Source organism: Nelumbo lutea, chromosome 3, assembly GCF_056320005.1.
Source record: "Nelumbo lutea isolate HS-2025 chromosome 3, American lotus-T2T, whole genome shotgun sequence".
Classification (NCBI taxonomy): Eukaryota; Viridiplantae; Streptophyta; class Magnoliopsida; order Proteales; family Nelumbonaceae; genus Nelumbo; species Nelumbo lutea.
This window is the reverse complement of record NC_142686.1, coordinates 73,263,043-73,407,221: the sequence shown is the minus strand read 5'-3', so window position 1 is coordinate 73,407,221 and position 144,179 is coordinate 73,263,043. Positions and strand designations below refer to the sequence as shown.

Below are 144,179 nucleotides of genomic sequence, written 5' to 3'. Positions count from 1 at the left end.
GAAGATATCTACTTGCAGCAGCCGCAAGGCTTCATTGCTGCAGGTCAGGAACACATTGTATGTAAACTTAATTGATCCATATATGGACTTAAGCAAACTTCTAGAAGTTGGAACATTCCTTTTGACTCTGCTGTCAAATCATTTGACTTCAAGCAAAATTTGGATGAACCCTATGTCTACAGGAAGTACAGTGGGGATAATGTTACATTTTTGGTTCTGTATGTAGATGACATTCTACTCATTGGGAATGATGTAGGAATGTTACTATGGTGAAAGTATGGATTTCACAGCAATTTTCCATGAAAGATTTTGAAGAATCCTCCTATATAATGGGTCTTCAACTCTATAGAGATAGATCGAAGGGGATAATAGGATTATCCCAATCTGCTTACATTGACAAAATAGTCAAAAGATACAGCACAGAGAGCTCCAAGAAAGAAAATGCTATTTTCAGTCACGGAGTCACTTTCTCCAAGAAGATGTCTCCCAAGACCTCTAAGGAGATTGAGGGCAAGAAGGACGTTCCCTATGCCTCTGCCATAGGGAGCATCATGTATTCCATGCTGTGCACTCATCTTGACATTGCTCAGGTAGTGAGTGTGGTAAGCAGATTCCAGGCCAACGTAGGGTAGGAGCATTGGACTGCTATGAAAAATATGCTTAAGTACCTTCGAAGGACAAAAGAGTTTTGTCTGGTATTCGATGGTAGCTCATTATAGATCCAAGGGTATACCGATGTCGATTTCCAGTCAGATTCAGATGATAGAAAGTCTACATTTGGATATGTTTTCACGATAGGATCATGTGCTATTTGCTGGAAAAGCAGCAAACAGGGGTCCACTACAGACTCCACGACCGAGGCCGAGCACATTTTCACAAGTGAGGCTGCCAAAGAAGCCGTGTGGATGAAGAAGTTCAGTCACGAGTTGGGAGTAGTTCCGTCTAGCACATCACCCATCCCATTGTTGTGTAACAACAATGGAGCCATTGCTTAGGCTAAGGAGCCACGAGCCTACTCAAAGTCAAATCACATCGAGAGGAAGTACCACGTACTATTGGAGATCGTTGGTAGAGGGGACGTCCTAATTCAGAAGGTAGCATCAGCGAAAAGTGTAGCAGACCCATTGACGAAGCCACTATCACAAAAAGTGTTTGAGAAACACGTGGAAAGCATGAGACTCCGGCTTGTACCTGATTGGACCTAAGTGTAGGGCCCATAGAGCCCATTTGATGGGTTTCAGGGGGTGCACTGTCTATAACAGTGCATTCGGCCATGCCTTGTAACAAAGGCTGGGCTGAACACATGTGGCTGTGTGTAGATCAATGCTTGGGTCCCACACCATACAAGGAAGCCCAACTGGGCAACAGTTAGGAAGGCTAAGTGAGCACATGACCTTAATGGGCCTAAAGCCCATTTTGAACTAGGTTGTTTTATTAGTTAAATATGGGGCGAATTCTGAGATTGATTAGCAGATAGGATAGGGTCTTAACCCTGTCCACTCAGAGAGTCCAGATTTAAATGTAATTTGGAATTAGAAACTTCGTAATAAGATTAAGAGAAGGTTGATCTAATCTCCAAATAAGATAATGGCTTATCCTTATCACGTAAAGGGATGTCTGGTCCAAATATGATTTGGATCAACAGATCCTAATTGGATTAGAAGACACATATTCACATCCTCTTTAGTGCTGAAATCATAGAAGAAAGAATTAAGCAATCATGCAGAATTCTTTCTTGCCACCTACCTTGCTAGTTCGATCTGCAGTTCAGTGGGAGAAGTCAAGATTGGATCTTGATATCAGTTCTTTGTGAAAGGACAGATAGGCAGCTGTGCTCACGTGCCATCCTGTTATTTCTTGCGAAGGACTAGGTTTTTGGAGAAGAACTCTGCTGATTTTGCTCCATCCTAAACTGCGCCATCTTTAGTGGGAGTAGTCTTTGGATCCTTTCTTGGGCGTGAACACCTCCATTGGGAGATATTACTTCTCCGTATTAAGTATAATTCTCTCCTACTGCTTTTGTTCAGATCTGGTTCAGTTTATGGTTCAAGATTGATCCTTGAGAATACGATTTTCTTAATAGTGAATTCGATTCCCAGTTGAAAGGGAGAGAAAAATTTTTGAAATTCGCCTACCTTCTTCTGCAAGATTTGAGCATTCATACGATGGATCTCTCATCCCTTCAGTTCTAGCGGTCTCCTGAGAGCTTCTACTAGCGCTTTGACAGCCAACCTTCTCATTGAGGTGCTTGCTCCCTATTTACTGTAAAATTGTCAAAGCCCAGGGCTTTGCTCGAATTTTTCTATCAGCATGTCAGGATGATATTGGCCTGGTGCTCCCACTACGTTGATGCTTCCCCCTTGGGTATGAGCCGGGAGGGGATCAATCTCTACTTGCATGGGATTCCTTTTCACAAAATCAAACAATCCATTTGGTCATGATGTGGTGACTAGTGGAAGTTGCACCACCTTCCCTCGCACCTGTCTTTCTCTGGGGCCACTCCTGAAGGTGGTGGTGGCAAGTTGATCACCCTGTCCTCGACCAACTTGTTCATGATTATTATTACCTCTTCCTTGATGTAGGGAAAAGGAGGAGGAATTGGTAAGTCATTCTTCTTACCTTGGGGCACGATCGGCACTTGGTCCTCCGGATTTTCAAGGGCCGTCGGGGGCGCACTGGACACCACGCATCGTGAGGTTCTCTTCCGGCCGCTGGACCCTACCTCCGGCTGAGCTGCTTCCAGGGTGGGCGGGCCATTAAACAGAAAAGATAACTCTTCCCGGGGCCCCCGATGACGTCTCCGGACTCCCTAACATTGTCGTCAACCGCCGCATCCCAGTTCGGGAATTTTAACCTGATTCCCTTTCGAAGCTCGCGCTGTCTGACGGGCTTACCCCATCTCTTAGTATTGACTAACCCATGTGCAAGTGTCGTTCACATGGAACCTACATAGGCTTCATTCCTTCCATACTACCCCAATATCGGCGTGGATTGGGCCATATTATTCTTGACTATGCGCGCTGTCCTTTCCACGCACCTCCATAACTGATTGAGCGTTTCTACCTCAACATTTTCGATGCCTATCCTATAGGTAGGCTGCATCCCTTGTACACATTGTTCGACGAAGCCCTTCTCCATGGCGTGCTTGTTAAAAATGGAGTGGGTCAACTTTGGAAACTGCATGACATATGCCAAAAGGTCCCCCTTGCACGCTGCTCCATGTTCCTTAAGTCAACCATTGCCAGTCTCCTCTCTAAGGTGAAGCACTTCGATAGGAACATCTTGGCCTATTCAGCCCATGGGTCGATGCTCCTAGCGGTAAGGTTGACGAACCAGGTATATGCTGGCCCTGTTAGGGACATGGAGAAATCGCGAACCTTTAGATCCCCATCGAGAGTGAAGGTGAAGGAAAGGGTAATCCATCATATGGAGGGCCGAACCATGCTAGATGGCTGGGCAAAATTTCAAAAACTTTCTTTTACCCTTTCGGGAATCATACTCCTAGTTTTAGAAAAACTGCATTTTTCAAAGATTGTTCTTGCACCGAACCGGACCAGATCTGAAACCAAAAGAAAGGGAGAAGTATACCAGATACAGAATCCACAAGTGTAGCTCCCAAAGTGGTAGTTCACGCCCAAAGAGGGTAGCAAAACCAGCTTCCATTGAAGATGGCACTGCTTAGGTTGAAGCCGGTTAACTAGCACAGTCCTTCAGTAAGAACTGTAATCCAACAGCTTGGATCGAGCAAGTGTGTGAGCATGAATTGAATCAGATATTTTCTTGCAAAAATCAGATATCGAAACTTATCTCTATCAGTTCAAGAATTGGAGGTCGAACTAGGGTTTTGGGTGGCAAGAGCAAAAGGAGAGAACTGAGAGCAGATGTGTGACTGAAGCAGTTCTCCCCCTCCTTTTATAAGCCTTAAAGATCAGCACTCCTAAACCAATTAGGAGGAGTCTTTGATTCAAATCTTTATTTGGATCTGGACTCTTTAAGTGGATAAGTGTTATCCTCTTATCCTAATAGCTGGTCCAAACCCATATCCATATCCATATCCATATTCACCCAAGTCACAAGACTGCTTAAGCTATCATGCAACATCCTAATTAATCCAATAAATCATGGGCCTTAGGCCCATTTAAGCTAGTGGCTCATGTCCCCTTTTAGTTGCTGGCCAATTTGGCTCTTTTTGTATGGCGTGGGATCCCAACAATGACCTCACATAAGTGAAGGGATGAGAGATCCATCCTATGGATGGCCAAACCCTATAGGAAGGTTGGACGAAATTTCAAAAATTTCTCTCTTTCCCATTTGGGATCACATTCCCTATTTTTGAAAACTGCATTTTCAACGATCAATCTTGAACCAAACTAGACCAGATCTGAAATCGAAAAGGGAGGAGAGGGATATACCTAATATGGAGTAACAATAACTCCTAATGAAGGTGTTCACGCCCAAGGAGAAAACCAAAATCTGCTCCCACTGAAGATGATACACTGTGAGGTGAAGCAGAATCAGCAGGATAGCTCTTCAGCAAGAACCTAATTCTTCAACAAGAATGTAGTGGAGGGCTGGTGAGGACAACTTTAGATTGCCTCATCTAGCAAGAAGAAATATAAAAAATGATTCTTGATCACTCCCATAGGTGGAGATTGAACTGGGTAGGGGTGGCGAGAACGGGAAGAAAATAGCAGAAGACAGGAGCAATCAAACTTTGAGTTGTCTTCTCTCTTAATTCAGTAGACTGTGAGTGTATTTGGAGGTCCGTCCTGCTCTCCTATTTATAGCCTTTAAGAGAGGATCTCCAAATCCTATTAGGAGTTTCCTAATCCAAATCTTTTATTTGGATCTGGACTCTCTTCAAGTGATAAGGATAATCCCTTATTTTATCTACAGATAAAGATCAGCCATCCTAATCAAATTAGGAGTTTCCTGATCCAAATCTTTATTTGGAACTGGACTCTTTAAGTAGAAAGTGATAATCCCTCATCCTATCTGCTGATCCAAATCCCAGAACCTCCCCTTATTTAATTAATCTTATTAAGCCAATTCGAATGGGCTTTATGCCCATTAAGTCTATGTGCTCACTTAACCTCTTAAACTGCTGCCTAGTTGGCTATCTTTGTATGGTGTGGGACTCATGCATTGATCTACATATCAGCCACATGGGTTCAGCCCAACCTTTGTTACAAGGCTTGGTCGAATTCATTATAGGAGACAGTGAACCCCTGAGTCCATTACCATGGGCTCTTAATGGCCGAACATTTACATTAAATGGTCTTTGGGTCCAACCACCTTATGAAAACCCAAGGACGGTGGGCAGATGAAAGATGAGCCCATCAGGTATTACCCTCATTGGTCTTACACTTAACCTCTCAATCCATAATGATCAAACACTACCCGACAAGAGATGACCTCTTCATCGACTGCAAGGTACAGTGTTGCACTCTCTACTCACATGGATCATGGGAATTAAAACCTTTTGCAAACATTTTGAAACCATGATATATATGTGTATATATATATATATATATCTTTATATAAATATATTTTTCAAAACAAATTTCAACGGTTGAAATCAACTACCAGCAGTTTAGGTTTCCATCAGAGAGAGTGAATCCCCGATCATTCAGTTTGTCCGACAAAGGGGATGATCCTATCACTATGATCACCCACTCAGATGAATTCTCGGACTATCCCAACATACCAAGGTTTGACCCCCTCTAAGGATCTCACTGATTGGCATATCAAAGATAGCTTAATCCGAACCTAATGCAATACCATAATCGAGTCTAGGTGTCAGGTGTAACATTCCAGCTTTGCCCATCTGTCTCCAAGGTCTAGGGCCATATTGGAATTTCGGTCCGGTTCAGGGTTTCAAGAAAACCCATACTGCATGTACCTCAGGTCTCACCATGGCAGCTGAGACTAGCCACCCAAACTATCTTGGCGGTACATCAGTGTCAGCCTTGGAAGGATAAATCTTCCCAGATCTATCCAACAACTGTGAATATTCTAAACTAACACGGGTTTCATTAAGTGTCCAGTTTAAGGGTATTACACAGAGACACACCACAATGACATGAATCAATTATGTACTTGATTCATTTACAATAAATGTAAAAAATGTACATTAATCTGATTCGAGCTAAGGGCATAACTGTCTAACAATAAACCCATATGGGTTTGACCTAGTTTCTTGACAAAGCTTAGCCAAATTCACTGATAAGTACAGTGAACCATTGGGTCCATAAGTATGGGCTCTTAATGGGCCCAAAATTTATACTAAATGGTCATTGAGTCCAGCCTTCTTATGAAGGCCCAAGGACAACGGACTTAAGTGAGATATAGCCTATCAGGTAAAATAACCTTAAATGGTCTCTTACACTCAACCTCTTAGCCCTTAATAATCAACCACTGCCTAACAGGGAAGGACAACTCCCCTAGCTGCAATGTGCAGTGTTGCACTCTCTGCTCGGATTTATCCCGGGAATTAAAACCTTTTGCACACCTTTTTTTTAAAACATAATTTATATTATCATATAAATATACTTTTCCAAACAAATCTCAAACACAATTGAAATTGACTACCTGTAGTTTTGGTTTCCATAAGAGGGAATGCAGTCCTGATCGTTCACTTTGTCCGACAAAGGGGCTGATCCTATCACTATGATCACCCACTCGAGTGAATTCTCAGACTACCCCAACATACCCAAGTTTTGACCCTGAAGGATCTCATTGATTGGCACATCAGAAACATCCCTATCCGACACCTAGTGCAGTACCATAATCGAGTGTAGGGGTTAGGTGTAATTGGAAAATGGTCTTGTTTAGTGTTTCAAGAAAACACACACTACATGTGCTTCGGGTCTAACCCTAGCTGTTGAGACACGCTACCCCACTTGGCACTACATTAGTATCAGTCTTGGCAGATTAAACTTTCGTAAGTTTATCCAACTTGCACTTAGGTCCAATCGGGTACAAACCTATCCAACTTACCTAAGTCTATCTTGGCTCTCTGGTGTGTCTGGAAGCGTGTCGTTAACCACTTTGAAACACCCGTTTCAATATTTGTAAATTTTTTTATTCTCAAAATAACTACAAAACATAGTTAGTGGTGAGAAAGGGGTTGTATCCATAGGGAAGCGAGGGAAAAATTGTTACATACTTCAATCTGGAAAATTACTAGATTTGATATTGCAGAAACACAAAATTTAATTAACTAAACCTGAATCCATTAAAATAAAATTCTAACAATGTTGAAAATAAAAATTTCAAATAAATAAATAAATAACATAAATAAAAAACTAAATAAAAAAATATGGAACTTGGTCAGAGGTAGCAGTCTCTGGATCTATCCTTTGACCCTTGAACTCCTCGAGCTAGGCCTTCCGTCTTGCCTGGCCGAACTTCAGATCTGCAAAAAGGAAGACAAAAATTAAATTTGATAAAAATAAATTGCAGAAATAGAATAATAACTAGAAATTAAAGAATGAAAAATAAAAACTCGCGTAAAATGTAAATCTAAAACTATGGGAAACTGGTTGGGATCCAGATCTAGAGGTGGCAGTAGGGGCTAGGCGAACTACAAATAGGAACCCCTCCTCTTGCCAAGCATTCTCCTCTTCCTCCACCCTTGAGCTTCTCAAGAACAACCCTCCATCTTACTTGGGGGCAGAATCCAACCTATAAGAAAATTAGAAAAAAAAAAACAAAATGGATGGTTGATCAAATCCAGTGGCAGTAGTTGCAGATTGGTTGGTCTGCATATAGGAACTCCTCTTGACAAGATCTGGGCATACTTCAATCTACAACCCTTGAACTCCTCAAGAAACCTTCGCCTTGTGAACTGGGTGAATTGGCCAACTCCTTCTCCAGGGCCCTTGGGGTCCTTTTTATAGAGAAGGGTGGACAAAACTAGGATTAGAGAGAAAGAGAGGGGCGGCAACTGGGTTTTTGCAAAAATATGGGCGCCTTAGGGTTGAGAATGGAGGATTAGGGTTGTTCTGAGGTGATCCTAAGGCTGAGAAGAGAAGGAGAGGGCACCCCAATATTATGTAGGGCTGAGATTTGGGTGCCCTACGGTGATTGGTTGAGGCTTAAGGAGTGAGGTGTAGGGCTAGGATGCTGCCTAGGGAGAGATCTACGGGTATGAGGGGCTGCTAAGTCTTGGATGGTTGAGATTATTGGTTAGGAGAGAGTGGGGGGGTGGAGATTTGATAGCCTAGGGCGGCTAGGGTTTGTTAGATGTGAAAAGAATGAGTGGGAAGGCGCCCTAGGGTTTGCTAAGGAGAGGGGAGTCTGCTAATACAGTAGAAGGAGCACCTATCTGGGTTTTGCAGATAAAAAGCTGATAAGAATAAAATTTGTCATATGTTTTTCCCTCAATATTCAGTATTTTACACTTAATTGGTACCTAATTGGACTCATTACTCTTGTATTTCGATTCAGGGCAAGCAAGAAGGCGATTGGAAGAAAACAAGGCTAATCGGATGTTTTTGTACAGTTTCGGCACCGATCAGTGATATGGGACTAACTCTCAATTCCGGACTCCGATTTATTTCAAGAAGCACTGGAAAGATAAGGAAAATGCCCACAACTTTTATATTTTGGGTTTTGGCAGAATCGGTCTGCATCGAAGACGAATTTGGGCCCAAAGTCAGAGCAATTTCGCAGCAAGGCCCATTTCACAAGCTGAAGCCCATTTCGCTGAGAGTCTTGAAGCAAACCCGAATTGTTAAAGAAGCCCAGTTCGAATTCAAGATCCAAGAGTCCCATTAGAATAGAAATTGAATGTAATCTCAATAAAGGAGTTTTACCAGATTTAAATTCTCAAATTGTAATCCTATAAAGATAGGAGATAAGAGTTAGATAGGATAAGTTCAAATTAGACTAGGACTTTCCAGTTTGGGGATAATCTCCTTAAGGGGGTTGGAGAGCAGCCCTCTCCCCAAATCTATATAAAGGGGGGCGGACCAGCACCCAAGGCATCAATTCCTCTAAGAGAGTTTCAATCTTCAGAGAGGGAAATCAACAACCAAGGAGGAAGAAGCAAGAGTTCGCCCCCCTTTCTCATCTAGAAGTTGCGTCTTCATCATGAAGTGTCTGTAAGTTTTTATTTCTGGTTGAAGGGTTAGGGAAGCCTTGATTCTGTAATATTGTGAGATCTAATTGATTTTTTATTTTATTTTATTTCATTGTTTATAGGTATTCATATGTTTTCTGCTAATTAACTGTGAGGATTATTTTTGTTGATTAAGCAAGAAGGGCTCCTTGCTCATTCAATGGAAATAATCTATGGCCGATTGAACCTCCAGTTTCGTACATGATTGGTAGGTTCGATCATGGTGGCAACTAACATAAATTGATTGCAAAAAAAGTTTTTGATCTATGTTAGGAAAATATATGATCTGGTTTAAACGATCCGAGCTTGTGAGATTGCTGACTAGAATTGGGTCTCTCCCCTCTTAATGCTATTAATAGGTTAAATCCTAAGAGCTTGTTTAGGATTGCCTATTAATAAGGGAAGCAATCAAAGAGCTTGTTTTGGTTCTCGAATAATAAGAGTAGAGGCTGGCTGTTATAGCTTGTTAATAGCTATAATCAATTTATTCATAAACATAAGAATATATCTTTGCATCAAGGATCAATGCTACGAATCAAAGCTGAACTTGTCCCTTCAACCGGAAGCCATCTCCCATCGATTTAATCTTTGTTTTCTGATTTTTGTTAGCTTTGCAACTTCCCTTAATCCATCTACTTGGAAATAAATCCACCCAATCCCTGTGGAGAACGACATTGCTCATCACTATCTGCAAATTATTAACCCAGAGCAAGAATATTTATCTTTGGTTGGGTTCGGCACCCACCAAAAATTTGGCACCGTTGCTGAGGATTGGCATCCTAAGTAGGTTTATTTCCTTTTGTTTGGTTTATGCCTCGCTCTTCTCATGTAGGTGAACTCCACTATGACCCTGAGATCGAGAACATAGTTCGCCACTTGAGGAAAGAAGCCAAGCAATGCCGCAACCAATCAGCATCACTCCCCACTTCCGGAGTGAAGTCGGCTGCAGAAATCGTTGAGCCATCCAACCATTCTGAAGAAGAAGTCATGGCCAACAACGAAGAAAGAACCCTTAGAGAGCTAGCTGCACGGGATCTGCACCAACAACCTCTCTGCATTGAATATGCAGATCTAGCAGTACCCTTTGAACTTAAATCAGGTCTTATACACTTACTCCCTACTTTTCGTGGACTTACAAGCGAAGACCCTCACAAGCACCTAAAAGAATTCCACGTAGTATGCTCAAGCATGAAACCTCAAGGTGTTACCGAGGAATAGATCAAACAGCATGCCTTTCCTTTCTCACTAGCTGATAAGGCTAAGGATTGGCCGTACTACCTACCCTCTGGTTCCATCACCATGTGGAATGATATGAAAAGGCAATTCCTTGAGAAGTTCTTCCCTGCTTCCTAAGTGGCTAACATCAGAAAGGAGATCTGTGGCATAAGACAATTAAGTGGGGAAACTCTCTACGAATACTGGGAGAGATTCAAGCAACTATGCGCCAGCTGTCTGCAACATCAAATTCCATACCAGCTCCTTATCCAATATTTTTATGAAGGGTTACTACCAATGGATAGGAGTATGATCGATGCAGCAAGCGGAGGAGTGTTGGTGAACAAAACTCCTACACAAGCAAGAGAGTTGATCTCAAATATGGCAGCCAACTCTCAACAGTTTGGCTATAGGCTCAACCCTCCAACAACTCATGCTAACGTGGTAAACATCTCATCCCTAGAACAGAAAATTGCAAGCCTGACCTCTCTTGTCTGTCAAATGGCCACAGGTAATACACAAACGGTGAAGGCTTGTGGGATTTGCTCAACTCTGGGACATCCAACTGACATGTGCCCTACGCTTCAAGATGAACCTTACGAACAAGCTATTGTTGTTGGAGGATTCCCGCAAAAGAGATACGATCCCTACTCGAACACCTACAATGCAAGATGGAGGAATCATTCCAACCTGAACTATGGAACCAACGCCTTCGGCTTCCAACACCAGCATCAAATTAGGCCGTCGGCTCCACCATATTCAGCCGCTCCCAACTCAGGTATGTCTCTCGATGAAATTGTGAATGCCCTTGCAACTAACACTCAACAATTTCAACAGGAGACGAGGACAAGTATCCGAAACCTGGAGAATCAGGTCAGCGATTTAGTGACAGCTATGAGTCGAATGGAATCCCAATCATCAAGGAGGCTACCTTCCCAGACCACGACCAACCCAAAACAGAATGCTAGCGCTATCACATTGAGAAGTGGGAAGGAGCTGAATGAACCCAATCAAGAAGCATCTGAGGATACAACCAAAAAGGAGAAACCATCTCCCCAAACGGATTCAAGCGAAAGCCACCCCAAGCCATAGTCATCCCTCCACCTTTTCCTAGCCGATTCGCGAGATCCAAGAAGGAGCAAGATAAGGACATTCTCAAGACCTTCCACAAAGTTGAGGTAAACATCCCCCTCCTTGATGCAATTAAGCAAGTACCACGCTATGCCAAATTTCTCAAGGAGTTGTGCACTACTAAGAGAAGGCTGAAAGGCGATGAGAAGGTCCATATAGGAGAAAATGTTTCAGCCATTCTCTAGAAAAGACTACCCCCTAAATGCAAGGATCCAGGTATGTTTACCATTCCTTGTAAGATAGGAAATGTCCAGATCGAAAAGGCTATGCTAGACCTAGGATTTTCAATAAATGTCATGCCCCATTCTATTTATACAATAATGAATCTTGGACCATTAAAAGAAATGGGCGTGATATTACAAGTTGTTGATCGGTCTACTACATACCCGAAGGGAGTCTTAGTGGACATCCTAGTCCAAGTTAATAATTTGGTCTTTCCTACCGATTTTTATGTGATCGACACGGAAGAAGATAACTCTTCCAACTCGACCCCAATTTTGCTAGGAAGACCCTTTCTTAAGACGTCTAGAACAAAAATCGATGTGCACAAGGGGACACTTACCATGGAATTCGATGGTGAGATCATTAATTTTAATATCTATGATGCCATGAGATACCCTAATGATGCACATTCTATTTTCTCTATAGATGTTATTGATTCCTTAGTGCAGCAGACTTTTGACCTAGAATATGAAGACACATTGAGAGTTGCACTTAACAATGGGCATGATCAACTGCAACGAGCAAAGCAGAAGTTTATGCTGAATTCAGAACTGCAAACTTTGACTTCTGAACTAAACTCTTTTGAATTTGCCCGTAATTCTTCTTTCATTAGTTTACCCCTATCTCACACAAGGCTCCTTCCATCTATTGTGCAGGCACCCCAGCTGGAGCTGAAATCATTACCAAAGCACCTAAAGTACATGTTCCTAGGCAAGGGGGAGACACTACCTGTGATAGTTTCCTCCAAACTCGATGCACTCGAAGAAAGGAAACTAATTCAAGCACTTAAGGAACGCAAGGAAGCAATCGGATGGACTGTAGCTGATATCAAGGGGATAAGCCCATCTACCTGCATGCACAAAATACTCTTGGAAGAAGACTCCAAACCTACAATCAGAGCCCAACGCCGATTAAATCCACCGCTGATGCAGGTAGTGAAGAAAGAAGTTTTAAAACTTCTAGATGCCGAGATAATCTATCCCATTTCAGACAGCAAGTGGGTAAGTCCGGTACAAGTAGTTCCGAAGAAAACAGGTATGACGGTGGTCGAAAATCAACACGGTGAGTTAGTGCCTACCCGAATTCAAAATGGGTGGCGGGTGTGTATAGATTACCGGAAGCTGAATTCGTTAACTCGAAAAGACCACTTCTCGCTCCCTTTTATCGATCAAATGCTTGAAAGACTAGCTGGAAAATCTCATTATTGTTGTCTTGATGGTTATTCAGGGTTTCGTCACATTCCAGTTGCACCTGAGGACCAAGAAAAGACTACTTCACCTGCCCCTTCGGTACCTTTGCTTATCGGCGCATGCCATTCGGTCTCTGCAATGCTCCCGCCACATTCCAAAGATGTATGGTTAGTATATTTTCAGATTATGTGGAAAGCATTATAGAGGTATTTATGGACGACTTCACGGTGTATGGGGATTCTTTTGATTCATGCTTATCTAACCTTACAAAGGTACTTGAAAGGTGTATAGAAAAGAAGCCCGTGCTGAATTATGAAAAATGCCATTTCATGGTCGACCAGGGCATCATTCTAGGGCATGTAGTCTCTTTAAGGGAATCGAAGTTGATAAAGTAGAAGTAGATGTTATTAAATCCCTGCCCTATCCCATGAACATTCGGGAAGTTTGCTCTTTCCTTGGACTTGCAGGATTCTATCGGAGATTCATCAAGGATTTCTTCAAGATAACTCGCCCCTTATGTAATTTACTCTAGAAGGATGTGATGTTTGATTTTGATGAAGGGTGCAGGGCAGCCTTTGATAAGCTGAAGGAATCACTGACTTCAGCCCCAGTCATCCAGCCACCAAATTGGGATCTTCCCTTCAAAATTATGTGCGATGCAAGCAATTATGCCATCGGTGCTGTTCTGGGACAAAGGGTTGGAAGAGCCGCTCATGCAATATATTATGCTTTGAGGACCCTTGATGCTGCCCAATGCAATTATTCAACAACAGAGAAGGAACTCTTGGCTGTAGTTTTTGTCTTAGAAAAATTCCGTTCATATTTATTGGGTACTAAGGTGATTGTTTATTCTGATCATGCTGCCCTAAAATATTTGCTCGCCAAGAAAGAAGCAAAGCCGAGGCTTATCCTCTGGATTCTCTTGCTTCAAGAATTTAACCTCGAAATCCATGACAAGAAGGGTGCAGAAAACTTGGTTGCAGACCATCTTAGTAGGCTGACTACAAGTGAAGAGGCAACACCCTTGAAAGACGAGTTCCCAGACGAGCACCTTTTCACAATTCAAAAAGGAACTCCATGGCATGCAAATATAGTTAATTATTTGGTTACTAGAACCATACTAGGAGAATTAACAAGAGCTCAAAGAGATAAGGTAAGAAGCGATGCCAAGTACTACATCTGGGATGACCCATATCTGTGGAAGCAATGCGCCGATCAGGTCCTTTGAAGGTGCGTGCCCGACCCTGAAATCCCCTCCATTCTTCACTTCTGCCATTCATATGCCTGTGGGGGCCATTTTGGCCCAAAGAGGACAGCACGTAAGATATTAGAGTGCGGATTATTTTGGCCTACCCTATTTCGTGATGCTTATATGTTCTACAAGGCCTGTGGGCAATGCCAAAAGACAGGTAATTTAAGCCATAAAGACCAAATGCCACTTACCCCTATACTGATATGTGAAATATTTGATGTATGGAGTATAGATTTCATGGGCTCATTCCCTTCCTCTTTCGGTAATGTTTACATCCTACTAGCTGTGAACTATGTTTCGAAATGGGTAGAAGCTAAAGCTACCCGGACTGATCATGCTAAAGTTGTTGCAGATTTTGTCAAATCCCACATTTTCTCCAGGTTCGGAATGCCTAGGGCAATAATAAATCCCACATTGTCAAATCCCACATTTTCTCCAGGTTCGAATTTCCACTGCATACCACCCACAAACAAGTGGACAAGCCAAAGTGTACAACAGGGAGATAAAATCCATACTTGAAAAAATGGTTGACCCTAGAAGGAGGAATTGGAGTCTGAGACTCAATGATGCACAATGGGCCTACCGAACAGCCTATAAAACTCCTATAGGTATGTCTCCCTACCGTTTGGTATTCGGCAAGCCATGTCATCTCCCTGTGGAACTGGAACATAAAGTATACTGGGCGGTCAAACAATACAACATGCGCATGGATGAGGCAGGAGAACAGAGGAAGTTGCAGCTACAAGAACTAGAAGAGATCTGCAATGACGCTTATGAGAGCTCTCGAATCTACAAGGAAAAGGCAAAAGCCTTCCATGACAAGATGATCTCAAGGAAAGATTTTGCAGTTGGCCAGAAAGTTCTTCTTTTCCATTCTAGGCTTAAACTCTTTCCCGGTATACAATGTGGAAGAAGTACCCCTCGAAAGTCCGACCTATGCAGAGTAAGGGCATGAAACTCTGTCTCCCCACCCACCTTCCACCGCATCAGGGAAGTTTGTTCCTTTTCTTTTTTTTTCTCTCTCCACTTGTTTTCCTTTTAGTTTCCACCTTTTATTAAGTCTTAAGTGTGGGGGGGGGGGGAGTACAGGCTTTAACCATTTTATTTCAGTACGGAAAAAAAAAACACTAAACTCTTTCGAAATCAATTGAAACAATATTTTGGGAAAATTCTTGTGGACCTAGTAACGAGGTACAATTAAGGAGTACATGACCTTTCTGAAGCCATTCCCTTTTAAGCTAGTCCTAAATTCAGGTTTAAGTAAACAGGGCAAATACTTTGCCATTGCTACAATTGGTAGGATGGAGCATAAAATGCACCTACCAGCCAAGTCATCTGATAGTAGGACGGAGCATAAAATGCACCTACTAGCTAGTAATTCAAACAGTAGGATGGAGCATAAAATGCACCTACTGACCAAGTAATCCAAAAGTAGGATGGAGCATAAAATGCACCTACTGACCAAGTAATCCAAAAGTGAGATGGAGCATAAAATGCACTCGCTTCTTTAGAAGAGAGAAAAAAGAAAATAAAAGAGAGAGAAGATAAAAAAGTTTTCCCTGATTTACTACCTGGTTTGCAGTAGCAAAAATTGGATTGACTGATGAATGAGTCGTGTATGACTCGGTTGTGTTGATTTAACAATTCACAATAATTAACCTAGAATATTTGTAGAGAAAGACGAAGGAAAGTTGAGTTTAAAAATTGGTAGGATAGATAGTTTGTTTTTGTTCTATTTTTACTTGAATTTTGACTTGCCCGAGGACGGGCAAGGTTTAAGTGTGGGGGAATTTGATAAGAATAAAATTTGTCATATGTTTATCCCTCAATATTCACTATTTTACACTTAATTGGTACCTAATTGGACTCATTACTCTTGCATTTCGATTCAGGGCAAGAAAGAAGGCGATTGGAAGAAAACAAGGCTAATCGGATGTTTTTGTACAGTTTCGGCACCAATCGGTTATATGGGCCTAACTCTCAATTCCGGACTCCGATTTGGATATTTCAAGAAGCACTAGAAAGATAAAGAAAAGGCCCACAACTTTTATGTTTTGGGTTTTAGAAGAATCGGTCCGCATCGAAGACGAATTCGGGCCCAAAGTCAGAGCAATTTCGCAGCAAGGCCCATTTCACAAGCTGAAGCCCATTTCGCAGAGTCTTGAAGCAAGCCCGAATTGTTAAAGAAGCCCAGTTCGAATTCAAGATCCAAGAGTCCCATTAGAATAGAAGTTGAATGTAATCTCAATAAAAGAGTTTTACCAGATTTAAATTCTCAAATTGTAATCCTATAAAGATAAGAGATAAGAGTTAGATAGGATAAGTTCAAATTAGACTAGGACTTTCCAGTTTGAGGATAATCTCCTTAAGGGAGTTGGAGAGCAGCCCTCTCCCCAAATCTATATAAAGGGGGGTGGACCAGTACCCAAGGCATCAATTCCTCCAAGAGAGCTTCAGTCTTCAGAGAGGGAAATCAGCAACCAAGGAGGAAGAAGCAAGAGTTTGCCCCCCTTTCTCATCTAGAAGCTGCGTCTTCATCATGAAGTGTCTGTAAGTTTTTATTTCTGGTTGAAGGGTTAGGGAAGCCTTGATTCTGTAATATTGTGAGATCTAATTGATTTTTTTTTTTTATTTTAGTTCATTGTTTATGGGTATTCATATGTTTTCTGCTAATTAACTGTGAGGATTATTTTTGTTGATTAAGCAAGAAGGGCCCTTTGCTCATTCAATGGAAATAATCTATGGCCGATTGAACCTCCAGTTTCGTATACGATTGGTAGGTTCGATCATGGTGGCAACTAACATAAATTGATTGCAAAAAAAGTTTTCGATCTATGTTAGGAAAATATGTGATCTGGTTTAAACGATCCGAGCTTGTGAGATCGCTGACTAGAATTGGGTCTCTCCCCTCTTAATGCTATTAATAGGTTAAATCCTAAGAGCTTGTTTAGGACTGCCTATTAATAAGGGAAGCAATCAAAGAGCTTATTTTGGTTGTCGAATAATAAGAGTAGAGGTTGGCTGTTAGAGCTTGTTAAGAGCTATACCAAGGATCAATGCTACGAATCAAAGTTGAACTTGTCCCTTCAACCGGAAGCCATCTCCCATCGATTTAATCTTTGTTTTCTGATTTTTGTTAGCTTTGCAACCGCCCTTAATCCATCTACTTGGAAATAAATCCACCCAATCCCTGTGGAGAATGACCTTGCTCATCACTGTCTGCAAATTATTAACCCAGAGCAAGATTATTTATCTTTGGTTGGGTTTGGCACCCACCAAAGGCACCCCCCTATGCTCAGTTTTTCACAAAAACACCCCCTATCTTTGCTGGAATTCACACCAGTTTCCCCAAAACTGCATTTTAGCCCTAAAACTTCCCGTTGTTTTCCCGAGGATTTACATAATGACCCTTAGAGGTCACAATATTGAATTTAACTAGGAAAAAGGGCACATTTTGACTATTCTAAGGCCTCAAATACCCCTAAAATGATGCCCTTAAGTCATCAGAATACAGAGTTATCACACCCCCTGACTTGATCATTGTTAGTCCCTTAGAATTGCAGCCTTAAAATCCTACTGAGTATAAAAAGAAGTCACTCACATAGCATGATCATCCTTGAGAAAATCAACCAATTATCTTAATTCCAGAATTCTGAAACTTTGTATAGATCAGTATTGAGCTTAAGGGGTAAACTATCTTGCTTTGAATATTTCAGAAACTTAGCTTAAAAATCTTGTATACTCTTCCATTTGCAGTTTGTCAAGAAAATCTAAGATTTATTTCAAAATCATACATGTATTCTTCTTACCATTTCTGACAATAGACTTCTACCCTTGAACTTTGAGATGCACACTTAATTTTATTTCTACCCTCCACCATTTGATGCGAATCTCGATACTTGCCTTAGGTGAGGAGAACTAGTCACTAAGTATTAGGTGATAGTCTTTGGCATTCCCTTTTTCATTTACGCAAATCTCGACACTTGACTTAGGTGTAGAGACCTGGTTACTAAGTCCAGGGTGTTCATTGACTTTCTTTTTTTTTTTTTGGAAGCACTGTTCACGGTAGTCCACTATCTCTAATGACTTGAAGAATTTTGTCTAATTTCTCAATCTTTCTCTTCTTATCCTGCCAGGGGCAAAGTTGGGAGTATTTTCCAAATTTTAAATGGTTTCAACAATTTTCAAATAAGACCAATTTTGACTCCTATCATTTGCTACCAATTTCTACAAAATTCAATATTCTTCTATCAACTTTCTCAACTTTTTCTATTTGGGAATCTCTTTTATTGGAAAAACTTATTTCTCAGTAAAATTTTTAGTTTTGCATTTCTAAAGGCTTAGCTCTTATTATTATATAGATTTTTTTTAATTTTTCTCTCTCTTTCGTCACCCCTAACTTAACTGCCATTCTCCCTAATGTCATGACTAGAATGTTGCAAAGAGACTTGGGCCAAAGGGAACAATCAAGAGGTAAGGATTCAACATGGGTTTAGGATTTGCGAACTGAATTCTAAAATTTATTCAAAAGAAAAGAAAAGCTCTAACAAGACAAACAAAATAAAACTTCATTGGGTTGCCTCCCAACGAAGCCAGACGCCATTCTCTTTGGATCGCTTAAAACTATCTTCTCAATCTTTCCACTCTCGGAGACTCCTTTCACATATGGTTTAAGTCTTTGACCATTGACTTTGAATGTTCTTCCATTCTTTGGATCAAGAATTTTAACTTCTCCTTACGGAAACACTTTTTCCACAACAAACGACCTGTCCCACCTAGATCTTAATTTAAAAGGGAACAAACATAGCCTAGAATTAAAAAGCCAGACCTTTTGATTTGGTTAAAAAAAAATTCTTGAAATGTTTTTATCATGGAAGGCTTTTGTTTTGGCTTTATAAATGCATGAGCTTTCGTAGGCCTCATTGCGCAATTCCTCTAGTTCACTTAATTGCAGGGCTTGGTGGTTTTTAGCTTGGCCTAAATGTAGATTGAACTTTCTAATGGCCCAATAAGCCTGATGTTCTAATTTGACGAGAAGGTGACATGCTTTACCAAAAACCAGCCTATAAGGAGACATTCCAATGAGAGTTTTGTAGGCAGTTCGATAAGCCCAAAGTGCGCTGTCTAGTCTGTTGGACACTTCCACTTGACCATTTGTTTCGGGATGGTTGGGGGTTGCTATCTTATGGGTGATTCTGTATTTGCGGAGCAAAGCACAAAATTCTGTATTAGTAAAGTGCGATCCCCCATCACTGATGATTGCCCGTGGACAAAAAAACCTAGAGAAAATATTCTTTTGAACAAATTTCGTGATGACTTTGTGTTCATTGGTTCGAGTTGCACCCAAGTTGTATTTGTGACCAGATGATGGCGGGAATGGTTCTATGAAGTCAATACCCCAAGCATCAAAGATTTCTACCACTAGAATAGGGTTAAGTGGCATCATGTCTCTACAGGACATATTCTCGATAGATTGACATCTTAGGCAATTTTGGCTAAAGAAATGAGCATCCATAAATAAACTCAGCCAGTAAAAACCAATCTGCAGAACCTTGGCCATAGTTTTCATTCCCGAAAAGTTCCCCCCCCCATAAGCGAGAGTGTGACAAAAGTTGAGAATGCTTTGGTGTTCAGACTTGGGGACACAATGTTGGATCACTTGATCCGAACAGATACGAAATAGCTCAAGATCTTCCCAGAAGTAGTATTTGAGTTGTGAAAAGAATCTGTCTTTCTCATTCTTAGATCACCCTTTGGGAATTTTACCTACTGCTAAGTAATTGATAATATGAGCATACGATGGGGGAGCATTATGAGAGACAACTAAGAGGTGCTCCTCTGGAAAGGAATAGTCATGGTCGGGCTCACTCTTTTCAATTTGAATTTGTGATAGATGGTAAGCTACCACATTTTTTGGACCCCTTTTTGTCTTGAATCTTAAGGTTAAATTCTTGCAATAGAAGGATCCATATGATGAGCCTAGGTTTGGCCTCTTTCTTTGATAGCAAATGTCTTAAGGCCGAGTGATCAGAGTACACAACAACCTTAGTGCATAATAGGTAGTGGTGTAATTCAACTGGGCCTCAGATAGGGTGCGACTAGCATAATATACTACCACAGGACATTTATTCACCATTTGTCCCAAAACTGCTCTGGTGGCATAGTTAGAGGCATCACACATTATTTCAAAAGGCAACGACTAGTCGGGAGGTTAAAGAATTGGGGCTTTAGTAAGTGCCTCTTTCAGATAATCAAAAGCCTTAAAACAAGCATCGTCTAAATTAAATAGGACTTCCTTGACCAAAAGATTGTACAGAAGCCTAGAAATCTTGGAAAAGTCCTTAATAATCCTATGATAAAACCAGCATGTCCGAGAAATGAGCGAATTTTCTTGACAAAAGTGAAAGGTGGGAGCTTAGAAATTAAGTCAAGTTTTTCCTTATCTACCTCGACCCCTCGTTTGGAAACTATGTGGCCTAAGACAATACCCTCTTGGACCATGAAGTGACCCTTCTCCCAACTGAGTACCAAGTTTGTCTTGACGCATCGTTGAAGAACTTTTTGTAAGTGTTCGAGACAAGTTTCAAAGGAATCCCCGGAGACAGAGAAATCATCCATAAATATTTCTAGAAAGTCACCTACCATTTTCGAGAAAATTGCCCTCATACACCTCTGAAAGGTTACTGGTGCATTACATAATCCAAACGACATTCTTTGGAAGGCAAATGTGTCATATGGATAGGTGAAAGTAGTTTTCTCTTGGTCTTTAGGGTAAATGGCTACTTGGTATACCTAGAATAAACATCTAAGAAGCAGAATATTTTTGCCCGACATGTTTTTCTAGAATTTGGTCAATGAAGGGCTAAGGAAAGTAGTCTTTTTTTGTGACTGCGTTGAGTTTCCTAAAGTCGATGCACACTCGCCATCCCGTGGTAAGTCGGGGAGGGATTACTTCACCTTGATCATTAGTGACCACGGTGAGTCCAGCTTTCTTAGGCACCACTTGCATAGGACTTACCCAACTGCTATCTGAAATCGGGTAGATAATACCTGCATCTAACTGCTTAACTACTTCTTTCTTGACCACCTCTCTCATATTTGGGTTCAACCTTCTTTGCATCTCCCTACTTGGTTTGGAACTCTCCTTTGTGTAAATATGGTGCATACAAATGGATGGACTAATTCCCTTTAGATCAGCCGCTGGCCAACCAATGGCACCCTATACTCCTTTAATGCATCGATCAGTTTCTCTTCCTGTCAGAGGGTTAAGTCCGCGGCTATGATCACCAACAGTGTTTGGTCGGGTCCTAAAAACACATACTTAAGGGAGTCTGGTAAGGGCTTTAGTTCCAGTTGCGGGGTAGATTCAAGAGAAGGCACATGTGGTTCACTCTTTAGTTCTGGTAGAGGTTCAACAATAGGCCAAGATCGTAATGGGTGAGGAGACTTTGTTAAAACATTAGCTTCTTTCATCGGGTCATCCGTTATGACCGGACCGGTTTCTCTGAGGTTTCTATTTACACTTATTGTACAACGATTTTGTTCTGGGTATGCATTAGGACTTCCAGACTCATACCAGTCTTCAAACTTTTCTCCACTTTGAAGAGCCAAAATTTCTCTAGCATTTTCTAAGTGTTGGACATTAGAAGTCATAAGGTGTTGGGGAAGACCTAGGGGTTCATTTCTGGGGTCGACAATCGGCTGACTAAGCATTGAATCATTCTTCCACTGTAGGTTAGCTTCCATGAGCTGAATTACTTGGCTCTCTAATCTTAGGATTAACTGTTGCTGAGCTAAGATTAGTTGTTGGAGTTGCAGAAGCATTATCATGAAACGAATCAATTTGATTGGGATGAGGGTAGGTTTTACATGGCTGAGCTGGTTGAGTCCCAGGGTAATCATTATACTCATAGTGAGTTTGGGATTCAGACCATTGAGAGTACACATCTGGCAGGGTGGTTTTTTGGGCTTGGGCCTAATAAACAAAGTTGGGCTGATTTTCCCACCCAAGGTTACATGGGCAAAAGAATGAGTTAGCATTGGATTGGAAAAATCCATTAGTTGCATGTACTTATTCTAGAATGACAGGTTGACATGGGCCCGACGCAAGGCACTATCTAACATGATGGGTCGGGCTTGGATAGATGGAACATGTTGGGCAGGATGACCAGGTTGGGAATGGGATAAATTGTTGACAAAATGCAAGGACTTGGTCAAGTCTTTGGGCCATCCCATTGATCTTATCCAGTTGTTGAGACACATGGTTCCAATCTATTCGTAGCTTAGGTTGAAAGTAGTTTCTCATTCCGCAAACTCTGGCCATTGAATTCATTTTATTTTATTTTGTTTTAACCTTTTTATTGAAATTTGAAATTTAAATTCAAATTTAGATTTTGAAATTTAAATTCTTGAAATTTAAATTCAAATTGAAATTTTAAAATTAAAAAGAAAATGCAAGCATTTCACACACGGCCTAAGGGCGGACCTAAGGTTTCCTAAACTAGTGGTTCAACCAATGTGAATCCTCTTAGGTTCACTTGGGATTACACCACTTCCCTTAGTTAGCTAGGTAGGAGGTAGGGATGTGGGAGGCTCCCCTTGCTCTCGAAAGGACCTAATTAAGCAACCACAAAACCTGCTTAGGATTAGCTGGTTAACCACTTTCCTTAAACACCAACCGCCGGTTATGGAAAATAATCACAAGCTTCCCTAAAATTCAGAAAACTTTTGAACCAAATGTGTGGGGCCCCCTAAAGGATCTTGCTATTCAAATTTTAGAAAGGGTGGGTGATTTTTGGGTCAAGGAAGGGTGATGAAGTTCCCAACTTATCTTATTTAAATTGGATTGCCCTTAAATGGATTAATAGAAAAACACAAGAAACAAAATAAATGCAACTAATTACAATGCATGAACAATTATCTCTAATATGCAATTCAGCAATAAAATAATAAAACAAATTAATTCAGCAAAGAGAGCAATTAAAAAATGAAAAACCCTAACACATTAACAACTAACAGGATGATTTCAACAATTAAATAATCCTATATGATGCGTGCTCTAGAATATATCAAACCCTAAATGATAGAATGCAAATGCAAAAAATTTTAAAATATTAATTTTTTAAAATTTGAAATAAGAAATTCGAAATTTGAAATTTAAATTCAAATTCAAATTCAAATTCAAATTTCAAATTCAAAATTTGAAATTTAAACTCAAATTCGAAAATTTAAATAATTCCCTAATTAACAATTAATTACTCAATTAAATAACTAATTATATCTAAGGATAGAACAAAAGAAAAGAAAAAAAATAATCCTAAAAAAAATAAATTGGATCTATCAAGAAGTAAAAATAATTAACTAAGAATTCAAAAACACTACTTTAAATTGGGACGACTACACCTGAATTGCAATCGCAATTTCTCTTATCTTCTCTTTTCTTTAGAGTCCAGCAAAGCTTCGGTGCCCCACCTTTTGCTATTACATCCTACAAAATCAAAGAGAAATAAGAATTAAAATTTGACTATGGTGTTGCCGAAAGTGTGTCGTTAACTACAAACATAGTTAGTGGTGAGAAAGTGGTCATATCCACAGGGAAGCGAGGGAAAAATCACTACGTACTTTAATCCGGACAAAATAACATGATGGGAAGTTGCAGAAACACAAAACTTTAATTAATTAAACTACAATCCATTAAAATTAAATTTGAACAAAGTTGGAAGTGAAATGTGCAGAAGAATAAATAAACAACAGAAGTAAATAAATAAATAAAAAACTAAATAAAAGTTTGTAATTCGATCAGAGGTAGTAGTCTCCGGATCTCTCCTTTGACCCTTGAACTCCTCAAGCTAGGCCTTCTGTCTTACTTGGCAGAATCCCAGATCTGTAGAAAAGAAAACAAAAATTAAACTAGATAAAAATAAATTGTAGAAAGGAAAATTTGGAACTAGAAATTAGAGGATGGAAATTAAATCTAAAACTAAAGTAAACTAGTTGGGATTCGAATCCAGAGGTGACAGTAGTGGCAGGGCAAACTGCAAGCAGGAACCCCTCCTCTTGCTTAGGCGTTCTCCTCTTCTTCTACCCTTGAACATCTCAAGATCAGCCTTCCGTCTTACTTGGGGGCAGAATTCAACCCCTTCTCAGGAGCCCTTAGGTCCTTTTCATAGAGAAGGGTGGATCAAACTAGGATTAAAGAGAAAGAGGGGGGCGGTAGTTGGGTTTTAGCAAAAATATGGGCACCCTAGGGTTTAGAATGAAAGGTTAGGATGGTTCTAACGTGATCTTAAGGCTAAGAAGAGAAGGAGAGGGCACCTAATATTATGTAGGGTTGAGATTTGGGCGCTCAAAATTGGATGGTGGAGGTTTGGGATTCTAGGGCTGAAAGGTGGAGATTGAAAGGAATGGGTGGTGCCCTAGAGTGAATGGATGAAATAGAGAATGGAATAGAGAGATGAGATTTAGTGGCTAAAGGTTGAATGGTGAGGATTGGAAGTTAGGTTGCACCCTAGGGCTAGAATGCTAAAAAGAGAGTGCCCAAGAAAGAACGATGGAGATTAGAAGGGATGGAAGGTGGATATTTAGTAGTTAGGGGCGGTTAGGGTTTGTTAGAGATGAAAAGAATGAGTGGAAAGGCACGCTAGGGTTTTCTAAGGAGAGGGGAGTATGCTAATACAGTAGGAAGGGCGCCATTCTGGGTTTAGCAGATAGGAGGCGCCCTCCTGTGCTACATTTTTCACAAAAACACCCCCTCTCTCAACTGGACTTCATACCAGTTTCCCCAAAACTGCATTTCAGCCATGAAACTTCCCAAATTTTCCACAAAATTTGCATAGAGACCCTTAGAGGTCACAATATTGAATTTAACTAGGAAAATGGGAAATTTGGACTATTCTAAGGCCTAAAATGCCACTGAAATGATACCCTTAAGGCATCAAACTACAAAGTTATCACACCCCCCAACTTAACCATTGCTAGTCCTTTTGCAATGCAGCCTTAAAATTACACTGAGTAAAGAGACCATTCCATCGCAAGATCATCCTTGACAAAATTAGCCAAGTATCCTAATTCCAGAATTCTCAAACTTTGTATAGATCGGTACTGGGCTTAAGGGGTAAAACTGTCTTGCTTTGAATAATTCAGAAACTTGGCTTAAAAATCTTATATACCCTTCCATTTGAAAATTGTCTTGATAAGCTGAGATTGATTTTTAAAATCAGGTGGATAATCTTCTTATCATTTCTTACAGTAGATTTCTTCCATTGAACTTGATGTGCACACTTATTTTTATTGCTACCTTTCACCGTTTGACGCGAATCTCGACACTTGCCTTAGGTGAAGAGACCCGGTTTCTAAGTATTAGGTGATTGTCTTTGACATTCCCTTTTCCGTTTGATGTGAATCTTGACACTTAAATTAGGTGAAGAGACCCGGTTACTAAGTCTAGGGCGTCCATTGACCTTTTATTCTCTCTCTCTCTCTCTTTTTTGCAACGCTGATCAGTGTAGTCCACTATCTCTAACAATCTAAAGATTTTTTTTGTCTAATTTCTCAATCTTTCTCTTCTTATCTTGTTAGGGGCAAACTTGGGAGTAGTTTCCAATTTCTGAACGGTTTTGACAATATTCAAATATGACCAATTTTGACTCCTATCACTTGATCCTACTAGATAGTGTATGCCCTTAGCTCCAATCAGATTGATGTATTTGATGACATTTATTGTAAATGAATAAAAGTACATGATTGATTCATGTGTTTTGGTATGTTTTTGTGTAATACCATTAAACTAGACAACTTTGAGGCTCGTGTTAGTTTAGAATCTTCACAACCGTTGAATAGATCTAGGGGGATTTATCCTACCAAGGCTGACACTAATGTGCCACCAAGTTGATTGAGGTGGCTTGTCTAAGTTGCTAGGGTGAGACCTGAGGTGCATGCAATGTGGGTTTTCTTAAAACCCTGAACCAGACCAAAATTCCAGTATTTCCTTGGACCTTAGAGACAGTTGGGCAAAACTGGAATATTATACCTAACCCCTAGACTCGATTATGGTATTGCACTAGGTATCGGATTGGACTGTCTTTGATATGCCAATCAGTGAGATCCTTAGAGGGGGTCAAAACTTGAGTATGTTGGGACAGTTTGAGAATTCATCTAAGTAGGTGATCATCATAACAAGATCAACCCCTTTGTCGGATAAAGTGAATGATTGGGGTTGCACTCTCTTTGATGGAAACCTAAACTGCGGGCAGTTGATTTTAAATGTTGAAATTTGTTTTTTTGCAAAATATATTTATATAGAGATATACATACATACATACATACAATATATATATATATATTATGGTTTCAAAATGTTTGCAAAAGGTTTTAATTCTCAGGATCCATGTAAGTAGAGTGTGCAACACTGTACCATGCAACCGAGGGAGATGTCCTCTCTTGTCGGGTACTGTTTGATCATTATGGACTGAGAGGTTAAGTGTAAGACCATTGAGGGTAATACCTAATGGGCAAATCTTGCATCTGCCCATAGTCCTTGGGTTTTCATAAGGCGGTTGGACCCAGGACAATTTAGTGTAAATGTTGGGCTCATTGAGAGCCCATGGTAATGGACTCAAGGGTTCATTATCTCCTACAATGAATTCGGCCAGGCCTTGTAACAAAGGCTGGCCTGAACCCACGTGGCTGATGTGTAGATCGATGTTAGGGTCCCATGCCATATAAAGAGAGACAACTGGGCAGCAGGTTAAAGGTGTAAGTGAGCACATAGGCTTAATGGGCCTAAAGCCCAATTCGAAATAGGCTTAAATTGGTTAATTAAAAGGAGGCAGGAACTGATTTATAATCTGATTAGGATTAGCTGAAAGGATAAGAGAAGTCTTATCCATTTAAGAGTCCAGATCCAAATGTCAGATTTGGATCAAGAAACTCACTCCTAATTAGATTAGGAGGCTGATCCAAAGAAGACTATAAATAGGGGGCGAATTCCTCAGTTTTAAACACAACAATTTGCAGAATTCTCCCCTTGTTCTTGCTATCCCTACACAGTTCGATCTCCACCCGTGGAACTGATAAAAAAGAGTTCTTGATATTGTTTCTTGGCTGAAGAAACAATCTGAAGTCGTGCTCACCAGCCCTTTACTTCATTCTTGTTGAAGAATACGGTTCTTGATGTAAAGCCGTCCTGCTGATCCTTCTTCACTATGCATTGTGTCATTTTCAGTGGAAGCGGGTTTTGTCTTTCTCCTTGGGCGTGAACACCTTCATTGGGAGTTACTGTTACTTCATATAAGGTATATCCATCTCCTCCCTTTGGTTTCAGATCTGGTCCGGTTTTGTTTCAAGAATGATCCTTAAAAATGCAGTTTTCTAAAATAGGGAATGCGATTCCCAGAAGGGAGAGAGAGAGAGAGAGAGAAATTTTTTGAAATTTTGCCCAACATACCTGCAGGGTTTGGCCATCCATATGATGGATCCCTCATCCCTTCAGTGGTATCAGAGCCAGGTTCACATTCTTCAACCAAAATCAGACCCAATTCAAATATGCGCAAATAGGCAGAATCCGTTCTATCCGATTTGCGCAAATAAGGGTTTTCGCTGAGAATTCAGTTTTCAGCCCTGGGTGATTGATCTGAAATTATATCTTTTATTTTTTGTATTATATTTAGAACTGTTCTATTTATATTTCTTGAAATTTGGGCTATTCGTATGATAGCGATCAAATTCTTTTATTGGCGCAAGAAATTTGCGCACGAATTGATTTATTCTTGGTCTGTAAATAATTTTTTTTATTTTTTAGACGGGATGTATAGGATTTGATTATGATGTAATATTAATAGAAAAAATTAGAGTTTTTCTATTTTATTTCTTGGAAGATGACACTGGTTCACGTGGAGAAGAAAACTTGCGCAGATAAGAAATCTGCGATCTGCGAATTGCAGTAATGAAAACTGTAATCTGTGAACTAATTTCTTGTTTTGCAGGGTTGCAACCCTATGCCCTTTTGTGTTTGTTCGCTGATTCTTGAATGTCATTTATCAGTTATTTAATTTTAGATCATCTTCTTGAATTGAATTTTGAATTAAACATCAAACCCTAGACCCATTCGAACCAGATTGGACCAAACTAGTTGGGTCGAATCTATGGTTCGATGGGGGCTGTTCTTAGCGCTAAAATTTCCTTCATGGGCTGAGGGATTGATGGTTAATTGCAAGATGCAATTCTACCCACATCTGTAAAACCCAGTTTTAATCTTTTAAAACTGCTTTAGCCCAATTTAGTATAAATGCTATATGGGTCGAATTGCTCTTTGCAGTTCATCCCATACACCTAGATAATACTAACTGGTAATATTATGGAATGGGCTTTATTTATGGGTTTTTTTAGTTATTTAATTGATTGGATTAATTATGGATATCATGAATGAGATGTATGGATGTGAGATGTACTACATCCATGGGCCATAAGCACTTGGCCCATGCTGATTCGATAGTGGCTCTTTTGCACACTATGGATGAATGCACATCATTGACATGGTGTCCTTAAGATCATTAGATGATCTCCCTGTGTGATGGGCCCCATATCAGCTTCCTCCTCAAGAAGAACCGTGCGGAACCCTATCCGTTTAGGGCCTATTTAAATCTGGCTTTATGAAAGTCATTGGGAGCCACTTTGGTTTGACCTTAATAAAACTAGGGCGTAATTATTCATTTCCTCTTGGAAATATAAGTGTATGTGATAGGGAGATTCATATGATGAACTCTCTAAAGTCCTTCCACCATTAGCATGAAGATGGGTCCTTCAATAATGAGGAGATGCACCATAAAATTGAGCTATCCATTTGCTATTGGATTTGTTGGGTTGTTTCATAAGATGATAGGGGCATCATAGACCGATGTGGGAGGGGCCTATCCTAAAATGGAAACTCTCTCATGGTACCTTGGCGTTCACGAATATGATGGGAAAACACTTACTGGTAAGAAAGGTTTAACCTAAAATGGCAATAAAATTGTTTGACAGAGGCCAAAGGGAAAGCTCATCAGATGAGTGGATATGATCTTTCACAAAGGTGGTGGGTTTATGCAGCTGAAATAGTTGGCTCCATGCATTGTATGTGGTTTCCCACATTTCCAGAGACATAGTTCTCAGTCCCTATCACTGAGATAGGAGGGAAATCTCAAAGATGAATAAATGGAAATGGATCTTAGATTGAAAATCATATCTATGTAGAAAGCATGAATTAATTTAGGTTGTTGACTAATAATCTGCCTTTTATTAGAAATGGCAAACGGACAATTCGTTAAGCTGTTGGACAATAACAAACTTAAGGGCCTAAATTATGCTGACTGGCACCATTTCCCTTTGCTGGTATTAACATCCAAAAAATAGGACAAGGTTGCTAAGATCCCTACTCCGGATCGTCTGGGTTATAGGGCTTCTAAGGCATGTAGGAAGGAATATCAATAATGGGAAGATAAGAATTCCCTTGCCCGGTGCTACATCATAGCCTCCCTCGACAATCCGATACAGAGACAATTCGATCAGATCAAAGTGTCCAAGGATATCCTGGATAGTCTGAGGGCAATGTATGAAGAGCAGAATTGTTCTACTCATCAGAATGTCGTGAAGTTGTTCCTGACCGCAAAAGTGACCGAGAGCCAGATGGTTCATGACCATTGTCTCAAGATGATGGATTACATTAATGAACTAGAGGCACTCGGATCAGGGCTAAATCATGTCACCAAGGTTGATGCCATCCTAAATTCCTTGCCTCACTCCTTCAATCAGTTTATCATGAATTACAACATGAATAAGCTAAATGTTAGCCTTTAGGAACTTAGAAATATGTTGTAGAGGGCTGAAGAGCTAATCAAGAAGGATAAACCGATAGCCATGCTTATTGAAAGTGGCAATTCAGGTAAGAAGAAGAGGAGGGCAAAGAAAAAGCCTCAGAAGAAGACTAGCAAACCGAAAAAGCAAAAGAAGGACAAAGCATCGAATGCCTGTCACTTTTGCAAACAGCCCGACCACTGGAAGAGGAAATGTGTTCAATATCTGGAGACTAAGAAGCAAGGTAATTTTGAATCTTTTATCATAGAGACCATATTATTGGTCACTTTTGCTTCCTGGTGTTTTGACACCAAGGCTTCAACTCATGCGTGTAACTCACTGTAGGGGTTCAAGATAAAGCAGAAGATTGAGTGACGGAAAAGTGGCGCTCTACTTGGGGACTTCTGCAACAGTTGCAGCTACAGCCATAGGAATTATAGAACTAGTTTTTAAAGAAGAAACAATTGTACTTAAAGATTGTCTTTTCGTACATAATTTAAGAAGAAATTTGATTTTTGTCTCAAAATTGTGTTTGGATGGTTACTCTATCGTATTTAGTAATGTGATTACTATTAAATGGAATAAAAAATTCCTCACATATGGAGAACTTGAGCACGACCTCTATGTTCTTCATCCTTCTCTAGAAACAATTGTGATACAATTAATCTCACATGCCTGTGGCATTACCGACATGGCCACATCAACATAGATCGTATCACAAGGTTGGTAAATGATAGTCCTTTGGATTTTTTTAATTATAAAAGATCTTCCAACCTATGAACCTTGCCTTCATGGTAAGATGACGAAGCAACCATTTACGGGAAAGCCTGAAAGATCTATAGGCACACTTGACCTGATACATACTGATGTATGTGGTCTCCTAAATGTTAGGACACGTAACTAACACGTTTATTTCATAACCTTTACTGATGACTATTGTCGGTATGGTTACGTGTACCTAATGAGACATAAGTCTGAATCCTTTGAAAAGTTCAAAGAGTTCAGACAAGAAGTCGAGAAACAATTAGGGAGAGAAATTAGAACCCTTCGATCAGATCAAGGCGGTGAGTATCTCTTTGACAAATTCAGGGACTACTTAAAGGAAAATGGGATTGTATCACAACTAGCACCTCCTGCTACACCACAATTAAATGGTGTGTCAAGGAGGAGAAATCAGACACTATTAGATATGGTCTGATCACTTCTCGTCCACTTAGAGTTACCTATATCCTTTTGGAATTTCACATTAGAGACTACGATTTTCGTACTGAACCGGGTTCCAACCAAATCCGTTCCTAAGACTCCAAAAAATGACCAACCAAATCCGTTCCTGATGGGCTAATCTTGCATCTACCCATAGTCCTTGTGTTTTAATAAGGTGGCTGGACCCAAGGACTATTTAGTGTAAATGTTGGGCCCATTAAGAGCCCATGGTGGTGGACTCAGGGGTTCACTGTCTCCTATAGTGAATTCGGCCTGGCCTTGTAACAAAGGTTGGACTGAACCCTTGTAAGAGTCCCACGCCATACAAAGAGAGCCAATTGGGTAGCAGGTTAAAAGTATAAGTGAGCACATAGGCTTAATGGGCCTAAAGCCCAATTCAAACTGGGCTTAAATTGGTTAATTAAAAGGAGGCAAGAACTGGGAAAAGGGGACATTTTAACTATTCTAAGGCCTAAAATACCCCTGAAGTGATGCCCTTAAGGCATCAAACTACAAAGTTTGATGCTTACAATTGGTTTGTAGGTACATAGGGATCTGCGATGAGGTAAATTTCAAATTGTTAGTGTAGGTACATAGTAATTGCTTAGTCCAGAGCATAGAAAACCCTAAACGGATACCCTGTGGATGCTTAAGATTGGTTTGTAGCTCATTGGTTGCCTGCGATGAACTTATAATGCATCACACACTCTCTATAAACACATGGTCCATTGCACGTCCACAATAGGCTTGTGCTTGATACGAGTCAAAAGCAGGTTTCAGTTAAACTGGCGATAAAACTTGGTCACACGTGACCATGCGATAAACCTCAGATGCATGCGGTTCTGTGATGAACTATAGAGGAGTGTGGTCTTGCGATAAACCATGAACCATTATGGAACCTCGGTTCGCCAAAATCAGATCCGAATACTAATAACTTTGTAGTTTGATGTCTTAAGGGCATCACTTTAGGGGTATTTTAGGCCTTAGAATAGTCAAAATGTCCAATTTTCCTAGTTAAATTCAATATTGTGACCTCTGAGGGTCTTTGTGCAAATCTTGAGCAAAACTGGGTAAGTTTCAATGCTGAAAGCAGTTTCTTGGAAGCTGGTGTGAAGTCTAGCAGAGAGAGGGGGTGTTTTTGTGAAAAACTGAGCACAAGAGGGTGCCATCTATTTGCTAAACCTAGAATGGCACTCCTCCAACTATATTAGCAAGCTCCCCTCTCATTAGCAAACCTTAGGGCGCCTTCTAGCTCATTCTTTTCATCCTTAGCACACCCTAGCCGTGCCTAGCTGTTCAATCTCCACCTTCCATCCCTTCTAATCTCCACCATTCATTTTAGGGCACTCTCCTTTTAGCTTTTTAACCCTTGGGTGCCACCTAACTTCTAATCCTCACTATTCGGCCCCTAGTCATTAGATCTCAGCCCTCCATTCCATTTTCTATCTTAGCCATCCACTCTAGGGTGTCACCCACTCCTTTTAATCTTCATCTTTCAACCCTAGGCGCCTTAATCTCCACCCTCCATTTCTGGGCGCCCAAATCTCAGCCCTACATAATATTGGGCACCCTCTCCTTCTCTTCTCAGCCTTAGGAACAACCCAAAACCATCCTAACCATTCATTAGAAACCTTAGGGTGCCCATATCTTTGCTAAAACCCAACTGCTGCCCCCCTCTTTCTCTTTAATCCCAATTGTGTCCATCAATCTCTATAAAAAGGACCTAAGGGCTATTGAGAAGGGGTTGAATTTTGCCCCCAGGTAAGACGGATGGCTAATCTTGAGAAGTTCAGGGGTAGAGGAAGAGGAGGATGCCCAGGCAAGAGGAGGGGTTCCTGCTTGCAGTTCGCCTAAGCCACTACTGCCACTTCTAGATTCAGATCCCAACCATTAGTCTTAGATTTAATTTTTGTTTTTTTCATTTCCAGTTCTGTTTTTTCCTTTTTGCAATTTACTTTCATTTAGTTTGATTTTTGTTTTCTTTTCTGTAGATCTGGAATTCGGCTAGGTAAGACGAAAGGCCTAGCTCGAGAAGTTTGAGGGTCAAAGGAGAGATCCGGAGATTGCTACCTTTGATTGGATTACAAACTTTTTATTTTCTTTCCTTTATTTAATTATTTCTATTGTTTATTTATTTTTCCTGCACTTTTCACTTCCAACACTGTTCAAGTTTTATTTTAATGAATTTCAGTTTAATTAATTAAATTTTGTGTTTATGCAACTCTTAATTGTGTTCTCTTTCCTTGATTTAAGTAAATAACGATTTTTCCTTCGCTTTCCTATGGATACGACCCATTCTCACCATTTACCGTGTTTGTAATTGTTTGAGAATCAGAAAAAAATTAATAAATATTAAAATTGGTGTTCCAATTTTTATTTGCGTTTTTGCCCCGACAATAGAGAATGGAGAAAATTTTTATTTGCGTTGTCCGGATCTATTTCATTATTTTTTGTTTATTTTCGTTTGATTACTTGATCTGTAATCTTTTTTTTTTTTTAATTCTTGTTTCTTTTTGATTTTGTAGGATGTAATAGCTAAAGGTGGGGTATTGGAGCATTGCCGGACTGCAAAAGAAAAGAGAAGAGAAGAATTAACTGGATTGTGTTTTAGGTGTAGTCTCATTTTTTATTTTTATTTTTTGAAGTCTTTTTGTTTGGTAGAATTGTGATTTTCGAATTTTTAATTAATTTGTTTTTCTAGATCTGATTTATATTTTTTTAGTATTATTTTTCTTTCGTTTTGTTTCTAAATCTATTTTTTTTCTTTCTTTTAATTTCTTGTTCGAATTTTTGTTTTATTAGGTTTGTTTGTTTTTTATTTTTAGATAAAAAAAGGTTTTGTTCATTTATTTTATTTTATTTTTTTGTTGCCGCATAATCTTTCTTTTTTTGTATCTTCGGTTTCATCTTTTGAGTAGCTAATTTTTTTTCTTGTTAGAATTTGTTTCGATAGTTGTTAATTTATTTTTAGCACAATTAATTTTTTATTTTCTGTTTGCAATAATTATTTGTTAGAGCATGCATCATTTAGGATTATTTAATTGCTGAAATTATCATTGTTAGTTGTGAATGTGTTAGGTTTTCTATTTATTATTTTAATTGTTCCTTTTGCTTAATTACTTTGTTTTATTATTTTATGTTATATTGCTGAATTGCATATTAGAATTAATTGTTTATGCATTGGAATTAGTTGCATTTGCTTTGTTTATTTTAGTTATTTCCGTTAATCCATTTAAGGGCAATCCAACATAAATAAGATAAGGTGGGGATTTCATCACCCTTCGTTGGCCCAAAAATCACCACCCTTCACGTGCAGTTCACCCTAAACGCTAATTTAAAATTTGGATAGCAAGATCCTTTAGGGAGACTTACATTTGGTTCAAAAGTGTGCTGAATTTTAGGGAATCTTGCAATTACTTTCCATAACTGGTGATTGGTGTCTAAGGAAATAGGTTAAACGGCTAAGCCTATGCGGGTTTTGCGGTTACTTAATTAGGTCCTTGCGAAAGCATGGGGAGCCTCCTACATCCCCATCTCTTACCTAGCTAACCAAAGGAAGTGGTGTAATTCCAATTTAACCTAAGAAGATTCACACTGGTTGAACCACTAGTTTAGAAAACCTTAGTTTAGCCCATAGGTCATGTGTTTGAATTTCTTGCATTTTTTAAATTTTAAAATTCAAATTTTAATTTAAGCTTCAGGAATGTAAATTTCAAAATTAAAAAAAATTAAATAATAAATATTTTGTTTTCAAATTTGAGTTTAAATTGCAGAATTTAAATTTCAAAATCTAAATTTGAAATTAAAATTCAAAATTTAAATTTCAAATTAAAAAAAGAAGAAGAAAAAGGGGGTTAAAACAAAATAAAATAAATGAATTCAATGGCCGGAGTTTCTGGAATGAGAAACTACTTCCAACCAGAGCCATAGATAGATTGGAACCATGTGTCTCAACAACTAGATAAGATTAATGGGATGGCCCAAAGACTTGATCAAGTCCTTGCATTTCGTCAACAAAGTGACCCATACCCAACCTCGTCATCCTATCCAACATGTTCCATCTGCGTAAGTTCGGCCCATCAGGTTAGCCAATGCCCTAAGGTGGGCCCATATCAACTAGTCATTGCAGACCAAGTACATGCGGCCAACAGATTTTTCCAACCCAATGCTAACCTGTTCTTTTGCCCATATAACCCTGGGTGGGAAAACCAACCCAACTTCACTTATAAGGCCCAAGTCCAAGAAACCACCCTGCCAGATATGCACGTCAATGGTCTAAAACGCAGACTCACTATGAGTACAATGATTACCCTAGGATTCAACCGGCTCAACCATGTCAAACCTATACACAGCCCCAACAGTACCACCCATCTAACTCCATGGCCTAGCAATTTCAGAGGCCACAAGTGTAGAGTCAATTTCAGCAGATGTACCCTAGGAACCAACTGGTCCAACCTTGTCAGGCTTACCCACAATCTCCTTAGACCCGTACAGTTGATGACCAATTCATGCAACTTCAACAGCTGACTCTAAATCAACAACAATCCATCGATAGATTAGAAAGCCAAATAGGATAGCTAACCAAGCCAAGGCGAGGAGAAAAGTAGGGCATCTACCAAGTCAACTGATTGCGAATCTTAGAAATCAGTCACCGGGTTTTCCTACACAGCAGATTCAACCATCTCCTAAGAACCCTCAGCTTAAAAATACCAAGGCTATTACAACCTTAAGGAGTGGGAGGATTTTAGAGGACCCATATGAGAAAAAGAGAGTTAGTGAAGAAGAAAATAAGAAAGAAGACCCTAAGTTAGGGGGGGGGGGAGAAATAGGAAAGGAAAAATTAGAAGAAGAGCCTATAGTGAACCAACCCGTAGTTTCCTTTCCAACTGCACTCACGGCCAGGTCGGTGTGAAAGAAGTAAGAGACTTGCAACGAGGAGAGCAGGGGAGTCCATATTAACTTCCCTCTCCTCGACACGATCCAACATGTCCTGGCCGATGTCAAGTTCTTGGAAGAGCTATGTACTCAAATGATGGAGCCACAATCGACCCCACAAAAATTGATGCTCTTCGCAGATGTTAGTGCGGTCCTCCTAAACTAACTCCCCTAAAAAATGAAAGACCCGGGTGCTCCTCTCATAAGCTATGTCATCTCTGGAATCAGCTTTGATCGGGCTCTATTGGATCTTGGGACCAGTGTAAATCTGCTTTCGTCCATCATTTATAAAAGGTTTAGGATCGGTGAGTTAAAACCTACACCAATAATTCTGCAACTCACTGATCGATTAGTCAAAACTCCTCGAGGAGTGATCGAGGACGTCATTGCTAGGATAAAGGACTATTATTTTCTAGTAGATTTTGTTGTGCTAGACATGACACCAATTGAGGAACTGAACCATAACCCGATAATCTTAGGACGGTTGTTTCTAGAAAAGGCCAATGCAAACATCAAGTGTAAATCAAAAGAAATGGACATCTCATTTGGGGAGCAGAAAGTCCAGCTAAAGGTTTTTAATGCCTCTAAGTATCCAAACCTAGGGGAAGATGAGTTTAAGGTATATATAGTGGATGACTTTTTAAATGACCTGTCTATCCCATGGTTAGCCCAGTCTGAGCCCTATTTGTAAGAAGAAGAAAGTGAGTATGAGAGTTTGGATGGAAGTAGTGAATGAATGTGTTGTTAGATAGTTGTATGCCCTTAGTTCCAATCAGAATGATGCACATTATGACATTTACTGTAACTGAATAAAGTACATATTTGATTCATGTTCTTGTGGTGTGTTTATGTGTAATACCCTTAAACTGGACGCTTAATGAGACTCGTGTTAGTTTAGAATGTTCGCAGCCGTTGGATAAGTTTGGGGAGATTTATCCTGCCAAAGCTGACACTAGTGTGCTGCCAAGTGTAGGGGCGGCCTGTCTCAGCTGCTAGGGTGAGACCCAAAGCACATGTAGTGTAGGTTTACTTGAAACCCTGAACCAAACCAGATTTCTAGTATTGCCCTGGAACTTGGTGATTAATGGGAAAAACTGGAAAGTTACACCTGACCCCTAGAATCGATTATGATACTACACTAGGTGTCGGATTGGGCTGTCTTTGATATGCCAATCAGTGAGATCCATAGAGGGAGTCAAAACCTAGGTATGTTGGGACAGTCTGAGAATTCATTTGAGTGGGTGATCATAGTGACAGGATCAGCCCCTTTGTCGGACAAAGGTAATGATCGGGGATGCACTCTCTCTGATGGAAACCAAGACTGTCGGCAACCGATTTCAATCGTTGAGATTTGTTTTGCAAAATATATTTTATATACGGATATAAAAATATATATGTTACGATTTCAAATTGTTTGCAAAAGGTTTTAATTCCCGTGATCCATGTGAGTAGAGAGTGCAATACTATTCCTTGTAGCCGGGGGAGAGGTCCTCTGTTGTCGGGCAGTGTACGATCATTATGGGCTGAGAGGTTAAGTGTAAGACCATTGAGGGTAATACCTAATGGGCTAATTTTGCATCTGCCCACAACCTCTGAGTGTTACAAGGTGGCTTGGCCCAGGGACCACTTAGTGTAAGTGTTGGGCCCATAGAGTCCATGTGATGAGCTCAGAGGGTTCACTGGGTTTTCTAGTGAATTCGGCTAGGCCTTGTAATAAAGGTTGGGCCGAACTCTTGTGGCTGATGTGTAGATCAATGCTTGGGTTCCACACCATAAAAGGAAGCCCAACTGGGCAGCAGTTTGGAAGGCTAAGTGAGCCCATATACTTATTGGGCCTAAAGCCCATTTTGAACTGGGGTGATTTGATCAATTAAACTAAGGGGCGGATCTGATATTAGATTAGTAGATAGGATATTGTCTTAACCCTATCCACTCAGAGAGTCCAAATCTGAATACATATTCAAATCTAGAAACCTCCTGATAAGATTAGGAGAGGGTTGATCTAATCTGCAGATAAGATAAGGGTCTATCCTTATCTCTTAAAGGGAATCAGATCCAAATATGATTTGGATCAACAACTCCTAATGGGATTAGAAGCTGATCCCTTTAAGGTTATAAAAGGAGGAGGGGGCGGCAGCCTATTAGAAGATCATATTCTCAAGTTCAGAGAGAGAACATAGCACCCAATGATACTAGGCTATTTTCTCCTTGTCGCTTCCTTCCTGCTGCCGCCATAACTGCCGATTTGATCTCCTCTTTCAAGTAGGAACGAACAAGATTGGATCTTGATATCAGCCTTTGAAGAAAGGCTGATATGAAGTTGTGCTCATAGCCTCCAGCGAATTCTTGTGAAGGGTTTGGTTCGTTGGACAAATATTGTTGATTCTGCTCCATCCTATACTGTGCCATTTTTAGTGGGAGCAGTTTTTGGTTCCTTCTTTGGGCGTGAACACCTCCATTGGGAGATACAATTTCTCCATATCAGGTATATTCCTCTCTTGCTTCTAGTTTTAGATCTGGTTCGATGTATGGTTCAAGATTGATCATTGAAAATGTAGATTTTCTAAAACAGGGAATGTGATTCCCAGATGAAGGGAGAGGAAATTTTTGAAATTTTGCCCAACCTACTTGCAGGGTTCGACCATCCATATGAAGGATCTCTAATCCCTTCAGTGGTATCAGAGCCGGGTTCAAGTCTTGAACCAAATTAATGCAGATCTGAACCTCTGCAAATGGGCAGAAGGCGTCCTACTTGATTTGCGCAGATTAGGGTTTTTTCTAGAAAATTGTTTCCTAGATAAAGGATGATTGATCTGAAATTAATTTTCATGAATCTGGAATTTTATTTAGAATTGTTCTTTATAATTTTCTTGATTTATGGGCTATTCGTACAACTGGAGATCGAAATCTTGATTGGCGTAGAAAACTGTGATTTTGTAGATTCTTGATTTATTTATTACATTTGGTTTGTAAAATAATTTTTTTTTATTCTTAGACTGAATGTATAGGATTTGATCTGATGTAATAATTAATAGAAATTTTATGGTTTCTATTTTATTATTCTTGGATCGAAGATGGTGGCGCAGGAAGGAGATTTCGCAGATGGGAAAATCGCTATCTGCGATTTGTAGTTTATGAAACTGCATACTGTGATCTAACCTCTGTTTTGTAGGATTGAATGTGCGAACAACCCTCTTTGATTGATTCTTGTTTTTCTTTAATCAGTATTTAATTTCAGATCAGTTTCTTGGGTCAAATCTTTAATTAAAGATCAAACCCTAGACCCATTCGAACCATATTGGTCCAAACTGGTTGGACCGAATCTAGGGTTCGATGGAGGCTGATTGTCAGCCCTAATTTCCCACTGATGGGCCTAAGGATTGATAATTAATTAAGAGTTTAATTCGGCCCACCTGTAAAGCCCAGTTTTAAATTGTTAAAACTACTAAAAGCCCACTTTTGTAGAAAAAGCTATATGGGCCGAACAACTTAACCCTAATTCGGCCCATATACCTAGATAATGTTAATTGTTAATGTTATGGACTAAAATGGGCTTTAATTATGGGCTTTACAGATATTTAATTGATTGGATCAATTTATCCCTGCATGTGATGTATGGATGTGTGTTGTGCTACGTTCATGGGCCATAAGTACTTGGTCCATGCAGATTCGACAATGGCTCTTGTGCGCACCATGGATGAATGCACATCATTGCCATGGTGTCCCTAAAGATCATTGGATGATTTCCCTCAATGGAGGGCCCCACACCTCCTGAAGAGGATACGTGCGGAACCCTAGCCGATTAAGCCCCACCGAAATCTGGCTTTATGAAAGTCAGTGGGAGCCACTCTGGTTTGACCTAAACTAGACTAGGGCGTAACTTTTGTTCCCTCCAGCAATATGAGTGCATGTGATAGGGAGATTCATGTGATAAACTCTCTAAAGGCCTTCCATCATTAGCATGAAGATGGGTCATTCAGTAATGAGGAAACGCACCAAAAAATGGGCTATCCATTTACTGTTGGATTTGTTTGAGTGTTTCATAAGATGATAGGGGCGTCATAGACCGATGTGAGAGGGGCTTCACCAGAAAATGAGAACTCTCTCATGGTACCTTGGCGTTCAAGAATATGATGGGTAATCACTCACTAGACAAAAATGTTTAACCTAAAATGGCTATGAACCTTGTTTGACAGAGGCCAAAGGGAAAGCTCATATGATGAATGGATATGATCCTTCACAGAAAGGTAGTGGGGTTTTGCAGTTGAAACAGTTGGCTCCTTGCACCCTATGTGGTTTCCTACATTTTCAGAGACAAGTCACTGTTTCCATTACTGAGATAGGAGGGAAATCTCAGAGATGAACAAATGGGAATGGAACATAGATTAAAAGTCATATCTATGTAGATAACATGAATCAAATTAGGTTGTGGACTGATGATTGCTCTTTTATCAGAAAATGGCAAACGGACAATTTGCTAAGCTTCTTGATGACAACAAGCTTAAGGGCCCAAACTATGCTGACTGGTACCATAACCTTATGCTGGTCATAACTCTGAAAAAATGGATAAGGTGGCCAAGAATCATGCCCCAGATCGTTTGGGAGATAGGGCTTCTGAGGCCCGAAGAAGAGAATACCAAGAGTGGGAGGAGAAAAACTCCCTGGCCCATTGCTATATCATTGCCTCGTTGGATAATCCAATATAGAGGCAGTTCAATAAGATCGAACTTGCCAAGGACATATTGGATAGTCTCAAGGCTGTGTAGATGTCCAAGGGCCAACAAGTTCACGACCATTGTCTTCGGATGATGGGTTATATTAACGAACTGGAGGTTCTTGGATCTGGGCTGGATCTGGTAACCTAGATAGACGTTATTCTCAGCTCTTTGCCTCCGTCCTTCAATCCATTTGTCATGAATTACAACATGAACAAGCTGAATGTCAGCTTGTAGGAACTTAGTAATATGTTGCAGAGGGCCGAAGAATTGATTAAGCAGGATGATCCCATTGCCATGCTTGTTGAAGCAGACAAATCGTGCAAGAAGAGGAGGGCAAAGAGAAAGCCCCAGAAGAAGGCCACTAAGCCCAAGAAGTAGAGGAAAGACAAGGCATCAGATGCCTGCTACTATTGCAAGCAGACTGACCACTGGAAGAGGAATTGTCGTCAATACCTGGAATCCAAGAAAGGTAAATTCGAATATTGTGTCATAGAAACCAATTTATTGGTAGCTTCTGCGTCCTAGTGTATTGACTCTAGGGCTTCAACTCATGTGTGTAATTCACTGTAGGGGTTCAAGGTAATCAGAAGGCTGAGTGAAGGAGAAGTAGCACTTTACTTGGGGACTTATACAAGTGTTACAGCTGCGGCCATAAGAACCGTAGAGTAGAGAAGGAATAATTGTACTTAAAAGATTGTCTTTATATACAGAATTTAAGAAGAAATTTTATTTCTGTCTCAAACTGTGTATGGATGGTTATTCTGCATTCTTTAGTAATATGATTACTATTAAAAGAAACAACAAATTCATCGCATACGGGGAACTGGAGAACGATCTTTATGTTCTACATCATTCTCTAGAAACTAACATAGCCGAAACTACGTCGGCTGATATCCCCAAGAAAAGAAACCGTGATACAATTAATCCCACGTGTCTGTGGCATTACCGACTTGGCCATATTGGTGTTGGCCATATCACAAGGCTAGTAAAGGATGGTCCTTTGGATTTTCTAACTGTAGAAGATCTTCCCACTTGTGAGCCTTGCCTTCAGGGTAAGATGACAAAATGACCATTTAATAGTAAGGTTGAAAGATGTACAGGCACGCTTGACCTTATACATAGTGATGTATGTGGTCTCCTGAGTATTAGGACTCGTAACCTGCACGTGTATTTCATTATATTTACCGATGATTATTCTCGGTATGGTTATGTGTACCTAATGAGACATAAGTCCAAATCCTTTGAAAAGTTCAAAGAGTTCAGATAAGAGGTCGAGAAACAGTTAGGAGAGAAATTAAGGCCCTTCAATTAGATCGAGGAGGCGAGTATCTCTCTGATGAATTCAGGGACTACTTGAAGGTCAACGGGATAGTATTGCAGTTAGCTCCTCCTGCTACACCACAGCTTAACGGTGTTTCAGAGAGGAGGATTAGAACCTTATTGGATATGGTCCGGTCACTTCTCGTACACTCAGAGTTACCCACATCCTTTTGGGGATACGCATTAGAGACTGCGATTTATGTGCCGAATCGGGTTCCAACCAAATCGGTTCTAAATACTCCATACGAACTTTGGACCGGAAAGAGTGGGTAGATGTTATGAGAGCTGAGATGGACTCAATGGAGACCAATGAAGTCTAGACTCTAGTAGATCTGCCCCCTGAGGTAAAAGCAATTGGTTGCAAATGGATTTATAAGAGGAAGAAGGGCCCCAATGGTAAGGTTGAGACCTACAAAGCTCGTCTTGTGGCGAAAGGGTACATTCAAAAAGAGGGCATCGATTATGAGGAAACCTTTTTTCCCGTGGCTATGCTTAAATCCATTCGGATCTTGCTAGCTGTAGTAGGATACCATGACTACGAGATTTGGCAAATTGATGTCAAAACTACATTCCTGAATGAAGATCTTACTGATATGCAACAACCACAAGGTTTTATAGCTGCGGGTCAGGAACACATGATATGTAAGTTAAATAGATCCATATATAGACTTAAGCAAGTTTCTAGGAGTTAAAACATCTGGTTTGACTCTGCCGTTAAAAGGTTTGACTTTAAGTAAAATTCGAATGAGCATTGTGTTTATAAGAAGTCCAATAGGAATAAGGTTACGTTCCTGGTTCTATATGTAGACAACATTCTACTCATTGGGAATGACATATGAATGTTGATTACGGTGATAGTCAAAAGGTCTACAACAATTACATGTTCTCCAAGACAGAACACATCATATGGCATCACTACCAATCAAAGCGGGCACCACAAACATCTCCCACAATATAAGATGTTTTCCGTTATCATTTCAACTCAAATGATGATGTCAGAAAAAATGAGATGTTTCGGCATAAAACGCGTTGCATAATAGTCATGGTTCGAAATAATTAGAAAGATGGTGTAAAATGAGATTTTTTTAGCACAAAGCGTGTTGCATAATAGCCCAAAGCACGACGATGGCGACGGTGAAATCTCATAGATCCCTCTCCGTTTTGTCTCCATTCAATCTCTTTTTCCTCTATTTTTTTGTCATTTTATTTTTATTTTTAAATTTTAAATAATTTCTATTCAACTACGACCTGTTATTCAGGTTGAAGAATTTAGGGATTAGACCGCCCGGTCAATAATTTATTGACCAATTAAACGTTTTTAATAAAATGATGGTTTGGGATGAAAATGGAACTAGCACCCTGACTAGTTTCTGAGCCGAAGAGTCTAGAAACTAATTATTGGTGAGTTAATGAGACGAGTTAAAAGTCTTAAATATAATTGGCCACTTGAATTATTTTGTTTAATTTTAAAATAAAAAAAATCAAAAGCTAGAAAAAAAGATAAATACCTTTGAATAAAAAGACAAAAAACATGAAAGTGCCAGTTCAATTTTCTGCACCTTTTAAAGTGAAATTTCATGTTGGGTACACCTACGTGAAAAATTCCCTCAATAAGATAAAATCGGAGAAGTATAGACAGGCCCAGTGCAAGTTTTTGAATTCCATTGCAGATCTATAAACATTCAAATTGTCAAATACTCACACTATGCACAGACGTCCTGTCCGTGAATTGACATCAATTCCGAACCTTGAATTGATCGGTCATTCTCCAAAAAAAACTGGATCATATGTGCCAGAACAACCTTTTCACGGCAAGCATATCAAATAGCTTTCAGTGTCCATATCATCTGCATCATACAGGTGGAGTGCCTGCATTTAAGGTGCCCTATCATGGTCACCCGTTAGTGTCGCAATCAATCTCTTCATCTTGTTCTTCAATTGCACTTTGGATGCGCTCGAACTTGGTTGAGGTCTGAATCGATGTCTTAGTTTGACGCAAAGCCTATTTTGCACCGCCATACAGACCTAGAGAGAGACGCATCTGGGTTCTGTTGAACTTAAATGCACTTTCAAAAGACAAAACAGGAGTTTTCAAATATTACGTAACGTCACATGCCAACGTGTTACTACCAGAGGGTATGTTTAAGTTTAGTGGGCCAGTCATCCACATGATATGTTTTAAAACCTCAGTGTTTGTTTATAAGTCAATTTCTGAATAGCAAGGGCGATGCTGATGAGGTTCCACGCCATGAATTTATTACCAGTGTGAACCTCATCATTCATCCACAACCTGCTGAACAGCCATAACATTCTAATTCAAATTCTTTTCTCAAACTTAGGGTATATTTAAGTACTTTACCTTTTTATTTATTAGAAGGTAGAAGCATGCTGACTTATTTCCCTTAAACCAAGGTTTTAAAAACTGACCTTGTAATTAGGGGTGTCAATTGAATTGGATTTGGTCCAATCCAATTCAGTCCAATGTGAATCTATTATAAATGGACCAGATCCAATTCAATCCAATAAATATTTTGGACCATTTTGGACTGGTCCAGATCAATGATTGGACCATCCAATCTGTTCAAATCCATTTTAGCTTAGCTTGGTTTCAGCCCAAACTCGGTCCATTGACACCCATAGCTATGACCACAGTTTGACCATCTGGTTGAATGGTTCAGGCAGTTTGATTAGATCAGAATATTAAGGCAAATATTCATTACACTAGAGAGAGAGAGAGAGAAAAGGAAATAAAGAAAGGAGAGAAAGGATAAAGTAAAGAGAGAAAGAAAAGAAAGTGAGGAATGAGGGAAAGAGGAGGATCCGATGTTCACCAGCAATGATGGCGATGGCATCTCTCTCTCTTTCTGGAATCTCAGATTTGAAATCATTCTTGTCTGTCCCTCCCCATCTCTCAATCTCCTATGCTTTCTTATTAAATCGCAAATCGCTGTCCAGATCGAATGCATCGATGCTTTGCCTGCCCAGGTCAATGGTTCTTTGACCAAGTCAACAGTTTTTGACCCAAACACAGGTTAAGGGTGAAATGGACCAGGCTGAAAAGTCCAACTATCTGGGTCAAGAATGGTTTGAAAACACTTCCTTAAATACCAGTCATCACGTTGGGTAATCTCAGCTACAATTTGTGGGGTATGATTATGAAGAGGGAGGGGGCCTGATAGTGAAACTCATGAGGTTCCACTTCTACCCAAGGAACATCCCATAAGTTTGCTTCTCTCCCGTTTCCAATAAGTCTAATTAATCTCTTTTAGATCCATGGGTTTCCAGTAAGTCAGCAACACATTACTACATTAGAAATGAAAATATAGATCATATGATACATTTTTTCCCATCGAGAGTATCAACACTCTAACATTTTTTTCTACGACACTATATGGAGCATATGAAGTGCTCATGAAAGGCATGAAGCTATAAAGAAACTCTCTCAAAATATGCTTCCACTCTTCCAAGAAAAGGGTATCAACTGTTGAATATGGCTATTTGTAACAAGTCCTTGTATTTAGAATCAGTGACCCTGAAAACTGATACACATTGTACATATGTAACATCGATATTTTTTTTTGGTATTTGTATTTGAACCTTGGTTTTTCACTCGTATTACTGGTCTTCATTCATGTTCCCTATTATTAAATAAGCATTTTTATTAATCCAATCTGTTCAAGAGACACCATCCAAAGCAATAAGCCAATCCAATTGATGTAAAAGTAGTCTACAGAGATACAAATTACAGAAAAAAAAAATACACTGGGAGAAAAAAGAATAAAACAGTAAATGCACAGTCAATATGTAGTTCGTAAAACAACCTATACACTATGGTCTTATTAAACAAAAGAATATGGGTGGAGAAATCGATGAAGCTAATGGTCTAGAGGTATCCACTCTAGTTCTAAGTCTATTTCTCCAGATTCCACGTTCATAAGCTTGAGCGAGACCTCTTGTTTTATTTTCCCATCAACAATATTGACGGAACTGTCATGGATGAGAGCATTGTCATGCGATTTTAACCATTTTCCAATTTGCATATCTGAAAACATGCTTGAATCTCCAATTGATGTTGCAGCTGTGATCATTGGCTGGATATCAACCTCCGCTTCCCCCATTATGTCATCAGCTGAGAAGGTATCATGATCAAACACTTGCTGTACCACGGGAGATTAGACATTAGATAAAATAAATGTTGTTTTGGAAACATGAGTGATATGATTTTTATCAAAGAAAGAACACAAGGCATTTGACATGGCAATGCATCCCCATTTCTTGATTTTTTATCTGTGCTATCAGAGGAAATTTAGGCTGCATTTGGAAATGATGCAAATAAGTGTGAATGAAAATATGTAGTGTGTAAAATGGTCCATATAAATTGTAAAATTGGGTTAGTTTTGCACTGAAAAATGTGTCTTCTTACCAAACAGACTTTTAGCTGTAATGGATGCAAACATGAATTCCAATAAAGCATATGCCTTTTTTATCAAAAGCCCACTTGAAGGAAAATTTACTTATTTTTTATTGATGTACTTTTACATCTTATTATCAATGTAAATATGCATTGGTCTGTCATTTGGCAATGCATAAATGTAGTGTTGCCAAACACAGGCAAAAGTGAACCAGAGTGCAAATTTACCCTGAACCGGGATTTACACTCCATTGGCATCGTTTCCAAGCGCAGCCTTAGTATATTAAGCTATCAATTCATTTGTACCAAATTAGTTGAGATATCCTGCAACAAAGTTCATGATAAATTTTGCACTCACACCCGGAAAAAGTAAGAACTCTAGGCAAGGATAAAAGAATACTGAAGTCTCCAGAAAGTCAGGATCATCATTGGTTATGGCCCAACAAAGTTCATGATAAAGTTTGCATTAACTCTTTCATTCATTATAATCACGATAAGTTAACACCATAATATATATTACGACTTCTTTTTGTCTACAGAAAGAATCGAGATGGCAAAGATAAAATATACATCTTTACTATTGGGAAAAAAAACAAGTACATCTATTTATGCCTTTCTATCAGCAAATGAACAGAATTTTATTGAGAACACAGTTGCATGGACTATCCTAAATGGGCATGTCCATGTCGGTGTTATCCATGCAGTAAAGCAATGACCAGTTGTTTTGGCCTCTTTAGTCACTGCAGTAACCAGTCAAAACCCATGAATTAACTAGTCAATAAAAAAAGATATGTTGTAAATTTAAGATGTGTAAGTACATGTAAATTAGCATCGCAGCGATTGTGATGAGGAATATGACAGTATAAAGATAACCACGAAAGAACCTGCGATGAACACTGTATCCATTGTCGAAGATGTTACAAGTGTAGTCGCAGAACTCTACAATGGTCTGGGATCGCACAAGAATTGCGATGGCATCTGCGATGTCCTCACAAGAGAAAGCCGTGGTCGCCAATCATGCTCTTACCCCTTCTGGCATCTTGTAATATAAGACCTCATTAACAAACTAGATTTTTTGCAACTTTCCTTTTTCTATGGAGTTTTTTACCTCCTTTATTTCCTTTATTATTTCTGTTCTCCAAATGTTGGTGTTTGCTTTTTGTGGATAATTACTGTGATTTCATCCCCTTCGAAGGTTGTGTGCGACCGTAGTGTGGCTGATGAATCTATAAACTTGTTCTTGGCCCTGTTTAAGTAATTGAAGGTGACATTAATGTCTTGGCACAATTTTTGAATCAATGAGTTCCTTGACATCCACGTCTCCTTTTATCTGTTGTATCACTAACTAGGAGTCCCCATATGCCACTAGATTTTTGACTCCTAATTCCTTCACTAAGTAGAGTCCTGTGGTCAGAGCCTCTATTCTACTATGTTGTGAGAGCCTAGAAACTGGAGTTTGTAGGATCATGAGATTTTGGACCCATCAAGGGATTTAGGACTATTCCTACACCACCTCCATCTTTTGATGTGAATGCTCCATCAAAGTATAGCTTCCTTTATCCTTGTCAACTACTGCAACCATGGGATTCTCCTGGGATATCCTCAGTAATTGTCAACTTCTCATTGGATGGGAAGGCTGCTAGTGAGTCTGTTGTAGCTTGGCATTTGATTTCCCTTGGGTGTTGGCAAGTTATGATGTACTCGATAGTTACATTAATCGTCTACTCAGAAACTGGGAGGTGATTGCAGGTTCCTCTTCTTCCAAGAAAAAACTCGTGCAACAGTGGACACCACCATCAGTTGACTTCCTTAAGTTGACTGTCAATGGCAGCAGTTTTGGTAATCCAGGCCCCTCTGGAATAGGAGTCATAAGAAACATCAGGGGAGAAATTTTGGGGATGTTCTCAGCACCAATTGGGGAAGGGAACTCCATTAGAGCTGAGATGGAAGCAGTCTTGTATGCTTACAAAAAGCCATGGAGTTAGGCATTCATAAACTGATAATCGAAGGGGACTCAAATGATTCTGAGTTGGTTGAGAAAAGAGGAAAAGAATCCTTGTGGTTCAGAAATGAGATTAAAAAATTCAGAAGACTTCAAAAGATATGCAAATCTAAGCACAATGGGTTCCAAGGTCAGAAAACAATCTAGCAGATCAACTAGAAAAACAAGAGGTTAGAAGAGAACATCTTTTCTAGGCTCAGTTGTAAATTTATAATCAAATTCCTGGGGCTATTACTGTTTACTTTTTTTTTTGTTGATTGGGTAGCCGAGGCTACTCATTGCTGTAAATTCTGTTTTCTCAATCAATAAAAGCTTATTCTTTTTACTGAAAAAAAAAAACATGTCAACCTTAGGAAGATGATAGACCTTTTGAAGCGTCTATCGTCAGCCTCTTTAAGTCACTCATGTGATCTCTCAAAATCATGCACATGCCCCCTCCCTCTTTTAATAAACATGGGCCCAACCTTATAGATCTATTTTTACTTTTACTCTCATGTTGATAACATTTATGCTTCCAACTGGTGGGTGAGGTGGAGGGGATCTCATCTACCATGTTGCTGCTACTGCTTTGTCCTTGTCTTGTCTCCTCAAAGTGGAACAGCTCTTCAAATAGCTTTGTCCTCATTTCCCTTCTATAGTGGGTGGGTGTGAGGGCTACGATTGCTCTATTTTCCCATCTGCAATCAACCTCCTCGTGATGAGGACTACTTTCCTAGTGTAGGAGAATGCTGGAAGGATTTTGAAATCTAGCTTCGCTAGTAAGCTGCAAGGTGATCTTCCTGAGCCACATCTGGGGGTGCACATCCGCTTCACGAGAATCTTCCTTGCCACAAGTCTACTATGTGGTTCTCATGTCTCATTGGCGACCTGTTATGCAGCCTGCTGCTTTTCTTCAACCCTTGTTGCTACTCTACTGCTTTTTCCACGGACCTTCAGGTCCTCTCTGCACACAACCACAACTTTGAGAAATTCACTTTGTCGAGGTTCTATCAAGAACTTTCATTGTTCTTTCATGAATCACAGGACATAATCTCCTAGTTTCTTTGAATTGTATTGTCTTATGTTCCTCAGGTCAGCTAGCATCATCCTCTCTAATGTGAACCACTTTGACACGAACATCTCCACCAGATCTTACCAAGTGTTGATGCTGCTAAGCACCAGGTTTATGAACCATGAATACGTCTGTTCCGTGAGTGTCTTCGAGAACTCTTAGCTTCATGTCTCCGTCTATGGAGTAGGGTCCCAAGGCATCTTCAAATTTACTAATATGTTCATTGGCATTCCCCGATTCTCTGTTGTACATTTGCCAGGTTAGTGGTTCTTGGTAATCGGGCAGGTAGGGTTTCTATGCAATATGGATAGGGTAAGGCCTTTGGTAGGGTGATGCTTGTTTCCAGAGACCACTAACTACAGGCACTCCATAAGCTCTTCTTTAGTTAGGTGTTGGATTCTCTCATTCCAATGTTTTGGTTTTCCTGAGTCTAGATCTATGGCTGCCGAGGATAGTGGATGGTGTACTGATGGTAATGGTGGTTTAGGAGTTTGGGATCTTAGTGGGATTCTTACTTCTGAATGAATCTTGGACGTTCTTGGCACTGGATAACTTCCTACTGGTGCGACTGAATCAAGATCCAGTGAATCTAGTGGTGGTTGGGTTGGTGGTGCTGTCAGCGGAGTCAAATCTTTTGATGTCAAGAAATGACTTTATAAGAGTTCGAATAGACGGTCTTGCTTTTGCTCCATGCATTCCATTCTTTTTTGTTGCTCTTCCTCCATTTTATCAAGTCAATCTCACAACTCGTATTTCTTTTCAGCTAGACTAGCCCATTGATCATCATGTATGTTCTCATCTCCATCTTTTGTGGAGAGAATATCCACCTTCGGTGCCAGTGGATCTAGTGGTGCTAGCGTTTTAGGTGGTTGTAGTGGAACTGGTGTCACTTCTTCAGTTCTTGACTATTGAGCTCTACGTGCCAGCATCTTCGCATTCTCCGACCAAAACCCTAACCAAAGATTCTTGATATAAGCCAACAAGGATAAGGATGGACTTAGGGTCTTAGAAGTGAGAAGAAAGATATCAACAAGGAGAATAGGCAAAAGAACTTAGGTTCGAGTGGAATGAAAATTAGATCCCATTCATAGTGGGCGGTCTCCCTATTAATAGAAGCAATGGAGCAAGACTATGTGCATGAAGCCAAAATTCTAGAATATTCCTTAATCCAAACAATGATTGGAGACAAATCCCATTTGTTTCTACCCTCGGGACACATGTCTCTCTAGACCACAAGGTTGTTAGAGCACAGCCTCATGTCTCCTTAAGAGGTGACGTGTGTCAATACAACACCAAAATACAACAAATCGTGGCTTCCCTAAGGTACTGATAATGCATCTAACACCCTCAGCATGGCCTTCACCGTGCTCAGGCACTGACTCATTAATGTTTAGCTTGCCTTGCAAGACATATACACACATTTGATTTTGAATGCCTTGCGAGATTGACAGGGTGGATGCATCCTCGTGAGGCAAGAAAATTTTTCTTGTTAGGTAGGACTACTATGACCTCGCGAAACAACTCGTGAGGTTGGTGTCACAAGGCAAATCATCAGGTGGGGCATAACAATCTGGCGAGGTGACTCACAAAGTTAAACTGATATGACCTCGTGAGGTGACTCACGAGGTTCAGCTAATGTAATCTCGTGAGGCAGCTTGCGAGTTAGTATCATGAACTTGCCCACAGCTTTACAAGGTTATGTCAACTCAATTTCGTTTCCATGTTGAAGGGATGGGATATCCATCATATGGATGGCCGGACCATGCAGGGTGGTTGGGAGAAATTTCAAAAATTTCTTTCTCCCATCCGGGAATCGTATTCCCTAATTTAGAAAACTGTATTTTCAAGGTTCGTTCTTGAAACAAACCAAACCAGATCTGTAACCAAAAGGAAGCAAAAAGGGAAATACCTGATACAGAATAATAATAACTCCCAATGTAGGTGTTCACGCCCAAAGAGGTGACCAAAACCCGCCTCTACTGAAGATGGCACAACTTATGGTGAGGCAGGATCAGCAAAGTAATTCCTCAGCAAGAACCCTAATTCTTCAACAAGAATCACGCAAGGGGCTGGTGAGCATGACTTTAGATTGTTTCTTCTAGCAAGAAGCAATATCAAGAACTATTTTTGATCAGATCCAAAGGTGGAAATCGAATTGGGTAGGGGCGGCAAGAACTAGAGGAGAATTCTACATATTACTGAGTGTATAAACTAGTGAATTCGCCCCCTATTTATAGCCTTATTTGGATCAGCTTCCTAATCCAATTAGGAAAGAGTTTCTTGATCCAAATCTGATATTTGGATCTGGACTCTTAAATGGATAAGACTTATCTTATCCTTTAGCTAATCCTAATCAGGTTATAAATCAAAATTCGCCCCCCTTTTAATTAACTTACTTAAGCCCAGTTCAAAATGGGCTTTAGGCCCATTTAGTCACATAGCTCACTTTCCCTATAAATGTTGGCCAGCTTGGCTCTCTTTGTATGGTGTGGGACCCTAGCATTGATCTACACATCATCCACATGGGTTCAGCCTAGCCTTTGTTACAAGGGCTGACTGAATTAACAGCAAAACACAGTGAACCCCTGAGTCCATTAGCATGTGCTCTTAGTAGAAACCACTATCTGCTGATTCGATCAAGCTTCTTGTGGAAGGAAGGGGTGAAAGCTATAGATTTCAGCAATAGAAGAGGAAAGGAAAGAAGAGAGAAGAAGGTCAACTAGGATTGTGTATCATAACCCTAGCCGCTAGCCCCTCATTCTATTTATAATTAACTTAAATATGAGATATTACAAAGATGCCCTTAGTAGGGCGGCAACTCAAACTAAATAGTTACAACTCTTTAAAAAATAAAAACTAATGGGCCCAAGGCCCAACAACTTCTTAATTTAAAAGAAAATAAACTAAACACAAATCGGCCCACTCAACACTCCCCCTCAAGTTGGGAGTAGACGTCATACATTCCCAACTTGCATAGATCATGCTCCAGCTTATTCTTTGCAACGTCTTTTGTGAGAACATCAGCAAGCTGCAAATCAGAAGAAATGTATGGAAGACAAACTTCTCCAGAAGTTACCCTTTCTTTGATAAAATGTCTATCAATGTGCTTAGTTCGGTCATGTTGGACTGGATTGTGGGCAATATTAATTGCTGCCTGGTTATCGCAGTATAGCATCATAGGTTATTCTGCTTGTACACCGATTTCTTCTAACAGAGAATGGATCCAGAGAAGTTCTGAAACTCCATGTGCCATGGCCCTATATTCGGCTTCTGCACTTGATCTTGCCACAACTGTTTGTTTTTTACTCTTCCATGAGACTAGGTTACCCCCAACTAGGGTGCACACTCCTGAAGTTGATCTTCTGTCATCAAGGCATCTTGCCCAATCCGCATCTGTATAGGTCTCTAGCTTCACCTATCCATGATCAGTAAACAACATGCCTCTGCCTGGATGTCCCTTCAAATAAGCAAGGATCCTGTCAACGGCCTTCCAGTGCTGGTCTCGTGGAGCATGCATGCATTGACTCACTACACTTACTGCATAGGAGATGTTCGGTCCTGTCATACACAAGTATAGTATCCGACCCACAAGTCTGTGGTACCTCCCAAGGTCCTTTACTGGTTCACCTTCTGATGCACTGATTCTATGGTTCTGATCAATGGGGGTGCTAGCTGCCTTTGTTCCAAGCTTCCCTGTCTCTTGGAAAAGGTCCAAGACATACTTCCTTTGAGAGATCCTTAATCTCAAATTCCTTATGTAGGTTCCTCTTCAGACTATCAATCTCACTTAGATCATTCCCAGTGACAACAATATCATCCACATAAACAATTAGGATTGACACCAAAGATACCCTGCGCTTCACAAACAAGATGTGATCAGATTGAATTTGAGTGTAGCAAAAAACAATCAGGGCCTTTCTGAATCTGTCAAACCATGCTCTGGGAGATTGTTTCAAGCCATATAGTGACTTCTTCAACTTGCATACCTTTCCCTTTTCAGCATTATCATAAAAACCAACTAGAAGATCCATATACACATCTTCTTGCAGATCCCCATTTAGGAAAGCATTCTTCACATCCAGTTGAAACAAGGGCCAAGAGTATGAGGCAACAAGAGAAAGGAGTATCCGAACAAAGGCCATCTTTGCAACTGTCGCAAATGTCTCTAGATAATCAATGCCATAAGTCTGTGTGTACCCTTTTGCAACCAGTCTTGCCTTGTACATTTCTATACTTTGATCTGCCTTATACTTTACTGTGTAAACCCATCTGCATCTAATTGTCTCCTTGCCTTCTGGTAGGTCCACAATCTCCCATGTCTGATTCTTAATCAAAGCCTCCATCTCTTCCTGCATAGCTGTCTTCCACTCAGGTTTGGAGAGAGCCTCAATAACACCCTTGGGTATAGACACTGAATCAAGAGAAGAGAGAAAAGCACAGTAGGAAGGAGAAAGTCCACTGTAAGATAAGTATTGTGAAATGCAATGAGCAGTGCACTTTCTCTTCCCTTTTCTAAGAGCAATAGGGAGATCAAGGTTATCTGTAACAGTGTCAGTAGGACCAATGGGAACTGAAATAGTAGTGGGATCAAAAGGAATACCTGAATCTGTATCAGCCCAATCTAGAGTCTCCAAGGGATCGACAGGAAGTGCTGTGAGTTCTACTCTAGTGGAATCAACCGCCTTATGAAGTCTCTGCCGTGAGTAATGCTGTGAGACGGAACGCAAAGGAGGTGGCAAGGTAGGTGACATCTGTTAGATAGTTTTGTATGCCCTTAGCTTCAATCTGATTTGATGTACTTTTGTTATTTAGTGGAAATAAATAAAGTGCATGTTTGATTCATGTTGTTTGGTTTAATTCTGTGTAAAACCCTAAAACTGGACATTTATAGAGACTCATGTTAGTTTTAAATGTTCACAGCCGTTGGATAAGTCTGGGGAGATTTATCCTGCCAAGGCTGATACTGGTGTGCCACCAAGTGTTGGGATGGCCTGTCTCAGCCACCAGGGTAAGACCCGAGGCACATGCAGTATGGGATTACTTCAATCCTTGAACCGGACCAGATTTCCAGTATTGCCCTGGACCTTGGAGATAGATGGGCAAAACTAGAAAGTTACACCTGACCCCTAGACTCGATTATGACATTTCACTAGGTGTTGGATCAGGCTGCCTTTGATATGCCAATCAGTGAAATCCTTAGCGGGGATCAAAACCTGGGTATGTTGGGGCAGTTTGAGAATTCATCTGAGTGGGTGATCATAGTGACAGAATCAGCCACTTTGTCGGACAAAGGGTAATGATCGGGAATGCACTCTCTCTGATGGAAACCAAACTGCCGGTAGTTGATTTCAATCGTTGGAATTTTGTTTTGCAAAATTAATATATTTATATATATATGTGTACGGTTTCAAATTGTTTGCAAATGGTTTTAATTCCCGGGATCCATGTGAGAGGAGAGTGCGGCACTGTTCCTTGCAGCCGAGGGAGAGGTCCTCTCTTGTCGGGCAGTGCTTGATCATTAAGGGCTGAGAGGTTAAGTGTAAGACCATTGAGGATAATACCTGATGGGCTAATCTTGCACCTGCCCACAGTCCCTGGGTTTTTATAAGATGGCTTGGCCCAGGGACCACTTAATGTAAGTGTTGGGCCCATAGGGTCCATATGATGGACTCAAGGGGTTCATTGAGTTTTTCAGTGAATTCGGCTGGGCCTTGTTTTAGAGGCTGGGCCGAACCCATGTGGCTGGTGTGTAGATCAATGCTTGGGTCCCACGCCATACAAAGAAGCCCAACTGGGCAGCAAATTGGAAAGTAATTAGACACTGAACACTTAATGGGCCAGAAGCCCATTTCGAGGTGGGCTGATATTATCACCCATCCTTGGGGCGAATTTGAGATTAAAGTTAGTAAAAGGATTGGGCCTTTAGCCTTATCCACTCTTAGAGACCAAATTCAAATTAGATTTGAATCTGGTAACCTCCTGATAAGATCAGGAGTAAGCTAACTCTATATGCAGAAAGGATTAAGATTATCCCCTATCCAAATACTGATTTGGATTGGGATAACTCCTAATAAGGAGGTTTCTTAATTAAGAAGAAAGGAGGAGAAAAACGAACCAAGATAGAGAGAATTACAGCAGATTTCAAACCAAGAAAAATCGCAAGAAAGGTTCCTGCGAAATGAGATCAGATCTCATACTCTCCAGAAAAAGAGAAAAAGCAGTTCAGCCTTTTTCGTTTTGGAGATCTCCTCCTGCCGCCGCCATCTGCCATTGCAAGATTAGATCTTTGCAGAAAAGAAAGTCAAGAAATCTGTTCTTGACATCAGTCTTGCAACAAAGACTAAAAGGATTCAGTGTTTAGTGTTTCCAGAGGATTCTTGTGAAGGATCCAGTGTGTAGGACGCACCCTGCTGGTTCTGTTCCATCCACAGCTGTGTCATCTTCAGCAGGAACGGATCTTGGAGCATTCTTTGGGCGTGAACACCAACTTTGGGAGATACTGCTTCTCCGGATCAGGTATATTCCTCCCATTTATCTTTTGGTACAGATCTGGTTTGATTATGGTTCAAGTAGGATCCTTGAATATTGTATTCTAAATTTAGGGAATATGATTCCCAGTTGGGAGAAGGTAGGAAATTTTTGAAATTCGCCCACCCATTCCGCAACCTTTATGGCGTCCATGAGATGGATGCTACCATTCTTTCAACATCAGGTGGTGGTCAAGCACAGTAGTAGACACGGGGACTAGAACTGGGAGAGGGATAGATTGATGACTTACTTCCCCAAAACACTCCCCCTGAGAAGGATTCCTTGAGAAGAAGTACGTAGATTCAAAAAAGGTAATGTCCATAGTAACAAACCGGTTCCCAGAGACTGGATCATAGCAGCAATACCCTTTTTGATTCTCTGCATATCCAAGGAAGACACATTTCTTTGCCTTGAGATCAAGTTTCGAACGGTAAGGACCAAGGATATGCACAAAGCAGACACACCCAAACACCCTTAGAGGAATATGAAACATCTCTCCCTGAGGAAAAAGAAGGCTGAATGGAGTGCTGGATCCAAGTATACGAGAAGGCACCCTGTTAATCAGATATACTGCCGTGAGAACATCACCCCAAAAACGAACCGAAACTGTAGTTGTGATCATCATGCTTCTTGTCGTCTCAACAATGTTTTTGTTCTTCCTCTCTACAACACCATTCTGTTGTGGATTGTAGGAACAACTACTCTGATGGACAACACCATACTCTAACAGATATGAGGCAAGATGTCTTTCAAAATATTCCCTAGCATTGTCAGATTTGAACATCTTTATTCTAGTTCCAAACTGTGTCAATACCATCTGGTGGAATTGCCTCACCAAGGATGGTACTTCATCGCGGAATTTCATCAGGTAAATCCAGGAATATCGAGAGAAATCATCGACAAATAGGAGAAAATAGCAATAGCCACCCATAGAGGGAACATGATAAGGGCCCCACACATCCAAATGAATAACATCAAAAGGAGAAGAACATCTTTTATTACTAGGTTTGAAAGTGTCTACAATGCTTTCCAAGTTTACAACCTTCACACTTCAACCTTAACAGACTCACAGACTCAAACAGTTTTGGAAACAAAGAACTTAAAGAAGAAAAAGACAAATGACCCAGACGATTATGCCAAAGTATAATCTGATCCATAGATTTTGACTCACTGTCCTTGCAAACATGATGACTTTGGTGAATTGGAAGAGCATCCAGGAGATAGATTCCATTCACTTTATGACCACTCCCAATCGTCCTCTTTGAATCTAGATCCTGCAAAATACAGCGTTTAGGAGAAAAAATTACTGAGTAGTTCAGGTTCTTAGTCAAACTACTAACAAATAATAAATTGGTGCTCAAATTAGGAACATGGAGGACAGAGGAACAAATGGAATGATTAATCTTGACAGATCCCTTCCCAGCAATAGAAACATGGGATCCATCAGCTGTGGAGACTTTATCTCTGCCAGAATAGAGCTGGTAAGAGGAGAAAATAGTGGACCAATGGGTCATGTGCTCTGAGGCTCCAGAGTCTATAATCCAAGGAGATCTCTCCTTACCTGAAGCAGAAACATAGTTTGCAATGACATGTGGACTACCTATGTGGGCATAGAAGGTAGAGTGAGCTCCACCTGTGCTACCTGTACCTTGTTGTCCGCTTGCGGCTGAACTAGAATTAGTTGTATCCCTCTGATTCAGGAGTAACCCAAACCTCTCAAGCTTGGTCCTTACTGCAACAGCTGCAACGAACTCCAAAGTAGTTGTAGTAGGGGGGGGGGGGGCGGAGTGTCACCGGTAACTGCCATGTGCGCATTTCCTTTCTTATTCTTCAATCTGGTCGGCACAAGATGTGGGTGAAGCTTCCAACAAGTATCTCTTGTATGCTTAGGCTTCTTACAGTAGTCACTGACTAAGTCCCTTTTGTCTTCCTTGTTTTCTTTGCCATTCTGTTTGGATTTCACAACACTTACCATAGCGGACTGATCAGACATGAGATTCTTCATCATTACATCCCTCCTGCACTCCTCTCCTGACACAAATGCATATGCTTGGGAGAGAGTGACACCGTCCCTAGAAAGAAGATGCTATCGTGCAATGTCATACTCAGGGTTAAGGCCAACAAGGAATTCGAACACCCTATACTTCTCTAAGTGTTTTTGATTGGTATCTCTACAGCGGGGGTAGTTCTACAGCGGAAGAAACCCGTGCGGCGTCCAGGCCAAGGTAGGCCAGGACAAGCCTTTGTGTGCTACAAGGCTAGGAGTTGCCCGATGAGATGGCTCCACCAAGGTCAGTAGCATTGGATCATGACCTCAAGTCGCATGGCCGGGGCACTCAGTTGGCTCAGATTGGTCCATGGGAGGTGTTGCTTACGTACTAAAGGGGGACGGCCATAATGTGAGGCAACTATGCGCTGAAGAGGTGACTTGGCACCGATCTGAAGGGTCTCCTGTATGCCGATGATGATGGGCACCTGTGTGCCATGTTGAGAGGCAACCGTCCTCTCTAGAAGCCTCCAAACCACGTGAGACTTGAATCGCCCCTTACAAAAAACTCCAAGGAACCCTAAAAAATAGGACGCCACTACCTAGGTCAAAATTGAAGAATCCAACAAAAACAAGACTCTTCCCCTTTTTCCAGTTTTTCCTGATTCTGATGAGAAACCCCAGACCAACTACAGGGCATATAAATCCATCAAGAAAATCCAAAAACTGGGCTTACCTAAGAGCTTCGATCAACCTCTTAAATCTCCATGTAGTTGGCCGATCTAGGGCTGCATGAGAGAATCACTTCCAGAACCTTCAACCTGCTCTAATACCAAGTAGAAACCACTATCTGCTGATTCGGTCAAGCTTCTTGTGGAAGGAAGAGGTGAAAGCTGTAGATTTCAACAATAGAAGAGGAAAGGAAAGGAGAGAAGAAGGTCAACTAGGATTGTGTATCATAACCCTAGCCTCTAGCCCCTCATTCTATTTATAATTAACTTAAATATGAGATATTACAAAGATGCCCTTAGTAGGGCGGCAACTCAAACTAAATAGTTACAACTCTTTAAAAAATAAAAACTAATGGGCCCAAGGCCCAACAACTTCTTAATTTAAAAGAAAATAAACTAAACACAAATCGGCCCACTCAACACTCTTAATGGGCCCAACATTTACACGAAATGGTCATTGGGTCCAACCATTTTATGAAGGCCCAAGGACTACGAGCAGATGCAAGATTAGTCCATCAAGTATAACCCTCAATGGTCTTACACTTAACCTCTCAGCCCATAATGATCAAACACTGCCCGACAAGAGAGGACCTCTCCCTCGGCTGCAAGGTACAATGTTGCACTCTACTCACATGGATCCTAGGAATTAAAACCTTTTGCAAACATTTTGTGAAACCATAATATATATGTATATCTCTATATAAATATATTTTGCAAAACAAATCTCAACAATTTGAAATCAACTGCCGGTAGTTTAGGTTTCCATCAGAGAGAGAGGATTCCTCGATCATTCACTTTGTCCGACAAAGGGGCTGATTCTGTCACTAGGATCACCCACTCAGGTGAATTCTCAGACTGTCCCAACATACCCAAGTTTTGACCCCCGCTAAGGATTTCACTGATTGGCATATCAAAGTCAACCCAATCCGACACCTAGTGCGGTACCATAATCGAGTCTAGGGGTCAGGTGTAACATTTCAGTTTTGTCCATCTGTCTCTGAGATCCAAGGCAATACTGGAATTTGGTCCGGTTCTGGGTTTCAAGAAAACCTACACTACATGTACCTCAAGTCTCACCCTGGCAACTGAGACAAGCCACCCACTTGGCGGCACATCAATGTCAGCCTTGGCAGGATAAATCTCCCCAAATCTATCCAACGGTTGTGAAGATTCTAAACTAACACGAGTCTCATAAGTGTCCAGTTTAAGGGTATTACATAAAAACACATCAATATAACATGAATCAAATATGTACTTTATTCATTTCAATAAATTTCATAATGTACATCAAGCTGAATGGAGCTAAGGGCATACACTGTCTAACACGTTACCCTGTTTTTTTTTTTATGAATGTTCATGTTACCCTGTTATGCCGCAAAGCCCACATTCCGTTATTTACTCTGAGTCTCATCACACATATTGATGAGATTTTAGTTCTTTACCCTTAAATATATATTCATTGTCTTATAGTTGGAAGCCAAATTGTTTTGTAATCTTAACCCTTGCAGCATGGCCATTAATTCTGCTTCCATCGAGCCTCCAACTCCAATAGGTCCTGAATACAATGCCACCACCCTGCCTACTAAATCTCTAAAGGCATCCCTAATCCCCTATTCCTGCCAACCCAAAATTGCCCACAGAGCTCCATCATAGTTCAGTTTTAACATGTTACTTTCTGGGGATTTCCACTCCATGATTACCTTGTCTTTTTTCTTTAGAAGATTGTGCCACCTCCACCCAAGTTCTTATTATGTCATTCACTGAAGACTGTGCCAACTCCCTTTCTTCTTTGATTTCCTTAAGAAATTTGGATTGAAGATACCACATAAAAAATACCCAAACTTCACTACTTGATGGCAAAGAAAAGGAGCAATTGGTGTATGTGAAAACTTGAGAGAGAAAATCAATTGATTGTATTGTCTTGGAAGGAGCATATACACAACTTTATATAGAATTACAGAGCTAATTTACAGGGTGATAAAATAGGAAACTAACTTTTCCTAAAAAACTAATTTCTATATCAGTGGGATTCTCCAGTTAATATCCCATGATTCTAGGATATCCCATGATTCTAGGAAATTAAGTTTCCTAAACTGATGGACCTAAAATTATGGAGAATCAATTAGAGAGTCAATCTTTTACTTTCCAACACTCCCCCTCAAGCTGGTGAATATGCATCTTTCATTCCTAGCTTGGAGATAAGTCCTTGGAATGCCACATTGCAAAGCCCTTTTGTCAGCACATCTGCCAGTTGACCATTCGTTGAGACGTATGGAGTGCAAATTAATCCGCTATCCAGCTTTTCCTTTATGAAATGCCTATCTATCTCAATGTGCTTTGTCCTGTCATGTTGGACGGGACTATGAGCAATGTTAATAGCTGACTTGTTGTCACAGAATAATCTCATTGGACCTTCCCATCTGATCTTTAGGTCTTCCAAAATTATCTTGAGCCATAGTAATTCACATACTCCCTGAGCCATTGCCCTGAATTCTGCCTCCGCACTTGATCTAGCTACCACATTCTGCTTCTTACTCCTCCATGTCACAAGATTTCCTCCAAGGAACGTACAGTAACCTGTAGTGGACCGCCTATCCATGGGAAAGCCTGCATAATCTGCATCGGTGTATGCCTCTAGGGTTAATCCAGTGTTTCTTTTAAACAAGATTCCTTTGCCAGGATTAGCCTTTAGGTAATGTAGTATCCTATAAACCGCCTGTAGGTGAACCTCTTTTGGGTTGTGCATAAACTGGCTAGCCACGCTCACGGCATATGCTATGTCTGGCCTTGTGTGGGCAAGATAATATAAGTTTTCCTACTAATCTTTAGAACATTTCCCTATTCACGACTGGATCTTCATTTGCTTCTCCCAATTTGTGATTTGGCTCAATCGGTGTGGAGGATGGTTTGCATGCTAACTTTCCTGTCTCTCTTAAAAGATCTGTTACATATTTCTATTGTGAGATAAAGATGCCTTCTCTGGAACGAGCTACTTCAATCCCTAGAAAATACTTCAATCTCCCAAGTTCTTTTATTTCGAATTCTCTGACTAGGCATCTTCTCAAGGCTTCCTTCTCCTTTTTATCATTTCCTGTCACAATTATGTCATCGACATATACCAGAAGAGCCGTGACTCCCCCTGCATCCGAATGCTTTATAAAGAGTGTATGATCTCCCTGACTTTGTTTGTATCCGATGGCAAGCATAACTTTAGTAAATCTTCCAAACCACGTCCTAGGTGATTGCTTGAGACCATATAGTGCTTTCTTCAACCTACAAACTTTATTTCCTTTTAGATTTCCTTTGAAGCCCGAAGGAATATCCATGTATATCTCCTCCTCTAAATTACCGTGAAGAAAAGCATTCTTTACATCAAATTGCTCCAAGTACCAGTCGAAGTTAGCTGCTAGTGATAACAAAATTCTTACCGTATTCATCTTAGCCACTGGAGCGAATGTCTCCTGATAGTCAACACCATAGGTTTGTTTATATCCTTTTGCCACGAGTCTTGCCTTGTATCTTTCTAGAGAGCCGTCTAACTTGTACTTTATTGTGAAAACCCACTTGCAGCCCACGGGTATCTTTCCTGGTGGTAGGTCAACAATTTCCCATGTTTGATTCTTATATAGAGCTTGCATCTCTTCTCTCATAGCATCTTTCCATTTCTCATCAGATAATGCCTCAGATAAAGTATTAGGAATATGAATGGTGTTTAGACTAACTAGGAAACCCCTATGTGATGGTGAGAATTTTTTAAAGGACACAATTTGCTAAGGGATATAAGGGATGTTTAGTGCATTCTCTTGTGCCTTTCTTAAGAGCAATAGGAAGATCTTGGTCAGATGCTAATTCAAAAGAAATTTCTGGAACTGTATTTACCTCATTCTCAGGATTAGGAGTTGAATCTTGAACCTACACAAGATTAAGATCTTGGATTCTTCTTCTTGAATATACCTGCAATCTCATAGAGTCACAAAGTTCATCATTCTCTGTCATGGGTCTAGTATGAATGGGTGAAGAAGTTGGTTTGGTTTGAGGTGGTTCGATAGGTGCAGATACAGATTGAACTGGTATAGATGCTGAGTTTGGGTGTTGAGAAACTGTAGGTAGACCAAGCGGGAACAAATCTCTGTCCTTATCTTCAATGAATGACAATGACTCCCCCTAAAGATAAGGTTGAGTGAAATATGGTGTTTTTTCTTCAAAAGTGACATCAATAGAGACAAAATATTTTAGTAGGTTGGTGGTAACACTTATAATCCTTTTGGGTGGACGAATAACCCACAAAAATACACTTGACGACTCTTGGATCTAACTTCCCACTATTATGGGTATGAACATGGACAAAAGCGGTGCATCCAAAGATTCTTGGGGTGAGATCAATAGAGACATAATTTTTTAGTAGGTTGGTGGTAACACTTATAATCCTTTTGGGTGGATGAATAACCCACAAAAATACACTTGACGACTCTTGGATCTAACTTCCCACTATTATGGGTATGAACATGGACAAAAGCAGTGCATCCAAAGATTCTTGGGGTGAGATTATTTGTTGTACGTAGATCGGGATAAAATTGAGAAAGATTTTCCATTGGTGTTTTAAATCCCAACACCCTCGAAGGTAATCGATTTATAATGTATGCGGCTGTAAGCACAGCTTCCCCCCAATAGGTTTTTGGGACATGCTGGTGGAAAAGTAAGGCTTGGGTTGCAGCTAGTAGATGACCATTCTTCCTTTCTACTACGTTTTGTTGTGGAGTATTAATGCAGGAGGATTCATGGATAATCCCTTCTTTTTGAAAATATGGGGATAAAGTTTGGTTGAAATAATCCCGTGCATTATCCGATCTAAATCTTTTGATTCTGACCCAAAACTGATTTTGGATCATGTTATGGAAATTTGGGAGTACACTACTTACATCTGATTAAGATTTAAGAAGAAAGATCCAAGAGACCCTAGTGCAATCATCAATAAAAGAGACGAACCATCGTGAGCCAAACACATTTGGAGCTGTGGAGGGTCCCCATATATCACTATGGATCAAAAAGAATGGGACTGAACTTCTCTTGTTACTGAATGGAAAGGGCACATGCTTGTGTTTTGCAAATTCACACACATCACAAAGAAAATATTCAACACTCAATCCTTTAAACAATGAGGGAAACATAGTTTTCAGAATTCCAAAAGATGGATGTCCTAGTCTAAAGTGATGAGGCCAAATGGTGTCTTTGTTGGATGATGAAAGGAATGACAGAGATAACTTATCCTGGACAATATTTGATTTGCATGATTCTTCAAGATAGTAGAGTCCATTTTTCTCCTTAGCAAGTCCAATCCTCTTCCCCGAATCTTGGTCCTGAAATGTACAGTAAAAAGGATAGAAAAGCACATTACAGTTCATGTCATGGGTGAGTTTTTGGATGGATATCAGGTTAGTGGACAATTTTGGAACATGAAGGACACTTTTTAGTGTAAGTGATGGATTAATATGGATATCCCCAAGGCCAGCTATGGTAGTAAGGGAACCGTCTGCAATGGCTATTTTTCGATTGCTTGGGCAGGGGGTATAAGTGCTAAAATGTAGTGAGTGAGTCATGTGATCTGTGGCTCCTGAGTCAATAACCCATAAATCCCTAATAGGTTCATCTGAGACATTTAGTCCGTGAGGAATAGAAAACTTACCTGAGATTGTAAGAGAGCCTGTACCACTAGGTTTCTCCAACGACCCCAGAAGGCCCCTTAACTTTTCGATCTCCTCCTTATTGAACTCGGTCTTGTCTGGAGGCTTTTCTTGGCTCGGCTGATTTGTGGTGAAGTTAGCTTGACTTCGACTCTTCTGTTGTCCTCCTCGGTAGCCCCACTCCCTATTCGATGGTTTACCATTCAGCTTCCAACACTTCTCTTTGGTGTGCCTTGGTTTCTTGCAATAGGTACACCAAAGAGACTCCTTGTTGTCCCGTGCAGAGGACAAATCTGTCTTCATTCCTTCCAGTATTTTCGGTTGTTCCATCCTTGTAGTCATGGCTGAACCTTCTAGTACTTGGGGTTCAAGCATAACCCCCCTACGGCTTTCTTCAGCACGAATAAGAGAAATAGTCTCTTCTTTGCCGAGAATCTGGACCTTAACTTGATCAAATTCTGTGTTGAGTCCTGCAAGAAAGTCATAAACACGATCTTTTTCGATAAACTCTTTAGGATTGCTGCATCCGCTGCACATTTAGTCTCAATGCACCGATAATGATCGAGTTCTTGCCACAGGTTCTGCAGTAAATTTGCATACTCGATAACTGTCTTGCTGCCTTGTTTAGTTGCTCCAGTCATGACTTTGATTTCGTACACTTGTGTTGCATCACGTGCTTTTGAATATGTTTGTCGGACGACATCCCAGATCTCTTTAGCCGTGGATAAAAACATACACGTGTCGTTGATTTCAGGGTTCATTGAATTCCATAACCATGACATTAGCATGGAGTCAGCTTCGTCCCATGCATCAAATCTTGGATCTCCTTCCTTCGGTCCCGTCCCTAAGAGATGGCTAAGCTTTCCTTTTCCCTTTAAATATGTTCAACAAACTGAGACCACTTCAAATAATTTTTCCCGTTCAACCTATATGCTGCCTGAATGTTTTGCAGGTCACCAGATGCTTGATGTGAGGAAACTTCTTCCGATTGTGCAGTGGTATTTGATACAGTGGCTTCTGACATATTGGGCGGGCTTCAAGAAAGAGAGAAAAAACAGACAATGAAGGTTTGAAAAACTTAGTAAGGGTTGGCGATGAAGGCCTAAAGAATCTTTCAGCCAATGTAAAAAAAAAAAAAGGTAACTGTAATGCTCCACCAAACTTAAGAGTGGATTAAAACCACTCAAAATCAAAACTGATCCAAACCAAACCAAAGGGATTCAGTAAATCTGCTTTGGGCAACACCAGATCTAAGATTTCAGACTGATCTGATGTCTCTACAAAGGGATCCAAGAAAAAAGGATGAATCCGATGGCGCAGCAGTCCAGAAGAAGCAAAAATGTAGAGTTCAGATCTGTAGTCGATCTCGAAGAAGATTCAGAGACACTCAAGAACCTCCCAAATACTGTTAGAGAGTTCTTGAATCAGCAGCAGAGATGACCAAAGAGATACTATGTGTGGATTAAGTTGTGACCAGCTCTGATACCATGTGAAAATTTGAGAGAAAAAATGAATTGATTGTATTGTCTTGGAAGGAGTATATACACAACTTTATATAGAATTACAGAGCTAATTTACAGTGATAAAATAGGAAAATAACTTTTCCTAAAAAACTAATTTCTATATCAGTGGGATTCTCCGATTAATATCCCATGATTCTAGGATATCCCATGATTCTAGGAAATTAAGTTTCCTAAACTGATGGACCTAAAATTATGGAGAATCAATCAGAGAGTCAATCTTCTACTTTCCAACAGTGTAGAATGATTTGTTAAGAATGGGCATACAAGAAAATTGCTTGTAGAGGGGATTTTTTATCAGTCTTGTATATGAATTACATGATGTAACTGTGAACCTTATTTCAAAAGTAATGATTTTTGTTTTTCTCAGTTGTTACACTTTTTCTTGTTCCTAACACAAATAATTCATTACTTACCACAGAGGAATTATGGTAGCATCTGATTTATTTCATGAAGAAAGCTACAAATTATGTATTTTCTGGTTAAAAGGCCAACATTATATTCTCAACCAAAAAAGATCATCACATACAGGCACTTCAAAATGGACATTGTAACTGTGTCAGACATGTGAACACCAATACTGACAGGATAATCAAAGGAATTCTTCTTAATGTGTGAGTAAATAACCTTGAACTCTAAAGATAAATTTTTGACATGATTAGTACATCTGAAATACTAATAGTATATCTTAGTGTTGTCTGCCTTGATTTATGCATCTACATTTAAATCATTTTCCTTCCCAAAAACTATTTCCTTTTATCATTACATTTATTTCATTATTTACAGAACATAAAAAAATGTATTATTAAATAATAGAACTTAAAACTAAAGTATAGCATATAAGTCCCTGAATACTATTTTCTTGGATTTCTGAGTCCAACACCTCATACTCATGTCAGATTCCAGCATTCACACCAGTTTCCATGTAACATGGTTAAAAGATAAAGCATAGGTATCGTATGGTTTTGATGGTGGAAGTCTACCCCAAAATGTGTATGTGTGTGTGAGGACAGAGAAAGAGAGAGACAGAGAGAGAGAGAGAGAACAAACACAAATTCTCAATAAATGGAAGTCCAAAGCTTACACAATCTCACCACTTTCATGGGTCCATAATTCTGAGGAACTGAAAGCATAAGCTCCTCATTCCAAATAGGATTCAAGTTGCTATGTACCACTTGTGTCTGGACCCTCTGCAGAAAACACCAATACCAGTGTGTGTATTAACAAGAGAACCATGACCCTCCAAGAATGAAGAAATAACTCTGCAGTACACTAGTGACATATAGTAGATATGGACTTATTATTTGGCACCACCCCCAATCAGATAACACTAAACATCAGATCTAGTGCATTCCTTGGAACATTCAGAAAAAAAATAAAAATAAAAAAAACATGGAGTAGTCCATCAAAGTCAACAGAACACAACACATAAAACATCATAGACCATCCTTGGAATTAACACAGAAGATGATGAAAGAGAATTAAAAACTAACCTGCTTCCCAACATTCAGGACAACGTAAGGATCACTAGACAGCATATCTCTAATAGCTAAATTTGTGCCTTTTACAACTTTGACCTTGAGTAACCCAATGAATTCCACCATGCCTTCCTGTTATCAGTTTCAAAAATAGATGAGTTAAAAAGCATTTGACATTAAAACATAATAGCTATTATAGTTTTCTAGTCAACTAATCTATAGAACAAGTAGAGAACAAGTCTAACTGAGCCAGAATATTCCACATGCCATGATGGTTGGCTCCCTAAAGAATCTCACTTATTCCTCTCACCAGTCATCACTATTCACATATCAAGTTCCAGCAAAATAGCCTTTATCCTAAGAAATTTTTGGAATTAAAAATAAAAGATAAATATTTCTACAGCCAATATCACTAAGGGAATGGTGGAGTATAGCCTGGCAAATGACCAGATGGTTGATCCAATGGATACTCTCTTTAATTGCCAATATTTACCGTTTTGGTTGATGAGTTTGAACTTCTGAAATTATCCATAATCTTTCTAGAAGAACTAGATTGGAGAGAGCCCCTTGCAGGAAATGAGACAATCCGCAAACTTGGTTTCAAAAATTCTTGAAGCTCATACTTGGCCCTACAAGGCAAAATTGAGAAAAATTACATTAGAAGTCATTGAAAAAGAAAAATCTCTTCACTAGTTAAATTACACAATTGTGCATTGACCCACACTGTCAAACTGGCAAAACACCTCTACTTGCACCAAAAACATTATTTTTTTATGTGATGTACAAAAAAAAGAATATTACCAAATCGTACCAACAAAAACATCCAAAAGAAAAGGGTTTATGCCTATTGGTAAAATGTCCACTCAACTACCAGTTTACCATCAGCATGGTCTGGATCAACATGGGAGGAGATGGACAGAGACAAGAATCAAGAATACACAAATGAACTCAATTTTATTCAGCCTTAATCCCAACCATTTGGGGAGAAAAACATCAAATATATGAATTTTCTATATTTATTATCATAATAGGATGTGAAGTCAAGATGTCCATAGCATGAAACCTTTTCCAGCTTAATTTGTTTAGTGAAAAATGGAAAAATACAGCAAAGACTAAAATGGGACTATGAATATGCATGTAAACAGGTGCCATAAATCACCTACCTGATGAACTTCATACGCTCCTCATGACATGAATCCGGCCTGGGTTTCGAAAATCCTTCGGGAATAAAAGCTTCATAGATTTCATTAGCAGCAGAATTTCCACCGACCTCAACCATAGCATCAATTTCTTCTTCAGACCATTCATCTAGTGTCACGGATAAAACCTGAATGACAGTGAAAAAGAATAATAAGCATTCATAATTATATAGTTGACAACATTATAGGGAAAATTTCCATGCATACAGACATATATCAATGTACCTCCAAATTCTAAATTTTAATTTTCCATGACATTTAATAATTAAAATACCATTGTGATTTTGCAGAGGTGATAGCAAGCACTTAGGTCTTTGATAACCAGATACCTGTACAAAGGTTTCGTATCATGTCAGATACTTCAATTTTTAGTGTAAGTTCCATATCTGACACTGTATCCAGTTGTGTCTTGACACATCCAGGTAACACAGATTGTAATTTGTGTATTTAGGCTTACCATTGGGAGGAAATCCAAGGTCAGAAAGTTTCTGGTACCCAGTTTTGGAAAGATTTTTTTTTTTACTTTTTTTATCAGCACCAAGAAAGCAAGTTATTAAATTAAAAGGAAAAAGCAGATACATCTTTTTGGATAGCCTCAGCTACCCCATTAAGTTTAATTAAAAACTAACAAAAACAAAAACACTATGAACTTTAATCATTACAACTGAGCCTAAAAGCAATGTGGCCTGTTAACCCCTTGCTTTGCTAGCAGATCTTCCAAGCTATTAGCTGACCTTGGAACCCACTGGATGGACAGCTGCATATTTCTTGACAGTCTTCTAAACTTTTTTATCTCATTCTTTAAGTACCATGGAGCCTTTTCAATCTGTTCAGCCAACTTAAGACTACTTTCGAATCTCCTTCAATTGTTAACTTTCTCACTCCTAGTTCCGGAGCTTTTTTGCACCCCAAAGCCAAGAAGACCTTAATATAATCCCTATATTCATTTCTAATCACCACTCCTATACCAGAGGGACCCAGATTGCCAAAGCTGCTTCCATCAAAGTTTAATTTAAAGAAGCCATTCTCAGGTGGATCCCAAGACTTGAGTTTGGTTCTTTGAAGAAGATAAATCTGCAATTATCCCCCATTTTCTGATAATATCATAGATGTGATTCAGACCAATAAAAAAAGGTAGCATAATTTAGATTATAGCAAAAGAAGTAGAGAAGAAGAAGAAGATAGCAAGAAGAAGATGAAGAATGGAGAAGAAGGGAGAAAGAAAGAGGAGTTTGATAATCTCCTCTTTTCCCACACTAATCTTTTATTAATCTTACTTAAGTTACATAGTTTACAAGTTTTCCCTTAAGTGGGCATCCACCTCATCAGCATGCTTAGGAAACATAAACTAGAGTTAAAGGCCCATTAAGAACAAATAACAAGAAAGAAGTAATAAATAAGACACAAATGGGATAGAGCCCACTCGGCCCAGTCTCTCTACACTCCCCCTCAAGCTGAGCATAGATATCAATCATGCCCAGGTTGCTTATACAGTCTTTCCTTTAGGAACACCTTTTGTCAAAACATCATCCAACTGTTCTTCAGAAGCAACAAATGGTAGACAAACTTCTCCTGAAGCAACTCTCTCTTGTATTAAGTGCCTGTCAACTTCTATGTGCTTATTTCTGTCATGTTGAACAGGATTATGTGCAATGTTGATAGTGGCCTAGTTGTCACAATATAACATCGTTGGCTTCTCACATTCTAAACCCAGTTCTTCTAAAAGTAATCTCAACCATAAAAGTTCTGAAACTCCATGTGCCATTGCCCTGTACTCTGCTTCAGCTGAGGATTTAGCCATTACAGACTGCTTCTTACTCCTCCATAATACAATGTTCCTTGCTACCATAGCACGGTAACCTGAAGTTGACCTCTTATCATAATAACATCCAGCCCAGCTAGCATCAATGTATGCTCCCAGCTTCATGTGTCCATGCTTAGCAAACAAGATACCTTTCCCTGGAGTCCCTTTTAGATAGCACAGAACCCACTCAGCCGCTACTAAATGTGTATCTCTAGGAGAATGCATGAACTGGCTAATTACTCTAACTGCATAGGAAATATCTGGTCGAGTCATGCAAAGGTATAATAATTTCCCAACCAATCTCTAGAACACTCCCCTATCAGTCAATAGTTCACCATTAGTAGCTGATAGCTTATGATTTAAGTCTATAGGAGTAGAAGTTGGTCAAGAAAAACCCCAAGGCAATGAACAACCTCTTTCAAGTGCATTTTCATCCTATGCATGAATGATGATTCTTATATATCTATCAAGAATCTAATCATTCATGCATGCATTAGATCAAACAATTCAAGGGCATCAATTCAGATTGAATTGATCACCAACTGAATTGTGCAAGTTATCTCTAACCTTGCATTCAATTCAGTTCTTGAGTAGAAGATCCGAATTTCTAGAGTCTCTCTCAAGCACTCTTGAAATTCCAAGAGGTTAGAACAGATCGGCCAAGCTGAATAATGAATGTCTGAATTCTTTCTCAAACAATTAAGACATAACAAATCTCAGATCTGAAATTTCAGATCTAGATTTGTAAGAGAACAATTCGGCCCATCAGTTCTACAATCAATTCTCTTAATCAAGAAACATCAAAGCTGAACCTAATCCATTCGAATGATTCAAGAAAACTTAATTACATAATCTGAATTTATAACATTCAATCTCCATTACAGCAAGAAAGAAAGAAATAAAAGAAGAGAAACTACATGATCTAAAGCTGAATTCGAATTCAAAGAAATCAAAAACTGAGTAAGAATGTAACCTAGATCTCTCAATCAAGCTTCCCCTCCTTCGAACTCACCTTCTTCTCTCTTGGATACTTGGATCTCCTCAGCTCCTCCTTTTTCTTGCGCCTAGCTCTCTCTTCTCCTCTTCTTGAATTTCGAACCCAAGGGACTAGAGAGTCTTGAACTTAGGCAATTGAACACCTTCTCCCTTCAAGAGACCTCCTTAAATAGGCTTTCAAGGAGTCTAAAGGCCTCTCTTGAAGCTTCTAGAATTGGTTGCCCTTCTCCCCTCTTGAACCTTCTAGAGTGCTGCCCCCCTTTCTTCTCTTGAAGCCTCTAGAAGTTGCCACCCCTAGCTCCCTTTGGGCTGCACTTTGGGCTGCAACTTAGCAAAATTTTGAGCTGTTTTGGGCTGCAATCTAGGCTGCTCTTGAGCTGAAATGGGCCTCCTCTTTGCTGGGCCAAATTTAGCTTTCTTGCTAGGCTCTCCCTTTGGGTTCTCCCAAAGAGTGTAGCATGGGCTACATGGTCCGAGTGATCCTCTATTGCTCTCTTGGCTGGGTTGGGCTAAATTAATTTAACTTTGGCTCTTTTTTTTCTTGTTTTATGCCTTCTTTTTCTTGAATTGGTTTCCCTGAAATATTTTCTAAACTTAAACTAAAAATGGGGTGAAACTCAAACAAACCATCATAAAATCATGCATAAAACTTCATAGGTAAACCATGTACTCATCAAATACCCCCACACTTAAGCTTTTGCTTGTCCTCAAGCAAAGACATCAGCCATAAACTGATAATCCCCCTCTTTATTCTCACCATTCACCGGATGAATTTGTAGGAGAGAATTGCATTGAGTGGTTGGGAAACTTTTGTAAGTATTCAGCTCCTATTCATATAAACTACCATTTAACACATGCATAAGAGCCAAGGAAAGAGAGAATATGAGATTCTTCAAGCTCCAGTTTTCACTCCCATTCAATATGTAGATCAGCTCCTTGACTGCGAAAATTAACCATTACTTTGAACTAGGTTCGAATCTGTAACTGCACCTCATTGAGAGTTCAACTGCATTTTGTCCCTTTGAACCTCAGCCGTCACCAATTTTCTTTTTCTTTCCTCAATTGTTTTCTAGGTGTGAGTGCATTTTATGCTCCATCTCACCCTTTTCTTCTTTTGGTGCGAGTGCATTTTATGCTCCATCTCACCCTTTTCTTCTTTTGGTGCGAGTGCATTTTATGCTCCATCTCACACTTCTTTTTTTTTTTAGTTTAGTTTCAAGAAATATTTCAGGGAAACCAAATCAAGAAAAAGAAGGCATAAAACAAGAAAAAAAAGAGCCAAAATTAAATTAATTTAGCCCAACCCAGCCAAGAGAGCAATAGAGGATCACTCGGCCCATGTAGCCCATGCTACACTCTTTGGGAGAACCCAAAGGGAGAGCCTAGCAAGAAAGCTAAATTCGGCCCAGCAAAGAGGAGACCCATTTCAGCTCAAGAGCAGCCTAGATTGCAGCCCAAAACAGCTCAAAATCAGCTAAGTTACAGCCCAAAGTGCAACCCAAAGAAAGCTAGGGGCAACAACTTCTAGAGGCTTCAAGAGAAGAAAGGGGGGCAGCACTCTAGAAGGTTCAAGAAGAAAGAAGGGCAACCAATTGTAGAAGCTTCAAGAGAGGCCTCTAGACTCCTTGAAAACCTATTTAAGGAGGTCTCTTGAAGGGGGAAGGTGTTCAATTGCCTAAGTTCAAGACTCTCTAGTCCCTTGGGTTCGAAATTCAAGAAGAGGAGAAGAGAGAGCTAGGCGCAAGAAAAAGGAGCTGAGGAGATCCAAGTATCCAAGAGAGAAGAAGGTGAGTTCGAAGGAGGGGAAGCTTGATTGAGAGATCTAGGTTACATTCTTACTCAGTTTTTGATTTCTTTGAATTCAAATTCAGCTTTAAATCATGTAGTTTCTCTTCTTTTCTTTCTTTCTTTCTTGCTGTAATGGAGATTGAATGTTGTAAATTCAGATTATGTAATTAAGTTTTCATGAATCATTCGAATGGATTAAATCCAGCTTTGATGTTTCTTGATTAAGAGAATTGATTGTAGAACTGATGGGCCGAATTATTCTCTTACAAATCCAGATCTGAAATTTCAGATCTGAGATTTGTAATGTCTGAATTGCTTGAGAAAGAATTCAGACATTCATTGTTCAACTTGGCCGATCTGTTCTAACCTTTTGGAATTTCTAGAGTGCTTGAGAGAGATTCTAGAAATTTGGATCTACTACTCAAGAACTGAATTGAATGCAAGGTTAGAGATAACTTGCACAATTCAGTTAGTGATCAATTCAATCTGAATTGATGCCCTTGAATTGTTTGATCTAATGCATGCATGAATGACTAGATTCTTGATAGAGATATAAGAATCATCATTCATGCATAGGATGAACATGCATTTGAAAGAGGGTGTTCATTGCCTTGGGGTTTCACCAAACCAAGGCCGAATCATACTCTATTCGAATGATATAAGAGGGCTGATTGCCGAATCATGAATTTGTAATTTTAGCCTATTCTCTCAACTTGGATGCAAGGTATTGAATCAATGCCTATTAGGTAGTTTGTAGTTTAGAATTTCAAATTTGAATAAACTGTAGTATTCGGTTAATCAGATAAGAGCTGGCTGGTTTAGTATTAGTAGTTGCTACCTAAATCCTTATGGGAACGATACTCTACTCATCTCTTTATTACTTGAGCGGCTAGTGCACTTGCTATTGTCACAATTGTTAGACAGTTTTGTATGCCCTTAGCTCCAATCAGTTTTGATGTACTTTTGACATTTAGTGTAAATGAATAAAGTGCATGTTTGATTCATGTTGTGTGGTATGTTTCTGTGTAAGACCCTTAAACTGGACACTTAATGAGACACGTGTTAGTTTAGAATGTTCACAGCCATTGGATAAGTCTGGGGAGATTTATCCTGCCAAGGCTGACACTGGTGTGCTGCCAAATGTTGGGGTGGCCTATCTCAGTCGCCAGGGTGAGACCCAAGGCACATGCAGTGTAGGATTACTTGAATCTTTGAACCGGACCAGAATTCCAGTATTGCCTTGGACCTTGGAGATTGATGGGCAAAACTGAAAAGTTACACCTGACCCCTAGACTCGATTATGATACTGCACTAGGTGTCAGATTGGGCTGTCTTTGATATGCCAATCAGTGAGATCCTTAGCAGGGATCAAAACCTGGGTATGTTGGGACAGTCTAAGAATTAATCTGAGTGGGTGATCATAGTGACAGGATCAGCCCCTTTGTTGGACAAAGGTAATGATCGGGGAAGCACTCTCTCTGATGGAAACCAAACTGCCGGCAGTTGATTTCAATCGTTGGAATTTTGTTTTGCAAAATTTATATATAAGATATATAGATATGTATGGTTTCAAAATGTTTGCAAATGGTTTTAAATCCCGAGATCCATGTGAGCAGAGAGTGCAACACTGTTCCTTGCAACCGAGGGAGAGGTCCTCTCTTGTCGGGCAGTGTTTGATCATTATGGGCTGAGATATTAAGTGTAAGGCCATTTAGGGTTATACCTGATGGGCTAATCTTGCATCTGCCCACAGTCCCTGGGTTTTTATAAGATGACTTGACCCTGGGACCACTTAGTGTAAGTGTTGGGCCCATAGAGTCCATGTGATGGGCTCAAGGGGTTCACTAGGCTTTCTAGTGAATTCGGCTAGGCCTTGTAACAAAGGCCGAGCCAAACCCATGTGGCTAATGTGTAGGTCAATTCTTGGGTCCCACGTCATACAAAGAAGCCCAACTGGGCAACAGTTTGGAAGCCTATTGAGCACTTAATACATATTGGGCCTAAAGCCCATTTCGAACTAGCTAATTTAATTACCCACTTAAAGGGGCGGATCTGAGATTAGGGCAAGCCCAAGGATTGGGTCTTGACCCTATCCACTCTTGAAGACCAAATTCAAATAAAGATTTGAATTTGGTAACCTCTTGAAATGATCAGGAGTGGGCTGACCTAATCTGCAGATAGGATTAAGATAATTCCCTATCCAAATACAAATTTGGATTTGGATAACTCCTAATAGGATTAAGAGGTTTCTTAATCACTAAGAAAGAGGAGAAACCCTAATCTTGAATTACAAGAATTCGAGCCAAGAGTTTAGCAGAAGATCCCCCTGCAATCTGAGATAGGATCTCAGAAACCCTAGAGAGAAGAAAAGCAAATACGCCAACTTTATCTCTAGAGTTCTCCTCCAGCCGCTGCCGCCATTCACTGCCTGGTTCGATCTCTCTAAGAGGGAAAGATCAAGAAGGTGTTCTTGATATCAGTCTTTGCTGAAAAGCTGATTGTGTACGGTGCTCTTCGCTTCCATCGAATTCTTGTGAAGAATTTGGTTAGTAGGACGGACACTGCTAGTTCTGCTCCAGTATCACTGCGTCATCTTCAATGGGAGCAGATCTTGGAAGTATTCTTTGGGCGTGAACACCAACGTTGGGAGATACCGACTCTCCGTATCAGGTCTAAACCTTCCCTTTCTCTTTGAATATTGTATTCTAAAATCAGGGAATATGATTCCCAGTTGGAAGGGAGGAGAGAAATTTTTGAAATTCGCCCACCCTATTCCGCTGCATTCTTGGCGTCCATACGATGGATCTCTCCCTCCTTTCAACAATGACCCACCAAGTTTTTGGCATCGTTACCAGGGATTTATTGTAGCAATATTAGGAACCACTGGCCATTGTTAATCTGATTTGTAGCTTTGCATTCATTGCTGGTTTCCAATCGTGCATCTTAGATTTCAGATTTGAATGCAATAGCTTTCATTGATGGAGCCGGTTTTCTTTCTTAATGCTTGATTGCTTCATCTTTGATTTTAGTTTCAGTTTAGTTAATGTAGTAAATTTCTGGTTCTATGATCTCAAAAGAAAAAAAAAATGTATAAACATCAAAAGAGTGCAGATCTGATTACTTATACTTGTCATTTCTGAATTCAGCAATCAGATCTGAACTCACGCAAAAAAAAAAGATTTTGTTATAATTCAGTAGTATAGTTGCATTACATCTTTGTGTTCTAGTTTTAAATCCCAGAACCCAGGAAGGCATCCGGTTTATCAAGTATGTAGCTGTAAGGATAGAATCCCACCAAAACTTAACAAGAACATGGGAAGCAGAAAGGAGGCTCCTTGCAACCTCAACCACATGTCAGTTCTTCCTTTCCGCCACTCCATTTTGTTGTGGAATGTAGGAACAAGAACTCTGATGAATAACTGTAAAGGTATTAAAGTAGGAGGAAAGGTTCTTCTCAAAATATTCCTTTGCATTATCAGATCGGAATATTTTGACCCGTGTTAAATTGGATAAGAATAAGTTCATGAAATTTTTGTACAATATGTGACACTTCATCCCAGAATTTCATAAGATAAACCCAAGTGTAACGAGAGAAATCATCAATAAAAAGGATGAAATATTTGTAACCCCCTATAGCAGGTAAATGATATGGCCCCCACACATCAGAGTGCACAATATGGAAAGGAGAAACTGATCTTTTATTACTCACTGAAAAAGATTGTCTACAATGTTGTGCAAGTTCACATGACTCACAATGAAGACTCGATAGGGATATTCCCTTAAACATTTCTAGAAACAAATGACTCAAAGCTGAAAAAGGCAAATGACCAAATCTTAAATGACATATCATGACTCTATCAACCGACTCTAATGAAATAGGCTCCAAGGCTACTCCACTAGGTGATCCAGGACTTTGATCAAAGACATCCAGCAAATATATCTCATTCGCCTCATGGCCACTCCCAATCGTCCTTTAAGATTTCAGGTCCTGAAAAACACAATAAGTAGGACAGAAAGTTATGTTGGAATTCATTGATTTTGTTAAGCTACTAACAGATAAAAGGTTAGTGCTAAGTTTAAGAACATGAAGGATAGAGGATAATACAAGGGAGTTAGAGGCTCTAATATTACCCTTGCCAAAGATGGGAGCAAGAGACCCATCGACAAGAGAAATCTTCTCTCTACCAGAGAGGAGCTGGTATGAACAAAAAAGGTTAGGTATGCTAGCCATATGGTATGATGCACCAGAATCTATAATCCAAGGAATTCTACGATTAACTGAGGTTGTAGCATGATTTGTAGGAGCACAAATACCTGAATGGGCAAAACCTGATGAAGAGGGGTTGCCTAAGGAGGAAGCTGCAACAGTAGTCTCCAAGTGATTGATCAACCTCCCATATCTCTCAAACTCTGCCTTCATTGCTACCATCTCCTCCACAACAGATTTTTTCTTCACCCTCAGATGCTATAGCAACATTTTCATTCTTGGTCTTTCCAGATTGACCACCTTTCTTAAAGTTGGTGTTGTTCTGAAACCTCTCTGGAAGAAGATTTGGGTGAAGTTTCCAACAAGTATCCTTAGTATGTTTCGGTTTCTTGCAATATTCACATATGACCTCTTTCTTCTCATTTACCCCCTTTGGTTTTATTCCAGCATATACAAAATGTTCTGAAGGTGGTGGAGCCTGTAGTTGTACTTATCTCATGTTTTCTTCACTGCTTACCATAGATTATGCCTAAGCAAGTGTTACTTCATCCTTGGCTAGAATATTTTGCCTTGTAATATCAAATTTAGGATTAAGTCCTGTAAGGATTCTTTCCACAAATTTCCTGAAAATTTCTGCATCTTTGGTGCTTTCCCATACAACTGCTTCCATAACATCAATCTCTTGCCATAGTGACTTCAACATCGAGTAGTAGACAACTACACTCTTCTCCCCCTGTTTCAAATTTTTCACATCATTCTTCAGTTCGTAAACCCTTGCAATATTCAATTTCTGAGAGTATGTTTCTGTAACACTATCCCAACTCTCCTTGGCTGAATTCCCAATTCTGAATCTTCAGGAATATACACAGACCCAAATTTCACCAAAAACTAGAAGAAGACAAGGGGACCATAAACTTCTGAAATGAGTTTGCCTCTAAAGGAGGAAAGGGCAATAAGTGAAGGGAATAAATCCTATAGAGGAGCTTTACCCATCCACGAGTATTCCCAGAACTTTATCCTTGTTTTAATATTTCAGACCTTGTGTTGCAGTCAGAGATTGAAGAGAGCATAGTTTTCAAGGCGCCAAGGCAAGGCTAGGCAACAGGGGAGGCCTTGTCGCCTAGTCACCTAGGCATGGATTTTTTCAAGTAAAAAACATATATCCTAGGGTAATTCCCTATGCTCCATAACCATATTTCCTTAACAATTATCCATAATTTTCATAAGAAAAGTATAAGCTTTTCATGTTGAAGTATAGAAAATCAACATATTCATAAGAAAAAAAAAAGAAAAAAAAGAAACTTCAAAAATATGGGGGCTGAACCCCTATTTGTTATAGGGAAAGAAGAAAAGAAAAAAGTGGAAGAAGATAATGTACTTATTAGGTAAAATTTTAAATTCTTCCTTACTTATTGGTTCAGGTACTGAAGTCTTTGAGGGTTAAATACAATATTTAGCAATGTTTGTGTTGATTAAACCCTAACAAATATGAAAATAATAAAAAAGGGATTAGTATATAAACATACAAAATGAATGTTTTAGTCTAATAATGTCTATTTTATAATTATAATCTCAAAAAATTAAGAATATAAAAGTATTTTATAACACTATACAAAACTGCTTGGCGATTAGGTGAGGCAAACCACCAAGGGCACCTTGTCACCTAGGCGCCCGCCTAGACATCGCCTGACAACTATGGCAAAGAGAAGAGAAAAAGAAAGAGGGAGAGAAAGAGAGAAGAGAGGAGAAGAAGAGAGAATGAAAGAATAATGGTCTAAACTAGAGAGTCCAAGCTTATATAGATATGCTAAGATTACAAAGACCTAATATACACCTAACTAAGTGTAAGGACATGTAACTTAAAGTAAGACAAAAGTGACAAAGCACAACTTAATAAAGAGATAAAAGACTAAATTAACCATGTTTAGCCAATTCTAACAATTCTATTACCTAAGTTGAGATCAAACCTGATATGATTGAGGAACAATGGAAGAACTTTATGGATAGATTTTCAAGAAGCAGCACTAGACACTCTACTAGAAATTATAGCATTCCAACCATTCTCTGAGAACCAATGAATTCTAGCCACCACCTTATGCCATAGTTTATCTGATTCCCGCAGAAATCTCCAATGCCATTTTCCTAACAGCACCAAGTTCTTCTATTTTATCCTTCCCCTAAACCACCAAATTCCTTCCTTCTACTCACTAGCTCCCAAATAATTAGATGAGCTTTCTTTGCCTTTCCCAGTTCCCATAGAAAATCCATTATTATTTTCTCTAACATTTTAACTATGACTTGAGGCATGCTGAACACCAACAAGTAATAGACTAGAAGGTTTGCTAGAGTGGACTTAATAAGTGTTATCCCCCCCCAACGAGATATATAATTCCTATTCCACACAACTAGCTTATTTTCAAACTTCTCTACTATTGGATTCCTAAAAGTCAAGGATCTAGGTTTGGCACCAAGAGGAAGTCCTAAATATTTCAGAAGCCCAACACTTTATAAGCACCCTAGTTCCCTTGCCCATAAATCTAATTCCTCTTCCCCCATATTGATTCCAACAACCACACTCTTATTAAGGTTCACCTTTAGGTTTGTCACCTTTTCAAACATACTCACCAACAACCTTAGATTCCTAGCTCTATTCCCCCCCCCCCCCATCATTTTCACAGAAAAAGATAATGTCATTTGCAAAGTGTAAATGAGTTACCATTATACTAACTCTTCCTATTCTCCAACCCTTTATTAGACCCACCTCATTAGCTTTTGAGATCAATCTACTAAACACCTCTACTATGAGAGTGAACAGAAAGGGGGATAGTTTTGGAAAGATTCATAGAGATTAGCAGGGTGGAAGAGGAACTACATCTCACTAGTGTGAGTTAGCACTACACTAGAAAATCTGCCAGTGTACTTCTTTTCCCTACCTTCCAAATGCCTGCCAAGTGTAGAGACAGTGACAGTGAGGGTTAAAATTGTAAATTTACTTCTTGTTGTACATATTTCTTCATTCTTTTATTTTGCATTGTACATATTGTATCTTAGGGCATATTTGTTGTACATATTTCTTCATTCCTTATACTTTTAATTAATATAAATACATTTTCTCTTGATGTGGTTGACTCACTTAGACACACCACGAATATGTTCACATTCTCTTATTCGAAACTGTACCAACATGTTATCAGAGCAAGTTCGATCCTTTTGCCATTGATTTCAGCACTTTTTTCTCTTGTGTTGGGGATTGATTTAGTCCTTCCTTTTTGTCTATTTACACTGGTATTGCTCATCTCATTGGACTGTTTCGATTAGAACAAGGAGATCTGATTTTTCTAGACTGGGATGCCATTTAGGTGGCATTTGATAAATCTGAAATCTGAAAAGTTAAAAAGATATTAAAAGTGTCTGAAATCTGAAAAGAAGCATAGATGCTTTTCTACTTTTTAGAGGCTCTGATATGATAAGGTTGTTTGTGTTGGATCAAACCTTTAGAGGCAAATAGTTGAACCTAACTTTTTAATATTGGTATAGAGGCAAATTCAATGCATAAAATGCAGAAATTTTTCATAAAAAATGCATGAAAATTCAGAAAAATTGCATGAAAATATATAATCATCTAAAATTGCAGGAATTTTAGAAAATGCAGGAAAACACAGAAGTTTTGCCAAAAAATTACACAAATTGCAAAAAAATTGCAAAAAAAAATGCAGAAATTTTGCAGAAAATTAAAAACTTTGCAGAAAATTGCCAAATGCAGAATTGTGAAGAATGAATTGTTCAAAAATATATAATCATCAAAGTGGTTAACTCAAATTTTCAGGATAATCACATTCCTTTGCAGTATCAACAGAAGATCTACCTATGGTATTACAGGATTTACTCAAGATCTACCTACGAGACTGGAGCTCCGACCACAAACCCACTTCGATAGGAATTTCATTTTTACATGTCTGCTTCGGTTTGAATAGTAACAGTTCCAATTTGTACTTGGTAATTTAAATTGTTCAATGAAGATCAAATTGCCAAAAGGTAAGTGCAAGTGTTTGAAGACAGGTACATGCATACTACCCATTGCTATCAGTGGTGATCTCCAATTTTACCATTCAACCTTATATACCAAAAGCCAAAAAAGTGACTTGATAAATCCTGTTTGTAGACCACCAGCTGCCTATGGGATTATAGGTACCCGCATACAACCGTGGACGAAAGGTTGAAACCAGGGAGAGAGAGATTGCAGAGTTCAAAGATATTGATAGAGGACTTACTGATAGAGGTGAAAGATTGCAGAGTTTGAAGTTCAGGGGTCTCTGGTTTGTCCTGCGACGGTGGTCATAGGAAATGTGATCGAACAAATCTAGAAGCCTTCTGCTCTACAACGAACTCTAAATGGTAGAGGTGAAACCGTGAAAGACTAATCGCAGTTCTCCACCTAGGCGTTGCCTAGGCATGTAGGCGCTTTTTGGGTCTCGCCTCGCCCAAACGCCATATGATGTTTCTATAACAATTGTAATTTTTTCATATTTAATACTTTTTTATAATTTAAGTCTATAATATAAATATAGACATGATGCACCAAATCATTATTTTTATTTCTTTTATATTATAATAATTTTTTTATTAATTTCTTATCCTTTTAAGGTTTATAATAGATAAAATATTCGAAGATGAGTTCTATCAGATGAATTAAGAGATATCCTCGTCAAGTTCCAAGTGTGAATGTCTTTGAAAAAGAAGGCAAATCGATCACAAAGGTATGCTTTTCGTTCTTCTTCAGCAACAAAAAACAGGGGCTCCACCCCTTCTTTTTCTTGTTTTGGAACAAAAACAGGGGCTCCGCCCCTTATTTTTTCCTCCTCCTCTCTTCTTCTTCTTCTTCTTCTTCTTCTTCTTCTTCTTCTTCTTCTGCTGCTGCTGCTGCTGCTGCTGCTGTTGCAGTGCTGCTGGAACAAAAAACAGGGGTTCTGCCCCTTCCTTTTCATTTTTTTGGAACAAAAACAGGGGCTCCGCCCCTTCTTTCCTCCTCTTCCTCCTCTCTTCTTCTTCTTCTGGAACAAAAAATAGGGGTTTGTTCCTTTTTCCAGAAGAAAGATAGGGGCTCTGCCCTTCTGTATTTCTATTTCAATGGCAAAAATTGGGGTTCATCCCATTTTTATTTTAGACATTAAGCAACGCCTAGGGGCCTGCCTAGGAAACCAGGCGACTAAACGCTCCCCTGTCGCCTAGTTCGCCTTGGCACCTTGAAAACTATGCTATAGGGTTTCTTCAAGTTCTCCATCGCCGTCTACCATCTCATTCAATGGCAACAGATCCAACAGGCTTCTATCAAGAATGGGGGTATAATATGTCATTATTAAAAATATTGAGGATATTTTAGACTTTCAGCCAGGTCCAAAACGCATCTAACCGCACTCAGTGCCTGGCTTGGGTCTTACGATTTTAAATCTGAAAATGCATTTCAGATCCTTTTTTCCATTATGAACCCAAACATAGGTGGCGTCTGAAAAGCAACATTTTAAGACTTCAGAGGTCTGAAAAGTGTTATCAAACACCACCTTGGGTCAATATTTTTCAGATTTCTCTCAAGTGAATGATCTGTTTGGGCCAAGATTTTAGATCTTGTGTCGCCCCAGGATGCTCTTTCAGCCCCTAAATTTTTGTGAAGATCGGATGTCTTTCTATGGTGTTATCAACACCATCTATCCCCAAATCCACATTTCCTTAGCACTTCTAATAGAAAATCCCAATCCACTGAGTCATAGGCCTTCTCAATGTCCAGCTTACAAATAAAACCTTGATTGCCTTATCTCCTCATTTCCTCCACACATTCATTTGCTATAAGGATCTGATCTATAATTTGCCTATCTTGGACAAAAGCATCTTGGGCTTGAGTAATGAGAGACGAAAGAACCTTTTTAATCCTTAAAGAAAGCACTTTTCACACAATCTTATAAATGCTCGTCACCAAACTAATCGGCCTGAAATCTTTATGGTGTTTAGCATCTGATCTCTTTGGGATGAGAGCTAAGAAAGTGGCATTAACTCCGAAACTAATCACATGGTTGTTTTCAAACTCCCTAAACACCTCAAACAAATCTTCTTTAATAATGTCCCAACACTCTTGATAGAAAGCCACGGTAAAACCATCTAGTCCAGATTTTTTGCCACAAAATTTCTACTCCAACCTCAATCTTGGCCACAAAATTTTTTCTCCTCCCATTGGCCATAGCATGAAAGAACTTGGTATTCCCATCCCCTTCTTTGATCCATTGATGCCTAGATTTTTGCCTCCAAGATATCTCTTCCCTTAATAGGACCTCTTCCAAATCCTTCTTCAACTTCCATCTCAATTCTCTTTCTTGTGCACTCATGGTCCTTTGATGTTCCTTTAAATCTAAATCCTCGATTTGGGCTGTCAATCTGGCTTTTAACTCTTCCAATCTCCCAAATTCCTCTCTGTTCCAATCTCTTATTTTGGATATCAGACTTTTTAATTTCTTGTGGAATCTAACCCCTTTCCACTTAATACCCCTAATCTCTTCTCTCCACCACTCCTTCACTTTATGCACAAAGTCCGGGTGAGTCAACCACATGTAATCGGACCTAAAGGGTTTAGGTCCAATCCCAAAAGTCTCTTGGCCTAGCTCTATAGAGCAACGATCCAAGGTAACTCTAGGCAGAGCTCTAGCCACCAAACCCCCTCTAGTGTGCTTCCCAACTTTCATTGAAGAGGAATCTATCCTGTTTTGAACAAGATGGATTCTCCTGGAAATTGGACCAAGTGACGCTAGCTTGTAGCATAGGGAACTCCTTCAAAGTACAACTGTTGATAAATTCATTGAATCTCCTCATGCTAATTGTCGTAGATTGTTGGGGATTATTTGACTCATTAAGAAACCTTATTACATTGAAATCTCCACCCAAGCACCAAAGGCCTTCCCAAAGTCCTTGAATTCCATAGAGTTCTTCCCATAGTTCATTCTGCTCTCTATGATTATTCAGCCCATAAACATTGGTTAATACCCAAACAAAACCATCTTCCACCATCCTGAACTTTAGTGACACAGAAAAATTACCTATCAGCTCCTCTAATGGTTCTACCACATCCTCTCTCCAAAGAGTAATTATCCCCCCAGAGGCTCCCCAAGAGGGAGTTGAGCACCAACTCACCCCTCTTGCTTTCCACACACTTCTAACCCATTTTCTGTCTAGACTAGCTAGTTTGGTTTCTTGTATCAATACAATGTCAGGCCTTTCCTTCTTTAAAAGATCTTTTATCACCCTCCTTTTTCTCGCACTTCCTAGACCCCTCACATTCCAGCTAATGATGTTCATCAACTCGATTGTAGAAAGATACCCTCCACACCTTCCATTTTCCTTCACTTTAGAGCCTTCCTCCTCTCCCCTCTTCCACTAAATTCTAAGCCCCCTTCTATGTCTGAAATTAATCTTTCAACCTCGGACCTTTTCTTTTTCTTTTTGCTTTTGTTAATTGTTTCTTTTCCTAACATCACACATTTACCCCGTCCTTTCTTCTCACAACAATTACTCTCTAGGGGTTCTAGTTTTTTTGGTGTTGCCTCCAACAACTCCTCTATCTGTTTATATTCCTCCAACAAAACATCGATTTGCTCCCAAATTCTCTCCACTTCCTCCACCTGTATTTTTTCTAACAACGAAACTTCTCCCTCTGTTTCTGACCTCGCCCTTTTTTTTTGATGAATGTTTCTGACCTCACCCTTTCAACTTCTATTCCTTCACCTCTGGCTGTTCTCTCCAGTTGTGATGCCAAGACACCTGTTTCAGGCACAAAACCCTGAATAGTAACAAAACCTGAATGGACAAACATACCTGGCCTGATAGGAGGGGAAAAGTCAACAGGTTGTGTTGGGATATCAGTAATAGAATTCTGACCAGAACTCCTTCCCTCTGTTTGATTTGGTTGTTGGGGTAAACTTGGTTCAATCAAAGCCTTATCAGTCCCTACATCTGGGGGAGACTTTGGTATAGTTTCCTTTCTGGGTGTTTTCTTGTAAACCTTCAAAGAAGAATCCGGCCTCTCCAAGTCGAAACTCTTTACCTGCCTGTTTTCTGGAAAGGATTTGTTTGCAAGAATGGGTGTATCCTGATCATCCTTTAAAGCTGCTGTTAAGTTCCCTTCATCAGTTGTTGAAGTTTCTAACTTGTTAGCCTCATCTTCCACCTTATCTCCCCTTTTCCACAACCTTCCAAAACACATATTTCTTCCACTGGGAATAGAATAGCAGTGTTTAAGCTTTCATCTTCCCACAAGTCCTTAGAATCTTTCAAATTTACACTTCCTATACTGATCGTGTTGTCTGTGTCTGAACCAAAGTCACTTTCAGCTTCAGATGGCATCTCTGTATCCAGGTTTTCCAGGTCCCACCTTCGAACTGACCTTGGATTGCGACAATCATTGGAAGGTTGCGACAAATTTCTCAAAGGAACCGACTGTAGCAAACCTGTTCTCTGGTTCGACTTCTTTGAAGCCTTAGAGGAGCTCAAAGAGGACGATGCTAGATGAATAAACTTGTCTAGAATCAGTCCATCCTCAATCACGTGAGGTTTTAAAACCTCATGTGACAACTGAAAACATGGGCCAAATTCTGTTGGTCCATTTCCTGTTTGAGAAGGCCCACACGAATTGTTAAGTCCAGCCCCACTTAACTGTTCAGTCACGTGAGTTTTTAAAGAGCCACCCCTTTCAGCTTGACCCGACGGCTCTACCCCTTTCAAATTGCCTCAAACTTTATTTGTTCCTCATCTTACTACCAATTTAATATTTGTTGGTCAACTTGTTATGCAAGTGGCTGTGGAGATTTCTCAAGGAGAAAGAAAGCTTATGGCATAGAGTAATAGGAAGTATATATGGATTGGCAGCAAATGGATGGGATGCTAGTCTCGACCCTAGGGCTTCTTGTTTCTGCCCATGGAAAGACATCGTTGGTGTTCTGCCCAATTTTTCTCCTTTCATCAGGTATGATGCTTGCTTGGGTAATAAGGTTCTTTTTTGGGACAGTTAGATTGGGGACTATCCTCTAAAGGATAGATCCCCGATCATCTATTCCCTTTCTTTGAACAAAGTTCAAATCATCTCTTCTTTTTGTCTCTAGGGATTCTTGGGGTCTGTGATTAAGGAGAGATTTGAAGGATTTAGAAGTAGGTTCGGCAATTTAACTATTTTCTCTTCTAAACTCGGTGTTTCTGGATCATTCTTGCCTTGATAGTAGAATTTGGTCAGAATCCTCCTCAGGTTATTTCTCTTGCTCTCATTTTCCAATGCTTTGTTGCAATCTCCTAACTCGGTTATATCTTTCCCTTTAAATAAGTGTGGTATGCCCATGTACCTCCAAAGCTGAGGGCCTTTTGTTGGGAAGTGGTTCTCCAAAAATTAACACCTCGGATGTTCTTAAAAAAAGACCAAACTGGCCTTCATCCCCACATATCTAAACTTGAAGAGTGGTGAGATGGTAAATCATCTATTAATCTCCTATCCACTTGTTAATCATATTTGGGATTGGTTCTCCTCTCTCTTTGGTTGCAAGTGGAATCTTCTCACAAGCGTGGCAGACCTTTTTGACTCTATATTTTGCCGACAACCAAAGAAAAGGGAATGGTGATGTGGAGAACGAGGGTAGCAATTATTTGGGCAGTTTGGGAAGAGAGAAATAATAGGACTTTCCAAGGGCAAGAAAGAACAATAATTGAACCCATTGAAGGGATCACCATTAAGGCTATACGTTGGCTGAAAACTTTGGATCTTTAATTTGATTAGAGGTTGGAGCACAATAGCAGGTTCTTCTGTTTCATCTACTACAATTCAAGAGAATTGGTCCCCTCCTCTACAATTTAGTGTGAAACTGAATTTTGATGGAAGCTCTATAGGCAATCTTAGCCCCTTTGGAATTGGGGGGTGTTTTCAGAGATGTGGAAGGAAGAGTTCTGGCCCTTTTCTCTAGCCCAATAGGGTTGGGTGACTCACTTAGAGTAGAAGTTTTGGCGCTTCTCCAGGGGTTTAGATTGGCTAAACAGTTGGTTTTTCAATGGTTAGAAGTGAAGGGAGATTCAAAGTTGGTACTTGGTAGTAGACTAGATGCAAACAAACAGCTTGGGCACTTGGTCCCTTAAACAGCCTATAAGGGAAATAATGATGCTAACAAGGGAGCTAGAAGCAAAATTTAAATGGACTAGCAGCTCAGCAAATGCTATGGTTGATGCTTTAGCAAAGCAAGGGGCTAGTAGGGAAACTCTATTCCTTGCTTGTTTGTAATTGATTATATTTTGAGGGGTCATCTTATGTTTCTGAAGGTGACATTTGTATAACTTTTCCTATTAAGTTTAATGAAAGTTACCATTTACCATCAAAAAAAAAAAAAGAAATTGTGTATTATCTTCAGTTTTCAGAAATAGGAAGTACTGTCACTTAATGTGAAATGTCTTCCTTGATAATCCTTTATATTAAATTTTGAAACTAACAGATAAAAAAAATGATGTTGCTACTGTACAAGTCCGATACACTATGAGTATAGAAGATAATGTCCACCAAGATGCTGCCAATTAGCACTAGTGTTGCATGGAATCTCCTAAATAGATGAAGAGTCAAGTCAAGTACGCATCAGATTCCAATACTACATGGATTCTTCATTCTTGAAGGACATATGACATTCTTCTTTTTCTCCTTATTCAACATAAATAAACAGATCACATACAGAATCAATGCCATTTTTACTACAAAATGTTAATAAATAATAAAAATAATTTTTAGACCTTTCCTATGGGTTTATAAGGTTAAAATTCAACAAAACACAGAGTACTTTAATAGTTTATACTTTTCTATAGACATGTCTTGCAAGTCCTAGTTTCTTAATCTCGCCAAGTCAGACTCCCAGGCACATGTCAGATTCTGATTCCTGCATCCATGTCCATCTAACACTGCCACTACATCTTACCATAAAGCTGAATAGGGAACTTTACACCAAAAGGATATAACAAGGGAATCCAGGCCCCTCTGGAATTGGAGGAGTAATCATGGATGGTAATGGTTCAGTTATGGCTTTATTCTCAGGACCCTTAGGGGCTGAAGACTCTCTGAATGCAGAAATTACGGCATTGTTGTATGGTATGAGATTAGTTAGGCAGCAAGGACTCAGACAGGTGGAGGTAGAAGGAGATTCTAGACTGGTAATCTCATGGTTGCAAACTGGAAATCAAGGAGTATGGTCTCATAGGCAAGTGATAAGGGAAATCAGATTTATTGCTAGAGAAGTGGGTGTGAATTTTTCTTGGATCAATAGATCACCAAATGGCTTGGCAGATCGTCTAGAGCCAAGAAAGGGATCAACAGGGAACAACTTTTCTGGGCTGTGATGTAACTAAAAGCTTTGGGGCCAGGCTCTGTGTGCCGGGATTGTAACCCTCTTCATGATAATTAATAAATTCTGCTACTGATAAAAAAATCTATCCAAGGAGAAAAAAAAAAAAAAGAAGAAAACAGTTACCCTTGTTTTTCTCAAACTGTTGGTAATCTTCAAATTCGGTCAATTTGCAACACATGTCCCTGTTTCTTAGCACACATGACTGTACCAACTCATACAATGACGGAACCCGTCATTCAAGTGTTCTAATACAGACAGTCTCTTAGGAAGGATCATGATGTTAATTCAATCTGGCTTTCTTCAGGGCAGTGTTTTCATATTATTCCATAATTTTTTCTCGTGGATAACCATGGTTCAATGTATTGATACTCTCAATATACAAAATTAAGAGTATTGAGAGTTTTGATTTGACCAAAACTCTTTGTTGCACCTTGTTTTATGTAATAAAATCTTCTTTGAACTTTATTATCATAAAAAGAAATGACTGACATTGAAAACTACCTTTGAGATATGTGTACCAAGATTTCTGTGCACTCCACAACACTTCAAGCATATAAATACTCCAATATTTGCTGACCTGAAAAGGCATTCATAAAAGATTTCTTAATATATATGTATATATGTAGTCAAATATAAACAAGAAATCATATATATACTTATATAGCAATTTCTTAATATATATTGTTATCAAACATGAGTAGCCAGAATACCAAGGGGGAAAAAGTCAAGAAGACAGGAATGTCCAAACTGCAACACATGCTCTTACACCATGCTTAAGAAGTTAAGACTTATTAGTTACCTGAAGAAGGGAAAATAAAAGAACACTTAACCTGTCAAATAAAACCCTAATTCTAAACCACTATATACCTTAGTCGTCAGCAGCTGTTTCATCACATCAAGCTATTGTTTGATTGTTTCTTTTCATATTTAAATCCATGATACATTTTTTTTCAACATGACACCTCCATGACCAGCTGCAACGATTTCTCCATCACTAGATCAAACTAGTTATCAGTAGCCATACTTTTGCTTCATGAAAATCACCATGATACCCTAGGAGAAACCCCACATTCTTATTAAGGATACGATTGATACCATGGTCGTTTTTTGAGGCAATTTTTGTACCTGAGCTTAGTCTTGGAAATTGGGAAAATAGCTAGGTTGTGTGCAAAAACCCAATGCACAATTGTTTATGCTTGTTTAAAGCACCTAGGCACCATTAGGTGCCACATGGGACAAACAGAGGTGATGAAGATCACTTTGAGACAAAAGCACCACATAGAATTCATACTTATTTTAGGCGTAGACAGCATTAGTTTAGAGTTTACTTTGATTAATGCAAAATTTGGGTTTAATTATAAAATTTCTTCTTAGTAGGGGGTATTTGTAATTGTTAGAGTCGGCTAAGGAGGGGTAGTTCTGTTGTCGAAATAATGTACTCTATTTCTAGTAGTCAACTACTAGCAGTATTCTGTTCCTAGTAGTTGACTACTAGACGAAGACTGCTCCTAGTAGTCAACTACTAGACGAAGACTGTTCCTAGTAGTCAACTACTAGGGCACTGTTATATTTTTCCCTCATTTATTTTGTCACTCTAATATAAATAGAAAGGCTGGTGCTGCCAATACTATCTTTTTTACTCCAAATTTTCTCATCTCTCTCTCTCTTCTCTTCTTTCTTCTCTCTTCTATTCAGCAACTTTTCTACTAAGAAAACATGGTATCAGAGCAGGTCTGATAATCCAAATGAACAGAATAGACCGAGTTTCAGTTTCTAGTACTGCAACCAATCCTTCTTTCTTTTATTTTTTTTTCTGGCCTGCGCAATCTGGGTTACAGGTGAGAGAGAGGTGCGGCAGCCCTAGTTTGGTATTTTTGGGACTGCTGTCACCATGTGTGACAGCCCTAGTGGTTGTGAAGTGATGTCCGTGGTGGTTTAAACCCTCTACTGAGCAATTTAAAGAGGGGTTTCTAGTCAGATGACAGTTTTGGGGAGTTAGAAGTCGTGATCAGTTTCTTGGTGTTGAAAGAGATGGCTGAATGTGTTTGAGTGGTATATCATGTGCTGGGTCGTGATGGTTGGATGAGGAAGTGCTGTAAGGTGGTGAGTGGACTGATGTAGTGTTCAAATAACAGCAGTAGTTTTGTCTAGATTGGTTTTTCTTTTTTTTTTTTTTTGTTGTTGTTGTTGGTGGGGTGGGGGGAGGGCAGAATCAGTTTATTGAATTGAAAAACATGATGACATCAAAGGGAGATGTTGGTGTTGATCAGAAATCTAGTATGATGATTTCCTCGTATTTTTCAAGTGTGCAGATGGCATCCATTAAACTCAACAGTGAAAATTATGTGCCATGGGTCAAGTCAGTGGAGGTGTTTCTTAGGGCTAAGAAGAAAGTAAAGCATGTAAAAGGGGAGAAACTAGTAGCTAAATGTCCAGGTTTTAGTGATTGGGAGCAAGAGGATGCTCAAATTATAACATGGTTGTGGAACAGTATGGAACCCAAAATCAATGTGAACTTTATGTTGTTAAACACAGCCAAGGAAATATGGGATCAAGCTAGGAGACTCTATTCTAGACAAGACAATACTACAAGAGTCTATCAGCTTTATCAGGATTATTTTAGTCTGCAATAGGGAAATCAGACCCTTGACGAGTATTATACCAGTATAAGAAATCTTTGGAATGAACTTAATGTCTATCATCCCTTATGCCAGTATGTAGTTCTTAGAATTGTGCGGTATTTGAAGGGAGCTTCAGGTCATGGGTTACTGTACAAGCCAAGAAGAAGTCTTGAAATAGTTGGTTATACAAATACAGATTGGGCAGGCTCGAGGTCTGACAGAATATCCACTACAGGTTATTGTATCTTTCTTAGAAGAAATCTAGTAAAATGGAAGAGCAAGAAGCAAACTGCTATAGCAAGGAGTAGTGTCGAAGATGAATACAAGGCCATGGCACACACTACATGTGAATTAGTGTGGTTGAAAAATCTTTTGCAAGAAGTTGGATTCTCAATAAGCAAAACCATGAAACTATACTGTGACAACCAAGCTGCAATTCACATCTCATTTAATCCAGTTTTTCATGAGAGGACTAAACACAGAGGTTGTTTTGTAAGGGAAAAAGTTCTTACTGGTGTAATAAGCACAAAGCATGGGAGTTCAGATTATCAGCAGGCAGACTTATTTAGAAAAGGGTTGAGTTCAGAGAAAGTGAATTATATATGTAACAAGCTAGGACTATATGACATAGACTCTCCAGCTTGAGGGGGAGTGTTAGAATCAATTAAGGAGGCATAGTTCTATTGTTGAAATAATGTACTTTGTTGCTAGTAGTCAACTACTAGCAATATACTATTCCTAGTAGTCAATTACTAGATGAAGACTGTTCCTAGTAGTTGACTACTAGCCTAAGACTCTTCCTAGTAGTTGACTACTAGACGAAGGGTTTTCCTAGTAGTCGACTACTAGGGCACTATTATATTTTTCCCTCTTTTATTTTGTCGCTCTAATATAAATAGAAAAGTTGGCATTGCCAACACTATCATTTTGACTCCAAATCCTCTCATCTCTCTTTCTCTCTTCTCTTCCTTCTTCTCTCTTCTATTCAGCAATTTTTCTACCAAGAAAACAGTAATTATCTTATTTGGTAGGGATTTAATTGTAATTTTCAGTTTCTAGGTTTCTTATAAATTCAACTTATGTTAGGGTTGCATTATGCTATGTTTTGAGAAATAGAAATTTTTCAAATTCTCTTCTTCAACTTGTCTTCTCTCTTCCTTCTCTTCTTTCTCTTGTCTTCCTCCTTTCTTGTAACAGGTGTGCATCAGTTTAGTATCAAAGCCTGATTCACGCCTCCACTAGTTGCTCCTTCGTCTTCCCAACTCTTGGCTGAACCAAAGCAGCTGCAGCTCAACCGACTCTCATCGTTGTCTCTATCAACTCAACAAAGGCCAGCCATTGTCTCCTCTTTCTCTTTCTACTTCTTCTCGTCCTTTTCTTTTTTTTCGTGTTCTCTCCAATCTGCAACCGAACCTTACAACAGTCACTGCCTCTCTCTCTCTCTGTCTCTTTCCTTCTCTGTTTTCTTTTCTTTCTTCCTTTCTTCTCCCTCTTCCCCAATTCTGTTTTCAGCAATAAAACCTTAACAGTAGCCCAAAAAAAAAATGATGTAGGCACCAACAAGGCAGAAAATTGATGTAGGCAGTTCGGCCATTCTTTCCAGCCCAAAAAAAACACAACTTTTGTTCTTGTTCACACCACTACTGATTACACAGTGCCATAAATCACCATGACAGTAATTCAGCAACTCACTAACCACATACAAGCCCTCTTGAAGCTGCTCAATAAAGGGTGAGCATCACAAGCACCACCACACAACCATAGCTGCCGCACATGGTATAGGTCTGTCTGACCTTTTCAGAGGGCACTACCAGTCCAAAATCATCAACTACTACCACTGCAGTAACCTGTCAGTCGATTCAGGTCACTTGTGACCAACAAAGGTTTAAAAAAAAAATCTACAGACCCACCCAAGAGGGTCAAACATACCCTTACACCATTCGGTCACTATAAACACAGCCTGTTCTTGGACCTTTGGTCAAGAACCAAGGCTACGAACAACCTAGTTCTTTAGGTCCTGATCAGTCTGAGCTGATTTTTTAGGGTTTTCAACCCAGAAATACCAACCGCACAAAAAAAAGGTAACCAACCTCGATGGAGAGCTTCAGTCGACCATCCACTTACTTCGGGAGTTATTCTCTTTGAAAGATGATCAAGTTCTGAGCAGAGGAAGAGGGGCCAAAGTGTTCTCAGACCTAGGTCGAGTCTGTGTTCTCCATTTGCAGTCCAGAAAGAAGAAAAAGGATGTCACAATAAGAGAGGAGCAGCAATCAAGATCAGAGATTTAAAGAGCAACGTCCTGCTCTAATACCATGTTTGTTCAGTGGCTTCAGCAGTTTGAACCAGAAGAAGTAGAAGAAGAAGAAGAAGAACAGTCGAACCTCATAGCTAAACCCTATCAGTCGACCATAATGTAGATTAGTCTCTAATTAATTGTGCAATGACTAAACTGCCCCCACTTAAGTATGGGACAGGAAGTCATATTAGAACTGCCACATAAGCACATAACTTAACTGAATAAAATGACTAATCTACCCTTATTCGGCTAGCTCTAACAGTAATTTTCATATTTGGTAGGGATTTAAGTGTAATTTTCATCTTTGGTAGGGATTTAATTGTAATTTTTAGTATCTAGGTTTCTTCAAAGTTCAAAATTCTCATTATGTTAGGGTTGTATATGTTATGTTTTGAGAAATACAAAAATTTCAAATTCTCTTATTTGGTTTGTCTTCTCTCTTCCTTTTCTTCTTCCTCTTGTCTTCCTCCTTTTTTGTAACAGATGGTGGTGCTACATCAAGAGGTGAAAATGCGCCTCAGAAGCAAGAAACCTCAAAAAGGTGTTTTCACCAAAAGGCACTTTCATAGTACGAGTTTGACATGAATCAGCCCAACCAAATAAGATCTTGGTTTGGGTAAAATCATAAGGCTTACATAGTGCTGATGTGGCAGTTTACTCCATGAAATGACCATAGTACCAAATATATACTAAAAACCAAGGTTTGGATATGGTCTAATACTACTTGATCAAGAAAATTAAACAAGGAAAATACATATCTAAAATTCACAATTAAAGGAAGTGCAACTGACAAGTTCTACGGCTTGAGGATATTTAATGAAATCCAAAATACTTGCTTAATATACGAGATATAATGCTTTCTAGGATAACCAGAATGTTGGGACACAAATAAAGGGGATTCAGGTGTACAAGAAAAGGCCATGCCAGCCTTTAAAGAATGTAACTAACAACCAACCACCAGAACAAACTAAATAACAAACTAGACAAGTGGAGACTGGTATAACAGAACTGTAACAGCAGAATATAAATAAGGAAAGGAAGTTAGGAGGGGATTATGATTTGGGAATACAATCTCTCTCTCTCTCTCTCTCTCTCTCTCTCTCATTCAGGAGGCAGGCTCCCTCGAAAGAGTCCCTGAGTTAGGCAGTTCCTAACAAGTTGGTATCAAAGCCAAGATGCCCAGCACAAGGTCATCCGCAACGGAGAACAGAGTCGACAACATGGAAGGAGAAATGCAAAGAATATCGGTTGACATCAAAGAAATCAAAGAAAGCTTTGCATCCTTGCTTGAACGACTGGCACGAGCACCACCTGCGCCAATTCAGGAAGAGCACAGTGACACCAGTCATCAAAGCGGATCAAGAACAGCAAGAATCGAGTTTCCCATCTTCGCAGGGGGAGATCCCACATCCTGGCTTCTACGAACAGAAAGGTACTTCGATTACCATGACACACAGGGACCTGATCGTGTCCCATTAGCTTCTGCACGCCTGGAAGGAGAGGCGATCGTCTGGTACCAGTGGTACCGGCGACGGCACCCAAGAGACACATGGGCAGACTTCACTGACGCCTTAACCATGCGATTTGGAGTCTTAGCTTTTGAGAACTATGATGAAAACCTCGCTAAGCTACAACAGACTGGCTCCGTCCAAGATTATCATATGGCGTTCAAAAGATTAGTTGGGCACATGCAAGGCTGGCCAAAAAACGCGCTTGTCGGCAGTTTTGTTGGTGGACTCAGGGAAGAATTGCGGCTGGAGGTAAAAGCCATGCAGCCCACCACCGTTCTTGAAGCAGCAGCATTAGCTCGACTACATGAAGACAAACTGAATCGGGCAAGAAGGATTAATCGACCTCTAGGAGCTGCTATCAGACCAGGTATACCAAACCCAGAACCAGGTATCTTGGGTAAACCGGAGCCCAGATCAGGAGTAGGAATCACAGGCAAGGACGCCAACTCTGGTTCAGGCCCCGGCTCAGTCAAGAGGTTAACCTAGGCTGAGATGCAAGCTCGATGGGAAAAGGGCCTTTGTTATGCATGTGGAGACAAATTCGGGCCAAGCCATCGCTGCAAGATCCCTCAAGTTTTCTTCCTTCAACCTGAAACAGAATATGTCGAGCAATCAACAGACATTGAAGAGCCAATGGACAACCAAGAATGGGGGCAATGGACAAAGGAATACCCATAAGTATCCCTGCAAGCCTTGACCGGTCTTGCTTCTTCTCAAACTATGAGAGTAACCGAACTGGTACAAGGGTGCCATGTGTCGGTTCTGATAGACAGTGGCAGCACCCTCAATTTCATTACCAAAACATTGGTCAGACAACTAGGGATTCCGGTCCAACCATGTACAGTCTTCCGGGTGCATGTAGCTAATGGGAGCAACCTGGTGTGCGACAGTACGTGCACAGAATTAAAGATGAAGATACAAGGACATGAGTTCGAGGTAGATCTACACCCCCTAGAAATCAGTGGAGCAGATGTAGTTCTCGGAGTCCAATGGTTAAGGCAACTAGGTCCGGTGATATGTGATTGGGGCCATCTCACCATGGATTTTCAAGTGGGCAGCTCACAGGTGCATATTCAAGGGCAGCTGTCCAAGGGTCCAGGACCTATTAGTCTTGTGTCCCTAAGGAAACAAGTAGCAGACCCAGCCCACATCGTTTTAATGCAGATAGACTCCCACGAGAGCGGTCCCATTCTAGCCCAAGGAAGCAGATCTGAAGAAGGCTGCACACAACTACAGCAGCTACTTCAGAAGTTCTCAGTGATCTTCCAAGAACCTAAGGAACTACCACCGAAACGTGCCCATGACCATTGCATTCCATTGCTGCCCAGAACTGCACCCACAAATGTAAGGCCCTATCGTTACCCCTATTTTCAGAAACTAGAGATTGAGAGGCAAGTGCAAGATATGCTTGATAGAAAAATTATACAACCTAGTCAAAGGACTTCATCATTGAATGTGATGCGTCAGGCCAAGGAGTTGGTGCAGTCCTCATGCAAGAAGAAAGGCCACTAGCATTTTTCAGCAAAGCAATGACAGCACAGAAATGGGCCAAATCAGTATACGAACGTGAACTGATAGCAATTGTTCTCGCAGTTCAGAGGTGGCGGCCCTACCTTCTAGGAAGGAGGTTCATCATACGAACTGACAACCAGAGCCTGAAATTTCTTTTGGAGCAGCCCGTACTATCCCCGGAACAACAGCGATGGATAGCCAAATTACTTGGCTACGATTATGTCATTAAATACAAGGCAGGGCACATTAACAAGGTGGCGGATGCATTGTCACTCCAGCCACAACTATTTCCATTACTTCTCACTGGCCCAACATGTTCCTTCATGGGTCAGCTAAGGGAAAAAGCTGAAAGGCACCCACAACTGAGCAAGCTGCGTTCACAGGTCCAAGAGGACCCTACTAGCCACCCAGGGTGCACAGTGGAGAATAACTTGCTGTTGTATAAACGTCGAATGGTGTACCACAGGATTCAGCCCATATTCAGCAGCTTCTGGAAGTGTTCCACTCATCCCCAGCAGGAGGACACTCAGGGATCTTGCGCACTTACAAGAGACTAGCCACCCAATTCCACTGGAAAGGCATGCGAAATTCGGTCCAAAAGTTCATAGCCGAATGCGTCATTTTCCAGAAAAATAAGGCGGATACCCAGTCTCCAACAGGGTTGCTACAACCACTCCCAATTCCTACATAAGTGTGGGCAGATATATCCATGGACTTTATAACGGGGCATCCCCTTTCCTATGGCAAGTCTATCATTCACGTAGTGGTTGATAGATTCACCAAATACTGCCATTTTCTCCCTCTGTCCCACCCCTTTACAGCCTCCATGGTGGCTGAGATTTTTACTCAGGAGGTGGCACGACTGCATGGTACCCCTAACTCTATTGTCTTAGATTGTGACCCTATTTTTATGAGTCGTTTCTGAGCATAACTTTTTCAACTATAGGGAGTGAAACTCTTCAAATCTACCAACTACCACCCTCAAACAGATGGGCAGACTAAGGTGGTCAACTGGAGTTTGGAAACCTATCTAAGGTGCTATGCAGGGGATAGGCCACGTCAGTGGCTCAAGTGGCTTCATTGGGTAGAATGGTGATACAATACCACGTATCATAGTGCAGCTGGAATGACTCCCTTCGGGGCTCTATATGGACGGGACCCACCTCCCCTACTCCCATATGAGAAAGGGTCTACAGCAGTAGCAGCAATAGAAGACCAACTCCTCCAGCAAGATAGGGTGTTACAAGATCTCAAATCCCACCTCCATCGAGCCCAACAATGGATGGCAGACTCCTACAACAGAAGGCATAGGCCTGTCCAGCACCAAATTGGGGAGCAATTCTTCCTTAAATTACAACCATACAAGCAAGTTTCAGTAGCAGGCCACCGGTGGAACAAAATGAGCTCTAGGTACTTCAGCCCATTTCGGATTGTGGAACGCATTGGGTCGGTGGCATACAGGCTTGACCTCCCAGCAACATCAAAATTACACCATTTTGGGCTAGGCGCAGCCATCCCTACTGAAGAAATAGCCAAAAACAGGGCAATAGTAACAACCACCCTCCCATCATTCTCGGAAGATGGCCAAGTTCAAACTAAGCCCACTCAGATAACAGATTTCAGGTGGATACGCAAAGGGAATCACATCGAACCAGAGGCATTGGTGGTGTAGTCAGGTCTCCCAGTTGAAGAGGCAACTTGGGAACCTTACTTTGATTTACAGAATAGATTCCCACATCTTGACCTTGAGGGCAAGGTCGCTTTCAAGGGAGGAGGGACTGTTGGGACACAAATAAAGGGGATACAGGTGTACAAGAAAAGGCTATGCCAGCCTTTAAAGAATGTAACTAACAGCCAACCACTAGAACAAAATAAATAACAAGCTAGACAAGTGGACTGGACAAGTGGAGAGGCTGGTATAACAGAATTGTAACAACAGAATATAAATAAGGAAAGTTAGGAGGGCATTATGATTTGGGAATACAATCTCTCTCTCTCTCTCTCTCTCTCTCTCTCTCTCTCTCTCTCTCTCAGACATAACCATTGTTCTCTCCCCCAAACACATACTACAAGCTTCCCTCCTAAGCTGATATACTCTAGCAATATTGTTAACCTGTGAGTAAGTGGCGGCAACCCTATCCCAAATATCTTTGGTAGTCAAGAAGAATATGTAGTTACAAGCAATGTGAGGTTGCAATTAGGGATGGCAATTTCTACCCTACCCAGTTAGTACCACCCTTACCTACCTTGACGAGGTGGGTTTTTTTGCTTGAAGGACGAGTTTTGGAGTGGGGATGGGTTTTGGGATTTTACAATCCGTACGGATATGGGTAGGGTATGGTATTAGGCTAAATCCAACTTGCACATTGTTGGAAAGCATATAAACTTTATGTACTGGGTGTTGAATTTAATAATATTTTGAATTTTATGTGAAGGATAATTGATAGTTTATGTGTTTTCTACATGCCTTAATCAAATAATTGGAAATTTTGTTGTTTATTTGTGTTGTTTTTCTTTTTTACCACTTATAAATAAAAAGAAATAATAGGAAATTTGATGCAAGTTCTAAACCCAACTTGCCCCTACCCTTGATGCGGGGAAGGTAGGGTCAAGTGGTTTTGCATTTTCATGTGTGGGGAGCATTTGGATTCTTAAAATCTAACCCACTATGGGTTTTGGGGCAGGTACGGGTTGAGATGTTTAGGGAGGTACGTAGTGTCTAGAATTTACAAAACCCTCCCCGAACCCACCCCATTGCCATCCCTAGTTGCATTAAACAAACTAGCCAAGGCATTACCAATGAGTTATCCTATTCCCACTTTGCAAATTTAGGGTCTTTAATTTTCCACTTCACCTCATTACCTGTAATGAATCCCAACTTACATCTCCCTGTGATGGTAAGTTTAGCCAATTGAGACCGCTCCAAAAATTTGGTCCCATCAAGTTTTACAGTGGTTGTCATACCACTAGAAACATCAATGTTTCCAGGGAACACATTGGAACCCATTTGTACATCCTTTAGTGATTCCATACCTCACAAACAAATTTCTCGGCAACCAAGGAGCATCCCAACACCCAACCGGAATACAAGAAAACCCAAAAGAAAGGATCAAACACAGTTCAAGGTCAGAAAAGGGGCCAAAAAGCTAGCTAGCAGTAAAATAGAGAAAGAATAATAACTCCCAAAAGTTTTTTAGGGTTCAGAAAAATACGGGATCACTTCCGATCATTCCGAAAATATAAAACGACCTAAAGAACCAGGTTTTGCAGAATAAAAAACCCATCAAACAAGAGAAGCAAGCTTCTAAACCAGATATGGAATTTCTACGCTTTTCACTTAAAAAATCCATAATAAACCATAGAGGCATCAAACAATAAGAAATTTACCAAAATTCATCTAAAATTAGGGCAAATAAAACCATACAATTTTTAGAGATTGTCGCCACCACCTGTATGGGTTGTTGACGTCATCCGACGACGATTTGACGTTAGTAACTCATCCTCCAAGCAAAAACTAGTAGAGAAAGATTCTCCCAAGACCTTCTAGTTGCTCTCATACCAACTTGCAATATCTGGGTTTTATTGAGAAAGAAAGCAAGAAGAGGAAATAGGAGAAGAGAAGAGAAAAAGAGAGATAGGGAGTTACGAATGGAGAAGAGAGATTTACCGTTCACTCTCTCAAACTTGAGATTTTATATTTTTTAGAGAAATTACAAGTAAACCCTCATATGGGTGCCCAAATACAAAAGGGCAGAAATGACAAAAATAACCTTGCCCCCAAACAATCTCAACAGTGAACATGACTCTTCAGGGGTGAAAATGGAAGTCTCTCTCTTATGTCAAACCCTAAATCCCATTTTTTATACGACACAAACAAGTTATTAGAAGTTAAGAATACAGAAATTGAAGGCTAATCATCAAAAGGTGCCCCTACAAGAGGAACCTGATAATGATCCCCTTCATAGTTGCAGAACAACACATTCAAAAAAGTATATATTAAATAAAACAAAACATACTGAAATCAACATATCTGTGCACATGCAGAATCATGCTAATATACTGGAGAGTAGAAACATGACACTATAGCGTAGTCATAATAAAAGTAGAATAAATTATCAGTATACGATATCTACATATAAGAAATATAGGAATGAGCATCTTTCTTGCAGATAAAAGGGTGTATTTCTTAAAAGAAAGGCATTCTCATAATTATTATTAAGTGTTAGTTGTGGATATTGTTGCTTTCATAGAGCATGTAGTGTCATTCGTATTAAGAAGGCAATAATTTACTATTTGGGTGGAAATGTCATGGGGGAGATCTTTTCCCAATGGTGGACATGTATAGCAATTCAGAGTTGCATATCCGAACCATGGAACCATTATTAGTAGAAAGCTAAGCTTGTATGTGTTCTTCAAATATTCGAAGCTTATCCAAAGTTGCATAGCAGAAGCAGGAAACTATAATTTTCAAGCAACAAGAACTTACGCCCATTTTGGATCTGGAGCACCACAGTCTGCACAAAAGCGATTATCACTTTTAAGAATAAGCTCTTTTAATCTCCTCATATTCCCTGCACAGATAGTATATCAAACTGATCATGGAAAGAAAAACAGCTTGTATGCTCCAACATAGAAAGACAAAAGCTTGCAAAATATAAAATAATAAAAAGGAATTCATGAACAGCAAATTAAATTTGACAAAGAAGTTTTGTCATTATTATTATGAAAGGCAGAAATGACTTTTATGTTCCTTCATACTTTTTTTAGCTCCCAAAAAAAGCCATACAATTTTAATCTCTATAAATCTTTTTAACTTCAATTTTCTTCTTCAGTTTCAAAGTGATCACTAATTCAAATAATAGATAATGCTTGTTTTGTAGGATAGGTAATAGTAGAGATTAATCTTAAATATTTTTGCTACGTACATGCCTACAAACTATAATAAGCATACCTCGGGAAGGATTTCCAACGTCATTTCGAAAGTTACTCATTTCTTTGCTTTCAAGCCACAATTATCCAACAAAGTCTGTTTTTATTCTTCGCCTATACTCCTAAAAAATTCACCAGAAACAAGTTTAGTAAAACAAACCCAATAAAATACATGAAAACAAATTATCATACCATTCCAAATCTTTTAAATTTCAAACTTAAAATGAAACAAACACAAGAGGAGTTCCAACGAGTCAGAATCTATAAAAACAGCAGATAAAGTTCTATGTACATGAACCGCCTGGAACAACATTCCAATTAGCCGTTATAACAACATCAACCCCTAGACCATATTTTCCCTGAATAATCACTCCCTACCAAAATCCCAAAACAGTTCCAACTAACCCAATTGATGATTCCCATTAAAAATCCAAAATCCTCACAAATTCAAACAAGACGACCAACAGAACTTACAAAACTAAAGTTACATTAATATAAGTTGTCAGAGACCGTCAAAACTATCAAAAACGGAAGCTTTCTGAGAAATTGTATCACTCGAACCCTATCCAAAATCTTAGATCGAAGCAATCCTTTGGAAATGATTGACAGAGAGGAAAAAACGATGAAAATGTGGGAAGAAAAAGCAATTAGGATGCAATAAACAGAAGATCAAGACCAGGATTTCGAATTTACCTGAAAACGAGATAAAACTCTAGGAAATCCCAGGTCTGAAACACTGAATTACCAGATTCTTGTACAAGCGAAATGCGCAGACGAAATGTTTCTTTCAACCTCTATCGTAGAATTCGATCTTGATTTTATTATTTTATGTAGAGAAAATTTCCGATTAGTGCCTTGTAATTTGCCGTGTAATTTTGGTCCCCAACCCGTTAAGTGACACACAAAAAGACACAAATGTCGTTACTTGTTGTCTAATTTTCTTTTAGGCAAATTTTTTAAGGTACCCTTATATCTTTTACCGTTAACTTTCCGTTATACTTCGTTCAAATTTGATATTACGTGACCGATAAATATTTTTAATTTCCTAAAATACCTTTTAAAACTTCCTAAACCTCTAAACTTCTCACTGTTTGGCCAGCCCCTTACTTGAGACATGAAGAATAGAATGATTATGGGTTTCAGGTAATCTGAACAAATGTTTCATTACCATAGTTGAACGATTCTGGTAGCAGGAACATGTAACACACTACCTTGCTCGGTTGAACAAACGTTTCGCTTGATGACCAAACCAGCATTGGTCCAACTTTTTCGGCTGAGCAACGATGGGTGACTGCTAATCATTTATTTCAGTCTTCCACGGCGCCGTTTGGACTGCCAAGCTCGTGAGAAGCTTTTATAAGAAGGTTCTGTTCGGTCGTTTGTTACACTTTACTCAGCTTTCCTCTTTGAATCTCGTTGGTGCTTTTGTGTGTTTGTTCTTCTTCACTTTCCATTTATCTTTTTTTCTTTCCTACCTTTGCTATTCCTGTCCGTGTTGCAAATGGCTCCCCGTGGGCAGAAGAAGTCTCTGAAATCCAAGTGTCCCTTTGTTGATTTTGTAAGGGTTGTTGACACTATGGACCTTCTTTGTGAGTGTGAATCTGCTAGTATGGCTGACGGCGGGAAAGGTTTTTGGCCTCCCATGCCAATGTCAAGGGGCAAAAATGGCAAGTTTGATGCTATGGAGGGGAAGGAGTTGATGCGTCTATACAGTTGTGTGGAGCGTTCTATGTCCTTCTGGTGCCATGAACCAAAGATAGACAATTCTAAGTCGCCAATCAACTATTCAGCTTGGGCATGTTATATACTAGAAAACCCTATGTTCTATCAGTTGCTCTGTAGTGCAGGACTTCTCCGGCTTGTGGACTGTTTCTTGGACCTTCCTAGAAAGGAAGGGGTTAGTTACATAAAGTTGCTTCTTTCTCACTAGTTCGAGGGCAAGAACTCAACTGACATCATGGTTCGAAAGGGGGACAGTCAATGCCACCTTGCGGCCTTCATTCTCTATGTCGTGTCGCGTTTCCAATTCCCCAACAATCTTGATTATGGCCTCCATGCCATTCTTGTTCCTCTTGCCGTTCTTGCAGCTGGAGGTCATCAGTTGCCATTAGCATTAATGTTCCTCGGCTGTTTTTTACCAGATGGACAACACTGTACATCAGATTATGGACCCAAGTTGCAAGCGTTGTTCCTCTTATATTTTTGCCCCTTTTCTATTCTTGTTCCTTCGTGAACATTTTTAGCTAAGTGTGACGCTTCGACGATTATCCCCTCTGTCTGTTAGCATGGCGACCTTGGATGATGACCAGACTAAAGATGTGACTCTGGAGGTCTGCCGTGGGAAACAGTGGCTCGATGCCAAGAGGGGGAAATAGTTTGGGGTCGCAGAAATTGAGTTGAAGTTTTTGTCTTTGGATGGTTTGGTTCTGTGCTCGTATACGCAGCCTGTGCATCACGCTATGCCATTCTATGTTGGGATTAATGTCCCCGAGGATGGTGACCAAGAGTGTGTTGTCGATGTTGATCATCCTCTTTCTCATGTTGCACATCTCGTTCTATGGCCTAGTGTGCTCATGTATCTTGACCGTGCTGGCGAGGCACAAGTTGCACCATATCACCCTAACCGTCTCCTCCGTCAGTTTGGGTACGATGACATGGACTCCCAATTTCTGAGATTAGGAAGTGAAGACGTTTTTTTTGGATGCATCATTTTTGTGGCATTTCTTGTTTCTTGTTGGCTGGCTTCAAGCGTATGGAAGTTTGTAAGTCTATTCGTCTGGGCTATTTGTGTACCCTTTTTGGTGGGATGAAATTGTTCATGGTTACTGAGCCCCGCCCTGGTTATGTAATGGCCCCACCACCCGGCTACACAACTGAACAAGGTGAGGAGGCTCTTTCTGAAGCTGGTGCTCCCTGGGTGAACTAGGTAGCTGTTGAGGAGTAGGGGCCAACAAGCACTAACCGTAAGGGCAAGCGGTCTATTGTTGAGGAAGGTGAGAGCAGCCATCCCGCTTTACACAAGAAGCGTAGGACGACAAGGGGCCCTTGTTCTTTCTGACGTCCCAACGCCCTAGGCCTAGGAGCAATCTGTTAAGGGTGATGCTCAGGATCTCCCAAATCCTTCTTCTGAGGTTGGGGAGAAAGTAGATGCAGAGTCAGTGTAGTCAGAGGTTCCAGTTCCTCCTACTGTCGTGGTCACAGTTCCTGTCACTGGTGGATAGGTAAAGAAGATGGCTCCTCGTCCTCGGAGGAAGGAGTCAGAGGTTTCTGGATTGGTAAGTGTATATAATGTTTGGTTCAATTAGTGCTTCTTTTGTTATTTGGACTATTCATGTTGTTGTAGTCATTTGTGTTGAAACAGGTGGTTGTTGGGGAGGGTCATCCTGAGGTTGTCATCCCACAAGTACCGTCTGAAAGTACTATGGGTAAGGAGGTATGTGTAATTAAGTTGTATGTTTCATTTTCTTTACATACTGTGTTTTTCCTTTTGTTTGACGCTTTGCTCATTTTGCCATAAGGAGTGTGCAATGTGGAGTCCGCTAGTTTGACTGTGATGCTTGTAATTAGGCATTTTAATCAAAGATTTGAAATCTCTTCAGCCTCTTGTAGAGGGGTGAAAGTTACCCGAGGAGCAGTCCTCTAATGTGGACGATACGGTCATTATCCCAAATGCTAATGGTGAAGGTGTTGCTTGCTGCAAGGATGTTGTGCTTGGTGATCATGAACAAGAAAAAGAGCCTTCCGTGGTTATGCTGGAGGAGACCCCAATGGTCTGGTGGGCAAGACTGAGAGTGGGCAAGAGCAGAGACCTTCTGTTGTGGTGTTGGAGCAATCTCCCAAAGAAGAATGCAAGCAGGGGACTTTTGAAGTATTGCTAGAGCAACCCTCCAAGGATGTGATAGCCGAGTCTGAGCATGAGTAGGAGGCTACACCTAGTGATCATGGGGCATTTGACACCTGCGAGGAGGTCCCAGCTGTGCAACTTAGTCATCTAAAGCTGCGGTGGAGGGACCTGTTTGCCCAGAAACTGTGTCTGAAATAGATTTTAAGGAAGGTTTAGAATCCATCATATGGATGGCCGAACCATGCTAGATGGCTAGGCAAAATTTCCAGAACTTCCAAGAATCGTATTCCCAAATTTTGAAAAACTGCATTTTTCTAGGATCGGTCTTAAACAAAACCAAACTAGATTTTGAAACCAAACAAAGAAGGAGATTTATACTTGATATGGATACCACAAGTGTAGTTTCCAAGGTGGAAGTTCACGCCCAAATCAGTTACTAAAATCAGCTTCCACTGAAGACGGCGTAGCTTTGATCTTGAAGCCAGTTCAGCAACGCAGTTTTCAAGAAAACTACAATCCAACTGCTTGGATTGAACTAGGGAGGTGAGCACGAAATTTCTCTAAATTTTTCTTATAAAAATTAGAGAAAGAACTGATCTTTATTAGTCCCAAAAGTTGTAGTCGAACTAGGATTTCTTGGGAGACAAAAGAAGAAGAGAGAGAGAGTAGAATTGACAAGTGTTCTAGATCAGTTCACCCTCTTCTTCTTTTATCTCTTTATGGAGCACTTCTCCTAATCAAATTAGGAGATTATCTAAATCTTTATTTGGATCTGGACTCTATCAAGAGATAAATCTTATCCTTTTAAGAGAATGGGTGCTCCATACCCATTTCCAAACCCAGATTCGCCCCATCTTAATTAATCAAATTAATTATAGGCCTTGTGCCCATCAGCTATATGGCTCACGACCAAAGAGTATTGCTTGGCCAATTTAGGTTTGATTTGTATGGCATGGGACCCCATAATGACCTCACATAAGCCCACATGGGTTTGGCCCAGCCTTTGTGAAAAAGCTTAGCCAAATTCACTACTAAATGCAATGAATCCTTGAGCACATCAATATGGTCTCAAAATGGGCCCAACATTTACATTTAAATGATCATTGAATCAAGCCATCCTATGAAGACCCAAGGATAATGGACTTAAGTAAGATAAAACCCATCATGTAATCAGCCCTTAATGGTCTCTTACACTTAACCTCTCGGCCTACAATGGTCTAACACTGCCCGACAAAGAAGAACCTCTCCTTTGACTGCAAGATGCGATGTCACACTCTCTGCTTAGATGGATCCAGGAAATTAAAACCTTTTGCAAACACTTTTCTTAAAATGTAATATATATATATATATACAGAGAAGGACCTCTCCCTTGACTACAAGATACAGTGTCACACTCTCTGCTTAGATGAATCCCGGAAATTAAAACCTTTTGCAAACACTTTTCTTAAAATGTAATATATATATATATGTATGTATATATATTTTGCAAAACCAAATCTTAAACATGGTTGAAATCTACTGCCGGTAGTTTAGGTTTCCATCAGAGAGAGTGCATTCCCGATCATTCACTTTGTCCAACAAAGGGGCCGATCCTATCACTATGATCACCCACTTAAGTGAATTTATAGACTACCCCAACATACATAGGCTTTGACCCATAAAGATCTCATTGATTAGCATATCAAAGATAGTCCAAACCAACACCCAATGCAGTACCATAATCAAGTGTAGGGGTTATGCATAACTTTTCAATTTTGCCCATCAATCTCTAAGGTCTAAGGAATAGTTGGAAAATGGTTTGGCTTCAGTGTTTCAACTAAACACACATTACATGTGCTTCGTGTCTACCATTAGAAATTGAGACAATCTGCCCCAACATTTTTGACAACCTATCAGTGTCAGCCTTGGCAAGATAAACTCCCCAAGTCTATCCAATGGTTAAGAACATTCTAAACTAACACGAGTCTCATAAGTGTCCAGTTTAAGGGGTAAATTCATAGAAACATACCAAAGTCAACATAAAATAATAATATACATTTATTCATTTACAATAAATGTATCTGTACATCAATCTGATTGGAGCTAAGGGCATATACTATCTAACAAGATCAAGTGGAGATTGAAATAGCTCCATAGTTGAAACATTTATCACTTGCTGAAGAACTTGCAGTGGTGTGCTAGGAGTTAAAAGACTATTACAAGAGGCAGGAGCTCGTGCCTATTGGTTTCTTAGTGACTGATTATGTCGTTGTTCAGGGGGTTTGTAAGCACGAGCAGTTTATTGTATCATGCGCTATGGCCAAAACCGTATCACTAATCATTCAGAAAGGGTGGTTACCAATTGGTGATTTCCCGCTAGCGGTCATGATAGTGCCTTTGAACACGATAACGGGTCTGATGAACTTCATTATATCTTGATGAACATACAGTTTATCTATAATTGTCGAGGTTTTTGCATGGAGTCTTATGTCGGTTTTATTCAATTTTGCCCTAATTTAGCTTAATGACAAGAAAGATTTCAGGGGTAATGAATTCAAGAAAAAAAGGCAAAATGTAAGAAATGAATGCCAAAAATTACCAAATTCAACCCAATTCAGCCATGGAAGCAAGAGAGCATAATTTGGCCCAAGTAGTGCAAGTTAATTCCTTGGGAAAACCTAAGGGAAGAAGCCTAGCAAGGAGAAAATTTCGGCCCAGCAAGAGGAGACCCATTCTCAGCCCAAAGAACAACCTAGAGTATAGTTAACATGTGCTAAGAATGAGTTTAATTGTAGCCCAAATAGCAGCCCAAAGGAGCTAGGGGCGGCAACCCTTAGAAGGTTCTTAAGAGAGCACTCTAGAAGGTTCAAAGGGGGTGTAATACACCCCATTCTAGAGGCTTCAAGAAGGGGCAAGAGGTCCCTCGAAAATCTGGAGGCCTCTAGAGGGGGGGAGAAGTGTTCAATTGTTTGATATCAAGGCTCTCCCACTCCTTGGGGTTCGAACACTTTGAAGAGAAGAAGAGAGAAGAAGAGCTAGGTGCAAGAAGGAGAAGGAGAAGGGCTAAAAGAGTTCAAACTAGCAAGAAGAGAAGGTACGTTCAAAATTGGGGATTTTGATTCAGAGATCTAATGTAATTAATTTCTTTTTAGTTTCAATTTTTCTTTGATTTGAATTCAGCTTCCTTTGATGTAAATTTCTTTCTCTCCCTCTTCCATTCTTTCTTGATGTAATTAAGTTTGTAAAATTTCAGATCAAGTAACAAATTTCTTTTTGTTCATTCGAATGGATGTGATTTGTTCTTGAAGCTTCTTGAATAGAGGTTAATTGTAGATCAGATCAACCAATTAATCTTTCAAAACTCAGATCTAAATTCTCAGATCTGTGATTTGCAAGATTTGAATTGCTTGAAAGAGAATTCAGATCTCAAATTTTCAGATTAGACGATTTGATATAAAGCTTGGAATTCTTAGAGTGCTTGAGAAAGACTCTAGGAATTCAGATCTACTATTCAAGAACTAAATTGCATGCAAGGTTAAAGATAACATGCACAATTCAGTTGGTGATCAATTCAAATTTGAATTGATGCCTTAGATGTGTTTGAAAAAATGCATGCATGAATGATTAGATTCTTTCTAGAGATAGAAGAACCGTCACTCATGCATAGGATGAAAATGCACTTGAGAGAGGTTGTTCATGACCTTGGGGTTTCACCAAACCAAGGCTTAATCATGGCGTATTCAAATAACTCAAGTTGATTGATTGCTAAATCTTGAAATTGGGTTTTATTGCTTACTCTTCTAACTTGATTTGAAGGCATTTAAGCCAATGTTTTAGGTAGATTTTAGCTTAGGATTTTAGTTTTTGAATAAAGTTATACTGTGTTGTTGATCAAATAAGAATTGACCAATTTAGTATTGGTAGTTGTTTCCTAAATCCTCGTGGGAACGATACTCTATTCACTACTTTACTACTTGAACGGCTAGTGCACTTGCTAGTGTCACAATGAGCCACATCATGTCCCAATTGATATGAGCTCTCGTGGTCTTTGTTTGCCCATTGGATGAGGACATGTGCGTTATTTGCTTCACTAGTCTTCAAGATGGATCGAATTGAGGAGAGGGTAGTTCTCCTGGTGCATGTTATCTGGAAAGCGGGTTATAAGGAGTCTAAACCACTTACTATGCAAACTTCTGATGATTTTTGCAAGCGCTTGAAGGTTGTCCAGGTGTGAGCCACCAAGGCTTGAGAGAAGTTGGATGCTCTACTTAATGAGGTTGCTCGTCAGCGGGTAGTTATAGCACAACTTGAGGAAGAGGAGAAAGAAATTTCAGAAATCCATGCGTAGTGGCAGAGCTTGGAGAAGATATCTTCGATGAGGGATGAGTGGTTTAAGGAATAAAATATTTGTACTTATCTGTTGTAAAGAAATATCTTGCTTAATGAAAAGGGATGATATTCATATTTTGTGTATTTTGGCTATTTTCTTTTTTTTGAATCTATGATGGTTGTTGCCCTCTTGGGCTGTATGTGATGAGGTTCTGCCTTCATGGGTAATATTGGGCTGAACATATTGCTAGTAGAACCATTGACTATCAACCCATAAAACTGTAATGCTTGTCAGGCATTGATGGCGATTAGGTAACTCTAAAGATTAGAAGACCTTCTCATGTGTAATTCTGCAAGGTGTCATAATGCCATTTTTTTTTTGCAATAACCAAAAATGTGCGCTGATCATGAGGTGTAAAGTAATTTTGGGTTTGGGCTAGACATCTTCACACAGAGTATAATTGTTTGCTTAGTTGTGGCAATTGATTGTGCAAAAGTATTTGATCATGGCGGGTTCTATTTTGTTACTACCTGGAGTCACCCAGGCTTACAATTAGCTTTGTTTCTACTTGCACTTATAGATCCTACCATTCTTTTTAGTCTATTGCAGCTTGACGGGTTATGCCATCACACTTGGGGATACTAAGTGATGTTATATTCCATCATACTTGGAGTTGTCAAGGGCTTTCTTTTGCCAAGGTATGTCATTGCATTTGGGATTACCAAGGCCTTCTTGGATTTTCCATGGTATATGTCATCATGCCTAGGATTGTTAGGGAATATGTCATCGCACTTGGGGTTGCCAAGACCTTCCAGGAGTTGCTAGGGGATTTGTCATTGCACTTGGGGTTGCCAGGGCCTTCCCAGGGTTGCCAGGGAATATAACATCACTCTTGGAATTGCTAGGGCCTTCCTAGGGTTGCTAGGGAATATGGCATCGCTCCTGGGGTTGCTAGGGAATATGGCACCGCTCCTAAGGTTGCTAGGAAATATGGCATTGCTTCTGAGGTCGCTAAGGCCTTCTTGGGGTTGTTGGGGTATGGTTAGTAACACAAATCAGATGGTAAACACATAATTGTAGAAAGAAAAATTGTATAATTTGTTCATTCAAGATTGATAATATGTACAAAAGGAACATAACATGATTCATTGATTTCAAATACAAAGGATCACATTCTAATCTAATAGAAGTTGCATGCATCATTCATTGTATAGTTTCAACTCGTGACCATTTGAAAGAATGGTAGGATCCATCGTATGGACGCCAAAAAGGTTGTGGAATGGGTGGGTGAATTTTAAAATTTCCTACTTTTCTTCTAACTAGGAATCACATTCCCTTATTTTAGAATCAAATATTCAAGGATATACTTGAACCAAACCAGACCAGATCTGAACCAAAGATCAAGGGAGGTTATGCCTGATACGGAGAATCAAAATCTCCCAACGTCGATGTTCACGCCCAAAGAAAGATCCAAGATCTGCTCCCACTGAAAATGACACAGCGATGGTGGGGTAGAACCAACAATGTACGTCTCACATACCAAACTCTTCACAAGAACTCGTTGGAGGCTTAGAGCACCGAACCAAATCAACCTTTCAGCAAAGACTGATATCAAGAACAGATTTCTTGATTCTCCCTTCAATGGAGTTCAAACTATGCAGCAAGGTGGCGGTGGCTGGAGGAGATCCCTAAGCTGAAAGTGGTCACACAGATTTCTATCTATGTGACCATATCCAGCCCGGACGCAAGGGCCTCCAGCTCGTTAATGTAACCCATCATCCGAAGACAATGGTCATGAACTTGCTGCCCCTTGGTCATCTGCACGGTCATGAACTGCTTCAGACTATCCAATATGTCCTTGGCGAATTCGATATGATCCAACTGCATCTATATCAGATTATCCAAAGAGGCTATGATATAGCAGTGGGCTAACGAGCTTTTCTCCTCTCATTCTTGGTATTCCCTCCTGTGGGCTTCTGAAGCCTTATCTCCTGGACGATCTGGTGCAGGATTCTTTGCCACCTTATCTAGTTTTTATGAAGTCAGGACCAACATAAGTTTTTTGTACCAGTCTGCATAGTTTGGGTCCTTAAACTTGTTGTTGTCAAACAACTTAGCAAATTGTCCGGTTTCCATTTTCTGATAAAACAACAAAACGTTAGTCCACAACCTTAGTTTGATTCATGTTATCTACATAGATACGACTTTTAATCTATGTTTCATTTCCATTTATTCATCTCTGAGATTTTCCTCCTATCTCAGTGACGGAGATGACGAAATGTCTCTAGAAATGTGGGAAATCACATAGGGTGCGGGGAGTCAACTATTTCAACTGCATAACCCCACTACCTTTTTGTGATGGATCACATCCACTCATCATATGAGTTTCCCTTTGGTCTCTGTCAGACAAGATTTAGAGCCGTTTTCAGGAAAACCTTTCTGTCCAGTGAGTGCTCACCCATCATGTTCAGGTTACGCCAAGGTACCGTGAGAGAGTTTTGACGGGTTTGTCGAAGCCCTCAAAATTAGTACTAGACCCACAATAAAATATTTGTAGTAAACGTGGTACTAGGTCGAATCCCACAGGGAGCAAATCAGTAATCTCTTAGCCGAATGGATAAAGTAATTGTGTGGGAAATTTTAATAACTAAAATTAAATGAATAACAAACTAAACAAACAAGAGAAAAATCAGTCTTACCAAATTCTGGTTCAAGGGTTCGGGTTGAATCGATTGGCCATCGATCCTAGGTACAATTCAGCATTCTTGCAATTCAAGCATTTAACCTTAGATTTACTAGGATAGCCATAATAAACCTTGTGTTTTCCTAATTCAGTTGACTAAACCCAGCATTCGATCAACACTTATCACCACTCAACTAGGTACGATAGCGTTCCATGTTAAACAATGATATCATTAAGATTTGTGAAAATAGTTAAACCAAAATAACAATAATTGAGATAGCTGCAATTATTGAATTTTGTTCCATTGATTCCTTTAGGTTGAACCATGATAAAACGTTGGTCAAAGGCTGTCATGAACAATTGACCCAAAAAGATATCAACCTAATTGCTACTTATACCATTATTCGTGACAATTACGAATCACCGAAATCATGGATAGCAATAGGAAAATCAACATTAATTCAGTTTGTCAAACTAATTAACATCAACATCCAATAAAAATATGCACAAGAATCAATGAATACTTGAATTAGAAAGCAAGAAAATAAAGTAACTACAGAACCTCACAATGACACGATCGAACCTCCCCCCTTGAACCAGAAAAGGAAGCTTAGCTACTCATGATCTGCGCAATCTCCATGCTTTTCTTCTCCATAACCGAACTACCTTCTTGAGCTTCTTGACCTCTTGATGATCTCTTGGATCTTGGAATGAGTGATGCTAGAGCTGGTTCGCCCCCCTCTTTATATAGCCAAAGGAGATGGTTTTTTTCCAACTCCTTCTAGGAGATCATCTTATCTTTAGGGAGTCTTGATCTTATCTTCTTTGAACTAATCCTATCCTATCTCTTATCTAATCCCCAACCTTCTTATCCTTATAGGATTACATTCAAAGTTTAGATCTAATAAGACTCTCTCCCTCTTGGGAGATTACATTCGAATTAGGACTCTAGACATTTGTATCCGAGTTGGGCTTCTCTGCTACTTGGGCTGCTTCCAGGTTCTTCTACGAGTTGGGCTTCAGCTGTTAAATGGGCCTGACTGTGACGTTACTCCGACTTCGGGCCCAGTTTCGTACTCGATGTAGACCGAATCAGTCAAAGCCCAAAACATAAAAGTTGTGGGCCTTTCGTTCTTCTTCCTAATGCTTCTTGAATTGCCCAATTCGGAGTCCAGAATTGTGAGTTAGGCCTGGATCACTGACTATCGCCAAAATTGTGCAAAATCACTCGAATTGGCATGTTTCCTTCCAATTGCCTTCTTTATTGCCCTGAATCGAAATACAAGAGTAATGAGTGCATTTAAGTGTTAAAATAATGAAAAAAAGATAAAAATTAGGGGACAAAAATAGGGTTCTTTTTTGTCTCATCAAATCCCCCCACACTTAAACTTTGCTCGTCCTTGGGCAAGGCAAAAACTCAAATAACACAAAAGAAACCAACTACTGATTTTCAATATTTCTTTTTCTCTACATGAGACCTAGTTCATCGCATGCTTTAGTTCAGACTTGATAACCTTTCCCTTTTCATCTCTTTCTCCCCTTTTTCTTGTCCAAGAGTGATCGCAAATCACCAATCCTCATGGTCCCAAGTTAAATCGATAGTCAAGGAGACAAGCCTTCCAGGGCCGAAACTCCTTGGACTGCACGGGTGCTCATTGCTTTTAACAAACCAATTCAGCCAGATGCAATTACTTTTCTTTGAATCAAAACGAGGTGTGCTTATTGCCATAAGCTTGCTATGTATCACATCTCCACCACTTAGTGTGAATTCCTAGGATCTGAAGGTGAGAATGGGGTTGGGGTTCTAGGGTGAGTGCATTTTATGCTCCATCTCACCCTTGCCTTCTTTTCTAGATGTGAGTCCATTTTATGCTCCATCTCACACTTGCTTTCATTTCTAGATGTGAGTGCATTTTATGCTCCATCTCACATTAGTCACGATTTTTTTTTTTGCACAAGAATCACAGGGCTTCACTGCCTGATCCCTGAATTCATTGATCGTGGTCTCTATATGCCTAACACAGCAAGTTCTAGAATAATCAACCCATGTTTGAAAGATAATTATGTGAAAATCAATCAAACCCTTATGCATCTTTCCTATTGACCGATTAAAATCATGAGGTACCATATGCAGCCAAGAAAGATTCAGTTAGTCATGCTTGCATCCTATCTTATCTATTCAGCCTAAGCACATGATTCTTGATAAGTTGAAATCATTCAAGGATATGCTTCCAGGGAGCAAAACTTTCAAGAAGGTAAGGTATCTCAAATTTCCATCAGATTTCCCTAATCCCCCCACACTAAAGTTATACATTGTCCCCAATGTATGCGATTATGCATAAAGTAGAAGGATTTGGGGGTACTTCCCTGTTTGTCTTGTTGGGTTCCTACTAAACACAAAAAACAAAACCAAACAAAATAACAAATTAACTAAACATAATGGGTTGCCTCCCAGAAGCACAATTGTTTAACGTCGTTATGCTCGATGTCCTCCTTTGCTACTTTAACTCTCGTGGTTGCAGCTTTCGGTGTGCTCCCCTTCCATCAATCATGGGCGGGTTCAAATTTGGAATAGGGGCCTTGGTATCCAATTGTGCACTCAATTCTAACTCCTCATTCATATCTTTTTCAAAAATTTCCTACACAGTTGGATCAAAAGTGTCAACCGAATAGATCGAATGGTCTTCAATTAGGTACTTCATAGCTTCAAAAATATTAAATTTAACAGTCTCTCCATCACATTTGACAGAGAGGGTACCCTCATCCACATCTATTTTGGTCTTGGCCGTTTTCATGAATGGCCTGCCTAATAGAAGTGGGGCTGAACCTTCGATCATGTCCTCCTCCATCTTCAAAATGTAAAAATCAGCTGGGAAAAATAAATCGTTAACCTGCACCATTACATTCTCAACAATCCCTTCTGGGTAGGTGTTAGAATGATAAGTTAATTGGATAACAGCTTTAATTTCCCTTAAAGGACCTAATCTCAAAGCATAGTAAATCGAGTATGGCATGACATTGATAGATGCACCTAAGTCTAGCATGGCATGCTCGATTCGCTTATTTCCAATCACACAAGGTAGGGTGAACATACCTGGATCAGCATGTTTTTCTGGTAAGGTCCACTTGATCACGGCTAAAACGTTCTCTCCAACTCCTACCTTAATGGGGCTTTTGTTTGAGTCCTGTACCTCTTCTTCTTCTTGTCTTTTTTCCGCCTTCCTTGGTGAGGTGGGTTCTAGCTGCAGTTCCTTCCCGCTTCTCAGCACCACTGCACTTACATTTTCCTTGGGGTTGACTACCGTTTATGATGGTAGTTTCTCGGAGCTCTGTGCCTCCAAATTACTAATGGAAGTGACAAGTTGGCTGATTTGGTTTCCCAAATTCTGAATGCTTGCTCTTGTTTCCTGTTGAAATTGCTGAGTATTAATAGCTAGAGCCTTAACTATATCTTCTAATGACGTACCTGAATTCGGGGGTTGGCCTTGCGCTGTGATGGGTGTTGAAAACTGGGGCTGTCAACTGAAAAAATGGGGCTGATATTGCTGTTGTCCTCCTAGGTTTTCGTAGCTTAGATTTGGATGATCTCTCCACCCGGGATTGTAATAATTGGAGTAGGGATCATTCTTTCGTTGGGGCTGCCTTGGGAATCACCCTAGCAGTTTGTAATTGTCCTACAGCTAGTTGCCTAACCAAAGTAGTTAAGTCAGAAATCTGATTTTCTAAATTTACATGGCTTACCTCATTTGCATGCCTAATGGGACCATCTGTCCTTGCACCGAACTGTTGTGAATTTTCGGCCATGTTGGAAATTAATTCCCTAGCCGCTTCGGGTGTCTTGTTCACTAGAGCTCCTCCACTGGCTGCATCGACCATACTTCTATCCATGAGCTGAAGCCCTTCATAGAAGTATTGGATTAAAAATTGTTTAGGAATTTGGTGGTGGGGACAACTAGCAACAAGTTGCTTAAACCTTTCCCAATATTCATATAATGTCTCACCACCAAACTGCCGAACTCCACATATTTGTTTTCTTATATTCGTAGCCCGGGATGCAGGAAAATATTTATCTAAAAATATCCTATTCATTTCATCCCATGCGCGTATAAAACCGGGAGGGAGAATATACAACCAATCCTTTGCTTTATCTCTTAAAGTAAATGGAAAGGCTATGAGTTTTACCTGGTCCTCGGTCATACCGTGGGGTTTCATGCTTGAACAGACGACATGAAATTCCTTTAGATGTTTGTGAGGGTCCTCACCTGGGAAACCATGAAACAGAGGTAATAATTGAATCAAACCAGATTTGAGTTCAAAGGCTACCTCAAGAGTGGGGTACGTGATGCATAAAGGCTGTTGGTTCATAATTGGTGCAGCCAACTCCCTTAATGTCCTCTCTCTGTCAGCCATTCTTTCTACTTCTTTGAAGATGGGAAAATCACAAGTGGGTAGATCGATATTTGAGTTCACCCTTTTAGGTGAATGATCCTTCCTTTGCTTCGCCTCCATCTTTAAACGACGGGTGGTCCTCTCAATTTTGGGGTTGTATTGAAGTTCACCTCGTTGAGAAGCACGAGTTATAAACAAGAAGATTAACAAAAGAAGGTAATAGCTAAGAAATTAACGTTGCTCCTCGGCAATGGCGCTAAAACTTTGACGGGTTTGTCGAAGCCCTCAAAATTAGTACTAGACCCACAATAAAATATTTGTAGTAAAAGTGGTACTAGGTTGAATCCCACAAGGAGCAAATCAGTAATCTCTTAGCCGAATGGATAAAGTAATTGTGTGGGAAAATTTAATAACTAAAATTAAATGAATAACAAACTAAACAAACAAGAGAAAAATCAGTCTTACTGAATTCTGGTTCAAGGGTTCGGGTTGAATCGATTGGTCATCGATCCGAGGTACAATTCAGCATTCTTGCAATTCAAGCATTTAACCTTAGATTTACTAGGATAGCCATAATAAACCTTGTGTTTTCCTAATTCAGTTGACCAAACCCAGTATTCGATCAACACTTATCACCACTCAACTGGGTACGATAGTGCTCCATGTTAAACAATGATAGCATTAAGATTTGTGAAAACAGTTAAACCAAAATAACAATAATTGAGATAGCTGCAATTATTGAATTTTGTTCCATCGATTCCTTTAGGTTGAACCATGATAAAACGTTGGTCAAAGGCTGTCACGAACAATTGACCCAAAAAGATATCAACCTAATTGCTACTTATACCATTATTCGTGACAATTACGGATCACCGAAATCATGGATAGCAATAAGAAAATCAACATTAATTCAGTTTGTCAAACTAATTAACATCAACATCCAATAAAAATATGCACAAGAATCAATGAATACTTGAATTAGAAAGCAAGAAAATAAAGTAACTATAGAACCTCACAATGACACGATCGAACCTCACCCTTTGAACTAGAAAAGGAAACTTAGCTACTCATGATCTGCGCAATCTCCATGCTTTTCTTCTCCATAGCCAAACTACCTTCTTGAGCTTCTTGGCCTCTTGATGATCTCTTGGATCTTGGAATGAGTGATGCTAGAGTTGGTTCGCCCACCTCTTTATATAGCCAAAGGAGAGGGCTGTTTTCCAACTCCTTCTAGGAGATCATCTTTGAAGGGTTGAGAGATCCATCCCATGGATGCCCAAAGATTGCGGAATAAGGGGCGAATTTCAAAATTTTTTCTCTCCCTTCAACTGGGAATTACATTCCCTATTTAGAAAATCATATTTTCAAGGATCAATCTTGAACTTTAAACTGAACCAGATCTGAGCCAAAAGGAATGGGAGAGAATAATACCTGATACGGAGAAGTAATATCTCCCAACGAAGGTGTTCACGCCCCAAGGAAGGATCCAAAGACTGCTCCCACTGAAGATGGCGTAGTGCAGGATGGAGCATAATCAATAGTGTTCTTCCCCAAGAACTCTGTCCTTCACAAGAAACGGTAGGATGGAACGTGAGCACAGCTTCCCTTTTCAATCATTTCTCAAAGAACTGATGTCAAGATCCAATCTTGACTTCTCTCACAGCTGGAGATCGAACTGGCAAATAGGGCGGCAAGAGCAGGGAGGCGGCAAGAGAGTATTCGCAGGGTGCAGAATTCTCTCTTCTTGATTTCAGCACTGAAGAGGATCTGATGTGTTCCTTGGTCTCTCTAAAGGTTGTCGCCCCCTCCTTCTTTTTGTTACCTTGAAAAGATCAGCTCCTAATCCCATTAGGAGGTGCTTATCCAAATCATATTTGGATCAACCTTCTCTTCTAGTGATAAGGTTAAACCCTTATCTTATCTACAGATTAGATTAGCTTTATCCTAATCCCATTAGGATGTTTCTAGATCTGAATCACATTCAGATCTGGACTCTCTGAGTGGATAGGATTAAGACCCTATCCTATCTGCTAATCCATCTCAGAATTCGCCCCTTTAATTAACTAAATTAATAGCCCAGTTCGAAATGGGCTTCAGGCCCATCAAGCTTATGTGCTCACTTAACCTTCTTAACTGCTGCCCAGTTGGGCTTCCTTGTATGGCGTGGGTCCCAAGCATTGATCTACATATCAGCCACATGGGTTCGGCCCAGCCTTTGTTACAAGGCCTAGTCAAATACACTATTAAAGACAGTGCATCCCCTGAAACCCATCCAATGGGCTCTATGGGCCCAACACTTACCCTAAGTGATCCCTGGGCCAAGCCACCTTGTAACACCCAGGGACTGTGGGCAGATGCAAGATTAGCCCATCAGGTATTATCCTCAATGGTTTTACACTTAACCTCTCAGCCCTTAATGATCATACACTGCCCGACAAGAGAGGACCTCTCCCTCGGCTGCAAGGAATAGTGTTGCACTCTCCACTTATATGGATCCCGAGAATTAAAACCTTTTGCAAATATTTTAGAAACCATAATGTATATACTTTTATATCTCATATAAAATATACTTTGCAAAACAAATTTCAATGGTTGAAATCGGCTGCCGGCAGTCTTGGTTTCCAATAGTGAGAGTGCATCCCCGATCATTACCTTTGTTCGACAAAGGGGCTGATTCTGTCACTATGATCACCCACTCATATGAATTCTCGGATTGTCCCAACATACCCAGGTTTTGACCCCCGCTAAGGATCTCATTAATTGGTACATAAAAGACACCCCGATCCGACACCTAGTGCAGTATCATAATCGAGTCTAGGGGTCGGGTGTAACATTCCAGTTTTGCCCATCAATCTCCAAGGTCCAGGGCAATACCGAAAATCTGGTCCAGTTCAAAGATTCAATTAATCCCACACTGTATGTGCCTGGGGTCTCACCCCGGTAGCTGAGACAAGCCACCTCAACCGACTTGATGGCACCACAGTGTCAGCCTTGTCAGGATAGGTCTCCCCAGACCGACCCACTGGCTGTGAACTTTCTAAACTAACACGAGCTTCAATAAGTGTCCAGTTTAAGGGTATTACACAGAAACATACAAAGGGAACATGAATCAAATATGTACTTTTATTCATTTACAATAAACTCATAAAGTACATCAATTTTGATTGAAGCTAAGGGCATACAAAACTGTCTAACAATCTTATCTTTAGGGAGTCTTGATCTTATCTTCTTTGAACTAATCCTATCCTATCTCTTATCTAATCCCCAACCTTCTTATCCTTATAGGATTACATTCAAAGTTAAGATCTAATAAGACTCTCTCCCTCTTGGGAGATTACATTCGAATTAGGACTCTAGACTCTTGTATCCGAGTTGGGCTTCTCTACTACTTGGGCTGCTTCCAGGTTCTTCTGCGAGTTGGGCTTCAGCTGTTAAATGGGCCTGGCTATGACATTGCTCCGACTTCGGGCCCGGTTTCATACTCGATGTGGACCAAATCAGTCAAAACCCAAAACATAAAAGTTGTGGGCCTTTCGTTCTATTTCCTAATGCTTCTTGAATTGCCCAATTTGGAGTCTGGAATTGTGAGTTAGGCCAGATCACTATCGCCGAAACTGTGCAAAATCACTCGAATTGGCATGTTACCTTCCAATTGCCTTCTTTATTGTCCTAAATCGAAATACAAGAGTAATGAGTGCATTTAAGTGTTAAAATAATGAAAAAAAGATGAAAATTAGGGGACAAAAATAGGGTTCTTTTCCGTCTCATCAAGTTCCCATTTTCTGGTGAAGCCCCTCCCACATCGGTCTATGACGCTCCTATCATCTTGTGAAACACTCTAACAGACCCAATAGCAAATGGATAGCCCAATTTTATGCTGCGTTTCCTCATAATTGAAGGACCCATCATCGTGCTAATTTAGGTCAAACCAGAGTGGCTCCCACGAACTTTCATAAAGTCAGATTTATGGTGTCCCAAATCGGCTAGGGTTTCCGAACGCATCCCTTTTCAGGGTTGTGGGGCCCACCATGAAAGTAAGGGGTCATCCAATGACCTTATGGGGCACCATGGCAATGATGTGCATTCAACCATTGTATGCGCAAGAGCCACTTACGAATCATCATGGCCAAGTGCTTATGGCCCATGGTCACAGCACATTTAACATCCACACATCACATGATATGGAAGAATTGATCCAATCAATTACTCACTGTAAAGCCCATTAATCAGCCCATTTAAAATCCATAATAATAACCATTAATATCATCTTATGGACTGAATCGCATTAGCAGTGTGGCCCATATAACTTTATGTAAAACTGGGCTTTTGCAGTTTTAACCCCTTACAGGTTGGGCTGAATTGGTTCTTCCAATTAAAAATTGATTTCAGACTTGAAAGTGGGAAAACAGGACTGAATATAGTCCCTTTCGAACCCCAGATTCGGCCCAAACAGCTCTGGTCCAATCTGGTCTGAAACAGTCCAAAAACCAATCTTTAATTCAAGAAACAATTCAATGAAAGATCTGAAATTGAAATTCTAAATTTTGACAATCAAAAACAGATATGGGTTGTTCGCACAACCTGGAAAACAGAGGTTAGTAACTAGGGTTGCAATTTCCCAAACTGCAAAAATGCAGATAGCGAACTCTCCATCTGCGAATCTCCAGCGTCACCGCCTTCTGAATCAAGAAAATAAAAAAACAGAAATCCTATTTCTATTAAATAATTACAATTTTGATTGAATCCTATACATTCAGTCTAGAAAAAAAAATTATTTTACAGACCTGAATGAATAGAAACTGCAAATAACAGGTGCACAGACATTCTGCGCCAAATTTGATCTTTGAACTCCATGTATGAACAGTCCATTAAATCAAAAATAAAATAAGAACAATTCTAAATTAAGATTCAAATTTAACAAAAATTAATTTCAGATCAATCGCCCCTACAAGAAACAAATTCTTGAAACAAAACTGCAAACTGCGCAACACTCAGATAGAACGACTTCTACAGAATTGCATAGGTTTAGATCTAATTTCTTGGTTCAAGATTTGAACCTGTGGCTCTGATACCACTGAAAGAATGGTAGGATCCATCGTATGGATGCCAAAAAGGTTGCAGAATAGGTGGGCGAATTTCAAAATTTCCTACCTTTCTTCCAATTGGGAATCACATTCCCTTATTTTAGAATCAAATATTCAAGGATCTAGTCAAACCAAACCAGATCAGATCTGAACCAAAGAACAAGGGAAGGGTTATACCTGATACAGAGAATCAAAATCTCCCAACGTCGGTGTTTACGCCCAAAGACAAATCCAAGATCTGCTCCCGTTGAAGATGACACAGCGATGGTGGGGCAAAACCAACAGTGTACGTCTCACGTACCGAACTCTTCACAAGAACTCGTTAGAGGCTTAGAGCACTGAACCAAATCAGCCTTTCAGCAAAGACTAATATCAAGTCCAAATTTCTTGATTCTCCCTTCAATGGAGTTCGAACTATGCAACAAGGTGGTGGCGGCTAGAGGAGATCCCTAAGCTGAAAGTGGCGTGAATGCAGTTTTCAGCTTAAGGAGGATGAGATCCTATCTCTGATTGCAAAGAGTGTTAACTGCAAAAACCCTAGGTCGAATTCTTGTAATTCTAGTTAGGGTTTTCTCCCTTCTTAGTGATTAAGAAACCTCCTAATCTAATTAGGAGTTATCCCAATCCAAATCTGTATTTGGATAAGGGATAATCTTAATCCTATCTATAGATTAGATCAGCCCATTCTGATCTCATCAGGAGGTTAATCTTAATCCTATCTGCAGATTCGCCCCCTTAAGTGGGTGATCATATCAGACTAGTTCGAAATGGGCTTTTAGGCCCAATAAGTAATTAGTGCTCAATAAGTTTCCAAATTGCTGCCCAGTTGGGCTTCTTTGTATGGCGTGGGACCCAAGCATTGATCTCCACATCAGCCACATGGGTTTGGCCCAACCTTTGTTACAAGGCTTAGCCGAATTCACTAGAAAGCCCGGTGAACTCATTGAGCCCACCACATGGACCTTATGGGCCCAACACTTAAACAAAGTGATCCCTGGGCCAAGCCATCTTATAAAAACCCAAGGACTGTGGGCAGGTGCAAGATTAGCCCATCAGGTATTATCCTAAAATGCCTTACACTTAACTTCTCAGCCCATAATGATCAAGCACTGCCCGACAAGAGAGGACCCTCCCTCGGCTACAAGGAACAGTGCTGCACTCTCTACTCACATGGATCCCAGGAATTAAAACCATTTGCAAACATTTTGAAACCATATATTAGTATATTTCATATATATAAATTTTGTAAAACAAGATTCCAACAATTGAAATCAACTGCCAGCAGTTTGGTTTCCATCAGAGAGAGTGCATCCCCGATCATTACCTATGTCCGACAAAGGGGCTGATCCCATCACTATGATCACCCACTTGGATGAATTCTTAGATTGTTTCAACATACCCAGGTTTTGACCCCCGCTAAGGATCTCACTGATTGGCATATCAAAGAGAACCCAATTTGACACCTAATGCAGTACCATAATCGTGTCTAGGGGTCAGGTGTAACTTTCCAGTTTTGCCCATCAATCTCCAAGGTCCAGGGCAATACTGGAAATCTGGTCTTGTTCAAGGTTTCAAGTAATCCTACATTGCATGTGCCTTGGGTCTCACCCTGGCGGCTGAGACAAGCCACCCCAATAGTTAGCAGCACACCAGTGTTAGCCTTGGCAGGATAAATCTCCCCAGACTTATCCAATGGCTGTGAACATTTTAAACTAACACAAGTCTCATTAAATGTCCAGTTTTAGGGTCTTACACAGAAGCATACCACACAACTTGAATCAAACATGTACTTTATTTATTTACATTAAATATCAAAAGTACATCAAAACTGATTAAAGCTAAGGGCATACAAAACTGTCTAACACCATTCACTGTTTTATCTTGTTTATTTGTGCTTACATCTTTTAATACATAGTATCCTATTGGGTGAGCTTCTTGGATGATATAAGGTCCAACCCAGTTGGGGGAAAACTTGCCAACTGATTTACCTTGTCTTACATGGAGTGTTACTTTTATTACCTTGTCACCCTCTTTGAAATTTTGAGGCTTTACTAGTTTTTTAAAGTTGGAAGCCATGAGTTGTTTGTATTTGATTTGTCTTTGTAGTGATTTTTCTCGGGCTTCCTCTATTTATTCTAGTTTATCACTAAGCATTTGGTCCATCTCGTTTGTGTGGAAGTGTTTTCCCATTTCATAGGTGCTACTCTGGTGGACATTATTTGTATTTCTATTGGATGAACTACTTCCTGAATGTATACCAAGGAGTACTGAGTTTCTCGTGTACTCTTTCTAATTGTTGTGTGATAGGCCCAAAGTGTTTCAAACAACTTATTGGCCCAGTCTTTTTGATTCTCAGCTACCATCTTTCTTAGCATCTTCAACAAGGTTTTATTGGTTGCCTCTACTTGCCCATTCCCTTGTGGGTAATAGGTTGTTGATGTTCCTAGCCTTGCCCCATATTGCCCCAATAGGTCTCGGACTTCCTGGTTTTAATTGATAATCCATTGTCTGTGAGGATCCTCATCAGGACTCCAAATCGATGTGGGTAATAGTATTTATTAGGTCAAGTGCGCCTGTATATCTTTCAGGCTTACCGTTAAATGGCCGTTTCGTCATCTTGCCTTGTAGGCAAGGCTCACAGGTGGGAAGATCTTCTACAGTTAGAAAATCCAAAGGACCATCATTTACCAACCTTGTGATTCGGTCAACACTGATGTGGCCAAGTTGGTAATGCCACAGACACGTGGGATTAACTGTATCATGGGCTCTCTTCTTGGGGATTTTAGCCAGCGTAGTTTTGGTTATGTTAGTTTCTAGAGAAGGATGTAGAACATTGAGACCGTTCTCCAGTTCCCCGTATGTGATGAATCTGTTATTTCTTTTAATAATAATCATATTACTAAAGAAGACAGAATAACCGTTTGCACACAGTTTTGAAATAGAAATCAATTTTCTCTTTAAATTTTTGTACATAAAGACAATCTTTTAGTACAATAATTCATTCTCTAAAAAATAACTCCACGGTTCCTATGGCCGCGGCTGCAACAGTTGCAGTAGTCCCCAAGTAGAGTGTGACTTCTCCTTCACTTAGCCTTCTGCTTACCTTGAACCCCTGCAGTGAGTTACACACATGAGTTGAAGCCCCAGAGTCAATACACCAGGACGCAGAAGCTACCAATAAATTGGTTTTCTATAACACAAGTTTCGAAATTACCTTTCTTGGATTCTAGGTAGGCAGGACAGTTCCTTTTCCAGTGGCCGGTCTTCTTGCAGAAGTGACAGGCATCCAATGCTTTGTCATTCTTCTGCTTCTTACCCCTAGTGGCTTTCTTCTGAGGCTTCTTTGCCTTCCTCTTTCTCTTTCCTATTTTGCTAGCTTCAACAAGCATAGTTACAGGCTCATCCTTTCTAATCAGTTCTTTGGCCCTTTGCAACATGTTGCTGAGCTCTTGCAAGCTGACATTTAGCTTGTTCATGTTATAGTTCATGATGAACGGATTAAAGGAAGGAGGCAAATAATTAAGAATAGCATCTATCTGGGTCGCAAGGTCCAGCCCGGATCCAAGAGCCTCCAGATCATTGATGTATCCCATCATCCAAAGACAATGGTCGTGAACTTGTTGGCCTTTGGACATTTGTGCAGTCATGAACTGTTTCAAGACCTTTTGTCGAGTAGAACGATTCTGCTCTTCATACATCGTCCGAAGATTGTCCAATATGTCCTTGGAAAGTTCGATCTGGTCGAACTTCCTCTATATTGGATTGTCCAAGGAGGCAATGATGTAACACCGGGCAAGGGAGTTTTTCTACTCCCATTCCTGATAGTCCCTCCTTCGGGCCTCAGAAGCCCTGTCACCCAGACGCTCTGGGGCAGGATTCTTTTCCACTTTGTCCAACTTTTCAGAAGCTAGGACTAGCATAAGTTTCCTATACCAGTCGGCATAGTTTGGGCCCTTAAGCTTGTTGTCGTCAAAAAGCTTTGCAAATGATCCGTTTGCCATTTTCTGATGAAAGAGCAAACATCAGTCCACAACATAATTTGATTCATGTTCATTACATAGATATGGATTTTAATCTACATTCCATTTCCATTTATTCATCTCTGAGATTTTCCTCCTTTCTCAGTGATGGAGACTACGGGTTGTCTCTGGAAATGTGGAAAATCACATAGGGTGCATGGAGCCAACTGCTTCAGCTGCATAACCCCACCACTTTTATGTGAAGGATCACATCCACTCATCATATGAGTTTTCCCTTTGGCCTCTGTCAAATAAGGTTCAGAGTCATTTTCTGGTAAACCTTTTAGTCTAGTGAGTGCTTACCCATCATATTTGTGAACGCCAAGGTTCTGTGAGATAGATCCTATTTACTGGTGAAGCCCCTCCCACATCGGTCTATGATGCCCCTATCATCTTATGAAACACTCAGACAAGCCCAACAGCAAATGGATAACCCATTTTCTGGTGCGTTTCCTCATTACTGAAGGACCCATCCTCATGCTAATGATGGAAGGCCTTTAGAGAATTCATCATGTGAGTCTCCCTATCACTTGCACTCATGTTAGCTGGAGGTAACAAATAATTACGCCCTAGTTTGATTTAGGTCAAACCAAAGTGGCTCCTACTGACTTTCATAAAGCCAGATATCGGTGGGCCTTAAATCGACTAGGGTTCTGCATGTAACCTCTTGATGAGGTGTGGAGCCCACCATTGAGGAAGGTCATCCAATGACCAAAGTGATACCATGGCAATGATGTGCATTTAGCCATGGTGTACGTAAGAGTCACTGTCGAATGAGCATGGGCCAAGCACTTATGGCCCATGTACGTAGCACATCACACATCCAAACATCTCATGCAGGGATAAATTGATCCAATCAATTAATTATCTGTAAGGCCCATTGGAAGCCCGTTTTAAATCCATAATATTAACCATTAATATTATCTAGGTATATGGGCTGAATTAGGGTTACCCAGTTTGGCCCATATAGTTTTATCCTTTGAAGTGGGTTTTAGCAGTTTTAACTATTTAAAACTGGGCCTTTACAAGCTGGGCTGAATTAACCATTTAATTAAATATCAATCCTTAGGCCCATTAGTGGGAAAATTAGGGCTGATTTTCAGCATTGATTAAACCCTAGAATTGGTCCAAACAGTTTGAACCAATCTTGTTTCAAATGGGTCTACGGTTTGATCTTTAATTAAATCTTTAATTCAAGAAAATAATCTAAAATTAAATAACTGATAAAAGATAATCAAGAATCAGTTAAATAGGCTATTCGCACAATCCATCCTACAAAACAGAGGTTAGATCACAATTTTGCATTTTCATAAACTGCAAATCACAGACAGTGAATGTCCCATTTGTGAAATCTCCCTTTCTGCGTCGCCATCTTCGATCCAAAAAATAAAAATAAATAGAATCCTATTTCTATTAATAATTACATCAGATCGAATGCCTATACATTGTGTCTAAAAATAAAAAAAAATTATTTACAGACCAAATGTAATAAAAAATTCAAGAAACTGCAACTCTTGCAGTTCTCTTTGCGCAAACCAAGAATTCAATCTCCTCTTGTACGAACTACCCACTGATGGAATAGGATATCCATCATATGGACACCCAAAGATTGCGGAATAAGGGGGCGAATTTCAAAAAAATTTCTCTCCCTTCAACTGGGAATCGAATTCCCTATTTAGAAAATCATATTTTCAAGGATCATTCTTGAACCATAAACTGAACCAGATCTGAACCAAAAGGAGTAGGGAGAGATAATACCTGATACAGAGAAGTAGTATTTTCCAATGGAGGTGTTCACGCCCAAGGAAGGATCCAAAATCTGCTCCCACTAAAGATGGCGCAGTGCAGGGTGGATCAGAATCAGCAGTGTTCTTCCAAAAAAACTTGACCCTTCTCAAAAATCAATTGGACGGCTTGTGAATACAACTCCCACCAATCTTTTCTCTAAAAGATTGGTATCAAGATCAAATCTTGATTTCTCCCAAGAATGGGAGATCGAACTGCTGGAGGCGGCGGCTGCAGGAAGGAGGCTGCAAGAGAGTATGCAGGGTGCGGAATTCTCTCTTCTAGTATTTTCAGCTCTGAAGACAAGGATCTGTGCTGGTTGCATGTCTAAAGGTTGCCGCCCCCTCCTCCTTTTATAATCTCAAAGGGATCAGCTCCTAATCCCATTAGGAGTTGCTAACCCAAATCATATTTGGATGAGAAGTCCCTTTAAGTGATAAGGGATAACCTTTATCTTATCTGCAGATTAGATCAGCCATCTCCAAATCTAATTAGGAGGTTTCCAGATATAAATCTTATTTAGATTTTGGACTCTCTAAGTGGATAGGGTCTGGGCCCAATCCTATCAACTGATTCATCTCAGAATTTGCCCCTTAATTGACTAATTAAATTAGCCCAGTTCGAATTGGGCTTAAGGCCCATTTAAGGTTATGTATTCATTTAGTCTCCAAGCTGCTGCCCAGTTGGGCTTCTTTGTATGGCGTGGGACCCAAACATTGATCTACACATCAGCGACATGAAAGAATGGTAGGATCCATCTAATGGACGCCATAAAGGTTGCGGAGTGGGTGGGTGAATTTCAAAAATTTTCCTACCTTCTCCCAACTGGGAATCATATTCCCTAAATTTAGAATACAATATTCAAGGATCCTACTTGAACCATAATCAAATCAGATCTGTACCAAAAGACAAATGGGAGGAATATACCTGATCCGGAGAAGCACTACGTCCAAAAGTTGGTGTTCACGCCCAAAGAATGCTCTAAGATCCGTTCCTGCTGAAGATGACACAGCTGTGGATGGAACAGAACCAACAGGGTGCGTCCTACACACTGGATCCTTCACAAGTATCCTCTGGAAGCACTAAACACTGAATCTATTTCAGTCTTTCTTGCAAGACTGATGTCAAGAACAGATTTCTTGACTTTCTTTTCTGCAAAGATCTAATCTTGCAAAGGAGATGGTGGCGGTAGGAGGAGAACTCTAAAGGCGAAAAGGCTGAACTGCCTTTCTTCTTTTTCTGGAGTATGAGATCTGATCTCAATTCGCAGGAACCTTTCTTGCGATTTCTCTTTTTTTTTTGTTAGGGTTTCTTCTCCTTTCTTCTTGATTAAGAATCCTCCTAATTAGGAGTTATCCCAATCCAAATCAGTATTTGGATAGGGGATAATCGTAATCCTATCTGTAGATAAAGTTAGCTTACTCCTGATCTTATCAGGAGGTTACCAGATTCAAATCTAATTTGAATTTGGTCTCCAAGAGTGGATTAGGCTAAAGGCCTAATCCTTTTACTAACACTAATCTCAGATTTGCCCCAAGAATGGGTGATCATATCAGCCCACCTCGAAATGGGCTTCTGGCCCATTAAGTGTTCAGTGTCTAATTACTTTCCAATCTGCTGCCCAGTTGGGCTTCTTTGTATGGCATGGGACCCAAGCATTGATCTACACACCAGCCACATGGGTTCGGCCTAGCCTTTAATACAAGGCCCAGCCGAATTCACTGAAAAACTCAATGAACCCCTTGAGTCCATCATATGGACCCTATGGGCCCAACACTTACATTAAGTGGTCCCTGGGCCAAGCCATCTTATAAAAACCCAGGGATTGTAGGCAGGTGCAAGATTAGCCCATCAGGTATTATCCTCAATGGTCTTACTCTTAACCTCTCAGCCCTTAATGATCAAGCACTGCCCGACAAGAGAGGACCTCTCCCTCGACTGCAAGGAACAGTGCCGCACTCTCCTCTCACATGGATCCTGGGAATTAAAACTATTTGCAAACAATTTGAAACCGTACATATATATATATATATATATATATATATATATATATATATATATATATATATATAAATATATTAATTTTGCAAAACAAAATTCCAACGATTGAAATCAACTACCGGCAGTTTGGTTTCCATCAGAGAGAGTGCATTCCCGATCATTACCCTTTGTCCGACAAAGTGGCTGATTCTGTCACTATGATCACCCACTCAGATGAATTCTCAAACTGCCCCAACATACCCAGGTTTTGATCCCCACTAAGTATCTCACTGATTGGCATATCAAAGGCAACCTGATCCAACACCTAGTGAAGTGTCATAATCGAGTCTAGGGGTCAGGTGTAACTTTCCAGTTTTGGCCATCTATCTCCAAGGTCGAGGGCAATACTGGAAATCTGGTCCGGTTCAAGGATTCAAGTAATCCCATACTGCATGTGCCTCGGGTCTTACCCTGAGGGCTGAGACAGGCCATCCCAACACTTGGTGGCACACCAGTATCAGCCGTGGCAGGATAAATCTCCCTAGACTTATCCAACGGCTGTGAACATTTAAAACTAACACGAGTCTCTATAAATGTCCAGTTTTAGGGTTTTACATAGAATTAAACCAAACAACATGAATCAAACATGCACTTTATTTATTTCCACTAAATAACAAAAGTACATCAAATCAGATTGAAGCTAAGGGCATACAAAAACTGTCTAACACGACATGGGTTCGGCCCAGCCTTTGTTACAAGGCCTGGCCGAATACACTGTTATGAACAGTGCACCCCTGAAAACCCATCAAATGGGCTCTATGGGCCCAACACTTACCCTAAGTGGTCCCTGGGCCAAGCCACCTTGTAACACCCAGGGACTGTGGGCAGATGCAAGATTAGCCCATCAGGTATTATCCTCAGTGGTCTTACACTTGACCTCTTAGCCCATAATGATCATACACTGCCCGACAAGAGAGGACCTTCCCTCGACTACAAGGAACAATGTTGCACTCTCTTGTATTGATCCCGGGAATTAAAACCTTTTGCAAATCATTTAGAAACCATAATATATAATATATATATATATATATATATATATATATATATATATATATATATATATATACTTTTATATCTCATATAAAATATATTATGCAAAACAAATCTCAACAATTGAAATCGGCTGCTGGCAGTCTTGGTTCCCATCAGTGAGTGTTCATCCCCAATCATTACCTTCGTTCGACAAAGGGACTGATACTGTCACTATGATCACCCACTCAGATGAATTCTCAGACTGTTCCAACATACCCATGTTTTGGCCCTCACTAAGGATCTCACTGATTGGTATATCAAAGACGACCCAATCTGACACGTAGTGCAGTATCATAATCGAGTGTAGGGGTCGGGTGTAACTTTTCAGTTTTTCCAATCAATCTCCAAGTTTCAGGGCAATACTGGAAATCTGGTCCAATTCAAAGATTCAATTAATCCTACACTGTATGTGCCTAGGGTCTCACCCTGGCAGCTGAGACAGGCCACCCCAACCGACTTGGTGGCACCACAGTGTCAGCTTTGTCAGGGTAGGTCTCCCCAGACCGACCCACTGGCTGTGAACATTCTAAACTAACACGAGTCTCATTAGGTGTCCAGTTTAAGGGTATTACACAGAAACATACAAAGGGAACATGAATGAAATATGCACTTTTATTCCTTTACAATAAACTCATAAAGTACATCATTTTGATTGAAGCTAAGGGCATACAAAACTGTCTAACAAAAATTGGGTCGACTGGCATAATGTCAATCTGAAAATAATCAATGTACATATTTTTCCAATCCACATCACCCACTGTGAGGTTGTGAGGCATTCATTCTTATTTGCCTCTGGTATACAATTTTCACAATCATTTTGTACTTTGGCTGAATTTGCTTTCATCTCTGGCTAGTAATACCCCATCCTTTGTAACCTCCTATAGAGCATCGTATTCACATCTTCACAATATGCTCTATGAGTTTCATTTAGGGCTACTACTGCCTCCTTAGGCCCTAAGCATCTTGCCCTTACTCCATCTATCATTCTGTGGTATAATACTCCATTCACCAGTTGAAATCTTAGGAGGATCTTGCCGTTTTGCATCGCCACTGTCGGGTTGCTTAGTTTCTATATTATGCTGTGGCTCCAATCATCTTCTTTGACATCGTCTTTTGTTTCAACCCAGTGTCCCAATATTTTTGTTGATGGTTCACAGTGCATTTGGATTGTTATAGTGATTGGATTCTTACTAGGTTGTATTTTAGATCCTAGGGTGGCCAATGTGTCGCCATATCTATTTTTGGCTCTATTCTAGTGCTCATAGGTTTTCTCCAAATCCCTGGTCAACCTCTAGATTAGTGTTCTATATGGCAGAATTATCATCTCCTTTGCTATTGTATTGCCCTCCATCTGTACAATTACCAGTTTTGAGTCCCCTATTACTTTTACCTTCTTTGCCCAGAAGTCCCTGGCTATTGTTAGACCAAGTACCAGTGTCTGAACTTTTGTGTAGCAATGAGTAATGCTAGACATTGTTGTTCCATGTGTGAATAATTCTTTTCTGCTAGTTTCAAAGTTCTACTAGCGTAATATATTAGACAATCAACGCCCTCATCATTTTTCTAGGCTAACTGATTTTTGAGTTTGATGCTATGTACACCCTAAATTCTTGGCCATTTTTGGAGGGAACATGGTTGGAGCTTTGGTCAGTGTTTGCTTTAGTTGGTCGAAAGCATTTTGATGTTGTATTGACCATTTATACTCTGCAGACTTGTTGGTTAACTTTAGTAGAGACATTGCTACATGTGCTAGACTAGGGATGAACCTTCTAAGGTAGGAGACTTTCCCTAGGAAGGTTTTTAGCTATGACTCGGTGTTTGGTGGAGGTAAATCCAAGATTGCTTTGATTTTTATCTCATCTAGGTGGATTCCAGTGTGGTCAACTCTATATCCCAAAAATTTTCCTGACTGTACTCCAAATGCACACTTTAGTGGGTTGAGCCATAGGTTGAAGGTCCTGCGTCTAGTAAACACCTTTTCAATTCGTTGGAGTGGTCTTTTCTCTTCTTTTCTTTTACCACTATGTCATCTACATAGCACTCAATTTCTTTATGCATCATGCCATGAAACACACTTGTCATCGCTCTTTGGCTTGTGTCTCCAACATTTTTTCAGGCCAAAGGGCATTTATCTTGTAGTAGAAATTCCCAATGGGTGTCTTAAATGTTGTGTGGTGCATCTACATGGTCCATGTATATCTGATTGTATACATTATAGGCATCTAATAAAGAGAACAATTGGTTCCCAACCATTGAATCAATAAGGATGTCCATGTTTGGCAATGTGAATTCGTCTTTGGGGCATGCCCTATTTAGGTCCCTAAAATCGACATAGCACCTAGGGTAGGGGTGGGAAAAGTTAGTGCACAAATCCTTTGCCGATCATTGTAAGCTAATGTGCCAGGATCTGGGTACTAACCTTAGTTGGCCATTTTTCTTTTTGACTGGAACTACATTGGCCAACCATTGTGGGTGAGCGATTGGTTTGATGAAGCCTACTTTCAAGAGTTGTTCAACCTCCTCTTTGATTTTCAGTGCTACTTCTGGCTTGAAGATCCTCTGTGGCTATTTCACAAGTTTGAACTTAGGATTGATGTAGAGTGACTGCTTAACTAGTGCCAATTCCAATCCAGAAATCTGGTCGTATGACCAAGCAAAAACATCATAGAATTCTGTCGATATGAGAGAAAACATTGTTAAGTTTTGTTGAACATGTACTCTATTTTTTTTTGTGATTAGGGAATAGAAGGTTTCTATACCTTTCAAGAGGTCTAACAATTTTTTTCTTTCTTCAGGTTCTAACTTGGCCGAGATGTACACTGGCCTTTTCTCTACTCCTTCAGTGGCCATGTTGATTTCCTCTAAGGGTTCTTTCATAACGCCATTGGAATCTTGCATGTAATTAGGGGGCACGTGGATTTCATCATAATATTCCACCATTTCTTTGTTCTATTCTTGTTATGTGATTTTAGTAATTTTCTTTTGTTGCTAGGTGTATGCATGAATATGTTATGTTGTACCTTCAATTCCGATGAGTCATGTCTTTTGTATTCAGAGTCCTTTTGCGATGATTGAGGCAAAATTTAGAACATGTGTATATTTTTCTTTCGTGAAGGCAAATTATTTAAAGTGATTATTCAATTTTTAACAACTATTGCTGAAAGAATGGCAGGATCCATCTAATGGATGCCAAAAAGGTTGTAGAATGGGTGGGCAAATTTCAAAAATTTTCCTGTCTTCTTCCAATTGGGAATCATATTCCCTGAATTTAGAATACAATATTCAAGGATCCTACTTGAACCATAATCGAACCAGATCTAAACCAAAAAGAAAAAGGGAGGATTATACCTGATCTGGAGCAGTAGTATCTCCCAAAGTTGGTGTTCACGCCCAAAGAGGGCACCAAGATCCACTCCTGCTAAAGATGACATAGTTGTAGGTGGAACGGAACCAGTTGAGTGCGTCCTACACACTATATCCTTCTCAAGAACCCTCTGGAAACTCTAAGCACCAAATCTTTTACAGTCTTATATGCAAGACTGATGTCAAGAATTGATTTCTTGATTTCTTTCTTCTGCAAAGATCAAATCTTGCAAGAAGGAATGGCGGCGGCAGGAGGAGAACTCTTGGGACGAAGATGGCTGAATTGCTTCTCTTCTCTTTGGAGTGTGTATGAGATCCTATCTCAATTCGTAGGAAGCTTTCTTGCTTGATACCATAGTTCGAAAATCTCTTTTTTTTTTTCTCTCTTAGGGTTTCTCCTCCTTTCTTCTTGATTAAGAAACCTCCTAAATTAGGAGTTATTCAAATCCAAATCAGTATTTGGATAGGGAATTATCTTAATCCTATCTCCAGATTAAGTTAGCTTACTCCTGATCCTATCAGGAGGTTATCAGATTCAAATCTGATTTGAATTTGGTCTCCCAGAGTGGATAAGGTTAAAGGCCCAATCCTTTTGCTAACATTAATCTCAAATCCGCCCCATAGATGGGTGACCATATCAGCCTAGTTCAAAATGGGCTTTGGCCCATTAAGTGTTCAGTGCTTAACTAGTTTCCAATTTGCTACCTAGTTGGGCTTCTTTGTATGGTGTGGGACCCAAGCATTGATCTACACACCAGCCACATGGGTTTGGTCCAACCTTTATTACAAGGCCTAGCCGAATTCACTAAAAAGTTCAGTGAACCCCCGAGCCCATCACCTGGACCCTATGGGCCCAACACTTACATTAAGTGGTCCCTGGGCCAAGCCATCTTATAAAAACCCAAGGACTGTGGGTAGGTGCAACATTAGCCCATCAGGTTCTATGCTGAATGGTCTTACACTTAACCTCTCAGCCCTTAATGATCAAGCACTGCCCGGCAAGAGAGGACCTCCCCCTCGGCTGCAAGGAACAGTGCCACACTCTCTACTCATATGGACCCTAGGAATAAAAACCATTTGCAAACATTTTGAAACCGTACATATATATATATATATATCATATATAAATTTTGCAAAAAAAATTCCAACGATTGAAATCAACTGCCGACAGTTTGGTTTCCATTAGAGAGAGTGCATTCCCGATCATTACCTTTGCCCGACAAAGGGGCTGATCCTATCACTATGATCATGCACTCAGATGAATTGTCAGATTGCCTCAACATGCCTAGGTTTTGACCCCCGCTAAGGAACTCACTGATTGGCATATTAAAGACAGCCCGATCCGACACCTAGTGAAGTGTCATAATCGAGTCTAGGGGTCAGGTGTAACTTTCCAGTTTTGCCCATCTATCTCCAAGGTCCAGGGCAATACTAGAAGTCTGGTCCGGTTCAAGGATTCAAGTAATCCCATAGTGCACATGCCTTGGGTCTTACCCTGTTGTACGAGATAGGCCATCCCAACACTTGGCAGCACACCAGTATCAGCCTTGGCTGGATAAATCTCCCCAAACTTATCCAATGGCTGTGAACATTTAAAACCAACACGAGTCTCTATAAGTGTCCAATTTTAGGGTCTTACACAGAATTATACCAAATAACATGAGTCAAACATGCAGTTTATTTATTTACACTAAATGTCAAAAGTACATCAAATTGGATTGAAGCTAAGGGCATACAAAACTGTCTAACAGCTCCCACTTGCACTTAGGTTCAATCTGGTACAAGCCGGAGTCCCATACTTTCCACGTGTTTCTCAAACAGCTTCTGTGTCAGTGGCTTAGTCAATGGGTCTGCCACATTTTCCGCTGATGCTACTTTCTGAATTAGGATGTCTCCTCTACCAACGATCTCCCGCAGTACATGGTACTTCCTCTCAATGTGCTTTGACTTCGAGTGGGCCCGAGGCTCTTTAGCCTGGGCAATCGCTCCATTGTTGTCACACAACAACGGGATGGGTGATGTGCTGGATGGAATCACTTCCAATTCGTGTATGAATTTCTTCATCCACACGGCTTCCTTGACAGGTTCACTTGTGGCAATGTACTCGGCCTCGGTTTTGGAATCTACAGTGGATCCCTATTTGCTGCTTTTCAGCAAATAGCACACTATCCTTTCATGAAAACATACCCAGATGTAGACTTTCTATCATCTGGATCTGACTGGAAATTGGCATCAGTATACCCTAGAACTTGTAGTGAATTATCCATCAAATACTAGACAAAACTCTTTTGTCCTTCGAAGGTATTTGAGTATGTTTTTCACAACAGTCCAATGTTCCTGCCCTGGGTTGGCCTGGAACCTGCTTACTACACTCACCGCCTGAGCAATGTCCGGGCAAGTGCACAGCATGACATACATGATGCTCCCTATGGCTGAGGCATAGGGAACGTCTCTCATGCCCTCAATCTCCTCGGAAGTCTTGGAGACATCTTCTTGGAGAGAGTGACTCCATGCTTGAAAGGAACGATTCTTTTCTTAGAGTTCTCCATGCTATATCTTTTGACAATTTTGTCAATGTAAGCAGCCTGGGATAATCCAATTATCCGCTTCGATCTATCTCTATAGAGTCGAAGACCCAATATGTATGAAGTTTCTCCAAGATCTTTCTTGGAGAACTGCTGTGATAGCCATACCTTGACCGAAGTCAACATTCCTACATCATTCCCAATGAGTAGGATATCGTCCACGTACAACACCAAAAAGGTGATCTTATCCCCACTGGAATTCTTGTAAACACAGGGTTCATCCGGATTCTGCTCAAAGTCAAACATTTTGATGGCAGAATCAAAACGGATGTTCCAACTCCTAGAAGCCTACTTAAGTCCATATATGGATCTATTACATACCATGTGTTCCTGACCAGCAGCAATGAAGCCTTACGGCTGCTGCATGTAGATATCTTCACTAAGATCTCCATTCAAGAAGGCGGTTTTGACATCCATCTATCAAATCTCATAGTCATGGTACGTTGCTACAGCTAGTAGGATTCTAATGGATTTAAGCATGGCCACGGGCGAAAAAGTTTTCTCATAATCGATGCCTTCTTTCTGAGTATACCCTTTCCCCACCAATCGAGCTTTGTAGGTCTCAATCCTGCCATCGAGGCCCTTCTTCCTCTTATAGATCCATTTGCAACCAATTGCTTTTACCCCGGAGGGTGGATCTACTAGAGTCTAGACTCCATTGGTCTCCATCGAGTCCATTTCAGCTCTCATGGCCTCTACCCACTTCTGGGAATCTATGTCCAACATAGCTTCCGCGTAAGTTACGAGATCCTCCTCACTAGTCAAGTCTTCCACTAGGTAACTATCCTGATCATAACCATATTGGATTGGTGGCCTAGATACCCAAATGGATCTTCTAGGTTTGTCACTACCTGGAACTTGTGGGACATCTCCCACTTCTCCCGAGCTCTCCTTATCAAGAACTATTTCCTGACGATGGGTGTCCAAGATGTTTTCGGTTTCTAAGAATTGGGCATTTCGACTGTAGAATACTTTCTGCTCACTTGGGTCATAGAATAGATAATCCACCGAATCTTTTGGGTAGCCTATAAAGAGGCAACGACTGGTTTTGGATTCCAAGTTTTCTGCACTTGTTCTTTTAACGTGTGCAGGACAACCCCAAATCTTCAAGTGTCTTACACTTGGCTTCCTTCCGATCCATAATTCATATGGAGTCTTCGGAACCGATTTGATTGGAACCCGATTCAGCATGTAGATAGCAGTCTCTAATGCGTATCCCAAAAGGATGTGGGTAATTCCGAGAGTACGAGAAGTGATCGGACCATGTCCAACAAGGTCCTATTTCTCATCTCTGAAACACCGTTGAGTTGAGGTGTGGCAGGAGGAGCTAATTGTGACATTATCCCATTGACCTTCAAGTAGTCCCTGAATTCGTTAGAGAGATACTTGCCACATCGATCTGATTGAAGGGCCTTAATTTCTCTCCCTAACAGTTTCTTGACTTCCTGTCTGAACTCTTTGAACTTTTCAAAGGATTCAGACTTGTGTCTCATTAGGTACATGTAACCATGTCGTGAAAAATCATTTGTAAAGGTGATGAAATACACGTCTTGATTCCGTGTCATAACACTCTGGGGACCACATACATTAGTATGTGTTAGGTCAAGTGTGCCTGCAGATATTTCAGGCTTACCGTCAATTGGCCGCTTAGTCATTTTACCTTGAAGGCAAGGCTCACACGTGGAAAGATTTTCTACAGTTAGAAAATTCAAAGGACCGTCCTTTACCAGTCTTGTGATTCGGTCGACACCGATATGGCCAAGTCGGTAATGCCAGAGGCACGTGGGATTCACTGTATCACGATTCCTTTTCTTGGGATTTTTGACCGACGTAGTTTCGGTTAAGTTAGTTTCTAGAGAAGGATGTAGAACATAGAGACAATTCTCCAATTCTCCGCATGCGATGAATTTGTTATTCCGTTTAACAGTAATCATATTACTAAAATAAATAGTATATCCCTCAGTATACATATTAGAAATGGAAATCAAATTTCTTCTTAAGTTCTACACATAAAGACAATCTTTAAGTACAAGCATTCCTTCCCTAAAGACTAATTCTATGGTTCCTATTGCCATAGCTGCAACACTTGTAGTCGTTCCCAAGAATAGTGTCACTTCGCCTTCACTCAATCTTCTGCTAACTTTGAACCCCTACAGTGAGTTACACGCATGAGTTGAAGCCCCAGAGTCAACACACCAGGACACAGAAATAACTAACATATTAGTTTCTATGACACAAGTTTTGACGTTACCTTTCTTAGATTCTAGGTAGGTGGACAATTCCTCTTCCAGTGGCTGGTCTGTTTGCAGAAGTGACAGACTGAAGGGATAGGAAATCCATCATATGGATGCCCAAGATTGCGGAATAAAGGAGGATGATTTCAAAAATTTTTCTTTCCCTTCAATTGGGAATCGAATTCCCTATTTAGAAAATTATATTTTCAAGGATCATTCTTGAACCATAAACTAAACCAGATCTGAACCAAAAGGAGGAGAGAGTGATAATACCTAATACAGAGAAACAATATCTCTCAATGGAGGTGTTCACGCCCAAGGTAGAAACCAAAATCTGCCCCCACTGAAGATGGCGCAGTGTAAGGTGGAGCAGAATCACCAGTGTCCTTCCTAAGAACTTGATTCTTCCCAAGAATCACCTGGACGGCTTGTGAATACAACTCCTACCAATCTTTTTTCCAAAAGATTGGAATCAAGATCCAATCTTGATTTACCCCAAGGAATGTAGATCGAACTGCAATAGGGGGCGGCTGTAGAAAGGAGGCGGCTAAAGAGAATTTGCAGGGTGCAGAATTCTCTCTTCTGTGATCTTAGCTCTGAAGACAAGACTGTTGCCAGTGATTGTTGGATGTCTAAAGGCTGCCGCCCCCTCTTCCTTTTATAGACTTAAAGGGATCAGCTCTTAATCCCATTAGGAGTTGCTAACCTAAATCATATCTGGATTAGAAGTCCCTTTAAGACAAGGGATAATCCTTATCTTATCTGCAGATTAGATCAGCCAGCTCCTAATCTAATTAGGAAGTTTCCAAATCTAAATCTCATTTACATCTTGGACTCTCTGAGTGGATAAGGTGTGGGCCCAATCCTATCAGCTGATCTTATCTCAGAATTCGCCCCTTAAAGACTAATCAAATTAGTCCTGTTCGAAATGAGCTTAAGGCCCATTAAGGGTTATGTATTCATTAAGCCTTCCAAACTACTGCCCAGTTGGGCTTCCTTGTATGGCGTGGGACCCAAACATTGATCTACACATCAGCCACATGGGTTCGGCCCAGCCTTTGTTACAAGGCCTGGCCGAATACACTGTTATGGACAGTGCACCCCCTAAAAACCCATCAGATATGGGCCCAACACTTACCCTAAGTGGTCCCTGGGCCAAGCCACCTTGTAACACATAGGGACTGTGGGCAGATGCAAGATTAGCCCATCAGGTATTATCATCAATGGCCTTACACTCAATCTCTCAGCCATAATGATCATACACTGCCCGACAAGAGAGGACCTCTCCCTCGGCTGCAAGGAACAGTGTTGCACTCTCTCAAGTATGGATCCCTGGAATTAAACCATTTTGCAAAACAAATATCAACGATTGAAATCGGTTGCTGGCAGTCTTGGTTTCCCTCAGTGAGAGTGCATCCTCGATCATTACCTTTATCTGATAAAGGGGCTGATCTTGTCACTATGATCACCCACTCAGATGAATTCTCAGACTGTCCCAAAATATCCGGGTTTTGACCCCCGCTAAGGATCTCACTGATTGGTATATCAAAGACAGCCCAATCCGACACCTAGTGTAGTATCATAATCGAGTCTAGGGGTCGGGTGTAACTTTCCAGTTTTGCCCATCAAACTCTAAGGTCTAGGGCAATACTAGAAATCTGGTCCAGTTCAAAGATTCATTTAATCCCACATTGTATGTGCCTAGGGTCTCACCCCGGTAGCTGAGACAAGCCACCCCAACCGACTTGGTGGCACCACAGTGTCAGCTTTGTTAGGATAGGTCTCCCCACATCGACCCACTGGCTGTGATCATTCTAAACTAAGACGAGTCTCATTAAGTGTCCAGTTTAAGGGTACTACACAGAAACATACCAAGGGAACATGAATCAAATATGCACTTTTATTCATTTACAATAAACTCATAAAGTACATCAATTTTGATTGAAGCTAAGGGCATACAAAAGTGTCTAACACAGACATCAGATGCCTTGTTCTTCTTCTGCTTTTGGGTTTGGCAACTTTTTTATAGGGCTTCTTTGCCTTTCTCTTTTTCTTGCCTGATTTGTTAGCTTCAGCAAGCATAAACACGGGCTCCTTTTTCTTGAGTAGATCCTCGACCCTCTACAACATATTGTTGAGTTCTAGGACGCTGACATTCAGCTTATTCATGTTGTAGTTCATTGTGAACGCATTGAAGGAAGAGGGCAAAGAATTTAGGATGGCATCCACTTGCGTGCCAAGATCTAGCCCGGATCCAAGGGCTTCGAGTTCGTTAATGTAGCCCATCATCCGAAGACAATGGTCATGAACTTTTTACCCTTTGGACATTTGCACGGTCATGAACAGTTTTAGGACCTTCTGTAGTGTAGAACGGTTCTGCTTTTCATACATTGTCTCTAGACTGTCCAATTTGTCCTTGGCTAGTTCGATATGATCAAACTGCCTCTGTATTGAGTTGTCCAGTGAGGCAATGACAAAGTAGTGAGCTAGGGAGTTATTATCCTCCCAATCATGGTAGTCCCTCTTACGGGCCTCAGACACCCTATCACCCGGACGCTTTGGGGCAGGATTTTTCACCACCTTATCTTATTTTTCGGAAGTTAGGACCAACATAAGATTTCTGTACCAGTCGGCATGGTTTGGGCCCTTAAGCTTGTTATCATCTAGAAGCTTTGTGAATTGATCGTTTTCCATTTTCTGATAAAACAACAAAGTTGTTAGTCCATAACCTTAGTTTGATTCATGTTACCTACATAGATATGGTTTTTAACCTATGTTCCATTCCCATTTGTTAATCTCTGAGATTTCCCTCATTTCTCAATGACAGAGATGAAAAAATGTCTCTGAAAATGTGAAAAATCACATGGAGTGCGTGAAGCCAACTATTTCAGCTGCAAAACCCCACCACCTTTCTGTGACGGATCATATGCACTCATCGAATGAGTTTCCCTTTGGCCTTTGTCAGACAAGGTTCAGATTCATTTTTAGGTAAACCTTTTTGTCTAGTGAGTGCTCACCCATCATATTTTGGTTACGCCAAGGTACAGTGAGAGAGTTCCCATTTTCTGGTGAAGCCCCTCCTACATCGGTCTATGATGCCCCTATCATCTTATGAAACACTCTAACAGATCCAACAGCAAATGGATAGCCCAATTTTATGGTGCATTTCCTCATTATATAGGACCCATCATTGTGCTAATGACGGAAGGTCTTTAGAGAGTCCATCATATGGATCTCCCTATCACATGCACTCATATTTGCTGGAGGGAACAAAATTACGCCCTATTTCTAATTTTAGGTCAAACTAAAGTGGCTTCCATTGACTTTCATAAAGTCAGATTTCTGGTGGGCCTTAATCAGCTAGGGGTTTCATACGCATCCCTTTTCACGGTTGAGGGGGCCCACCAAGCAAGGAGGGGTCATCCAATGAACTTAAGGGACACCATGGCAATGATGTGCATTCAGCCATGGTGTGCGCAAGAGCCACTAACGAGTCTTCATGGGCCAAGTGCTTATGGCCCATGGTCGCAGCACATCAAACATCCAAACATCACATGTAAAGGAAGAATTGATCCAATCAATTAACTACTGTAAAGCCCATTGAACATCCCATTTAAAATCCATAACATTAACAATTAATGTCGACTAGCTATATGGGCTGAATCACGACTAGCAGTTCGGCCCATACAACTTTTCTCACAATAGTGGGCTTTTGTAGTTTTAACCATTTAAAACTGGGCTTTACAGGTGGGCCAAATTAACCTGTAATTGAACATCAGATTTGGAATAGCAAGTGTGAGAAAAATGGACTGAAAAACAATCCCCTTTGAACCCTATATTCGGTACAAACAGTTTTGGTCCAATCTAGTCTAAAATGGTCCAAAACTGATTTTCAATTCAAGAATTAATTCATGAAAGATCTGAAATTAATAATTTTGATTTTCAAACACAAATCAAATATGGACTGTTCGCACCACCTGCAAAACAGAGGTTAATCACTAAGGTTGCAGTTTCACAAACTGCAAATCACAGAAAGTGATTTCTCCATCTGCAAATCTCCACCCCCGCCTTTTTCTTCCTTCTTCTTCAATCAAGAAAATAAGAAAAATAGAAATCCTATTTCTATTAATTTATTACATTCTTGATCAAATCCTATACATTCAGTCTAGAAAAAAATTATTTACAGACCGAATTGAATAAAATAAATGAATAAAAAGGAAAAAGGGTGCGCAGGCCTTCTGCGCCAAATCTGCACTACGATCTCCAGGTTCGAACAGTCCATTAAATCGAAATAAATAAAGAACAGTTCTGAATAAATTTTGGATTGAACAAAAATTAATTTCAGATCCATCGCCCTTAACAAGAAACCATTTCTTGAAAAAAAAAATCAAGCAATCTACACAAATCTTGGCAGAACATCTTCTGTCCATCTGTGCAGGTTCAGATCTGATTTTCTTTTGGTTTAAGATTCGAACCTGTGGCTCTGATACCACTGAAAGAATGGTAGGATCCATCTAATGGACACCAAAAAGGTTGCAAAATGGGTGGGAAAATTTCAAAAATTTTCCTACCTTTTTCCAACTGGGAATCATATTCCCTGAATTTAGAATACAATATTCAAGGATCCTACTTAAACCATAACCGAACCAGATGTGAACCAAAAAGAAAAACAGAGGATTATAACTGATATGGAGAAGCAATATCTCCCAAAGTTGGTGTTCACACCCAAAGAGGACACCAAGATCCACTCTTGCTGAAGTTGACACGGCTGTAGGTGGAACAGAACCAGCAGAGTGCGTCCTACCTACTAAATCCTTCTCAAGAACCCTCTGGAAACTCTGAGCACCAAATCTTTTATAGTCTTTTCTGCAAGACTAATGTCAAGAATTGATTTCTTAATTTCTTTCTTCTGTAAAGATCAAATCTTGCAAGAAGAAATGGTGGCAGCTGGAGGAGAAATCCTGGGACGAAGATGGCTGAATTGCTTCTCTTCTCTCTGGAGTGTGTATGAGATCCTATCTCA

General features: G+C 40.1%; 1 protein-coding gene across 1 annotated transcript; it reads right to left on the bottom strand.

The window, feature by feature from the left end:
* Positions 1–45,779: 45,779 nt before the first annotated feature.
* On the bottom strand, positions 45,780–102,653 carry LOC148865478 (putative ADP-ribosylation factor GTPase-activating protein AGD13). Its single transcript, XM_088979001.1, has 9 exons — positions 102,483–102,653; positions 101,812–101,911; positions 101,347–101,431; positions 89,422–89,497; positions 68,691–68,854; positions 68,021–68,156; positions 67,543–67,659; positions 67,144–67,239; positions 45,780–46,295 (listed from the first exon to the last, which is right to left on the bottom strand). The coding sequence occupies exons 2-9, from the start codon at positions 101,849–101,851 to the stop codon at positions 46,014–46,016; spliced, it is 996 nt and encodes a 331-aa protein (XP_088835127.1). The 5' UTR covers positions 101,852–101,911; positions 102,483–102,653; the 3' UTR covers positions 45,780–46,013.
* Between the last annotated feature and the right edge of the window lie 41,526 nt (positions 102,654–144,179).

Bases quoted from the DNA above. Each gene is read 5' to 3' on its own strand.
- LOC148865478 (XM_088979001.1), bottom strand. From the start codon at position 101,851: ATGAGTAACTTTCGAAATGACGTTGGAAATCCTTCCCGAG. The intron at 68,855-89,421 runs GTAGTTTTCAAT...ACTGTCATTCAG, and splicing joins TTGGTACACATATCTCAAAG to GTTTTATCCGTGACACTAGA. The intron at 46,296-67,143 runs GTGAGATTGTGT...CCCGTGGTACAG, and splicing joins ATTATGGACCCATGAAAGTG to CAAGTGTTTGATCATGATAC.